The 144,179-nt window shown below is 36.0% G+C and overlaps 7 protein-coding genes, 1 non-coding gene and 1 pseudogene across 11 annotated transcripts; 4 read left to right on the plus strand and 5 right to left on the minus strand.

Moving 5' to 3' along the window:
* Positions 1–41,143: 41,143 nt before the first annotated feature.
* Positions 41,144–41,224, minus strand: TRNAL-CAG (transfer RNA leucine (anticodon CAG)). Its single transcript has one exon. It is a non-coding gene; the product is annotated as a tRNA-Leu (tRNA).
* A 1,771-nt stretch (positions 41,225–42,995) lies between these two features.
* LOC111881272 (uncharacterized) lies at positions 42,996–45,558 on the plus strand. The gene is made up of 8 exons (XM_052767496.1): positions 42,996–43,182; positions 43,792–44,004; positions 44,103–44,294; positions 44,375–44,574; positions 44,674–44,755; positions 44,866–44,995; positions 45,088–45,183; positions 45,277–45,558. The coding sequence occupies exons 1-8, from the start codon at positions 43,078–43,080 to the stop codon at positions 45,351–45,353; spliced, it is 1,095 nt and encodes a 364-aa protein (XP_052623456.1). The 5' UTR covers positions 42,996–43,077; the 3' UTR covers positions 45,354–45,558.
* Positions 45,559–45,888: 330 nt separating this feature from the next.
* On the minus strand, positions 45,889–51,444 carry LOC111881271 (uncharacterized). Its single transcript, XM_023877690.3, has 15 exons — positions 51,089–51,444; positions 50,054–50,218; positions 49,862–49,978; positions 49,686–49,770; positions 49,468–49,576; positions 49,159–49,226; positions 48,942–49,067; positions 47,996–48,759; positions 47,715–47,927; positions 47,538–47,598; positions 47,282–47,395; positions 47,077–47,190; positions 46,710–46,835; positions 46,450–46,503; positions 45,889–46,344 (listed from the first exon to the last, which is right to left on the minus strand). The coding sequence occupies exons 1-13, from the start codon at positions 51,154–51,156 to the stop codon at positions 46,731–46,733; spliced, it is 2,109 nt and encodes a 702-aa protein (XP_023733458.1). The 5' UTR covers positions 51,157–51,444; the 3' UTR covers positions 45,889–46,344; positions 46,450–46,503; positions 46,710–46,730.
* A 1,510-nt stretch (positions 51,445–52,954) lies between these two features.
* Positions 52,955–56,190, minus strand: LOC111881197 (WD repeat-containing protein WDS homolog). The gene is made up of 5 exons (XM_023877599.3): positions 55,944–56,190; positions 54,761–55,506; positions 54,586–54,687; positions 53,457–54,092; positions 52,955–53,364 (listed from the first exon to the last, which is right to left on the minus strand). The coding sequence occupies exons 2-5, from the start codon at positions 55,412–55,414 to the stop codon at positions 53,179–53,181; spliced, it is 1,578 nt and encodes a 525-aa protein (XP_023733367.1). The 5' UTR covers positions 55,415–55,506; positions 55,944–56,190; the 3' UTR covers positions 52,955–53,178.
* Positions 56,191–71,331: 15,141 nt separating this feature from the next.
* On the plus strand, positions 71,332–76,793 carry LOC111881192 (receptor-like serine/threonine-protein kinase ALE2). Of its 2 annotated transcripts, none has more exons than XM_052767154.1 (9): positions 71,332–71,866; positions 73,137–73,226; positions 73,679–73,798; positions 73,902–74,009; positions 74,094–74,462; positions 74,549–74,821; positions 74,919–75,314; positions 75,394–75,634; positions 75,729–76,793. In XM_052767154.1, exons 1-9 carry the CDS (start codon positions 71,797–71,799, stop codon positions 76,444–76,446), a joined length of 2,385 nt encoding a protein of 794 aa, XP_052623114.1. In that variant the 5' UTR covers positions 71,332–71,796; the 3' UTR covers positions 76,447–76,793. The 2 variants fall into 2 exon arrangements, with proteins under 2 accessions (XP_052623114.1, XP_052623115.1); XM_052767155.1 differs by having other exon boundaries at positions 71,333–71,866; positions 74,922–75,314.
* A 5,940-nt stretch (positions 76,794–82,733) lies between these two features.
* Positions 82,734–83,414, minus strand: LOC122195806 (ribulose bisphosphate carboxylase large chain-like; annotated as a pseudogene).
* A 6,171-nt stretch (positions 83,415–89,585) lies between these two features.
* LOC111881195 (uncharacterized) lies at positions 89,586–90,724 on the plus strand. The gene is made up of 2 exons (XM_052767617.1): positions 89,586–90,189; positions 90,261–90,724. The coding sequence occupies exons 1-2, from the start codon at positions 89,586–89,588 to the stop codon at positions 90,722–90,724; spliced, it is 1,068 nt and encodes a 355-aa protein (XP_052623577.1).
* A 1,390-nt stretch (positions 90,725–92,114) lies between these two features.
* Positions 92,115–103,826, plus strand: LOC111881209 (uncharacterized). Of its 3 annotated transcripts, XM_052767533.1 has the most exons (14): positions 92,116–92,319; positions 92,411–92,471; positions 92,633–92,722; positions 93,490–93,567; positions 93,907–93,981; positions 94,177–94,229; positions 94,669–94,819; positions 94,945–95,055; positions 95,766–95,895; positions 96,015–96,112; positions 96,222–96,360; positions 96,651–96,703; positions 97,132–97,233; positions 103,376–103,826. In XM_052767533.1, exons 1-13 carry the CDS (start codon positions 92,228–92,230, stop codon positions 97,210–97,212), a joined length of 1,212 nt encoding a protein of 403 aa, XP_052623493.1. In that variant the 5' UTR covers positions 92,116–92,227; the 3' UTR covers positions 97,213–97,233; positions 103,376–103,826. The 3 variants fall into 3 exon arrangements, with proteins under 3 accessions (XP_052623494.1, XP_052623493.1, XP_023733381.1); XM_052767534.1 differs by lacking the exon at positions 103,376–103,826 and having other exon boundaries at positions 92,115–92,319; positions 96,225–96,360; positions 97,132–97,348; XM_023877613.3 differs by lacking the exon at positions 103,376–103,826 and having other exon boundaries at positions 97,132–97,348.
* Positions 97,340–100,789, minus strand: LOC111881207 (FT-interacting protein 4). The gene has a single exon (XM_023877612.3). The coding sequence runs from the start codon at positions 100,576–100,578 to the stop codon at positions 97,522–97,524; it is 3,057 nt and encodes a 1,018-aa protein (XP_023733380.2). The 5' UTR covers positions 100,579–100,789; the 3' UTR covers positions 97,340–97,521.
* Positions 103,827–144,179: the final 40,353 nt, after the last annotated feature.

Genomic DNA, 144,179 nt, shown 5'->3' on the forward strand with positions numbered 1-144,179 from the left:
CTCAATATTAGCAGAGTAGGGGCGATGCCCGTGATAGGAGAGAAGTGAGTGTGGGCGGGGGTCTGTATCCCACTATCAACAGGAGTGTGGACGGGGTTCCATAACTCATCAGTAGCAGACCAGGGGCGGGGCCCAAGTTAGGCGAGGCCTTAGATCAGGAGTACAGTAGAGTATGTTTCTATATGTATTAGTATGTTTATATGATTGTATATGTATAGTGGGCGAGGCCCAGAGACAGGCGGGGCCTAAGATAGACATATATGTATACCGAGCGAGGCTCGATGCTAGGCGGGGCCTGATGCCGGAGCAAGTCCGATGTCGGCAAGTCCCGATGCAGTGGGCGGGGGCCCAGTACGTGACTATGTGTATGGTATGTGGTAGATTAAGGAACTCATTAAGCTTCATGCTTACGGTTTTTAGTTTTGGTTTCAGGCACTTCCGGTAGCGGAGAGAAAAGCTCAGGATGACTGCATCGCACATACCAAGAAGTTTAGTCTGGGATATTTTACTCTGATAAACTAAGCATGTTTTGAATTAATACTCTATTTTGGAGAAAACAACTTATGTTTATGAAAGAAATGATTTTATAATTATGGTATGTTTAATGATTTTAAAATGAAATTTTTGGAACGTCTTTCGAATATAAGTAAAATGCTAGGTAACTTTTGAAAATATAAACAACCAATTTGATTAAGTTATGGGTCCATCAAAAAGCATGGCACTTTCGATTCTTTTGTAAAAAGAGGGTCGTGTCCCTACCAAACACATATATACATACATTAAGGCCCTTATAAAGTTTTACTTTTCACCTTTAACTTATAAAATATGCAAACCTAAATTTATAATCTCTTTTTTATGATTTTGTACAACACAAAAGCAATATATAAATATTTTTTTTGTTATTTTTTTTTTTGTTTGTTTGGCATAAAAACCATAATTTTTTTTTTACAAATAGACAACCTAGTAAATTATTATAACTTTCGGGATTATCAAATCTAACTATTTTTTTTAAATAAATTATAAATACTAACTTTGTCACCTTTTTATGTTAATCTGATATGTCTTTCTGGCAATCTCTTTTTTAATAACAATGTAAAATATTTTGGTATATACGTTTAACTAAAAAAAATGTTTTAAGATCATAATTATTTTGTAACGTATATTACCAATAATATTATTAATATATATTTACTTCTAACATTAGTGTTAAGAATTTAGGCTCGATACCATACAAACATGACAATTGAGATTTGAAGAAAAAATTAAAAACACGAAGTTTTAAAGTGGTTCAATCGTGGTTATGCAACCTATTAAGGGAGAGATTTTAACGAACATCACATTTGCGGTATCGAATAACTCAAACTTTGACTTGACCCTGCATGCTAATTTGTAGTTGAACCACAAACTGCTAAGTCATTGATTGGCTAGTTTTCATTCGATAATTACTAATCAATTCTGGATATTAATAGCTTACATAATTAACCAACATAACTAACCAGTAATTTTTCAATGTATTAATAACTTTTGAGTGTTAATAAGTTTTAAGTGATACATTTCTCACTTGGTTACCTAGTTAATAACATAACTATCCTACAATTAATAATATTTTTAATTACTAGTCTTTTTAAAAACGATGTACAAAACATTTACTTTTCGTATATTAGTATTCATAGAATAAAGTTATCAAACTAACATATCCAATTTGATATGGAAAAAATATCAAAAACACATATTAAAAGAAAGTACTGAAAATAGGTTACATAAAAATATGATTAATGAAAAGATTTATAAAAAATATGATTAAAAGATAACTTTTACAATAAAAAATTGTTAAAGAAAAAATTAATAAAAACTTATTAAATAAAATATTTGTAATTATCGATAATATAACTTACAAATCATTATTGATTTGATAAAAAAATATTTATTAAGATATCATTTATAGTGGACTTAAGATATATTTATGATATAACTTTGTTAAAAAAAAATTATACATATTTGAATAATATTTTTAAAAAATAAGATCATATTCAAATATAGAAAATGTATAAAATAGAAATATTAATATAAAAGAGAGTAATAATAATGACAAAACTACAAATTTGGTCCTTGTGGTATGTAAAAATCTTTGTATAGGGTCCAAAAAGTTTCCAGCTTGCATAAAAGGTCCAAAATCAAGGTTTTTTTGGGTTTTTAGTCCAAAAAAACTTGAAAAGACGATTATATCCTTTTAATTTTTTTTACAATTATACTAATACCATTTTAACTTAAAAATAAAAAGAAAAGAAATGTATTATCCCCCACCCACCCATATGTTTTCTCCCTCTCTCTCTATTTGTCTTCTCCAACACACCAATCTACAACTTGGAAATAACATTCCATCATCAAAACTGTAAAACCACATCCACATAATTCCTGGTATGTTCACATAATTCATCTCCAGATCATTTGTAAAATCACTTAGAACTTGGATGAATCAAATTTCTTTCGAGAATAAGTGTATTCAACTAAGTACACTACAACAACTTTTGAAATCAACAAGAGAGTGATGTAGAAGGGGAAACAAACTATGACTGAGATTGTCATTTCTGAGAAATTGTGGCAAGATTGCTTCATGAAGGGGTTCAACTAATCATCTTCTCTGAGCATTTGGAGATATGGGTTTTCAATTTTTTCTCGATTTGTTGTGATTATGTTCAATCTAAACCATATTCCATTTGGGGGTTCCATAATTTCACTGCAATAAGACGGTTTGCATAGAAATTGAGGTTTGGATTAACTCAAGTGTATCGAGATTTTGAAGGATACATCATTGAAAATAGGGTTTAATAGTGATTCCATTATTGCTCCATGTTTTCATCCTTCTGTTTGCGATCCAACCACGGCTACATATCGGAGCTTCCACCACTGATACATGTCTAGAGCTATCACCGGAGTTGGAGAACTCGTCAGTGGGTCTTGAATCCAGAGATGAAACCCTAGTAATAGTCAGAGAAGCACAACTCAGTGGCGTGAAGAACGGAGAAGGGGAATTCGTCGATGGGTCTTTAATCGTCGGAGCTGGAGAAATCATATATAAGGTTTAGCAAAACTGGATTTTTTTTGCTATGCGTGTGTTTAATTTTCTTTGTGTGTGTGTAGAGTTTTGTGAGTGTGTGTTCTTGAGGAGATGATTTTTAAAGGTACAGAGAGAATGCAAAGTTCTCTGATGAAAATACATTGTGAGAGAGAGAAGAGAGAGAGAGAGAGAGAGAGAGAGAGAGAGAGAGGGAGGGAGGGAGAAAGAGACGTAAGAGAGATAGAGTTTTACCCATTTTCTTATTATTATTATTATTATTGAAATGTTAATAAAATGTAAAAAAATGTAAAAGTAAATAAATAAGGGTATAACCGTCTTTTCAAGTTTTTTGGACTAAAAACCCAGAAAAACCTTGATTTTAGACCTTTTTTGCAAGCTGTAAACTTTTTGGACCCCATCCAAAGATTTTTGCAAACCACAAGGACCAAATTTGCAGTTTTGTCAATAATAATACATTCTATAAGTTTAAGGACTATAAACTTAAATATACAATTCATTAGCAGGGCCAGGACCTATTTTTACAAATCAAATTTAAAATGTACTCCCTCCTTTCCAATATTATTGTCTACAGAAAAAAAAAACACAAATTAAGAAAGCATTAATTACCGGTAACTTTATATAATAAAATGACAATTTTGTCTTTACTTTGCATTTAATGTTCCATTAAATACTTTGTTGGTTAAGTAATAATGAGGGGTTATTTTGGTAAAAATATTATTTATTTTTAGAAGTGGACTAATATTTTGGGACAAACCAAAAAGCAAAGATTGACTATAATTTTGGGACGGAGGAAGTACTATTTTTACGAAGCAAATCCAAAATTGTCCCATATTTGCAAAAAAAAAAAACTCCCCACCAAACCATTTTTATAAACAGCCTATTTTTTACATAGGGCTTTCGGCTTGTTATTATGCTTAAAATAAATCTCTATTCTAATAAAAGAATAGGTGGATTCTTTTTTTGTTAGGCCTCATAAGTAATGGCATGCCTCATGTCAATGTATTGATTATCCATTTAAAATTTTAAAATTTAAATTTCATACTCCAATTACATTAAATTAAATAACATTAGAATAACAATTAAAACAAAATTAATACAGATTATAAGGTCACGTACTTATTTAAATCAACGATTATAATTTTATATAACTAAAAAAATATCTCTTAATTAATAATTTATTTAAAATAATTAATTAATAATTTTGAGTTTTTACTATAAAAGTCTAATTAAATAGCTATAAACTAATAAATAAATAATGAAGGCTTATTCCTTATATGCTTGCTTGCTGAGTTTTTGACCATATAGGTGTTTTTAAAAAACTTATTTACCCAATGGGAATACTTTTAAACTTATTTACCATATAGGGGTTATTTAGCAATTTAATAGAAAAAAAAAACAACCGTGCCCTAATTTACTTCTTACTGAACCAATTTTTACCTTCATCTTCTTACCTTCGTCTTCTTCCATCGTCAACGACGACTGCAAGACTCTGTCGATTTCAGCGTCTTCGGCGCGGCAAGAGGGTGAACTCCGACACACCACTGTCGGCGACTCCACCACTGTCGGCGACTCCAGCGACGTAATCAGTGACTTCGACCTTCCAGGTATGTTTTGAATTAGAACTTCGATTTTAGGGTGTAATTGTTTCAGTTACGTGTTTATTAGGGTATAATTGCTTCGCTTTTTAGTTTAGATTCATTTGAAATTTAATTTTTGATTTCTATATTTGTAAAATCGATTCATGTTTGATTCTATTTTGTGAAATTTGCAGTCACAACATAACTTGGATTAATAATTTCAAAGTAAATATTGTGAATATGATTTTTAAGAAGACAATGATAGATAATTTTCTAATTATTAGCTTATAATCTGTGATTTGGATTCTTTCTATTTTTTTTGGAGTGTCAACTGTTTTACAGGGAAGTTTATTCCTTATTATACCCCTGTCTATTTTGACTACTATGCCTATTTTGACCTTGGTATGTTATGCAAATTCAACTAGTCACTTCCGGTAGCTTTTGGTGAGGATAAGTCAACTCTCAATACAAGGTCTCACCGTTCTTTTCCATTAGAAATTAATAATGTATTTCTATTTTAACAAAAATTTTGATGTATTTCTTTTTCTTGATCTTCATATAATATGCATTTTTGGTTTCTTTAAGAAAAAGGTTCTGCAATTTTAATTTCAAATTCAAACACACTGCATTGTATATGAATGATATTGATATAATTGGGTACATTTCTAAAACTAAGATGCTATAGTAGGAAAAAAAAACATTGAAACACCCAACTTTCAAATTATTGATTTTTATCTCATTTTTTCTCTTAATGGATTGTTTTCGGTCTTTGTATTCTCAGATTCATTGGCCTTCCATCAAATTTTGCTAAACAAAGAAGGCACATCTGATGAAATACTATTGCTATGGAACACTATATGCTTAATATTACTTTAGGAAATCTTCTTTAGCCCTTATGTATGACATATAATAATACTTATATATGTTGTTGAAAATCTATATTTCTTTTTGTTTGGGTTGGTTTGTTTGATAGGTTACTGTTTGATTACTGATTTCAATATGTTCAATCACATTTTTCAAATTCTTTTTTTTTAATGTATTTGATTGTAGATGGATGGCATATTAGACATTGTTCACAATGAGGATTTCCACTCAATCTCTCAAGTTGCTGTTGAAAGCAATGCAATAGCAATTGATAATGAAGTTGCTACAAATGATGTGTTAGAAGAAGATGAAATTGGAGAAGAAGATGAAATTAGAGAAGAAGATGATGAAGAATCTTTTGAAGATCCTTTAACTTTTACTACTATGGAGGAAACAAATATAACTACGGATAGCAATTGGATTGTGTCACAATTAGCGAGCAAGAATGATTTTACACAAGAGTTGGGAAAAGATTCTTTCAAGGATAAAGAAGAACTTATTAGAGCTATTAAGCTTTATAGTATTAAGACACATAAACAATTTGAGGTTGTTGAGACACGTCCAACTCTTACGGAATAAAAAAGGACGTCCCCGTTCAACAAGACTTCGAAATGGAATGGACATTAAAGAAGGAAGAAAAACAAACCATTGTGGAATTTATAAGCAAAGTGGTCACAATCGAAAAAAATGTCCGTCTAAACCAAGGTAAATTAAAACATTCAATATTTTTTTGTTTCATTCGTAGAACTTTATATCTTTTTTTTTAATTTTTTTTTCTTTTTTTTGCAGATAATGGTTATCGAATCAAAGTTATTTGGAATGTTTCTTATTTTTTTTTTGTCTTTTGTAACAAACGATTGTTGAGTTTGTACTTAAAATATTTTACTATGAATTTTATTTGGTTTAAGATGATCTTTGTTGGTTTAAATTTAAAAAATTATTAGTTGGTTTAAATTTTAAAAGTTATTTCTTGGTTTTTATGAAAAAATTTGTTAAATTTAATGATGTTTGTAAGAATCAATTAATAAAAAGTAAAAGCCAAGAAAAGCAAAAAAAAAAAAATATTATATTAAATAAATAAAGAATTGGTTACAGCGAAGATTTAGACTTTAGAGTGTATACACTACAAGAAATATACTCTTTAGCGGCGACACTATTACCGGCGACAAGAGGCTTTACCGGCGACTTTATCTAAAGTCGCCGGAAAAGCCCCTTGTCGTCGGTAATAGTGTCGTCGCTAAAGGGTTGTCACCCGAATCCGCACTTCCCCCCTCTATTGCATCTCAACCGTTCGATGAGATATCCAATCCAACGAGTGGGGTGCCTTATCCTGTCTAACCTAATACCGGCGACATAGATGTCGCCGCTAAAGGTTAAAAAAATTCGCCACTAATAGTCCGCTAAAAATGACGCGATACCCTTCCCTCAAGTTTGTCGCCGCTATTACTCATTGTCGCCGGTAAAGCCCCTGGTGTCGCCGCTATTGTCTGTCGCAGATAAAAAAACGCACGCAGATAACCTTCCTTCTTCATTTTCCTTTCTGTTTGCTTCCAATTTCCTTCCCCATCTCGCCGATTTCCTCTTCAATCTACTTCTTCCAAGCAAATTTCTCTCAACATTGTTCCAAGCAAGTGTCTCTAGGTGTGGTTAAAGCTTTGGGATCAATTTCTACCTCAATTTCTTGAAGAAAGGTAAGTTTTTTTTGATGATTTCATTTTTATTTTGTATGAATTTCGATTTCTAGCTTTATGTAGTGATTGAATGATAATAAATTGTTCATATTCTTGTTTTTGGTGGTGTTGTTTTGGATTAGAAGCAAGTTATTCAATTTTTTGTTTGTGGTTATTGGATTGCAATTAGTTGTATAGCTTCAAGTTGTATTTATATGTGAAATTATATGAAAATTGTCATATGTGAAAATTAGATTGTATATTCCGTATTTGTTTGAATATATGTGAATTTGGTATATATATTCCAATGTATGTGTGTTTGATGTATATGTGGTATATTAGTATTTGGTAGAAATTATATGTATTTGTTATAAGTAGAATGTTATTGTGTGTATGTAAATGTATGTATGTTTGTTATAAATGTGATATGTGATTGTGAAACTTTTGTATTTGGTATAAATAGGATGTTATTATGTATATATGTGAAATTATGTGTATTTGGTTTAAGTAGGATGTTATGTTGTGTGTATTTGTATTTGATGTATATGTGGTATATGTATGTAAAAGTATGTGAATTTCACCTTCTTATGTATTATGTAAAACTATGTGGTTTTGGTATAAGTAGGATGCTATAATTGAAAAAAAAAATACATTATTTTTATAATTTGAAAAAAAAAACACAAAAAAAAACTATAAAATTGTTTAAAAACTTATATACAAAAACTGGAAAGCTTCTAGTTTTTACCCAAGCTAACTCCAAACTAATTAACCAATAAGTTATATAATTAACTTATAATTGGAAAAAAAACACAAAAAAAATTATAAAATTATTTAAAAACTTATATATATTTTAATCTCGACGGTAAAAAAAACAACACAAAGTGATGAAAAGAGAGAAGAAGTCAGACAGTATATCAAGTAATTAATCTTATCTCTAACTTTCATTCTTAATTTTTTATTTTATCTTTTTAAATCTATATATTTTGGTCATCAACATAATAAATTCAAATCTGAGCATCCCCAAAGTGATGAAAAGAGAGAATTTCGTAATTGGTTTCATGAAAAGATAATATAAATTAATAAACAAATTTGTTTCATTGATCTAACGAATACATAATACATATTAATTTATAATTGTTAGGTTCATCAAATGAAAAGAGAAAAATCTACAGAATTCCACAAAGAGTTGTCGGTTCTTGCAATAGGCCCGCAAATGAATGCCTATTCTTACATCGCATGCATAGTCAATGGTGTTAGGTTTATGATACTTAGTCGTGACACACAACGTACAACACAAAACTCTAGGGTTTTAGCGGTGGGTGAGAAAGGCGAGAAATATTATGGCCAGTTAGAAGAGATTATAGAGTTGAGGTATACACATGATTATTCAACTGTACTATTTCGTTGCAAGTGGTTTGATACTCGAACATGAGTTATTTCTAGTGATAGTTTCACCAGTATCGACACACGACGTGAAGCATACAAAGATGATCAACTCATATATGCGTCACAAGCCAAACAAGTGTTCTACATCAGAGAGCCAAACAATAACCATCGGTGTGTTGTCGAGCATGTTAATCATCGAAGTATTTGGGATCTACCATCGAACAATGACCTTGTTCAAAATGTTGACAATGTCTCACACGAAAATGTAGACGATGTCGATGTACTTCAAAATATCTCTTCATCCGATGCTCCACTTTTTATCGATTTCAGCATGTACTTTCAAAACATTCCTAGAGTCATTGTTGATGTAGAAAGTGCATCTGAAGTTCCTCCGCCAACTGGTAGAGTCAATGATATTTCTAATTGCGAGACTGATTACGATGACACCGATTCTGACTATGATACCGAAGAAGACACTGAAGGATATGAGGAAGATTCTGATTAGAATAGTTCTTATGTAATGTGTATTTGTAATATGTGTTTGTAATATGAACTTTATTTGGATTTCTAGTTTAAATAGAAATGTTTATTCCTATCTAAATGTTTATTCATATCTAAATGTTTAATTCTATGTAATGTGTATCTATTATAAAAATTGTATTTGTATATCTTATAATTTTTCAGGAAATGATGAGAGTGTGGTTGTTGTTTATGTTTACCATGGCTGCTGTCATGGGTCGTGGACATGGGGGAGACGGAGCTGAGGACCCACCTTTCCCAGGTGGTAGAGGTCCTGGCCAGCACGAGCATGACGGTAAGTCTTATCATGAATTTTTATTTACTATTTTTGTTCAATTATCATAAATTAAATGTCATTTCTAATAATTTTTAATTACATTTGTAGTTGAGGGACGTGCCCGAAGGAAAGTTCGAGGAAAAGCAAAAAATATAAAGCTTGAAAAAGCAATCTTGCAGAACCAGGGGAAACCAATAGCATGCAATATGATAGGGATATCACATTTAATCCCGTAGGAGAGGCGGGAGACATGTTTTCCCGAGAAGTTGGGAAAACAATGTGGCAGATGGTCCCTTTCGACAAATGGAGTTGGAAAAGAGTTTCCCCTTATATAAAGGACACTGTATTACAACATTTAGCGGTAATTATTTATTTAAATATATTTTATAGGTTTAACTATAATTGTTTTTTACTTGGTTAACTTTTTTTTATTGTAGACAAAGTTTGATCTCAATCAAATGTACCAGGATGCACAAGCTACTCTATTGACAAACAGTTTTCAAGCAGCCTTGTTAAAAGGTTTTCGAGAGCGTAAAGCTGACGCAAAAGAATATTTCAAGATGGTCGGAGGGTATGAAGATATCCCGAGAGCATTGGCAAATCCTCCGAATGGTATGTTTGTTGATAACTGGGAGAAGACAGTTGAGTATTTTCAAACTGACGAACACAAAATTGCTTTAGAAAGGAACAAAAATATCCGTGAAAAGCAAACAATTGTGAATCGTGGGGGTTCGAGCTCGTATAGCAGTACTTGCTATAAGAAGGTACCGTACGATACATGTAATTATTTATTTAAAATATAATCTAATTTTTAAACTTAAACAGAATCTTAAGAGAGTGGAAACATTTCGCAAAGCTTATACCGATAAGAATGGTGTATTTGTTACTGTTGAATCGGAACAACAATATGTAAGTATTTAATTATAATTTTATCATATATTTAAAAGTTTATTTATACTTAATTGTTAGTCACTTTTGGGAGTTACAGAATCGGTTAGTTGAAGAGCTGCTAGAACAAACTCCAGGTGAAAGTGAGTTAACGCCAACTCAAGAAAGAGCTACGTTCAAGAAAGTATTAGGAGAACGACGTGGCCACATTAGAGGCATTGGCCGCAAACCTTCTGGTCTCCCGACGATTCCACAGCCTTCGCAACCATCACAACCATCACAGGTAAAATAGCAATCTACTTTGGCATCGTAAAATGCATGTTGATTTGGTAGTTTTGGTTTTGTGGTGGTTATTTGCTAAAAAGTTTGGTAATTTGGTTTTTGTTTATGTTTGACGATCTAACTTATAAGTTTATATATATTGTTATTAATTATGTAGTTGGAAAATCTTCATGCAATGTTCGCCGACCCGGCATGTAGGGATGAGCTTTATTCGTTTTTTCAATCCCAAAATAATCAAGGAAATGATGGGAACGGCGATGAGGGTATGTAAGAATGGGTTTTATTTGCATATGTTGTCTCGTTTTGCTACTTGGTAGATATTTAATATGATGTTTGTTTTGTAATTAGCGTCGACACTATTGGTTTTGATATTTAATCGAATATTGTTATTACCGGCGACACTTTTACCTGCGATATTATCACCGACAACGAAAATCATTATTTAAAAAAAAATTGAAAAAAAATTACCGGCGACATATGTCATTACCGGCGACTCTTTTACCGGCGACATATGTCATTACCGGCGACGGGCTTATTAGCGGCGACAATGATCATTAGCGGCGACATATCAATAGTGGCGACAAACTGATCAAAAGCGACGAGGCAGTAGCGGCGAGTCAGTACTGGCGACGTGTCACCGCTATTAGTATTACCGGCGACTTTCGCCGATAATGACTTTTTTCCTTGTAGTGATAAAAAGTTTTACTCTTGGTTGTATGAAAGAAGGCAAAAGAAAAGAGCATCACATCACATGTTTTAAAAAATAATATAAAATAATAAACAAACCTATATGGTAAATAAGTTTGTATACCATTGGGTAAATAAGTTTTTAAAAAACACTTAGTTGTAAAAAACTCCTTGCTTGCTTATAAATAAGGCAACCCTTCTCCAGCAGCAAACAACTTACAACAACAGTAGTACTAAATCTGAAAACATGGTTTCCATTAATTCCAAGCATGCACATGCACTTCTACTCCTTATCTGCATTAATCTTGCATTCTTTTTCTTTACAGTACGCTCACAATCCAACCCCAACGACATATCCATCGGAATCAACAACGAAGGGCTGTTTGTCTACGTCTTCTCAGTTGCTGTCGTCCGAGTCGATATTCCCGCCTCCAACGTCCAAACTACATCACTTCAAAACCTAGCCGGCACTGATCACCGTGATTCTGCTGCTTCCAGTACCTCCAGTTGCTCCGGCGTAATCCCTGACATACGAGCATGCCAGAGCCAAGGTGTGAAGGTGTTTCTTTCTTTAGACGGTAGCTACTCTGTCTCTCAAGGTGCACAACAATTTTCCGATTACATATGGAACACCTTTCTCGGTGGCCAGTCCAATTCCCGGCCGTTTGGTGACGTTGTTTTTGACGGAATCAATTTTGACATGGAGGCCGGATCAGGAGGCCAGTTTTGGGCTGACGTAGCTACCTCTTTAAAGGTGCACAGCTCATCATCCCAGCTGCAGAAAAAGCTCTACTTATCTGCTGCAGTCCCGTGCCTATTCCCAGCTGATGACGCTCATCTTGGTGGTGCTGGGCTGTTCGACTACGTCTGGGTGCGTTTTTATAACAACCGGCAGTGCGAGTATGGAGCGAATGCTGTTGCTTTATTAGCTGCATGGAACCGCTGGACTACTCAGCTGGTCAACTCCACTCATATTTTCTTGGGTCTGCCCGCAGCTCCCGGAGCTGCCCGCAGTGGCTACATTCCACCGGATGTTCTTACTTCTACTGTTCTTCCATTCATCAAGACTTCTCCCAAGTATGCCGGGGTAATGCTGTGGGACACCTTCTATGATCAACAAACTGGATACAGTGCAGCTATCAAAAACAGTGTTTGATGCATGCATATATATTCATATATTGATTTATGTGTTCGGGACGTCAAATTATAATATATGATGAATAAGTTCATATATATATCTTCTGGGATATATATATATATATATATATATATATATATATATATATATATATATATATATATATATATGATCGAACATGGACGATCACATGGTATATGCTTGTAATTGATGCATAAGTACAATATTGAATGTCGTGATTAATTTTCTTTTATGTTGATGACTAAAACATGTAAAATAAAGGAAACTATCTATAAAAAAACATGAAATAACACAGAAACCGTCAAAAATCAGATCATGAGACCTATATATTTTTACTTTACATATTTAATAGGTTATTATTATATGTTACGTAAAAATAGGCAACCCTTATGATTTTGGACGTTGCATGCCCTTTGAACAATTAGAACAATAAATGGTATATTTTAACAAAAAACTTCATATGTTTGTTGAGGATGGTATATATATCGTGTTCCTATAAAAATCCTGATCAATATGCAGATGTAATAACTATCCACTACAAATACACAAATGCTTTCTGGTTTACAAAGCCAAATTCCTCCACATGCATTCTGATAATTGATAGTGTCAAACGAATCCAACAATTAAGGGAAGAGTTAGAGGTGGCAAAACAAATCGTTTTTTTTAGATTTGGATCGGGAACCAAGTAGTTAGGTGTTGATTGAGTTGGTTTAACCATATCTCTCAAAACATTTTCTAATTAATCTTGCAAATTGGTAATTTATATTGTTTAGTTCTCATCTCAAATCCGTTTCAAATAAGATGTATGAGAACAAGCTAAATGATGATGGAATGGATGATAAAATTTGTGATTCGAATAAGTTTGCCTAATAATATTGTTTCTATTTGTATTCATTGGTATCCAAAAAAAAAGAAGTCTATTTATATTCAAATATAATATAAATACGTATTTGATTGGAGTTGAATATAATTGCTGCAAAACCTTTTCTTGTATTTTATAAAACTACGTTCAAAAAAGTTGATAGAAATGGATTTTTTAGTATTAATCTTGTTACCAAATATTCTTTTGCCCTTGTGGAAAGAATGAAGACTCCAACATATATAGCCGCTTATAAGACTGTGTTAAGCATGTGTGCAACGATGTGAGATACAGTAACATTAAAGCAGAAGCATGAGAGTATTAAAATTGGTGGGCAAGATGCATGCAGCTGGTGGTCTAATAAGTGCTGGTGGTCTAAGTGATTTTTCAATCGTGTGAGTCAATTGACGGATTCAGCTTTTGGGATGTTAATAAGATTAGAGTTCTTCAGTACGTAAAAAGGATTCAAATTGCTGTTCTTTATTATTTGGATGGGCAATTAAGGAAGTTCAATATGCCATTTAAAGTTTCGGTCGTTACCAACACATCAAAATTTTTGGAAAACAACCTTGTGTTTTTCAAGGGGTTAATTGTTCAAAAAAGTATATCTTCCAATTTGTGACATTGAAGGTTTTGGAAAATGTCAGCTTAGAGTGACTATTCAGGATAGACGGGTTGGATTCAGTAGGTAATGCGTCATGGATATAAATTAATAAAAAAAGAGATGGGTCAAAGGATTGAGTATTATATAATACTATATGTGAATGCGATATGATAATAGGATAGGTAATGCGTCATGCATATAAATTAATAAAGAAAAAAGATGGACGAAAGGATTGAGTATTATATATATATATATATATATATATATATATATATATATATATATATATATATATATATATATATATATATATGTGTGATCAAACTCAAAAGTAGCTGAAACCTTAAGGAGTATGGGCACTTTGTAGAGGATGGGCCTCGCTTCACGCAATGGTGGTCTAAGATCACGTTTTTGCATTAATGGTAGCAATGTGTTTAAATGGTGGAATGTTTAAGTTGTCTATTTGCCTTCAATCGATATGTATCGAACTTTTATTATCAGTCGTAAATTAAAATGCAGCATGAAAAGTATGATTAAAGGCATTTCTAGTTTTTTTTTTTTTTAAAAAAAAGGCTAGGAAAGTTAAAATTGGATTAACCGGTTGGGAACTTGGGATAATAGTCAGACTCTCCTTCGGTATCAAAGTTTTGATTCTTATTAATTTCTGGGTTATTTTGAATATATATATATATATATATATATATATATATATATATATATATATATATATATATATATATATATATATATATATATATATATATATATATATATATATATGGTTGTAAAGGAGTCCAAACAAATGAAAGACTATTTCTTTGATTCTGTTATGAATTTCTCTTATCTTTGGATTTTAAATAGATGTCATAAGTATTAGTGTATGTATATTAGCATTTTTTTTTATGTATTGTTAGTTAAGCCCATCTCATTTGTATAGCCCATCTAGCCCTTACATTTGTAATTTGTATTTGTATATATGGTAAAGTCAATGCGATATGTATCTCAGTATATTTCACTGTCCATCTCATTTCTATAGGCCATGTAGCCAATACGCTGCAATTTGTAGTATATACTAGGATTTTGGTGTAACGTTTTAAAAATATAATACAAAATTTTCATTATTTAATTAAATAAAATAGTATTCCAAAAATATTATCCATACAACTCAAATAAAAATAAGTATCTCAACATCATAATTATCAGAGTGATATCTCAAAAGCGTAATCCATGTGGTGTGTGCAATTCAGTCAACCCGAGCTCTTCCCCTTCGAACTGGAAATACCTGAAACATAAACTGAAAACCGTAAACACAAAGCTTACATTACTAGAAAAAAGGCTTTTCTTGACAGACGAATTACGACGTACAACACTTTTATGAGAGGCATAAAAGTGTGTCATAAAATTTATGCCTTATATCGTAAAATATCAATGATTTACGACAAACAAAAATATATGTCGTAATTTTATGTCGTATTTAAAGAGTAAATTAAAATGATTTTTATCCGTTAATACTTAATACTATAAGGAAAAGTTAGTAATAGCAAACAATAATACAATGATGCTATGTGGACAAGTACGTGAACACTATATAGTATGAAAAAAAAACTTGAAGCAAGTTTAAAAGTTGTGAGTTAAATATTAAAACTAATAAACCACTAGGTTAGTGCAAAAAAAAAATCTAATGACAAAACAATGGAAAAACCCCGAAAACCAATTTGAAAAGGCTCCACTTTGGTGTGAGGAAAAAAAAACAAAAAGATAGAGTGTTAAGAAAGAAAAAATTAAAATCATATTTTTGTGAATATTTAAAAAAATAATAATAATAAAAAATAAAAAATAAAAAAACTGAAGAATGATACCGAAGCTTATATATAGAACTCTCCAAATAATGTAGTTTTGATCTATTTATATCCAAACTAATCATGATATCTTTTTTAATGCTATTCCTTAATTAGATGACTTACTAAATCGATCAAACTTATGTTCTTTTTCTTCACTGTGTCTAAGAACTTAAAGCATTAAAAGTCGTGACCATTTAATCAACCCTGTTAAATTCTAAATGAAAACTAATAGAATAAAAGATAAAAGAAGAAAATGTCATAACTCAATCAATCTTTTCACAAATTCATTGGGTGTAGTTTTTCAATTGAAAGAGAAAACGTTTGAGTTATATTCGTTAAAAAAAATATTGGTTTTTTATTTTCTCTATAATCTTCAGTAATTATTTACAATAAAAATATATATAATTGATCTTTTTCATTCCATAATTGAACTTAATTCAATGGTATTCTATTAAAACAAAACTAAGAGAAAATGAAATTGGATTTGTTTCGTTTAAAACTATGTCGTTTAAAAGGTTTTATACCTAAGTTTATGTGTGTGTGTGTGTGTGTGTGTGTATATATATATATATATATATATATATATATATATATATAAGAAGGAAAATTATGCATGATAATAGCTAGAAAAACACCAACCCAAAACCGATGAGTTCGGTTTCTTGGGTTTTCAGTTTTACCGGATCATTTTCGGGTTCAAACCCAACCCCCCAAACCAAACTTTGACATTTGAGAAATTGGGGTTTGCTTTATATAAGAGATTGAGTCTGGTCGACTTTCATATGAATAGCGATGTGGGATAAGTTCCAACTTTAAAGAAAGAATTTCTATTGATATGTGTTAAGCTGCCAAAAGAATATTAAAAATAAATGTTGAAAGCAAGATTCGAACTTGGGTGGTAGGGAGACCGAGTAATATGAGTAAAGCGACTTAACCAACTAGACAGTTCTTATAACGCCTGGTTTGTGGTATGCATTTAATCATAATTTATTCACTTTTGAAGAGCTACTCGACGAGTTGGGAGCCCCAAACTCGTCGAGTAGAAACCAGAAGGGCCGCGGGATTTTAAGTCGCCTACTCGACGAGTTGAGAGCCTTGACTCGACCAGTAGGGTTGCCAGAATGAAACCCTAATTTTGGGGTTTTGCACCATATTTAAGCATCCTAATCCCCACTTACTAGCCTCATTTCAAGCCTCCAACTCCCAAACCCTAATCCACGAAACCCTAGTACCTTGTAAGATCTTGTGAGTTGTTTTTGGGTGAAGATTGTGTGTTTTGAAGCTTGTAGTAGAGGGAGGAGCTTGGAGATTCAGAAGGAAGCTAGTAGATCCAGAAACAACATCTCATCCTCTTCATTTTCTGGTATTCAAGTCTCGAACTTGCTTAATAGCTTGTTAGATCTCCTTGTTATCATTTTATGGGGTTTTTGGTTCAAGAAACATGATCTTTAGGACATGGACGTCCTAAGTGGATATACTTTCAAATGTATGACCTTGAGAGGCTCACATGGCATAAAGGTGCAAACTTTATGGCCATGGAAACCCCATGCAAGCTATAAGTTGTCATTTAAGCCTTTTAAAGCTCCAAAAGGTCACGCATGGGAGGAAAGTCAGGAACTTTACGTGTTCATGGAGTGCTTAGAGTTTAAATCTCAGTGAATATGACTTAGTTTAGAGTATGGATGGTTTGTGGGCCAAGATCTAGGTTCTAAAGGGTTATGGTTTGAGCTAAACCCAAAAAATAGAAGTATTAACGGGTTAAGTTGGAAACTTTACCCTTAAAAGGACGTTTTCAGTGTGTATGAGAAACAAGAAGCTTAGATCTGAAGTGTATGGGCTTAATCCGTTAAGATGGCCCAAACAGACAAAGGAACTCGTCGAGTTCATAGAGGAACTCGACGAGTTGAGGCGAGCTGTCCCGATGTTGAATATGATAGAACTCGACGAGTCTGGGGATGAATCGACTAATAGACTCGCTTAATCGCGACTGTGAGTAGCCAGGGAACTCGGTGAGTCAGGGGGGTGACTCGGCGAGTTGGATCGCGATTTCAGGATTTTGATTTATAGAACTCGGCGAGTTGATGGAGCAACCCGGCGAGTTGAGTAAACCCATAACGTTGACTTTGATCAGAATGTTGACTTTGACAAGGGGTAAATGTAACACCCATAAAAAATCAAGTCAATTTAAAACTTTTTCAAACATCCAAAAGCCATTAGTTATTACAAAATGTTTTCAAAATAGTTTCATATCAAAATATCCCAGAAACCATAAGTCCAAAACGCAAGGATGTGTACGGTTACGCCTTTTCCTTTCCGAGACATTTGAAGCACCTGAAGCAATAAACTGAAACCATAAGCACAAATCTTACTGAGTTCCCCCAAAATACACATACACACAGCAATACACATATAGTCACAAACAACATATTATGGGTCCGATCAACCATCGGGTTGGAATACCCCAGGCCCTCAACCATCAGGTTGGAATGCTAACATACTATAGGTCCAATCAACCATCGGGTCGGAATTCCCACATACTACGAGTCCAATCATCCTCGGGATGGAATACTCATGGCCCATAACCATTTGGTTGGAATGCCCAGGTCTGTTGGCTCTCGCATAAAGCAGATAAGCCTCAACCACCAATCAAACATGTGCAGATATAATAGATAATAACACAATAGTCTATAGAAAGACAAACTGATCTGACAGATCATAACAGCATAATAACATCCTATCTACCAGGATACCGATCTAATAAATCATAATAGCATAATATCATCCTATATACAAGGATACTGATCTAACAGATCATACGATACTCGAGCATATAACATTTCAAGTTAACAATCCAAAAAGGTCCGACCTTGGTGCCTTAGACCCTTGAGTATAGTGAGGAAAACTCACCTCGAACGGCAGATAAATCCCACAATTGCTACAGCTGCTACGAACTAGCTTCCATAAACTGAACCAAACAACCAAACTATTCTTTAATAATTACCCATGGCAAAACCACCAAGCACTAATCCCATAAATGGTCCAACTAACCAAGCCTGCAATTGGCCCAAACCCATTGGGCCTAGACAAGGCCTAACTACATTGGGCTCACTAAGGCCCAATTCACCATCCAAGGCCCATTAGGTCAAGCCTAGCAAGGCAAGCCCAACCAGAAGTCCATTACTTTAAAAATCCTTAGTCCATTATGAGCTCAATCCAAAGGATAAGTCCAAGATCAAACTAGCCAACATTCAAAGAGCCCAAAACTTGCACAGGTGATGCTCACGTCGTGAGCACCTTAGGCTCACGTCGTGAGGTCGTGACTTGACCCATAAAACTTCCTAGAATACGTGCTCACGTCATGAGGCTTCATTCCTCACGTCATGAGTTTGGATCTGACAAAAAATGAGTATTAAGCTCCTAATCCATTAAGCCTTAACATGGGACAGTCTAGAGGGTCTTCCTTGACCCCAAGGACCATAAAAATCAAAGCTTTTTAGTCACATATGTCCAATACATGACTTAAACACTAGTTAGGTCAAAATATGGGTATAACATCAAGATTCAAACTTGGAACCCATGACTTAAACACAGAAATATTTTAAATCAACAAAATTTGCAGCAGCACACAACAGGCAACAATTATGAAATCCACCTCCAAAACCAACTACATAAAACATGACCATAGGCAACATCTCCAAGGGGAAATCGATCACCAAGTTGTAACTTTGACTGTATTTGAATCCAAAAACCATAACTTTGACTTTATTTGAATCCAAGAACCACATCAGATCAAAACTGAAATATAACCTAACAAGTAACAATCACTTTGATGAATAGGGGCTAAAACATAAGGGGTAGGATCAACAAAATCAAGCCAAAAAAATTGATGGAGAGAGCGGCACCAATCGAGGCTAAAATTAATCTGTAACGATCCACAAAAATGCTTACTTTGACCATCATGCTTGAATGCTTGTTTGGGATTGGGATTGGGATTGTAACGCCCCATTTAATGAATAAACAAATTAATAAATTTATGAATGTGTAGTGATCCAAAAATGAATAAATAATAATAATGTAAGGTGATGGTATCGAGGGTTAATTGTCACGATTTTAGAAGTTGCGGGTTAAAAGTGTAAGTTCTGGATTAGTTTTGTAAGTATTTATGAAGGCAGGGACTAAATGGTAATTTATAGGACTTTATTTGAAGAGATTTTAGAGGCTAAGGGACTGTTTGGTAAATTAGGGATCGAATTTGAAAGGAATTATGGAATCAGGGTTCAAATGGTAAATATCGGACTAAATTTGAACATAAAAGTGTGATGAGGGGCTGAAGTTGGATATTTTGGATCGAAATGTGGTGGAGCACGGGATATACCCGGTAACCCCCCTTATTCCACTGTTACATTGCCAAACCCTAACTCATCCCTAACCCTACTATGAAGCATCAGCGGCCTCCACCTTATTTCCCCACCCTAGCGTCGCCATTCCCTTCGTTGACTCGCCACCAGCGCTACTCTTCTTCCGACGACGACCAACGCTGCTAGGGAGGTCTCCGAGGCCGGAGCACCTATCGTATCCGTTCCATCACGTTTTGTTGAAGGCGTCGCAGCCATGCGACCTCGCTGTGATGCAAGTGCTCTCCGACAGCCACTTGTCGTCTTGAGGCTTCCGTGTGGGCTGCGGTTTAAGTCGCCACCAATGATCCACGGTTTTTTCGTGGCTCGCGAGGTGGTTTCACCTAGGTGGAAGGTCCAGTCGAGATAGGGTTGTGAAGAACCACCATGGTGGCCATCCATGGTGGCTGTCGTCGTCAACGCCACCGCAGACGCCGCTGTTGTCGCTAGCACTGCCGTTTCCGGCGCCGTCTCGTGGTTGGTTCACCGGGAGCTGCTGCCAAACGTCGTCGCCACTGCCACCCCAAGACCATCGCTATTACCACCTTGAGCCACCGGGTGGGTGGCTTGGATGTAGTATGCAATTTAAAGTTTATGCGTGTATGCTTTGTCTAGCCGGAAAGTCGAGAAGAGCCGCCACCACCACCGTGAGGTGGTGGCTACCGCCACGTGCCACCGCCGGGCACCACTAGGTTGGTTGTGTGTGTGTTATGTTAGTTAGTGTTTGTGTGTTTATTTTTGGTTTAAGGCATTGTAATTGTAATTACCAAAAGAATAATGAAAAGAAAATCAAACCACCACCGTATGGTGGTGGCCGCCGCCGTTGATCACCACTACCCGATGTGGTAGTGGGTGGTGCCCCACTAGCAAAACCCTAATGGACCTAGCAAAACCCTAATGGGCTTAAAGATTAGTTTTGGACCTATTAGGCTATGTTTGGGTGGGAAACCCTAATTCTTAATATGTGGGCCTTGGAGTTATTGAGTCCAACTTTTGGGCTATTGGGATTGGATTGTGTATTAAGCCCAATTACTACATATCATTTATCTAGTAGAGTAAAGGACTTAATGGATTGAGTCCTTAATGTGTTAAGTGAGAAACACTTAACCCTAATCGTCATTTTATGTGGCCTTGTGTTGGGCCTTTCTAATGGACTTTGGTGATTAGGCTATTGTTGGGCTTTCCTAGAACAAGTAATTGGACCACAATAATTGGATGGTCTTTAGGGTAAGGCCTATGCGAAAGACTTGGGCCTAATTTGGAAAATTGGGCCATTGATGGGCCATAGTTTGGGCCTTGATGAGCATGAGATATTGGACCATCAAAATGTCAAGTATTGGACCAAGAATAGATGGTTGGGCCTTAAGGCAAGACCATGTAGAGACTTGACCCCAAGCATGGACTTATGAGTATATGTGATAGAACCCAATTATTAATTGGCTGTTATTTTGATGTTGACAAATTCAGGAATCTGTCATCCAACAGCTAGGGTTTTGTCAGTAGGACTTCAGCGGTGTGAGGTGAGTGTCCCTTCAGTAGGAACGGGTATAAGGTACCAATGTTGGCCCGATTATGTAGTATTCCGGGGCGATCCCAAGAAGTATTTAGGTATGCTTGATGTCTTCGTGATTCATGCATGTTTATGTTATGTGTTATATATTCCGGACTTCAGTCCGATGTCGGGCAAGCCCGATGCAATATATGTGATTATGTTATATGTTTATATTTATGTTATGTTCAGTTTATACCGGACTTCGGTCCGATGCCGAGCGGGGCCTGATGTAGTGGGCGGGGCCTAAGTTATTCCGGACTTCAGTCCGATGCCGGGCGGGGCCCGATGCAATGGGCAAGGCCCAGTATGTGTTATATGTGTTATTGTATGGTAGGTAGTAGTTTGGGGGAGCTCACTAAGGTTCGTGCTTACAGTTTTCAGTTTTGGTTTCAAGTACTTCTATTAGCAAAAGGAAGGGCTCGGGATAATCGCATGGCACACACCACCACTTTCGTTCTAGGATTGATTGAGACTCTGATATTTTATCATTTGGTTTTGATACAGTATTTGATATGTGATGCGACATGGACCTCCGGCGAGTCTTTGGGTCTTCTGCTACTGCGGAGATCTGCTAGTCACAATCATAGAGATGCGTTAGAGTCGCCCCAGGGACTATGGGAGCGGACTCTGACGATCAAGTTAGATCAACTGATAGATCTGAGATGGTCCTCCATAGCTGGAGAGAACCATCTTGGCACTGGTGGTGGTGTATGGTGGCTGACGGCGGCGGGTGGCGGCTGAGCCACCCGGCCGGAGTATAGTGGCGGCTGAGCCATAGGGGAAGATCCCTCTCCATGCAAGAGGTACTGTTCATTATATATGGGATAATTAGGTCAAGGGGAATTAGGTCAGGCCTTGGGCCAGGCCAATTCAGACCCAGCTAGCAAGGAGCTAGGCAAGGCCGCCCGGAGGCGCCGAGCGGGACTGGTGGGCGCGCACCAGGAAATACTGGCAAGGAGCGCTAGGCAAGGGAGCGCCAGGCTGGGTCGGCAGGAGAGTCCCCAGCATGGCTGGCAAGGGAGCACCAGGCAAGGCTGGCAGGAGCGTGCTAGGCCAAGCTGGTGCGTTAGAGTGGTCTAGGCCATGCTAATGGACCATATATCATCAAGTCCCCCCAGTTTGGTGTTATTGGTGCATGGCCAATGACATCAGACTGAGCTAAGTCATATAAACTAGCAGGAAAGTCCCCAGCAGGGATGGCAAGGGAGCGTCAGGCGAGGCTGGTGCGCCGGAGCTGTCTAGGCCATGCTAGTAGACCATATATCATCAAGTCCCCCCAGTCTGGTGTTATTGGTACATGGCCAATGACATCGGACTGGACTAAATTATATAAACCAGTAGGAGAGTCCCCAGCAAGGCTGGCAAGGGAGTCCCCAGCAAGGCTAGCATGGGAACGCCAGGCAGGGATGGCAGGAGCGCGCCAAGACAGGCTAGCGTGCTAGATCAGTCTGGTCCATGCTAATGGACCATATGTCATCAAGTCCTCCCAGTCTGGTGTTATTGGTACGCGGCCAATGACATCGGACTGGAACTAGTCATATAAACTGTGCGTCGTAAACTCCCCCTAATCTGATGCGATTGGGATGCTGACAATCGGATCGGACTAGGTAAAGCACCAATACATTATAATAGAGAGAATGACCGAACCTCGCCCACAAACGTCGTGGGTTGTGCGATGAGCCAAACATTGCTTATGCAGCTTGAGCTGGCTTGGTACTCCTTCACTGAGAGGAGTGTGATCCGTCGGTGCAATGCAATGTAACTGTTGTTGGCAGTGTTATGCGGAGCAAAGATGCTAATAATGTTATTACGGAGCGGGTTCTCCCCTTAATCATGTTCTCAACAGACTTGGCAGCCCAGATAGCTGCCTCTAGAGTATGTGTCTGACGTACTGGCACCTCGTACTCCCATGGGAGTCCCTTCGCATACCGGTCCACCTTTGTCAACTCGTATGGGACGATACGCAAGGCAAACTTCATCTTATCGGTGAAGTTATTGATGTATTCATCAACTGACATGCTGCCTTTCGTCAATGTCAGAAACTTGTTCTCTAGTTCCAACAGATTTTGAGCCGAACAGAACTTGCGTTTGAACTGCACCAAGAACTCTGCCCATGTCAATTGCAGTGGCTCATTAGGGCTTAACGTCTTCCCTAGAGTGTTCCACCAACGAACGGCTCCACCTCAGAACTGACGCACTGCATAGATAGTTTGCAACTTGCCTCTACAGCCACAAGTCATGAAGGCTAACTCCATTTCGGAGATCCAATCCATAACTCCAATCGGATCCTCCTTTCCATCGAAGGTAGATGGTTTGCAAGTTAGAAAGTCCTTGTACTTGCATCCCATTCCATCATTCCTTCCATCATGGTTGTCTTGCCTAACTATCGGTGGGTTGGCTTGACCAATAGACCCACTGAAGTTTCCACCTTCCGAGTGGCCTTCATTTAATTCAGGCTCATCCACACGAATTGACAGTTCTTCACGATTCTGTTGAAGCAACCGTCTAGTTTCATCCATCTGACGATCCAACATCGTCTGAATCATCATTTGCACACCAACCATGGTTATTGGCTCTGGCGCTGCTGCTACGACAGGTATTTGTTCAATCACGGGTGGTTGATTCCTGTTTTCATCAGCATTTCCAACTCCACTCCTTGTTCTCACCATTTTGATCTACACACCGAATAAGGTGAAATTAGATCCTCAATCACGATAGATATTCAAATCAACCTTATCACTCCGAAACGTTTACATGCTAGTTCTAAATTCGTAGACGTACGTTTAGAATCCTACACACATAAGGTTTCTAGATCCAGTCGGCAACAGACCATAGATCCGAACAAATAATATCATATATGGCAACATATAACATTTAGCACATAAAGTATTTTAGGCAACTTTCCTAAAATAAACTAGTGCTCGTGTCTAAAACATAACAGACACAGATCTCAAAATTTCACTTAGCATTATAAGTTTAAGTCTAGAAATCCTACAAATTCCTAGTTCGCTTAAACTAATGCTCTGATACCAACTGTGACATCCCCAAAATCTCGGCCAGAAAAGACCGATTTTCATTTATGCTTTTAAAATAATTTCAGAGTAAATCCTTTTGATTTGAAAGAGTTGCGGAATTTGTTCCCAAAAACAAAACATGATAAAACAATGTTTACCAAAGCATTTCATAAAAGAAATGTATTTTCAGTATATAATCAAAACTCGGGGTGTCATGTTCCGATACAGACCAATAAGCATAAACGATAACATTACAAGTCATTCAACAAATATATACATATACAGACTTGTAAACAAAACAACTTGATGGTTCGGCCATCTTATGCCCTTGCGCCACTTCCTTTAATACAAATAAAACTGAGTGGGTCAGGCTTGGGAGCCTGGTGAGCATATAGGGTTTTCAACCCACAATAAATAATTATATTTAATATCCACCAACCAACAATAACCCAATTACCCATTCCCGTTATTCTCACTTTATGTCCCTAAGACAACTAACATAAGGGACCTAGTCTAAGAATATTTCATCGGGGCGACAACACATGCTTCGGGGGTTCCTCAGCAATATAAGTCAAATAAGGCAACCATGAGGGGGATGGAGTACAGCGAATGAACACCCAAGTTCATTAACACCTACAGGTGGCGAACCTGCTAATGTTCCACAAGACTATCTAGAAAAGTCCGTGGTCGTCATCTAAACTCCGCTAGATGACTAAATCAAACAACAACGAGGCCTTTCATCTGTTTATTACACTCCAACTATCTACCCATGTTCTACCCAACATATTAGTAGATAAAAATATACATTTTTATACATAGTTTCAAAACCTGTATAGCATGCTTTGATCAATACATATTCCACATAACAGATGAGGCACACAGACATAACACGTATTTCATAGAAAACAAATCAGATCCATGAGATAGAAGAGAGTGAATATACATTCACACATATAACACAAAATATACACATAACATGTATTTCGTATAAAATACTTTATAATTATGCGTTAGAAGAAAGTGACCACACACTCACACCTATAAACAACAATATACTTAATACACTCAAACCATACTTGTATTATTATCGTGTTTATGAAAGGTAGTATACACTCACTTGATCAGAAGATGATCGGACAGCACTATGACTTGCAGAAGTAGTAATTCTCAGCAGATCTGGAAGATCTTCACAAAAATCGAACTTCTCGCGGACAGAGCTTCGGCTCGGGAATCGCACTTCTCGGGATCTTCGGGATCTCGGGACTTGCTTCGGGCTCGAGAATATTACCGGGGTTTCGGGGTACTTCTGGCACGCAAATCGAGGTAAAACGGGAGAGAGAAGAGAGAAAAATAGCAAATGAGTCGGCTGCCCTCGCATCCTATTTATAGGAGGCTGGAGCCTCGGAGTACGCGGGGCGTACTGCTCCGAAATCGTCACTGCTTACGTATCCGAAGTGCTCGAGTGCGAGTGTCGACATTCCTCGGTATACGTGGGGCGTACTTCGGATGAGTCCGATGACTCCTCTTCGGATAATGTCGGATTTTCCAATTAAATTTAAATACAAATTATTTAATAAACTTCGAAAATTCATATCTTCTTCATACGAACTCCGTTTTCGACGTTCTTTATATCCACGTGAAGGTGAGACTACGCTCTACAACTTTCGTTTAGACTTTGTCGGCTAATTTTAACTTTATTTTTATTATTTATTTTTAATAGGCCGGGACAGAAAAACTTCGTTATAAATTCATAACTTCTTCGTTTGACGTCCGTTCTCGCCTAACTTTTCATCGCTTCGATACCAACAACGAGACCTTCGATCCTCGTTTAGATTGTTTCGGCTAAAAACCTCTCGATCTCAAATCGAGTATATCAGGCTGCATATCGCTAAGCCGAAACTTCGATAAATCATAACTTCCTCATCCGAAGTCAGATTTGGGGGCTCTTTATATATTTGGGAACCTCGTTTCAACTACTACAACATTATCCAAAGATATTAAGTTTATTTTACACTTAAATTTTGACGCTTATTTTTATTCTTAACTAATCAAACCACATAATTAAGCAATTAAGCACAAAACACATAATACTCAAATAATACAATCTTATTATTTCAAAACGGGTTACAAAGGTTAACCTAGACTATTACATTGCTAAAAATGGCAAGCCCGGAAACACAGGCGTTACAATTCTCTCCACCTTAGAATGATTCCGTCCCCGTAATCACACATCAACAAACAAATGCGGATAGCGACTCAACATGTCACTCTCCGTCTCCCAGGTGAGATTCGGCCCATTCGTGTGTTTCCATCGGACAAGCACTAACCCAACCATTTGGCGTCGCAACTTTTTAGTCTTTCGGTCAACAATTGCCTCTGGTTCTTCAATCAACCTTTTGTTCTCATCAATTCTCAATTCAGAAATTGGAATTACATCGGGAACTTCTCCCGTGAACTTCCTCAAATAACACACATGAAAAGTGTTGTGAGTTCCATTCAGTTCTTCTGGTAGTTCGAGCTTGTAAGCTTGGTTCCCAATCCTCTGAAGAACTTTAAACGGTCCAATAAACCTTGGACTTAACTTTACCCTTTTACCAAATCTTATAAGTCCCTTCCACGGCGAGACTTTAAGCAAAACCGAATCTCCAACTTCGAAGGTCATCGGTCTTCGCTTCTTGTCAGCATAGCTCTTTTGACGATCCTGAGCTGCTAACATTCTTTCCCTAATTATTTTCAACTTTTCAGCAGTCTGATGGACCATCTCCGGTCCCATAAACTGCTTTTCCCCAGCCTCAAGCCAACAAGACGGCGTACGACACTTCTGTCCATACAAAGCTTGATAAGGTGCCATCTTAATGCTCGAGTGGAAACTATTATTATATGAAAATTCTACCAAAGGTAGATGTTCATCCCAATTACCTAGGAATTCCAAGGTACATGCTCTCAGCATATCTTCAAGTGTTTGTATTATTCTTTCACTCTGACCATCAGTCTGCGGATGGTAAGCTGTACTTAAACATAACTTGGTACCCATTTCCTCTTGTAGACTTTTCCAAAACCTTGAGGTGAAACGGCTATCACGATCCGATACAATCGTTAACGGAACACCGTGAAGCCTCACAATTTCCTTTACGTAAGAATTCGCAAGCCTTTCCATAGACCATTTCTCCTTGGCTGCTATGAAATGCGCACTCTTAGTGAATCGATCAACGACCATCCAAATCATGTCGTGACCATTCTTTGTTCTGGGCAGTTTAGTGACAAAATCCATAGCAATGTCTTCCCACTTACCCATAGGCACGGGCAATGGTCCTAAACTCCCGTACGGTTTCTGATGTTGTGTCTTTACTCTCGCACAAGTCACACACTCAGCCACATACTTTGCAACATCAAGCTTCATCGTCGGCCACCAGTAGTAGGGTTTTAGGTCCCTATACATTTTAGTGCTACCGGGATGAATCGAGTACATGGTTTTGTGAGCTTCTTCCATCAGAAGATCTCTAATTCCTCCTGACTCAGGTACCCAAATACGATCTTGGAATACCTTCAGTCCATGACCGTTTGTACCAAACACCAACGTTTTACTCAAACGTTCCTCCTTTCGGTCATTTTTCTCAGAAGCTTCCTCTTGAGATTTCTTTATACTCTCCATAATTGTCAAGACAACTTCTATTCTCAACACTCTTGGCCTCTTCCTTTCAAGATTGACTTTCCGACTGAGAGCATCGGCAACAACATTAGCTTTACCAGGATGGTAAAGTATCTCACAGTCGTAGTCCTTGAGTAACTCTAGCCAGCGTCGTTGCCTCATATTCAATTCTTTCTGATTAAAGAGATATTGGAGACTCTTATGATCAGTGAAAAGTTTGCACTTTGTGCCATAGAGGTAATGCCTCCATATTTTCAGAGCGAAAACTACCGCTGCCAACTCCAAATCATGAGTTGGGTAATTCTTTTCATGCTCCTTAAGCTGTCGAGACGCATATGCTATCACCTTTTCTCTTTGGGTCAAAACACAACCCAATCCAACCCCAGACGCATCGCTATAGACAGCGAAGTCTTCAACTCCATCGGGTAGAGAAAGTATCGGTGCCTCGCATAGCTTCTTCTTTAGCTTCTCGAATGCTTCTTTATGCTTATCACTCCAAGCATAAGTAGCTCCTTTGTGGGTCAAAGTTGTTAATGGAGTAGCAATCGAAGAAAAACCTTGGATAAACCTTCGGTAATATCCGGCTAATCCTAAAAAGCTTCGGATCTCCGTGGGACTTTTCGGTTGTTCCCACTTCATCACAGCTTCAATCTTTGCTGGATCAACCATTATCCCTTCTTGGTTGACCACGTGACCTAAGAATTGGACTTCACGAATCCAAAAATCACACTTAGAGAACTTTTCATACAACTTCTCCTTCTTCAATACTTCTAACACTTCTCGCAAGTGTCTGCCATGCTCCTCCTGGCTTTTCGAGTAAATCAGAATATCATCTATGAACACTATCACAGATTTATCAAGGAACGGATTACAAACCCTATTCATCAAATCCATGAATGTTTCCGGAGCATTGGTTAGTCCAAACGACATAACCAAGAACTCGTAGTGTCCATATCTAGTTCTGAATGCAGTCTTCTCGATATCTTGCTCTCTTACTTTTAGTTGATGATATCCTGGCCTAAGATCGATCTTCGAGAAATAGCTCGAACCTTGCAATTGATCAAATAGGTCATCAATCCTCGGCAACGGGTATTTATTCTTTATTGTTGCCTTGTTCAGCTCTCTGTAATCGATACACATTCTCATACTTCCATCTTTCTTCTTCACGAATAACACCGGAGCTCCCCAGGGCGATGAACTAGGTCTAATGAAACCTTTGTCCAATAATTCATGAAGTTGCATCATCAGCTCCTTCATCTCCTTCGGTGCTAATCGATAAGGTGCTTTTGCTATTGGCGTGGTCCCTGGTAAGAAGTCTATTATGAACTCTACTTGTCTATCAGGTGGTAATACATGAAGATCTTCGGGAAATACTTTCGGATAATTACACACCACTGGAATACTCTGCATCACCTTCTTTTCCTTCTTAGCATCAATCACGAATGCTAAATATGATGTACATCCCTTGGTCAAACACTTTCTGGCTTTCATTAGAGAAATGATTCCAGAATTTACTCGCCGCTTGTCCCCGTACACCATAAATGAATCCTTCCCAGGCGGGTTTACTTTAACTATCTTCTTCTTGCACAAAATTTCGGCATCATTGGCGCTAAGCCAATCCATTCCCAACACGATGTCGAAACCATTAACTTCGATAGGCAATAATTCCTCGTGAAACTTATTCCCATTAAGGTCGATTAAGATGTTTTTCATACGATGGCTAACAGGTACAAACTTGCCACTAGCAACTTCGACTAATAAAGCATTATCTAGTCTATCAACAGGCAAAGCTAGCTTTCTACCAAACTCATGCGAAATAAAGAAGTAGTTGGCTCCAGAATCAAACAATATTTTAGCAGGTAATTTGTTTACGAGAAAGGTACCTGAAGCGACATCAGCTTCATCTTTCGTGGCCTCAAGTGTCATCTGGAAGGCTCTCGCCTTCGGATTTGGTGGAATGTTGGGCCTAGTTGCCTCCTTATTCTTCGGACAGTCTTTCAAAATGTGCCCCTCTTCATTGCAACCAAAACACATCCTTTTGTTGTTCGGACACTCATTGGCAAAATGTCCAACCTTTCCACACTTGTAGCAGGTTACATCCTCGCTACATTTCCCAAAGTGCTTTTTCTTACACTTATCACACCACTTCGCTTCGCCTCCTTTTCCTCCACCAAACTTTTTCGAATCAGATTTCGAAAATTTGCTTTTCTTACCGGAACCAGATGTTCCCTCAAACTTTCTCTTCACACCAACCTCAACCTTGTCGGTGGTACTCCCCTTAATCATGTTCTCAACAGACTTGGCAGCCCAGATAGCTGCCTCTAGAGTATGTGCCTGACGTACTGGCACCTCGTACTCCCATGGGAGTCCCTTCGCATACCGGTCCACCTTTGTCAACTCGTCTGGGACGATACGCAAGGCAAACTCCATCTTATCGGTGAAGTTATTGGTGTATTCATCAACTGACATGCTGCCTTTCGTCAATGTCAGAAACTTGTTCTCTAGTTCCAACAGATTTTGAGCCGAACAGAACTTGCGTTTGAACTGCACCAAGAACTCTGCCCATGTCAATTGCAGTGGCTCATTAGGGCTTAACGTCTTCCCTAGAGTGTTCCACCAACGAACGGCTCCACCTCAGAACTGACGCACTGCATAGATAGTTTGCAACTTGCCTCTACAGCCACAAGTCATGAAGGCTAACTCCATTTCGGAGATCCAATCCATAACTCCAATCGGATCCTCCTTTCCATCGAAGGTAGATGGTTTGCAAGTTAGAAAGTCCTTGTACTTGCATCCCATTCCATCATTCCTTCCATCATGGTTGTCTTGCCTAACTATCGGTGGGTTGGCTTGACCAATAGACCCACTGAAGTTTCCACCTTCCGAGTGGCCTTCATTTAATTCAGGCTCATCCACACGAATTGACAGTTCTTCACGATTCTGTTGAAGCAACCGTCTAGTTTCATCCATCTGACGATCCAACATCGTCTGAATCATCATTTGCACACCAACCATGGTTATTGGCTCTGGCGCTGCTGCTACGACAGGTATTTGTTCAATCACGGGTGGTTGATTCCTGTTTTCATCAGCATTTCCAACTCCACTCCTTGTTCTCACCATTTTGATCTACACACCGAATAAGGTGAAATTAGATCCTCAATCACGATAGATATTCAAATCAACCTTATCACTCCGAAACGTTTACATGCTAGTTCTAAATTCGTAGACGTACGTTTAGAATCCTACACACATAAGGTTTTTAGATCCAGTCGGCAACAGACCATAGATCCGAACAAATAATATCATATATGGCAACATATAACATTTAGCACATAAAGTATTTTAGGCAACTTTCCTAAAATAAACTAGTGCTCGTGTCTAAAACATAACAGACACAGATCTCAAAATTTCACTTAGCATTATAAGTTTAAGTCTAGAAATCCTACAAATTCCTAGTTCGCTTAAACTAATGCTCTGATACCAACTGTGACATCCCCAAAATCTCGGCCAGAAAAGACCGATTTTCATTTATGCTTTTAAAATAATTTCAGAGTAAATCCTTTTGATTTGAAAGAGTTGCGGAATTTGTTCCCAAAAACAAAACATGATAAAACAATGTTTACCAAAGCATTTCATAAAAGAAATGTATTTTCAGTATATAATCAAAACTCGGGGTGTCATGTTCCGATACAGACCAATAAGCATAAACGATAACATTACAAGTCATTCAACAAATATATACATATACAGACTTGTAAACAAAACAACTTGATGGTTCGGCCATCTTATGCCCTTGCGCCACTTCCTTTAATACAAATAAAACTGAGTGGGTCAGGCTTGGGAGCCTGGTGAGCATATAGGGTTTTCAACCCACAATAAATAATTATATTTAATATCCACCAACCAACAATAACCCAATTACCCATTCCCGTTATTCTCACTTTATGTCCCTAAGACAACTAACATAAGGGACCTAGTCTAAGAATATTTCATCGGGGCGACAACACATGCTTCGGGGGTTCCTCAGCAATATAAGTCAAATAAGGCAACCATGAGGGGGATGGAGTACAGCGAATGAACACCCAAGTTCATTAACACCTACAGGTGGCGAACCTGCTAATGTTCCACAAGACTATCTAGAAAAGTCCGTGGTCGTCATCTAAACTCCGCTAGATGACTAAATCAAACAACAACGAGGCCTTTCATCTGTTTATTACACTCCAACTATCTACCCATGTTCTACCCAACATATTAGTAGATAAAAATATACATTTTTATACATAGTTTCAAAACCTGTATAGCATGCTTTGATCAATACATATTCCACATAACAGATGAGGCACACAGACATAACACGTATTTCATAGAAAACAAATCAGATCCATGAGATAGAAGAGAGTGAATATACATTCACACATATAACACAAAATATACACATAACATGTATTTCGTATAAAATACTTTATAATTATGCGTTAGAAGAAAGTGACCACACACTCACACCTATAAACAACAATATACTTAATACACTCAAACCATACTTGTATTATTATCGTGTTTATGAAAGGTAGTATACACTCACTTGATCAGAAGATGATCGGACAGCACTATGACTTGCAGAAGTAGTAATTCTCAGCAGATCTGGAAGATCTTCACAAAAATCGAACTTCTCGCGGACAGAGCTTCGGCTCGGGAATCGCACTTCTCGGGATCTTCGGGATCTCGGGACTTGCTTCGGGCTCGAGAATATTACCGGGGCTTCGGGGTACTTCTGGCACGCAAATCGAGGTAAAACGGGAGAGAGAAGAGAGAAAAATAGCAAATGAGTCGGCTGCCCTCGCATCCTATTTATAGGAGGCTGGAGCCTCGGAGTACGCGGGGAGTACTGCTCCGAAATCGTCACTGCTTACGTATCCGAAGTGCTCGAGTGCGAGTGTCGACATTCCTCAGTATACGCGGGGCGTACACGAGTACGCGGGGCGTACTTCAGATGAGTCCGATGACTCCTCTTCGGATAATGCCGGATTTTCCAATTAAATTTAAATACAAATTATTTAATAAACTTCGAAAATTCATATCTTCTTCATACGAACTCCGTTTTCGACGTTCTTTATATCCACGCGAAGGTGAGACTACACTCTACAACTTTCGTTTAGACTTTGTCGGCTAATTTTAACTTTATTTTTATTATTTATTTTTAATAGGCCGGGACAGAAAAACTTCGTTATAAATTCATAACTTCTTCGTTTGACGTCCGTTCTCGCCTAACTTTTCATCGCTTCGATACCAACAACGAGACCTTCGATCCTCGTTTAGATTGCTTCGGCTAAAAACCGCTCGATCTCAAATCGAGTATATCAGGCTGCATATCGCTAAGCCGAAACTTCGATAAATCATAACTTCCTCATACGAAGTCAGATTTGGGCGCTCTTTATATATTTGGAAACCTCGTTTCAACTACTACAACATTATCCAAAGATATCAAGTTTATTTTACACTTAAATTTTGACGCTTATTTTTATTCTTAATTATTCAAACCACATAATTAAGCAATTAAGCACAAAACACATAATACTCAAATAATACAATCTTATTATTTCAAAACGGGTTACAAAGGTTAACCTAGACTATTACATTGCTAAAAATGGCAAGCCCGGAAACACAGGCGTTACACATGCGAGGCATGTCGCTATAATGGAGTCGGGCTGAGAAGCCAAGCGACTCGAGGCGAGGGTATTGAACCTCGAACGACTGGGCGTCACCCTATAATATGTGTCTAACTCGTATGACCTGTCTGGATTAAAGAGGAATGGTACCGGATGCTTTGCTTCCTCGCTAGCCGTACTAATAATTGAGGCCTCGGTGTCTTGCCTGTTTGTGGAGAGCTATGTGGTAGTGCTACTTAGAGCTTGATAGTGTAGCTATTGTTAAGAGGTGCGTAATGAGGCTGCTGTCAGGAACTGGTCAGCAGGGCCACTAAGGCCCAGGCAGCGAGCTGCTAGCGATAGGTGAGCAACACGACTATTGAGAGTTGGGCAACAAGACTATCAAGAGTTGGACCACGATGCTGCTCTTTCAACCTGGAATACTAATGTCGTCTCGGGAATGCACTATCGTGCATAGTATCAATTCTTCATGTACTTTAGCTCTCCCCCTTCGGAATAAAAAGCACTTCTGCATAGTGTCACTAATCCTCCCCCCCCCCCCCCCCCCTTATTTTCTTTTTATTATAGGAGGCGGAGAGAGAGAACATTGGATGCATAGAAGGCCGACAAGAGCTAGGTAGCGCTACCGCTGAGAGTTGGGCAAGGCAACTACTGGGAGGGAGACAATGTAGCTGCTAGTGTCCAGGCTTTGCGGCTGTTGGGTTGGTTCGTATGGTTGCTTATGGTCGGGCTGCATGACTGCTGAGGGCTGAGCCGTGAGACTAGCGAGGGCCGGTCAACATGAATGGTGAAGGGTGAGTAGCGAAACTGCCTGCTGGTCACCTCAATTGTTGATAGCCGAGCAACGCGGTTGCTGAGGGTTGTTTCGAAATACTTCACGAGTAGTAGGAGCTACTACTCTTTCCCTTCCCCCTTTTTTAGAAGATGTCAAGTGGTCTGGGCCGCAACGCCTATTCTGAAAACGTTTTTGTTGAGCGGAGCCTTCAACACGTGAGCGTTGAGCGGTTACTCTTTGTTTTGTAAAGTTGGTGGGCTATATGTTTTTTGTAGATGAAATAGCCCATAAAATTGCCTATGAAAAGCCCAAGGCGAATTTGGTGTGCTCCATTTGGAAGAGATTCATAATTCAAATTATGATGAGCCTCCTTGCCAATTATAGGCCCAATGCTAATTTCTTATTGTCATCTTGCGTAAATGGGCCATTATATGCCTCATATCAGTTTTGGGCCATGGGGTTTGCATCAGTTCTAGTTTACGAGCAACTTCAAAGACGCCAATGGAAGGGTAAACGTCAACTAGAGATACTGGAGATATTCTTCTTCTTCACTTTCGTTCATTTTTTTGTTCCTCGTCTGGGATCGTCGATAGCTGTTGTCGGAGGCTTCTCAGCTGGGTCATAAGCAATTGGCGGTACTCGGGGTTGATTGCTCCGATGGGGAAATTGTTCCGATTCGTCAAGTGATGGTAATGGTCGACAACGGTGGCTATCAATCGGAGGTTCGCAAGAGCGTCGTAGAAGAGGTCTGCAAGTGGTGACCCGCGGTGATGATTCAGGAGAGCAAGGGTCGTAATTACTGTCGGTGTTGTTAAGGCTAACCATAGATTGCAGGCGATGCGAACCAGGTTCTCATCGTCGGAGGGTGCGGTGGTTAATTGGGCACAAGGGTCGTCGATCGATTGCCCTTGGATTTCGGATGTTGGGCAGCGACCACGGCTTGCTGGGTCATCAGGATGGACCGATCATGGTTTGATTTCGATTGCTCGCTGCTGGTTAGTGGCGCTTTGGGTCCGGTTTCCGTTGGTTATAGCTGGAATCGGAGGTCACTGCAGTTGTAGGGTCTTTGAACCGGAATAGATTAAGTGGTTCTCAGGCGGCTTGGAGCTGTTTGGCGGCGAGAATGACGATGCTTTAGTTGTTGTCACCGGGGGTTACGAGTTGTGTTGCAGTTCGAATCGGAGATGACCGGAGATTGCGACTGGGCTCTATTCGCTGGTGATGCAGTCGTGACGGACATCTGACGGTGTCGCGGCTATGGTGGAGCGATTAGCAGCGACTAGTGGTGTTCAGTGGTGGCGATGTTGTTGTTGCCCTGAAGATGTTGTTGTTGTTCTGAGAGTAACCAGGTCAAAAGGAATGTCCGGTTGGGGGTCTAACGGTCCCGTTAGGGATGATTTGGTGGTTACTTTCCAGAAATCCCCGGCTGTGCAGGGAGGTCGATACTTCACTTTGTCGGCCTCGTTGCTTTGCTAGGTCACATGTGTTGCAGGTTGGTGGCACTTTGGCTTCATGTACCGGTGATGATAGTAGGGAACGAGGAAGCTGGAGGCGGCGATGGAGACCATTGATGGAGCTATCGTGTTGCTGTTTGAATGCTCAGTGGCCGGAGGTTGCTGACCGGTGAAGTTGAGTCGGGGTTTGGGGAAGTCTTTGACTGCCCGAGAAATTACATTGACCGGGTGGGGTCCATTACTTTCTGCTCATTGAGGATTGGACCAAGGAGGCCCCACATGGGTTTTGATTTTTGTTAGGGATAATTACTTGATAGTATAAGATACTTTTTGAAATGTACACATTTAATCCTTATTTTTTTTTCTTGTAAAATAAACCCTTATATTTTATTTTTTGTAACAATGCAGTCCTTGTGACCGGCTATATCCGGTATACCGGTCATATACGAATTTTCTTTTAGGGAAAATGACTTGATAGGGTAAGATACTTTTTGAAATGTACACATTTAGTACTTATTTTTTTTTTGTAAAATAAACCCTTATATTTTATTAATACGTACACATTAGGTCCTTTTCACCGGATTCTACAGGTTTTGCTGATGTGGAAGTACAAGCGGCACTAAATAGCAATTAATTAGCTTGTCACCGGAGGTGGGTGATCCTCCAGCAACAAGAAAAGGGCGGCAACCCTTCTCTTTCTCGTCTCTCTTCCTCCCGATCGAACAACAACAGCCAAACACCCTTTACCTGTTGTGTTTCTCCGATCTGTCTCTCTTTGCCTCCATCTTTGAGATATGTTGCCAGAAAAAAGAAGAAAGAATCGACGAAGGGGCTACCAGATCAGCTCCTCGCCGCCAACTATCGTCTCTACTGCCTTCTGCCTCACCCTTCGACCTTGTTGTTTTTGCCATCATTCCTCCTTGCTACCAGTGATGTGTAGGAACACACAAAGGAGTCGTCGGAGATCTGAGTTCTCCCTCTTTTTCATGACGAATAAAAGTTGGAAAAATCTCATTGTGGATATGTGGATGCCACCTAGGTATTTCATTTCAACAAAATAAAAGAAATGGAAAATGACTTGATAGGGTAAGATACTTTTTGAAATGTACACATTTAGTCCTTATTCTTTTTTTTTTTTGTAAAATAAACCCTTCCACGTCAGCAAAACCTGTAGAATCCGGTGAAAATGACCTAATGTGTACATATTAATAAAGTATAAGGGTTTTTTTTACAAGAAAAAAAGAATAAGGACTAAATGTGTATATTTCAAAAAATATCTTACCCTATCAAGTCATTATCCCTTTTTGTTAACAACATTGTCTGTGCGTTGTGCACCCTCACCCCCTTCCTTTTTTTTCAAATTTTATTGTTCACAATAGACAGACAAAATATGAGTTGTAAAGGTTTTTCTCCTTGTCTACACACTAGCTTTTGTCTGCATCTTTTTTTTTTCTTGAAACGTACCATCACGGTAATTCTCACTCTAAATGGGTTTAGGGTATATGTATTTTTAAGGATAGATAATTTTGGTGAGAGGAATAAACGGGTTTTGTTGTAGTGAATATGAGCTGTTTGCTTTTGTATCTATCTTTTTTTACAAATCAGTTCTCCTTGTTTCTTGTAGAACTCCTTTCTACTCCTTTTTTTAAACCATTAACTAAAATGGTAAAACCATAGGGTAAAAGTAACTTTATCAACTTTTGAAAATATCCAGGGATTACAGCACAATGAAAAATGAGTCTTCTGGAATTAAGAAGATAAAAAATTAATAGAAACTTATTTCTTCTTTCAAATTTGCAAACAACTTGAATAATACTTGAGAATCCTAAACCAAATAGGATTTTCTGAAAAATATACGAACTGAAAGTGGGTTAAGACCCATCAGAGCTTCTCATCCCTTCTCTTTTTCTTTATGAGGGTTTTGTAAAATGTACAAGCTAAATGGCTGAATGTACAAATAAATGTTTCAGAAATTGAAGTTCTATACATAAATAAAAGATTGTTCTTCTCATTTTTTTTTTTAAAAACATATACACTAAAAATGAAGTAGAAACTTCTCTTCTTTTCAGATTTCTTAGAAAAAACACCAAAATAAAAACGAAAATGGGTTAAGAACTCATGAGAAATTCCTTCTTCACTACTTGCTGAAGAACCCATCAAAATATAGACGAAAATTAGATCTTATGAAGTCTTTTAAAACATGAGTGTTGCTCAAATGACCTAAAACGAAACATATCTAGATATCTGAGCAAGAAATTCAACATATCTTAACGGGAAAGACTCAACAGATCAAGAGATCCGAACAAAAAGCTCATAAAAATATATTTTCTCTTCATCCTACTCAACAGAACCCCGAAATATGAACCAAAAACAAATCCAAGAAGATTTGCGCACACTTGTGGAGTGTTTGATTGAAGGAAATCATATAGATCCATAGATGTGAACTAAAAAACATGATAGATATACAAATCTAAGAGATGGTGAAGCAAATTTGATCCGATCTTGTCAAGAAACACACAGATCTGAACAAATGATACTAGAAATTAACAGATCTGAGGAAGCCTGAGATGAAAACACATCAGATCTGAGGAAGAACGAGCTTGAAACTGACCGAGGCTTTTGCTACTTGCTCGGATCCGAGATGGCGCCAAATGATGCGACATGGACCTCCGGCGAGTCTTCGGGTCTTCTGCTACTGCGGAGATCTGCTAGTCACAATCAGAGAGATGCGTTAGAGTCATCCCAGGGACTATGCCCTGGGAGCGGACTCCGACGATCAAGTTAGATCAAGTGGTAGATATGAGGTGGTCCTCTATAGCTGGAGAGAACCATCTTGGTGTTGGTGGTGGTGTATGGTGGCTGACGGCGGCGGGTTGCGGTTGAGCCACCCGGCCGGAGTATAGTGGCGGCTGAGCCATGGGGGAAAATCCATCTCCATGGAGGAGGTACTGTTCATTATATAGGGGACAATTAGGTCAAGGGGAATTAGGTCAGGCCTTGGGCCAACCCAATTTAGGCCCAGCTAGCAAGGAGCTGGGTGAGGCCGCCCAGAGGCGTCGGGCTGGACTGGCGGGCGCACACCAGGAAAGACTGGCAAGGAGCGCTAGGCAAGGGAGCGCCAGGCCGGGTCGGCAGGAGAGTCCCCAGCATGGCTGGCAAGAGAGCACCAGGCAAGGCTGGCAGGAGCGCGCCAGGCCAGGCTGGTGCTCTAGAGTGGTCTAGGCCATGCTAATGGACCATATATCATCAATATGAGATTTTGAGATACATGACACTTGGTTTTCTTATTGATCATGGATGATTATAGTTTTTGATAATGTTTTTCAAACGAAATTTTTGGCTTGTATTTTTGGGATGTTTCAGGGATTGAACCAGAATAATCGAGTTTTAGAGGAAAAATTACCAAGAGTTGTGTTGTCGATGAGGCTTCCGGTGGCGATAACGGTGCTTGTGAAAGAGTCGGTCGGCTGATTCTAGAGCAAAGATGGAGTGGGTGAGGGAACGATGTGTGTATTGAAAGAGAAGAGGGAAAGTGGGGCTTAAATATCAAGGGAAAACATGCAGAAGATGTCGGAGGCGATGCAGCTGGATCCGGAGACGAAGGCGCCACAGGCGAAGCCGATGGCGGCGACAACAAAGGGGATCAGAGTTGCAACATATTGGAGTGGAGGAGAGGCGTCGATGATGGTTGGGTGGGAAAATGAGGTTGTGTCGTGAAATAGAAGAGAATATGTCGTGTGCAAAACAGGAAACACGTGTTTCCTTATTTTTTCAGATACAATCACATGTCTAAGAAATTAAGAGGTTTTTTTTTTTGTAATTTAAGAGGCAAAAAATAAGATGCTATCAAACACCATACATCTGAACTTTTAAGAGATTGCCTCTTAATTTTTCAATTAAGGTCATCTTCAATGCATTGAACACTTAAGAGTTCAATGGATTGTCACATCAACATTCTACTAACTATACCACTTAACATATTAAGCTCTATACTCCATTAAACTCTTAAGAATTTAATGAATTGCCACATCATCATTTCAATTTTTTTTTATATAAACAGTATTAATAAATAAAACTAGAATATTACATTAATTAGAAATTTAAAGTTACAATTATTTAATATTAATTAAAGATAATTTAAAAATTAAAAGTTACAAATAAGATGTTATTCTTTTAAAATATTTTTAGGATTTATATATTTTTTATTGTTTAGAATAAAAAAATTATAAATTAACTTAATAAATTAAATTATTGAATATAAATAAAATCAGGTATAAAACAAAAAATAATAATATATAGTTTGTTTTTTAAAAAAAATTAAGTAAATTAACTTTCAATATAATAATATATAATTTGTACTAAATTGAGAATGAACAAAAAAATCCCATATCATCGTTGAATGGGGATTAAACCCCCGTTCATTCAACTCCATCCACAATGTTAAATATTATCCATTAAATGTCACCTCATCATTTTTTATCCTTTGAACCCTCCATGAAATTCCTATTGGGACAGCCTAAGAGGTAAATAAACAGCCCCTAAATCCAATAGTTTTGTTTGATGGCAATTCAGTGTGTTCTTCTAAGTGTTGTCCAATCTATTCTTCGGTAAATTCAAAAATTAAATTCATGTCTAATTAAGTTATCGGTTTTTGTTTTGATTAGTTTTTATAACAATAATCAACTCATTGTATCAATGAGTATTAATAATTTTATTTATATATAAAATGTTCATATTTAGTGGCTATATGCAACAGTTTGCACATGTACTAGGAAATATGCCGTTGTGCAACTTGTATGCTAAGCGCTAAAAATGTCGTCGTTGCATAGTTGAGGGTGAAAATGTGATTGTATGCTAAACTAAAGGACAAGGGCCAAACTTGTCATTGGTGGTATAGTTCAGGACAAAAGGTTATGACTTATGAATTGAAATAATAAAAAATTATGTTGTCAAGAATGGGATTCGAACCCATGCCCTTTCGGACCAGTACCTGAAACTGGCGCCTTAGACCAACTCGGCCATCTTGACTCGTTGATAATTTTATCAAATAATTAATATAATATAAAAGTAAAAAAAGTAAACAGATTTTTTTTGCTGATAATTGAAAATTGTATATTTAGTTATTACAGATAGATTTTATTGAAGAAGCTTCGACAGGACAATAAAGATTTTTGACTTTTTGCTATATTTTGTGAATTTTATATGGCATCCACTAATGGTGTCGGTTGTTATTATCTAGCACCATAGATATAGCTAGAACAGAAAGGTTTATATACACATAAATTCTACTGTATTAGACAGGGATGAACATTTGAACAGAATCGATTATAGACTTTGGACCGGACCTGTTGAGGCTTATCAAGTCCAAGTTCAAATCCACATCCGGTTCACAATTTTTGGACATAAAAATGAACATTTGGATCGGATCAAACCGAGTTTTGGACCGAACATATTTTGCAGAAATTTATGGACTTTTAACCGGATATGTTGAGGCTTATCATGTCTGGTTTCCGATCCGATCCGAAAGTTCAGATGCTCACGTCTAGTATTAGATGAGATATATCCGGTTTCCGATCCGATTCGAAAGTTCAGATGCTCACCTCTAGTATTAGATGAGATAGTGGATACATGACAAGATTAAGATATACACTAAGGGTGTAATAAAATATAGAAAAATATATATTAGTCTATTGAATATAATTACCAAAATTAATATTTTAAAGAACAGATTCAAACTTAATAGTAATCGACAATTTTAGTTACGAGTTGTTTAAGGCATTAAGCACTACAATATTGTTTTTCTTGATAATATTCCAATCAAAATTTATTGTCCTGTCAACATTACAAAATAATTAATTATAGTATTAGTAGCTATTCATATACTTCTTGATAAGAAATACATTATTGTTTTTTTTATAAGATTCTAATCCTAATTTTTTGTTATATCAACATCACAAAATATTTATAGTATTAGTAGCTATTCATATACTTCTTTTATTTCTATAAAAAGACGCATTATATTTAACTAGTTAAAAATCAATTAATTTTATTCAGGGTATTTATATCTACGTTATGAAAGTGATTATATATGGTTACCAAAGCTAAAAGTCATAAAATGAGACTTGAGTATATGATTATGTGGTTATTTATATGATTCTTTATGATGAAAATAATTAGTTTTATAATAGTTACAATAAAATTATCAACAAAAATAAAAATTATTATTTCTTATTTGTCTATTGTTTTACCATAATTTTTTTAAAATTCAGCCGTATTTTTTTATATATATCATCTTCAAGTTTTTTTTTTTATTTATATATCGTCTTAATGTTATTTATTGGAATTATGACTAACAAATCTTAAAAAATATATATATTAAGAAATTACTTATAAAAAATTATTATTGAAATATCTGAGTTTCCACTAAACTTCAAGCACTAAAGCTAATGCATTATGTTTACAAGATGTTAAAACTTTTGACCCTTAACAAACTCCGACTGTTCACGAATAATAATAGGATCGATCGTATTTGTTGTCCGAATCGCTAAAACCTTCTCAACAATAAGACTTATGGGATGATAATCAGAATTTCACTTTCAAAAACACCCCAAAAAACTGATTTATAAACAAAATTTCATTTAAAAAAATGAAAAAATCGAACCAGGCGAAACCGATTTTTATATAGCTATAAAAAATAATAATACCAACCGAACCGGTTTAAAACCGGTGTTGGTGCACCACTAAGACCCGGTTGGTGGAAAAGCCCAATAATATGATTTACAATTATACGGCCCGTTAACGAGCGCCATTTTGTTTCCCTTGGCTTCAATTGTTTTCCTGCCGGTCGCCGGTGAGGTGTTGCAACTGCGAGGAAGAAAGCCATGGCGTTATTGATGGAGAAGGGTGCTGAACCTCAAACGGAGAGTGAATTAGCAGACCTTGATGCTATCTCTGCTCTCAAGGAGTCCGCTGCACTTGAACTCAAAGTAATCTCTCTCTACTTACTACTTATATATAATCACAACATGTTTACCTCGATAATTCTGAATCTGGTTTCTTATACCCCTAGTATGTTGACTCGATAAATGAATAGTCTTATGTATTCGTTGATCTTAAAGTTGTATTGCTGTACTGTATTTCTATATGTTAATATAGATATTAGTGTGTCATGCTTAACCACAATAATCTGGAATAAATTAAAAAAATAAAAAAAGTAGAAATCAGAGGCCGCTACTCTTGAACTCAGTAAATCTCTGTCTCCATTTCTCTGGTTATTTGAATACAACAAGTTTAGCTCCGGCATCTGCTTTCTTATTATCCTGGTTAACGAACTTGATTGTTTGGGTAATTGTATGTTTGGATTGATCTTAAAGCTGTAACGAGAAGAAAATAACCCTCGGTGCTTTATGAGATCAAACAATATTGGTTTAGGTTTTCAGTTTTTCATCCCAGAAGTTTATTCTAGTAAGGTAGTTATAATGTTTTAGATGCAAACTCTAATTACTCTTGATCAAATATGAAGTGAAAACACAGCAACTGATTTGATAACTAAGAGGAAAACAAATTGGTTGTAACTTTTTTGATTGGGAATGCAGGAAGAAGGTAACAAGTATGTGAAGATGGGAAAGAAGCATTATTCAGAGGCTATCAACTGCTATACAAGGGCTATAAATCAGAAAGCTTTAAGTGACATGGAGACCTCAATGATATTTTCTAATAGGGCACATGTAAACTTACAACTTGGAAATTATGGGCGTGCTCTTTCAGATTCAGAGGAAGCCATCAAGCTCTCCCCAACAAATGTCAAGGTCTCCTTCCTCTTTCTACTTGCATTTGTATACAGTTCAATCTGACATTAATAGGATGATGATCTTATTCAAGTGTCTTCTGCTGTATTTGTCGTTAGGCTTTTTACAGAGCAGCAAAAGCATCATTATCTTTGAATAAGTTGGTTGAAGCACGAAGGTTTTGTGTAAAAGGACTGGATGAGAATCCAGATAATGTAGAACTAAAGAAGCTATGTGAGGTGATTGATTCACAAATATCACAACGCCAACAACACGAGGCCCAAGTTTCCAAAGCTTTGACAGCAGCTAAGGTCTTGATTGATGTTTTCATATAATTAAAAAGTACAATCTTGTGAAGGCTCTCTAACATGAGTTTATTATGTATGTGTAGGATCTAGTGTCAGCAATTGAAGAGAGAGGATTGAAGATTGGAAAGGCAATGTTCCAAGAATTAACAGGATTGAAAAAGCCGATATTAGATAAAGATCGTATACTTCACTGGCCTGTTCTTCTTCTTTATGCAGAGGTTATGTCTAGCGACTTCATTGAGGACTTCTGTGAGACTGATATGTTTTCACCTCACCTTGACCTCATATCCTTTTTCTTATAGCTGCTATAACAAAACAAAACAATTTTCACCAAATAATAAATTAAATAATTCTGTTAAGTGGAATCCTTAGCGCTTGAAAACATGTTCTCAGATAGTGGTGCACCATTGCCATGGGATAAAGAGAATGCTTACACTCGTGATGCCATTGAGTTGTACTATGAGGTTAGATCTATTCTTGTATGATTAGGGCATTATGTCTTTATCTTGTCCTGTGTACTATGATTTTGTTGTTTAACATTTTTTTTCAATCTTTTGTTTGGTTTGGTGGGCAGGCGGGATCAGGGGTAGGTCTGTCCAAGAAGGAAATTATTAGCAATTTCTTACAGGGTACAGTTGCTTCCCATCTTGAGACATTTGGTGATGATGATGAAACAGATGCAGTTAAACCTTCACCTTCAGTTGGTATGTTATTTATTTATTTTGACTGAAAAATATAATCACAACTGTTTTGTGTTTGAATGAACTTTTCTTTTGTAATTATTTTTCAACTTTAGGGGGAGAAGGTGGTTCGAAATGGGTGAAAGTGAACGAAAGAAGAACCCTTCATTCGGTTCTCAAAGAAGACAAATTTGTTATCCCTGGGATTCCTGGTTTGTCACCATCAAAAACCCAACTTCTTCTTTTTTTGTGTTCTTCCATATTTTATTTTTAATTTTTTTTTTTTTTGGTATTGGTGGGTGCAGTGTTTTTTGCTGTTTCAAAAAGATCAAAGAGCTTCTACAAAAAATTCAAATCTGGGAATTGGTCCCTTCCATCCTGAAATTTAATGAAAAAACAAAATCAGACCCCGCCCTCGTTATAAAATATTTTTGTATTCATGTTTAATGCCAATGTTCTAAAAGTTTGGGTGGTTCAACAAGTTTTATTTATTGTTAAATGAGTGATTATCTGGAGTCATAATTAATCTCATATCATTAACAATAAAATTAAATACAGTTGCTAATTTATTATTTCTGTTATACTGATTTGATAAAGTCACAGTTTCTTCTTTTTTTTTTTTTTTGGAAACGGCAAATAGTATATTAAAACTCCGATGTACTTGCTTGATGAGGGACAAACAGTTTCTTCTTTCATATTGTTATAAGTTGAGAATATTATATACTCAAACAACTTATTTGATTTTAGGTGATTGGCTCTATATAAATATTTTGTAGGGGTAGGCTTTTAGGTAGTTGTCACTTATTTTGTACCCTCTCTATCTACAGTAAATGCTTGTGGCAGACAAACTGACAACTACTACAAGGGAGGGAACCAACCAAATGTTGAAATACCTACAATATGTGGGAAAGGGAAACTAACAAATTTACCTTGACAAACAAGGAAAGCATAAAAATCCAGTCAAGTCAGTTGTATAGTATAGTATACAAGTATGAAAGAAAGAAAGAAGAGAAGAAAAGAAACACCATACATACAATAATACAATACATGAGGAAGAAAGAAATCTCTAGGATCAGTACAACTTACTTTACTTAGGGCTACCATAATTTACAACCAAACCAAACCAAACCTACCGAGTCAAGCGTGTAGCCACTGCTCAGATCAGATGTCTCTTGTTAACGAACATAATAGACTATATATAGTACACACATGGTCATGGTCATGGTCATGGTCAAACATACAACAAAACGGTCAAAAGTAAGTGTGGGAGAGAGAGAGAGAGAGAGAAAAAAAAGAGCAGGTGACCACAGGAACTGCTAGCTTCATCTGCATCTTCAACAGTTAGGACTAGGAGAGCTGGTGCAACTAAGTTCCTGTAACATCAACATCGATGTCATTTCCGATAACAATCACCACATTTTTCTCTTTATTTTTTTTAAATGATGATAACATTTCTTTTCTTTGGTACATTTACATACCTTATGTAGGCTAGATGTGACATCAAATACTAAGCATTTAAAGCCTCATCCACCCTGAAACATAAACAAATCTTATCTTGTTCAATAAATGAATATATCCTTTGTATTATTTAAAGTCATCAATACATCTCCCTCCCACAGGTGTACTGTGCTGAAGTAAGTATATAAATATATAAATAATATTAACCCTCGGACCTTAACTCAATAATAATGACAAAATAAGTAAGGTAAGATGGTGGACTTAATATTCAAGTAACAACCTGCATGCATGTAGTGTAGTATTATTGTTGTATGTCAACCATGTGTGCTTCTACCGACTGATCAGGTCTGCTACTAATTTTCATCCCATCACCTCCATTAAATTGAAGGATTCTAAGCTTCCCTTCCTGCCAACACATTACACACACACCCCATTATGCATGTCAACCAAATGTTCAAAGAAAAAAAAATACAGAAAATCACAACCTACTTTCATCATTCTATGCAATGAACTAATAACTTTTTACGATTATTATAACAATAGTTGAGTGGCTAAATCAATAAAATGGTGGGAAAAATGTCTATTTTAAACGCTCAAATAGAATATAATGGTCTAATCACTAGAGAGAGAGAGAGAGAGAGAGAGACCTTTGTGCCATAGACAATACCACCCCCAGAGAAAGGGTGAAAGCAAGCCACATTCACCTCGTCTTCTGCACTGGGAAGCACACTCACCACTTCCATATCCGAAACTCTATATACCTACAACATTCAAAACCTCAATCTTATTTTTTTTTTTTTTCAACACAGTTGTCATATACATTTACAAAAATACTGAAACCCTATTATTTACCTCCAAAACTGTGTAAATGGATAAAGATGCATCTCCATTGATATCAATGCTTTTCAGAAGAGAGCTATGACGCCTCCCATAAGCAAGCAAGATGTGCTCAGAAGTTGGTGAAAACTGCACCATCAAATCATCAATCAACATTGTAATTGTAAATACTAAATACTATATATATATATATATATATATATATATATATATATATATATATATATATATATATATATATATATGTTATGTTATCTTCGCAAAAACTCACCTGGATTGATGTCAAACAATGGGCAGCTCTGATTGGCCTTGAGATAAGTACCAAACCAAACCTACACAAGTACAATTAATAATTGTGAGTCAGATTACATATATATTTTTTTTAATGATAACAATACAAAAATGGAAATGGAAGGAATTAACATTTAAAGGCATAGTCCTCTCTTACGTTGCCTCCTCAAGTGAATATATTCTGAGTTCATAGATGACTTGGCGTGCAGAGATAGGATGGCGTGTAGGAGATGTTCCGGGCCCCCTACCCTCTTGATGATGAAGTTGTGATTGTACCCCAGAAATTGAATCACCTTCAAACTGAGGAAGCACACATGCAACACAAGCAGCTAGATATCTCCCACATGCTGAAAAATGAGCACCCATTTCACTGCAACAGCATACAATACAAACATCAACTCCCATCAAGCTCCTTATTTTTATTTTTTAAAATGTTACCTGCAAAGAACAGCATGCGGGATTGTTAGGCGACATCGTTCAGGCTTGAGAGAGGCACATGGATTGTTTGAATCATGAGACCAGATTCTTAGCTTTACGGTGCAAGGCAACTCAGCAGCAGCTGTGGCAGTAAGTGATGCAGACAGTTGAGACTGTATTCTACCAATCATAGGGACAGGCTGTCCTACTCCTTCGTTTGTTATCGACTCATTCACTGCCACTGGACCACCATTTTGATTCATGTTGTATAAAGCTTCTGGATTAGGGTTTGCCCCTGATCTCAGAGGGAAACCCGATGACGTGGCAGTTGCAGCTTGGTTATGACCTATCAACCATCCTTGCATGAAGGGTAACTCCCAACGTACACGCTCTCTCAACAGCGGAACACCTTCAACATCAGAAATATCCATGTTTTGGACTTGGTTATTATTTACACTATTATCATTATGGCTGCTGCTGCTGCTGCTGCTGGTGTGTATAAAAGAAGAAGAAGAAGGATCCATCGGTTGTTGCTGTGTTACTGTTGCATTTGCATTTGCATGGAACAGATGTTGATCAGAAAAGGATTGTGGCCTTCTTGAATCGAGTCTTGTGGTTGAAGGAGAGGAGAAGAGAGGCAAGGGCATTAATGGTAATTCTGCTGCTAAACTTAAACGGTCTATGCGATGCATATTGCCCATATATACAGCAGGAGGGGGATAATGCAGATAACCTAAAGATGTTGCTGGTGCCATTGAAGAATCTGAGGAGTCAAGATCGTTCACCTGGAAACCATTTAAAACAAGGGAAAGGCTATAGCAATGTACTTTCATTTTTTTATTATTAGGACATTCTGTCTACTAACTCAATTATAGTAATGATGAAATTGTTATAACTGGGTAGCTTTTTGAAAGCACAACCATAGTTGCTATTAACCCTAATTACAAACCCATGTAAAAAATGTTACCTCAGCAGTTAACAAAAGTTGAGCAGAATGTGGATGGAAATGCACAGCCCGTAGAGAACGCCTTGTCCTTAATACTATAGCAGGCGAGGAGGTCTCTCCTCTGCTGCTGTACTGCCATAAATACAGCTGAAATTGAAAAACTCCCATCAATATTATGCCTCTTAAATTTACAAAACAACAAAATAGTTAAACATCAAAACCTTTGTACAGACATTACCTTATGCCCTGCAGCAACTGCAAGCACTTCTCCTTCTGAATGGAATGCAATGGAAGCAATAGGCCGGTCTGCAATAAACAAAGATACACAGACATAAGATATATATATATATATATATATATATATATATATATATATATATATATATATATATAACAAGCCTGATTTTGTGTGCTATATTTAATCTTATATGCGACTATGCATCAGTATATCCTAAATGGTAAACCTCTTATATTTTTTATATTTGCTTGATCTATTAGGAGGGAGGTCCATCAATATCTCAAGGGAAACAAAATGTTTAGTAATTACAAAAATCGCGGGATCCTATGCATTCTGATGTGTTTGCATTCCATAAGCGAACTTCATGGTCTAAGCTTCCACTCGCGAGTATCTCTGGACGCAATGGGTGGAATCTAACCTGTAAAAAACAAAAAAGAATTAAATTAATTAGGTCACAATTTCAAAGAACAAGTTAGCAGAAAATGACTGTAAAAACTAAAAAGGAGTTGATTAATTTGTTATCTTACCACCCAAGGTGTTCTTCGATGTCCACTCAAAACTTTTAGACATTTCCCAGTTTGGCAGTCGATTATTTTTACAGTATGATCACCGCTGTCAACCCCAAAATGAACAACTTCAATTAATATAACAAAAAAAAGGTGCTAGAAACAAATTACAATTACAAAGACAGTTAACAACGTACTGAGTAGATGCAAGAATTTTCCCATCTGAACTAAATGCTGCTGCAATAGTCGACCTTGGTGAAGGCATTAATGAACAATACTTGGCTGATAAACACTGCAAGGACTCAGCCTCCACCCTATAAAAACAGTTGGTTATTAAAAATGATAGATCTGCACTTTGACTTTTTTTAGTTGACATCAAAAAGACATACCATGAATGAAGTTCGCGCCTTGAATCCCTTGCACTTTCACTGTTGGGCTTAACAAATGACTGGTGGTGATGCTCAGAAGTTCCACTCCCCTGCCTTCTTGGCAAATACTTTTTTATTCTTGGAGCTATCTCTCTCTTGGCCAACATTTCGAGCACATTCCTACTACTGAGAACATATACCTGTTAGATGTCTAATATCCAAAAAATTCCACCACTAACAAATCTTGCACAATGCTATCTTTAAACATCAATACACAGTTCATTTGTTTTAAAGTTAGAACACAAGATATGCAAATCTAGAAGAAGTAAGAACATATATAGAAAAACATCATGCAAAAGTTATGAGAAATAAAAGAAGCCTGCAACTGGCTGATTTGACAGAGAAACTAAACAAATTCATCTGAAACTATACCATCAAACAACCCAACCATGGAACAAGGAAAAGATAGCAGGGATCACAGTTTACTTAGATCAAAATAGGAACAACTAAGATAGGATGTAGGTTATACTTTTTCAGATTTCAGAATATGATAGTCTAATCTGTATTATGCATCACTGATGGACATCAATATTCCAAATAATAAAACTACTAATCACATATAACACCAGTGATCCAAGACATGATCATGCGGCTACTTGGAGTTTTGGATGTGAGCTTAAACTGACAGTAAATCTGTAACCAATCTCAAGTGTGCTGATTATTTAGGGAAAAATCAGATTTGAATAATCAGGTGAATTTCTAAAAGTAGCAATATTTACTTTGAAATCGCACATCCAAACATTCCTTGAAAAGATCTAGCTGGATTTCTAAGAATTACATACACCAACTGGCAATAATTCCCTACCTTTCCTAGTTGCAAAAGTTGAAAGCAAACCAGACGACCAGATTACATCAATATATCCTACTGTCAACTATTCCATTAAAATATCAAAATTCAGCATCAATCAATTTAGATTCTTAAAAATTTCACATCAAGAAACGAAAACTGAATTCAATTAATATATAATCACGAGGAGAAATATAATTCGAACTCACTTGTGATGGATTGGTGAAGGTGAGGATGATAGATCATCTAGGTATGAATTTGTCTTCATGATATCCATTCATATAAATCTAACTTGAAGATGTCTTCTTTAAGAAGTAGACACAGGGAGCAGAGAAATCGAATACATAGAAACCCTGGTTTTAACAGTCGATCTCCCTTGGTTACTCTATGATTGGATTTAAGAATCGAAATTTAGATTGAGAAACCCTAGCGAGCGAGCGAGAGAGGTAAATCCGGACGATGTCTGAATGATATGCAACAAACAAACAAAGGGGACAAATCTTTCTTCTCTCTCTCTCTCTCTCCTCTCTCTCTCTCTCTCTCTCTCTCTCGCTCACTCTAACATTCAACAAGACTCGACTTATTATTTATATATACACAAACTCGCAAACACACTGTATAAATGGAAACGGGTCGGGTTCGGGCCGGTTTGTGGGATTCCATCCTATAAATCGATCGTCCCTAAATTCCTAAAAAGGTAAAAAATAGATAATAAATGTCGCAATATCTTCAAACCAACAAATATACTTACATGATTAAATAAATAATGATGCCTCAACATCATCAAGTATCAACCATCAACCAACTAAAACCACAATAGCAAAGAAGTATGCTATTACAAAAAAGTTAAAGAATATAATCCAAACATCCCAATTAATGTAACTAAGCTTCGACCTATATTTCGTTCAAAAGAATATAATAGTTACTAAGCTTCAAATACCATTGTAGATGTTCATCTTTAATTGCTAAATCTTACAACCTTTCTTTCTAAATGAGTCATAGTCCTTCGAAAATGAATGTACCCAACAGTTTTTTTTTTTTTGCTTTGTTTCATCGTCTCATATATATTGGTGCGGCCAAGAGAGAATTAATCGCCAAGGGCAATGCCTGATTTGTGCATATGTGTCCATTGCGTCACCTTGATCCAAAGATACAACCAAGGAACATGAAAACACACACATACATACACTGATGGTGTTATTAAATGTTGTCGCTTAAGATTCTTATATTTATTGGATATTAAAAATTATAGAATTATGATTATCATTTAAGATTTCTATTTTATAGAACTTTAATTTTTCCATTTTTTTTAATTCATCATTAACGGTTTCAGGTTCACAATTGTCAAAGAAAAAGATCATAAATTGTTGGAGATACAAGAACTACGCAGAGGTACATGATATTCTTAAATCTCACACACATTTTCAAACAACGATGTGCTTATCTTTTAGTTGTTATAACTCGAGAGGGCAAAATATAAATTCATATAAAAACATTTTCATGATAAAATATCGTTTATCTTATATGTGCCTTCAATTGCTTGGTATACCTTTTCTTATGTGAGTGAATGAGTGTTTGACTTTTTATGTGAGGGTGAACGGTATATATAGTAACACTCTAACATAGATCATGAATTCATGTTCAAAAGGACGTTCATGCTAGTAAAATTATCATTTTGTGCTTGATTGCACGGTCTACAACAAATATGATTCGTAAGATAAAGTTGAAACATTTTTATAGCATCACTGAATGCACTTAAGTAATTAATTCTTTTGATACAAGCCAAATTACTATCTTTTTGTGCTTGATTGCACAGCCTAGATTCATAAAATAAGTTGAAATATTTTTATAGCATCATTGAATGCACTTAAGTAATTACTTTTTTTAATACAAGCAAACCTTCGTGATTGTATATAAAAAATGAATAATTCATTTTTATGTAAAATTAAAAAGCTTAGTTGAAAATAAAACGAGTCAAACAATTTGAAGGTCTAGTGTACAACCTCTTTAATATGACAACATCAAGAAAGTCTATCAACCAAAATCCATATTTATCAGTTTAGTATAACAGTAACTAAATTCAAATATCGGTTTTGGTTCTGTGAACACAAAAACCAGAAATTCCAAATTAATGTCTAACTACAAAACGTATAGAAGATACAGCAAGCAAGAAACAAACAGGTAGCAAAAATGACTATTTTACATGAAGAACACAAGAACCAAAATAAGTCAAAAAACACATTCAGAAAAGAAAAAGATGTTGTGACTTGATAATAATTACAAGTTATGATTACATATTTCATATGAGCCCCTTCAGATGCATCTTTTGTGATGGATTTGGTCCCCATATGCGAATGGTTTGATCATCACTAGCTGATGCTAGCATTTGATGTCTCCTAGGATTCCAGCTCACACAGTTTACAGTCATTGAATGACCAGAAAGCACCTCAATTGGATCAGAACCACTTCGATTCCAGATATACACCTGCTCTCACAATTATCAGAGAATAAGCTTAAGGATATAATGAGTTGATGAAAGTTAGGGATAGTTAGGTAATTTCACAGGTATATATATACCTGTGAATTTTCGCTGCCACTGGCAATAAAGGTGCTATTGACCCCACCAAAGCAAGAACGAATGACATATTTATGTTGCCTGTGGCCCTTATATCTCAAAGGCTTTTCCCATAACCCTTCAACATCCCACATATGAATCTCTTGGCTATTAAGATTAACAATCAAATGCTTGCTGTCACCAGAAACCGAAAGAGATGTAATCGGATGTTCTTCAGAGATAACTCTTTCAGCATTTGTAGCCACGTTTAGTATCCGAATATCTTTATCTGAAAAAATAGTAATCAGATATTCACCATTTGGAGTAACAGCAATATCTAACACCTTTGGCATCCGTGTTCCTCTCCATGCTTTAATCTCATTGCCTTCACAATCCCACATGCAGATGCCTTTTTTAGGGTCTGAACTCCCACACACGAGTCTCTTTGAGTCTGGAAACCAAGCACACGAGCTAACAAGGAAGCTGTTATCACCAAATGTGTGCTTACATGTACCTGTTTCCACATCCCAAAGCCTAAGGACTTCTGAGTTCCCACATGTCAACACCATTGTGTCATCGGGGCTCCAGATTACAAAAGAAACCGGGTTTTGATGACTGGATAATCTATGTTTCAAAACTAACTTCCCATCTTCTTGTATCTGTACCAAAACTTTCAAGAATATGATTCGGAAAAAAAAATCATGCTTTTTCTATGGATTGTAACTTTGTAAGAAGTAAACATAACATGTTACATGGACATATAAAGTTATGCATATAATAACAGCACCCATCTCCAAAATGATCATTAAATTTAGATTTCCCTAAATATAAGTCAAGTTCCCTCAAGACATATGTATATATATGTCTTACCTGAAATGGCAGTTGGAGACACTCAAGCCACTATGAGACTAAGTGCCCAACTCCCCTGTTGTGCATAGTTAAGAAGGTTAACTTCCCTGAACAATGGAACAGACAAGTGTTATGGATTTTAAAATCAGTCTCCTAATTCTGGTGCATGAAGAAAGAATCTACTTATGCATTCGTATCTTATCCCATTTGATTACACTGCTTTAATATGTAACGTATGATTCAACAAATATTCTAAGAATAGAATCTCTAGAATATCGATTTTTTTAAGGACATAATAGTTACCTTCCATATAATTGCTGTACAATCACTTGATGAAGATGCTAAATAATCCCCATTGTTAGAGAACTGAACAAACCAAACTTCATTCTTGTGGTCAGACAAAATCTGCAACAATTTTTCAAAGAGATTACTCCATTAAAAGATCAGCATGAACTATTTACAATTTGAACTAACACACCTGAATGGTTTCTGTAGGGATCTGATCCCTACCACAAGAGTGATCCTTATAGATTGATACTGGATCCAGAGAATTGTGGTAGATGCATGAATCAATTTGGGAACCAACCACCCTTTCAACCAGATGTTCCAATCTTCTATCAGGTACAGTGATTGGTGGTGGAAGCAATTTCTCCAATTCATTTACTAGATTCCTTCTCAGTTCTTGAAAAACATCACAATCATCATGGACTTTATCTAAACCAAGCTCCCCAAGTGAAAACAAACTAAAAGCAAGCTTGTGAACTTTCTCTCTTCCCACTTGCAATTTGGAGATTTGTTTACGCAAAAGGGACAAAGCTAAAGAATCATCCCCTCGGCCCAAACACTCCAACAAACACTGTTGGGAAACAAGAAACAAAGCTGTGTCTCTTTGTTCATCTGTCATGTTCTTGATCCCATAAAGGCTATCAATACAGCCCTCCCAATCAGCACCAATTATTGAAGATTCAAGCAACTTAAATTCCGCCGATTTGTATGAAATACCAGATTCTGATTCCAAACAACCTGCAGATTTCTCATAACCTAAAGAATAAAGACACTGGATAAGAATCCTTACGAACTCATCCCTTTTAACTAACCCTTTTGAGCCAACCATTGTCGCTAAATTCTCCATGAATCAATAAGTCCTTTTCTATGCTCCAAGATTCTCATACCTTTCACTTGCCATTTACCAGAATATGCAGCAACCCAACTGTCGTCATGGCACTGATAATTAAAGCAAAACAAAAACGAACATCAACTTTATGACGATTACACAAAGATTAGAATTTCTATATCTGGCTAGATGCAAGTTGTATGTAGGTTTTATACATGTGGAATCCTACTATCCTAGACTCTCATCAAACCAACAATGCCACAAACACATATACGTTTATTAGCCTCGACATCCAAAGTTTTTTTTCGACGTTGACAATCAACAGGGAGAATTTCAACCCAATAGAGTACTGAAGATTGAGATAGACAGCTTAAGATGATTATTGCTCGTTGACTTTAAATTCCTTATCGAGTAAATTAATTCTACTTGAATTAAAACAAGTTGGGAACCAATACTGAAAACAAACAACCGAGAAATTGAGAAATACACCGATTAAGAAACGAAACGAAGAGACACGAAATAGAATTAATCAATTAAATTGAAGTACCTCGTGGTTGACTGGATTATGTTAGACGTGCGAACTTACAGATTCCACTGAATTCGATCAAATCAATGGCTTTAATAGTTGATTGGATGAGATTAGTAAAACCCTAAGTGACAGTGGTGATTAATAGAGAAGAAAATCCGGTGGGGGAAGGTGAGATCGGTGCAGTTTTCAGTCGCCGGGGTGAGAGACGGAAAGAGGGGCTATCACTTATCAGATGCGTTTTTATTTTTATTTAATTTTATTTTATTTGGATAATTTTACTGGTAGTTGGTAGAGATGCAAGGGGACCAACATGTCCCCAAGCTCCTTTTAAAAAAAGTGATTATAACTTTGTTGGAGTATGAATGTATGGTTTAAAATAGATTTAACGCTAAATTATATATGCCAAAAAAACACGTATAGCTTTTTATTTTCAAAAATTAAGTCGGACCGTTTATGTATTATGGTTTTTTTCACTAGGTAAGTCTTTGAAGACATTAAATGACTATTTTATACTTAGTAATTTCTTTTTAATATTTTTATTATTTGTCTATCATTTTTTAGAATTAAAAAAATAAAATAAAATAAAATAAATACCCACCCCCTCAACCACACGTTCAACCCTGTTCTTTCCCTTTCGTTTCCCATTTTCCTTCTGCCTCTTTGGAAACCAAGTCGTTGGACCACCACCGACTTCAGTGGGATTGACAGATTATCTACCAATATCTGCAAACATCGCAGGCTTTTGACACGGTGCGGTCGGGTATGAGTGTCATTTTATGGAAAGGTCCGACATATAGTATTGGAGGAGGCTCATAAGTTCAGGTTCTCGATTTACCATGGAGCCACAAAGATGTATTGAGACTTGAGACTTAGTTACTGGTGGTCATGCATGAAGCGAGAGATTGCATTGTACGTGGAGAGATGTTTGACATGTCGGATGGTTAAAGTTGAGCACCAGAGGTCGCATGGCAAGTTGCAACCCTTAGAGGTTCCCACGTGGAAATAGGATTTGGGTTATCGTTGGCCAGTTGACCAATAGTGTCCACTTTCTTACCATTCGGGAGAGTTTTTCAGTCGAGAAATTAGCTGACGTGTATGTGCGCGAGATTGTGGCTCACCACGGTGTACCAGTCTCTCTTGTATCTGATCGCGATATGCAATTTACTTCTCGGTTTTGCCATAAGTTTCATGATGAGTTGGGTACGAGACTGCTTTTCAGCACCGCTTATCACCCTCAGACCGATGGATAGGGTGAGTGGACCGTTCAGACACTCGAGGATATATTAAGGCCTTGCGTCATCGATTTTGGTGGGAGTTAGGACTCCTACCCTCCCCTAGTTGAGTTTTCTTACAACAACAGTTATCATTCTAGTATTGGTGCACCGCCTTTCGAGCTTCTATATAAAAGGAATTCGTCCAAAGATAGGGCTTCTAGAGTTATCCTTTGGGCTGCTTGGTGGCTAAGCAATCAAATAAGGATAAGGACTGAAACCCTAATTCCTACACCTATATAAAGACCCCTTGGCATAAGAAATTCGGTCACTTGATACCTAGGGTTCCTAGAGCCGAATTTCATACATCCTTTCTCTTTCTATCTATCTATCTATCTCTCTCTCTCTCTCTCTCTCTCTCTCTTGCCTCTTCATTTTCTCTTGGTGTTTGTGAGCCATTATAGGTATTACACTTGTGGTACTTGCTTTCAAAGACAAGAACATTCAAGATACAAGTTTTTATTACAACATAACAACAATAGGTATGTATTCCATTCTTCTTTATGATTTTCGAAATTACTATAAGCATGCTAGGTTTCTTTTGTGTTCATAATGTTGTATAACTAATAGTGAAAACATAGATCCGTATCTAGGGTTGCATGCATACATATGACTGCTTGTATAAAAACCCATCATATACAAGTGATGTGCAAATGTTTCAAAATTGGATGACATGGACTTGCATTTTGAAAAAGGCATTTGAGTGTTTTGTTATTCTATATAAAACATGTGATATCATGACAATTGCATGCATCCAATATGTCATGGTATCAATTTTTCAAAAGAAATCACTTAATTTTAAGGTTCTTATAAAAATCCGGTTTTTATATTCGGCTTGGTTCAATTTTAAAATTAATACCTAGTATTAAGTTTGTGTTTGAGCCATTTAGAACCTTTTAATATTGTTTAATAAAACTTCCTTTTATTAAATAATATTGTGGAGTTTGAATAAGTTATAAAACATGATTTTTACACTTATAATTCAATATTTTCAAAAGTTGTCGTAATTAACAATTTTATAAAACCGGTTTTTATTTTATGGCTAAAATATGTTACATCTAATGTCCATATTTTATATTTTGAAAATCCAAACTCCATGTGATGTTTATTTTGTCTAAAAATAGTTTGGGTTTGTGAAAAACTAAATCATCAACCACACAAAATATTTACTTTAAAAATAAACTACAAAAGCATGCATTTGACATAAACAAACCTTAAACTATATAACACTTTTGTGAGCCAACACAAAAGTTTTAAGTCATTTCCTAAGGGACAAAGGGACCAAATATTACATTTTGTTCTTCATATGATCTTCAATAAATGGCCTCCATCTTCATCTTGTTACATTTTTCATAAAATAAATCTACTCTAAAACTAATCTATAAAAATAACAAAAATAAAAACTAGCTACTTTTATTACATACTTTATGAATAAAAGAATATTACAAATTATTTTCAACCAAATCACACTAACAACAACACAAATGGTCCAAGGCTTGTTTATGCACTCTAAAACACATATAAACAAAAACAACCTTTGTTTTTCTAAGATAACTTTAAATGACAAAAATGCATGTAAGTTTTGTCACATAAGATAACAATTAGAAAGTTGTCAAAGAAAATATGTATGGACTTTTTTTTAATACAAAAACAAGTTATCCATATTCTCCAAAAACTAAGATTTCCATAAATAAAAAAATCTAACCAAACTTGCAAGGTGGCTATGGTGGTTGTCGAGGCCAACAAAATAAATACCCTAAATATTACACACTAAAATAGTGTATAGTGGTAAAGGGATCGTATCCACGGAGATTGGTTCAATTTGTTACTTCTATGATAATCTTGGTGTACAAACACTTGTAAAACTAAAATAAAATAAAATTGAGGGATTTTGATCTTTTAAGATGTTTAAAATAAAACTAGAATTACATTAACATTTAAAAACACGGTTCAACAAAAGAAAAGTTTGATGTAAAATCAATAGGAGAAAGATGGTTGACTTTAGACTTTCATTACTTGAACATTTGGTTAAATAATCATGAGAATACCAAGGTGCAATACTTGTGTTTATAATCTAATTTGGCTATAGCAATTATTTATAAGCATAACTTGCCTCAACTCTTCTTTTGTATTAAAATGACTATAGAAGCTCATAGCACATTTCCTAAATCAAAGTCACAAAACTAATGAAGCATGTAATTTTGTGAAAATCAATTAGCATTGGGTTTTAAGAGTCACAAAATCCAAAGAGTAATCTATTGCTTTCATTACCACTATGGAGAAAATATTTTCTTAGTCTAAATGAAATGAAAACAAACATTTAAACTAATTGTTGCTTGTTAAATTGAAGACCCATTACTTAGCCAAGAATTTAACCAACAAAGATAACATTCATATATCAATATTCATGACTAGAGATATATAAACATGAAGGAAATTTTCATAGAAAATATAATCATAGATGTTCAACACAAGTTCTTGGAGTTCTTCAAAATAACCAAAACATTCAAGCAATTACATCCAAGTCAACCAAATCATAAATCTAGCCTAGCATGGCTATGATTAAACAAAAACAAGAGAAATTAGAGATACCAAACATTGTTCAAGATGAAAGACGAAGGAAATCCACAAATCTTCTAATCTTCTAGAGAGAAAAAGTGTTTGTTTCTTCAAGTCTTCATGATGAAAAACCCTCTCAAAACTTCAGTAAAAGTGGTCAAAAATCGGATCCAAAAGTTGCCCAAAAGTATTCCACCAACTTTCCCCATATAGAGGCAAAAGGTTAAAATTCGGGTTCTTCACAGTGCGATCCACGCGGACCATTTGTAAATCCACGCGGACTGCGTGGATTCTGCTGAATGGGATTTTTGGCCCATTTAATTGGCACTTCTACATTACTCTTCTCGTCTATGGTCCAGCCCGTTTGTGCAAGTTCTTGATAGCCCAATTATGTCTTCCAAACTCTTCCAAGATGCTCCAATGCTCCTTTAATCTTCTATAGCTCGAATTCTCGTCGTCCCGCACTCCTTCCAAACCTCCAATAACAAATAGTCTTCGGTAAATCCTGCAAATAAGCTCAAAAGACTAGAAAGCACCCGGTAAAGGAGAAAAATAACAAAAAGAGAAAATATGCGTGAAGATTAACTAAAATGAGGTGGTTTTAACTAAAAATAAACTATGAAAAGAAGTAATAAAAACGAAACTATCAGCCTATGATACCAATTGTTGGGTTTTATTCTAAAACTTAGTTTCAAAAACTACAAATAATGGCAAGCGGAAGACTTGAGTTTTATAAAATAACATAAATATTTTATCACCCACCAAGGATCATCTTACAAGTGAAAGAAAGATTTAAAACACAACCATAGAAAGAAGAAGTGGTAACAACCTTTGAAGCACTTTGAGTCCTCTATGGGAGGCATGGAAGTTAATAGAGTGAGGATGAATCCTTGAGACACCAACAAAGTACCAACTTGATGTAATGCTAGTTACAACTCTTAAGCTTTAAGTAAAAAAACAAGTGTATGACTTAAAGAGAGGATGGAAGCAACTTATATCTTCAAAGTGCAAGACTTTAGAGAGAAGATGAAGAAGGGAAGAGATGCTCACGGTTTTACGCAATAATGGTGCAAGAAGAAAGGTTGCAAGAGTGCATCCTTTATATAGCCATGAAGAGGAGTCAATGTGTAACACCCAAAGTTTTGAAGGCCAAGAAAGGAAAGAAAACCTTAATTTTAAGGGGCGACTCGGCGAGTCCAAGGAGGAACTCGGCGAGTCCGAGCGGGATCCGGGTCGAGGAGTAAGTGACCGACTCGGCGAGTCGGCCAAGGTGACTCGGCGAGTCTGGTCTGTGCGTGGAAAACCCTAAATTCGGGACTTGGAGCCTATATAAACGTCTTAATCTTCTTCCTAGGGTTCCTTATAGCCTCTTTAGCCTTGGATACCAAAGCCTAGCCGTCATATCCTTTGATTGAGCCATTTGTTGCCTTGGAAGGTGCATTAAAGCTTGGAGGAGCAAGAAGGGACTATAGATCTGGGATTGTGAGTTCATTCTGAGCATTTGGAGGTAATAAACTAGTTCCTGGACCCTTTTTGCACCTAGATCTATGTGTGGTTGCTGGGGCTTTTTAGCCATAATGTTATTATTTTGAGTTAGAAGCCAGATCTGAAGTTGCTACTTCAGATCTAAGCACATTATGGTCTTGAGAAGCATAAAGTAGCAGCCCTTGAGTTGATTATGGAGCCTCCTTGCCTTAAACCCTAGTTTATGGTGTATTTTGCTTAGATCTCCTTCTCTACACGTAAAGTTTGCAACTTTACGTGAGGAATAGGCTTGGGAAGGGTAGATCTACAGATTTGAGTCCCTGCATGACTCAAAAGTCCTCTGCATATATGAAGGACCGGATGGACTCGGCGAGTAGCTTGAAGATGAGGAGGAACTCGACGAGTGGGATGAACAGCTCGTCGAGTCGGATGAAGTTGGGCATGAACTCGGCGAGTTGGATGAAGATTGTCTTGGACTCAGCGAGTCTGTTCTTGGACTCGGCGAGTCAGGTCGCGAAACCCCAAACCCTTCGAGTTGAGACTCGAATCAGTGAGTCGAATGGAGACTCGGTGAGTTGGACGGGTCAGGACTCGGTAATCGGTAGACTCGGCGAGTCGAGTCGCGAATAGAAGGACTCTGAACATATGAGCTCGGCGAGTCAATAGGGTGACTCGGCGAGTAGGGTTGACCTGGGAGGTTGACTTTGACCAGGACTTTGACTTTGGCAAGAGTTGACTTAGTTGACCTTTGAAGGTCAGTTAGACTAGGTGTTATGTTGATATTGGTAGCTCGGGGAGCTAGTGGAGCAACAATTCGGAGTCAGTGGTCAGGTAGCGGTCAAAGGGATTAGCAGCAGCAGTTCAGCAGTATCAGGTGAGTTTCCCTTTGTATGAATGGGTCTACGGCCACAAAGCCGGCCCATGTAGTTATGAGTAGAAGACCCGGGGGTTAGCCCTAGGAACAGTATGCTAGTATGATATTCGGGACGAGGTCCAATGATAGAGGGCGGGTGCCCAAGGAATGGTTTATGTGATAGTTTATACTTGTTGTCTGTGTGATACTTATATGTTCCTGGTAGGGAGGTGAGTTTGGTCGAGGTCCCGTATCTCACCAATAGCAGAGTGTGGATGGTGTTCCACATCTCAGTAGCAGCAAAGCAGGGGCGAGGCCCAAGTTAGGGAAGGAGTGAGGGTGGGCAGGGCCCGTACCTCACTATCAGCAGGAGTATGGACGGGGTTCCATGACTCATCAGTAGCAGGACAAGGGCAGGGCCCAGAGATAGGCGAGGCCTTAGGACAAGAGCCGTTAGTATGTGTTTAGATTATGTGATGTGATGTGATATGTTTACGTGCTATTATATGTTAGTGGGCGAGGCCCTGTGACAGGCGAGGCCTAAGTGAAACAGATCTGTATCCGAGCGGGGCTCGAAGCCAGGCGGGGCGTGGAGCGGCGGGGCCGTTGTAGCGGGCGAGGCCCAGGTTAGCGGGCGTGGCCCAGTATGTGCAGTATGTGGTTATGCATGGTATGTGGTAGGGTGGGGAACTCACTAAGCTTCGTGCTTACGGTTTTCAGTTTTGGTTTCAGGTACTTCCGGTAGCGGATGATGGAGCTCGGGGTGATCGCATGGCACACACTATAGTTTAGACAGCCTGGGAATGTTTACTCTGATAACGAACATGTATTTTGGAAACTAATACTTTATTTATGTTTTGAAATGATGAATTTGCTTAAAGTAATGTTTTACTAAAAGAAATTTTTCGACTTGAATTTTGGGACGTTACAAGTTGGTATCAGAGCCTTGGTTTGAGGGATTCAGACATACTCTCGGGTGTGTATGAACTCAAACCGAGGAATTGGTATAGAAGTTTTCAAAATGAAAAGACAGTTTTGTAAAAAGAGAGTTTTGGGAAAGAAAACAATTTTAGAAAAGTAAAAATAATTCAGAAAGAAAAGAACTTTGAAAAGAGAAAAGGGGTGTGGTGCATGCAATCATCCGAGCTCAAGTAAGTACCCCAAAATACCCATACAAGTTTATGTTATGATTATCAAATAATAGAACAGTATGCTAGAATAGGACTAAGGATCTAGGGATGATGCCTTATGTGCCTCTTATTTGTGCTTTTGAGCTGCATGATAGTGATGATTAGACAGTAGTAGGATAGCATGTTTAGGTTATGCCTGAGTTTATGAGTTCATGTTGCATGCTAGTTCAGATTCTTCCTATGTGTATATGATTGTTTGAGTATGTTATGGTTAGATTTTCCCTTATCCGAATGTTTCTTGCTTTGTGCATTGTGGGATTCTGAGTGATGGGAGTTAGCCATTAGGTGGATACGACACGTGATGGGAGTTAGCCATTAGGTGGATACAAACCCTAATGCTCGGATCTAGGTTTCTCTATTGTACATGCAATTTATCCAAGACTATAAACCCTAATTCTATCATTCAAGTAATCATATTGATCATGAGAATAGGTTTATAATATTACCTTGATTGTTATGTAGCAATAACAATCCCAAATCTCCTTGTATTGACTTTGGAAGGCTTAGAGTCACAAGTGTCACTCCTCTAATGGTTCACAAACACCATAAGCAAGAGGATGAAGAGGAGAGAGGATGGAGGCTGCCAAAACCCGTGTGAAACCCTAGCAAGAAGCTTGTCTACGTTTTTGGTCCTTAAGGGATCTATATATAGTGAGGCAATTAGGGTTATCTAACAAGGAAACCCTAATTTGGTTGCTTAAGCCCTAAGCAACCCATGGATCCCTTTCCTTAAGGCCTTGGACGATTTCATATGGGCTTCCCCCATAGAATTCATCCACCTTATGATATAATGCAATCCATGGCCCAAATTGCAATTATCTTACAATTACAATTTCAGTCCCTTAAGTTTAATTAATCTCTTTTAGTCACAAAACTAATTACCAATTAATTATTGACTAATATTAATTAAACAATATGATTTCTCCTTTAATATATTATTCCCATAATATATTAATAAATCATATTTAATCCTTTCTCTCCATAATTCATCCTATCAAGTTGCTTTGGTGAAGGCAACCCAAAAGGACCATGCACCATCGGGTCAAGTACATACCAAAATAGTTATGGACTTAGACACTAATCCAATAGTCTCCCACTTGGATAAGTCTAATAACTATTCTGCGTATGACTTCAGATCCTGATCTGCAATCGTAGCTTTCCAAAGCCGCTGTCAACTCTGATCTTATCAGATACGCGTGTCCTTAGATAAGGGATCATATATTCCTCCATTCTAGATATCATATGAGATATGATTTCAAATCATTCTCTTTGTACTATATCTCGATTCCCGATTTATGACGACTGACTAATTGAACAAATCAAATTAGCCCTAGCCCGGCCGAGCATTTATGTTTGTCATCACAAAATCATCGAGGGGCCCAAAGATATCGCTTTTATCCTACTTTGGATAAAATGAACGGATGAACTTTGATACAATGCTTGCTTGCACTCACTCACCGAATCACACACAACAATATGTTTTATAACACCAAGTTACTAGTGCGTTTACATATTATCAATGTGCAACCGATTCGCAAGATACAACTCACACATCTCGGTTTCAAGAATATAAGATGTTATCGTCTCACAAATCACTCGTGATACAATTCATGGAGTGATCCAAGTGAGCGTGGGTTAAATCCAATGCTCAAATCATATTCATAAGCACTCATGAACGTTGCAGCAAACATTTGCTTATGTCCAATAATCTTTTAGACATTCCACACACCAATTCACGACAGTCTTCATTCATACCTACTTCCAACATATGAACGACTGTGGCCCGTTCGAATAATTCGATTATTCTTAATAAACTCAGTTATTCTGGAAGTCAAAACATGCAAAGTGAAACACAAGAATAATACTAATCCCATATGGCCTCAAACCTTTGAGTATAAATAAAACTCCTTTTATTTATCTCCATATCGATTACTCATTATTTGTCGTTTCGGGTAATCAACTTCTTACTTGAATTATTACACTTGTCTCATGCTCTTAACATGCACACAATGTTTACCTATGGTTCTTACTTTTGTGAAATAGATCAAATTGAACACATTTCCAATCATTCTCATTTCACAACTCCAAATCCTTTTTCATAAGTGTAAGAATATCAAATTCTTGCCACTTATAGAATATGTTAGATTCTAACATTTTATGCAATGATCCTTTCGTAATGTCACTGCACCAAAGTCACAAGACTATTGCCAATGATATTACAATGTCTTTTATCGGAGATTGTTACAAGACAATTCCTTAGATATGATGTCTCTCACTCAAAGTACATTCCTTTGAACATCCTTTTGCATAAAAGTTTCTAATCTAGACATAGATTTTTCAATATTCAATTCCCAATATGGACACGCTTCCATATTTTCCATATGACAACTCATTCTTAATAGAATCTTATATATTCGTAATGATGTCGATATGGTCCATCCAATATGAAAACATTTCCATATTTTCCATATGACAACTCATTCTTAATAGAATCTTTTCTATTCATAATAATGTCCATATGGTCCATTCAATACCATGCTTCCAACTACTCACAAGCAACCATTCATCGTCGAACTTTGGAATGTCCTTTGATAGTTATTTAATTATTTTAGTCAAAACCAATTCTAGTCCCTTTTCCCTCTAAATGCGCTAGACATTTGGAAAATTTTAGAATGGTCAAACATTAAAGCATTTGCAATCGATCCTATACCCGAAGCGTATGGGACACGACGCATAATGTTTTATTTGCTATGTTCTCAAAATTCGAATTGTGAAGAGGAATGCCGTAATCATAATCGAAATTTTAAGAAAACACTATGTACCCTGGAGTAAATTTATTAACATTTCTCAACCTAATCCTTTAGATTTGAAATGAAGCATAATATTCTCTCCCTTAATTATAGCAAAACAACTTTACAACCCTTACGACTTTGCAAGGTATAACTCTTGTTTTCTATAATTAATATTGCCAACTTGCAATACGTACCTTAATAATCATACAATCATAACTTTTATGCTCCCACTATCATGATGATTATTATAAACATAACACTTATGCTCCCACTAGCTTCGACATGTATTCAGAAACAACTAAACTTTCAGAAAAACAATGCTTATTGAATTTCTTAAATTTATGTTTCTAATACTTAATGCTTTGATAATCTTTTATCAAGGCCTGTTATACACCTTTGCCTTAGATAGTTCATATGTGTGTCTAAACAATTAAGACTAATTGCCAAACCTCACAATTCAAATCATGGAAAGGGATACCGTAACCATAATCGAATTCGAGAATGCAATTTTACAATCACTATCTTCTTAAAATCTTTCTTAGTGAAAGCATTTCCTCACAATCATTTTCATGAAGGAGGAAATCTTATGACACTTAGATTTAAACGGTGTATTTGTTCTTGTCCATGTGAATTTGTCAAAACCAAAGTTTACGACAAATTCAAACTCATATGGATCGAACTTTCTTAATCTCGATTTCTTGCCTTATGGTAGCTCAGCTGCCCACCATGTCTTCCAAGTAGTTAAGCAGCTCACCTTTTCCTATCAATGTACTTTTCATTGATCAAGGTCCTTGCCTTTTATGCATTCAAATGAGAACTCATAGGGCTCACTTGCATAATTAACTCAATTGGAATAGCACAGAAACAAAATAATGTCAATCACGATAGGTTGTTAACCTTAACTCGTGTGCTAGTGATGATCGATAAGGTTTATTTGATTTGTTCTTGAAACTTTTCAAGACCATTAATACTCCCACTGACTCCTTGACATATAAGATTCTTTTGTCAATAAAAATTTCTTGACAAACAAATATTCAAGAGTTAGTGTAGCTTTTATCAAAACTCTTCATAAATTGGTCCTAGTTGGTCTTTGTCTTATTCAAGACATCACAACTTTCCACATTTGATGAATGTTACAAACCTTTCTAATTCTTGTCACTCAATGTCGCAATCTTAACTCTAAGACTTGTTTTGGAACGAAGTATGATTGACCTCTTGATTTAACCATTTCTTCAATTCTTGATTCCTCTTCTTAAACATACAATTATACTAAGACTCACTTAGAGGATCAATTGAGATATGGTTCTTAATCATTAAGACCTATCATAAAGCATAAAAGCTACTCTCCCTTCTTCTTAGAATGGAGAAACTTTTATCTTTTTGTCTACTTGGTTCTTCTTATTCGTTCTACTATTGATTTAAACATTTTTCAATCAATCTAGAACTACACTTAATCTTGTAAGTATAATCACATTTACTAAACCTTTAGTAAATCATGACGAATATCTTTGTTACTCTTATGGTGGACTTGATCAACACACAACTTTGTGTACTCGATCTCCTAGTCCTTCACTTGACACTTTGTCAACGAATTTGTCTAATTTCCAAATATGAAATTCCTCATTCATCGTGCAACCAAGTTGCATGATTCCAAGTTTCTGTCTTTAGGCAAAAGACAAAAGACTCAACTAGTCCAAAATATTGTACATGACTTATTAATTCATACATTATGAAATAATGTGTTACTTGTATTGTAAAATAATTATTTCCTCTAAATAAATATTTTCCCAATTTATTATAAGAGTTTATGAATATTTATTAAAATCAAGTTCTAATAAATAATCAATTGTATAAAGTTGTTGTTAGTGTGAACCTTAGGATCATATGTTATTTAGCAATATCATTTTAATATGATTCTTGATCATACTAGATCTTTCACAACACTCCCACACTAACTGACCAAATGCTACGCTACCCCGCAATCTTACAACACTCCCATCCTAACTGACCACTAGTGAATGCTACAGCTACCTCGCAGTCTTACAACACTTCCACGCTACGACTACCGCCGTCCAATGCCTTATCGCTAATCTATTAATCCGAACGTCGTCCGTATTCAAACACACACCTAACCAACTCTCCATCCGAACTCGAATCATGACTTGAACCCCACCCTGGGTCCCCCTCCCAAAGCCAGCTAGCTGACACCAAGAAGACACGAACCCAAAGTTGGGAGTTTTCCCTAACTCCCAACTCACGCAATTCCTCGATCCAAACAACCACTTCCTCCTTGATCCAAACAACCACTTAAGGAAGAAGAAGATGATGCAGGAGAGGTTTTGGGAAGAGGTAACCATAAACAAGCAATTAGAGTGACTGAGATTGAACAAAAAAAAAAAGATCAAAAGGTTATGGTTGTGGGGATGATTTTTGACCGACCTCCATTTATAATATATATAAATTTCAAAATCTATAAATGGTAATTGTGTTAATTATCATTGGTGACATTCCAATTCTATTTTATTTTTATTATCTAAATGTGTAATAGGTTTGAATTCCTTCAATTCTATGTGAACCAAAAAAAGTCACAAGTGTTTTGGAAATATACATACCCGATTACACATATAAGTATCGATCAACATACATTGAAGTGCTTTACTAGACCTTGTTCATGTCATTAATGTCTTTAAAGCGCTTTTTTTATAACGACAACTTTATAAACATCAACAAGAATCTAGATAAAGAAAATTAATTACACAGTAGAAATTGTAAGGCTTGCGTGTAGTAACCATCTCACCCAACTAAGCTTAAATTTCCTACATCATTAAGATCATGCCATTAATGTTTTTAAACAACAATAATATTACCCCAGTCCCATACAAATGTGTTAAGGAGAGGTTGGATGGTCGACGACCCAACCATAAGGTTGAGAAAACTGCTTATGTAGAAGACTTTTCGCAAAAACAAAATAAAACGAATACAAATCACTATATAAAATAATAACGAAAGTGGTAATCATGTCCATTCTGAATGTTCCTGCATAAATATCCCTACGTAAAAGACGTCATCCCGAGATAAAAGAGACAAAAAGTGGTGGGTCGAAGACAAGGTACAAAAACACAATAAATCTTTAGCATATATATATATATATATATATATATATATATATATATATATATATATATATATATCATGCATGCTGAAAGAGAATAAGGAAGCAATAGAAAGAAAGAAAACATAGTCCGTACAAACACATACAAGTGACAGATTTAGACCCTATAATTCGCCAAAGTTACTCCATTACCCTGATTCTAAGCCTCTATATTCTCATATCTAATGTCATGTCTTCGGTAAGTTCTAATTGTCTCCTAATTTTTGTTATCTGAGGGCCCTCAATTTTGCTTTTGGCCCGTGCCCTAAGTACGGTTAGACCAACATTGGTAACACCCCCCAAAGAAGCTCCAACCTTAATAAACGTCTCTTAATGTTTATATACAACAAACCCTTGCAAAGCTTTCTATCATCATATAAAGGCTAAAATAAATTTATTTTCTTGATATTCCGTTCAAGATCCAACTATAGACCGATCTCTTTAATAATGTCCAACATTTGTCACTTTTTTTGGATCCCTAATGACTGTTAAATCATCAAGATACCATGCATGAAAGCTTGCATTTGTCTCTAAGCTTATGCACAAGCGGGTGCAATACGAGAGAAAAAAGTGGTCCCAAAGTGCCGCTTTGTTGAACCTAGTCATGGACCATATACACCCCCCCCCCCCCCCCCCAAAAAAAAATACTACCTCGATGCATGTTTATATGAGAATTCTACCGAAAAAGAGATATAGTGACACCTCAATCTGACCTTATGAAGTAATATTGATATTTCCACCAGATTAAATGCATTACTGTAAGCATTGCAAGACTCTCATTAGTGTGACATTCATTCAACACCCTATTAACACTAATTAACACGACCTCAACATCACCTGAAAGTGGAAATCATAAAGGTATTGTTGTTATTTCTTTACCAACACCTTTTATGACAACACTGGAAACTAATACATCAATATAGTGCCTGATGTAATATGTCATATTCCATTGTTAGGTTTTAGAAACGTCGTAAGAGGAACAAATTTTTGCCAAACTCGATAGATATTTTCCCCTAACCACAAATTAACCATTGTAGTGATTGCATATAAGAGATATGTGGCTACAAACGACCCTTCTCCACATAAAGCATCTGAAATGTGGTGTGCTCTCAAGCAATCTCTTCGAAACAAGTTCATTTGGAAATAATTTAATGCAACCAAGGACATTGCTAATTTCCACTATAAGAGATGCTGAATAAATATGGTGTGTAACATAGATGATGGTGACTTGAGTGGATATTTAGACTTCATTAAAAATGTAGTTATGTGTGGAATGATCAAGAGGGTGTTTGGTATTTCATCTCAAAGTAACTTATTGACTTATTGACATTTTAAAAAGTCTAACAAGTCAAAAAAACTTGTTTGGAAAAAAGAAAAAAACTTTTAAAACAACTTCTCTTTAACCTTTAAAAAAGATTTTAAAAAGTTAGAATTTGTAACCTTTATAAACTCGTAATGACTTTTGACTTATAAAAATCAATATTACCTTAAAATACCCTTAAGATAAGGCGAACATTATAAAAACAACTTATTGATTTGTTTCAAGGATAAAAATTAATCCAAATATTTTTTTTAAAAACTCAATTTTCTATCATTACCAGTCAATAAGTCATTTTATCTAAAAATAGAATCAAAATAAAATCTCAAACACTATCCAAATCTCAAATCCAAAATGATACTCTAGAATATCTGGTTCCAAAATATGGGGTTATCTTATAAAAAATAATTCAAATGATCGATATTTTTGTTAACTGCCTCGTTAGGTTACTTTAATCAATGTCTTTCTTTAAAATAAAAAATTAATTATATCTATCTAACTAAACGGTTTTTGGTCATAAAATAATTCAATACATAAAATACATCCCACCGATTAGGGTATCTTACTTACAGTCTTACACGATAGAAGACTAAAGTCAACAAAAGTGTCTTAAAGGTGTATTAACAATTTATCCCAAAAAACAAAAAAGAGGTTTCTATTCTTTTATTTTAATCCGCGTTCAGTCTTTTCCTTTTCAGTAGTTTATACACGCGCTTAAATACAGCGCGTCGGTTAGACACTCATTATGTAGCCTGCTAGAGCTGGAGCGTGCAATAATAAATCGACCCCACATCACTCGCAGACCCCTCCCTCTTTTCATCTCCCTGCTTCTTCTATCCCTCTTCCTCCAGCCGAATGCTGTTATTGTTCGTCATCTCTCTCACACACACACGCAAAACACATTCTAAAAACCCTTTTTGTTCAATTCTCTTCAAGATCTAACAACTGTTTTTTTCATTAGATCTCCGTATCTTTCTCTAGTTCACTCGGTTTCTGTATCTACAACTCATTTGCTTCTGATTTTCGCCGCATTTTATGGATCTACATTGCGGTATTTGAGCTTAGTTTTCACTTGATATTACTCTGGAAGTGAAGTGAATAATGGTGTATTTACGTTTTGTTGAAGGACTCGACGGAGGTCTTTGTCGGTGGAATTCACTAAGAGAGCAAAACCCTAGCTTGGAGTTCAGTGTTGCATTGTTAAATCAAGCTTTAGCGTTTTGACAATGGTGTTTATGTGTTCGATTACAAAATGTCTACTACTGTGATGCTGTTGTTTATTTTTCCTCTTCTCACTCTCGGTTCTCCTACAGTTAGTTACGGTAATAAAGCTAGAATTGGCTTCTTTTCTTTTTGTCCTTTTTAATTATTTAGGGTTCTATACTTTTACTTAGTCCTTAGGTGAGTTGCGCCGAAGAAAAAATGGCCAAATGAATTCTAGAGCTGTGTATAGAAATCGCGAAATGACTGCACTTTGGCTCTGCCGACAGTTGATTACTTATCTCTCAGTGAAAATCGTGGCTTATATGTTTTGATATAATCATATGTTCTTATTGTATGTTTCGTGAGAACCTGCTTAATTTGGGAATAGTATATTCTCTTCGAACCCTCACTTCCTTGAACAAGAGTAGGTTACGATTTGGTGTCAGCCTAATGCATAAATTGCACAATTGTTGTTGATTGTATCAATAATTTACAAAAATCATTATTGTACTATGTGGTGTGCTCGACTTGTGATAAGGATTTATGTGGCTAGCAACATTATTCATTTGGTTTGAAATTCAATATCAGTTTTGATTGCTACAGTAACCCAATTGACTTTTAAAGTCAAAATGCACCTCTTTTCAATATGAATATATAATCGTTTTCATGGTTAAATATCCCTGTAGGGTGGTTGTGGGTTAAGACAATGCTGTATATCCAATTGGCAGCACTGATTGTATATTAACCTGACTATTACCATTTGCTATTTTTCTATAGAAGTTTTTTTTGTTGTTGAAAAGTTGGATTACTAAAAAGACTATTGGAGGTTATTTAGATTGCACTTTCTATACGTGTGTTTGTTTGATAACACCTTCCATTCTACATTGCAATATCCACAATCCAATGAGTATGTTAATTTGGTAGGCTGATGATATTTAGTTGCCTTTGAAATTCCATGTATTTTAATACGCATAAAAGTTTGCATGTATTTAACTGATGAAATAAGCGCACCATGCATTTGTCGAACGCGTAGTGATATAAATAACTAACATATGTGAGTTGTAATCCAGGAAATACGGTATAAGCAAGAGAAAGTATTAACTGAAAATTGAAGTTCCTATAAATAAATGATTTTTTTTTTTGATGAAGAATGTAATAGTTGTTTATTATAGATTACTGTTGACTAGTTTGATAACTAGATGGAAAAGAGTGAAGTATCATCATCTACATGTGTTAATGATTGATGAGCATTTTGTGTTTTGATATTTCTTGTGTAGCCTTGCAGTGGTTATTAGTTACAGTCAGTAGTGACTTGACCTTTGTTCTTTAATTTGATGAGAATGAATGTTATGTCCTCTAATTGGGAAAGTTTGTTTACTTCCTTTCCAGGCATTCCTTTCCTGAACATCAATTTATCTCCTTCTCTACTGCCAAGCCAACCTCTGTTTGTGAGGAAACATGATTTTGAACATCTCAAAGGTATCAGTTTCATTCCTTCTTCAAAGATGGAAATATTATGATTAGAAAAATACAATTTGTAATCATCTTTGCTCTTTCCATACCATACCTTTTTCCATCTTGTTTAAGTCTTCTTAAGTCTTAACGAATGAATTGTTTCATGCTTAACCACCTCTTATTGCAAAATGAATATCATGCAAAGATTGCATAAACTTAGATACTCTATGTCAATATTACTGAAATGGTGATATGCATATGATAAGTTACTTATTTTGTTTCTCTAATAGCACAAAGGTATAGTTTCAAATTTGGAAATGTGCTAATGTAAAATCAAATTTTAATTGTATATAACATGCGTTACATGTTGGCTACCACGTTAACCAAGGCATATGAATTGCAAAACTGTTTAAACATCAGGTTACATTAGTAGAACAACTGCATTAAGCTAACGATCCTTTCTTTTTTGTTTTCAGTGAGGTTCATGTCAATGAGTGCAACAATTCCATCTATAGCATCACATATACATCCACCCGTGGCCTTTACAAAACCTTCAAATGTACCTGCTGCTCCTTCTCCTTCTCCAACAATTCAAGGTACTTGTAGCCAGGCTTCATCATTCATGTGTAGTATTATTTATTTTAACTGAATATTGTATTAATTTTTTTTTTTTTTTTTGTATAAAATAACATATAATAGGCCCTGTTGCTAGCCCTCCTGTTGGCAGCTCAAGAAGGCGACATCACCATCATTTCCGTAATGGGAAGATCACCCATGCAGTCTCTCCATCTCCATCCCCTGTACCAGGCATGAATCATCATACATTATCTGCTGCATAACTATAATTTAACTTTTCATAATTTCTATAATTTGTAAAATGATATCTGACAGGTTGCGATCAAACCTGTTCTGAGCCACTGACTTCAACTCCCATTGGATCACCATGCGGTTGTGTTTTTCCAATGAAAGTCAGACTGCTTTTACAAGTTTCCGTGTATGCGGTCTTTCCCGTTGTGAATGAGCTTGAAATCGAGATTGCAACAGGCACTTACTTAACACAAAGCCAAGTGGTCATAACAGGCGCCAGTGCCGATAGTCAAAATCAAGAAAAAACAGCAGTCGATATAAACTTAGTTCCATTAGGAGAAAAATTCGATAACACCACTGCTTTACTCACATACGATAAGATTTGGCGCAAGAAACTCTCTTTAAATAGAACCCTTTTTGGAGATTATGAGGTCGTGTATATCACTTATCCAGGTAAAGATTCCTTTTTTACTCTTTCTCTTGTTTTTTTTACTACTTGGTTTCTAATTATATAAAGTTACTATATGTGTATGTATCAGGGCTTCCTTCTTCACCACCATACGGAGATGGAGATCACCCCGGGAGTGGACCAAATGGAAGTCCTGGAAACAGACAGATCCCTCTCACTGCAACTTTTGTAGGAAAAAGTCAGAGCATGAACCCTAAAACCATTTTTGTTATTACTTTATCTGCAGTGGTACTCTTGGTTGTTTGCCTTGCAGCAATTTCTGTCTTCTTAAAGTACAGAAGGGTTGGTAGATCATCAAACGCTGTGGGTCCTGTTTTCACAACCCCATCCAGCAAAAGACGTGGTAAGTCTATATATATCCATAATACATTTCACTTTCTTAGTTTGACTTTGATCATTACAGTTAGTTACCAATACCATGATAATTATTTGGTGAAAAGTAGGACTTGGAGCAATGTTATCAGGTGATCCATATTCAAACTCCACGTTATCCATTGTCTCTGCCATGCCTACCTCCCTCCTCTCTGTGAAAACCTTCACACTAGCCGAACTTGACAAGGCAACTGAAAAGTTCAGTTCCAAGAAGATCTTGGGTGAAGGAGGATTTGGATGTGTTTATCATGGAATCATAGAAGATGGGTCTGAAGTTGCTGTAAAATTACTGAATAGAGATAACAACCAAAATGGTGATCGGGAATTCATTGCAGAAGTGGAGATGCTAAGCCGCTTACATCACCGTAACCTCGTAAAACTCATCGGTATATGCATTGAAGGCCGCACACGCTGCTTGGTTTATGAACTCGTTCCTAATGGCAGCGTTGAGTCTCATTTGCATGGTACGTCAATAATATTATTATTATTATTATTGTAATATTATATGAAATTTGGTAATATGTGATGTGGATTATGCTTCAGGTGTGGATAAGGAGAGAGGGCCTCTTGATTGGGATGGTAGGTTGAAGATTGCTCTTGGTGCAGCGAGAGGTTTGGCTTATCTTCATGAAGATTCAAATCCGCGTGTAATTCATCGTGACTTTAAGGCCAGCAATGTTCTTCTAGAAGATGACTTTACTCCCAAGGTATCAGATTTTGGGTTAGCAAGAGAAGCCACAGAAGGGAGTAGTCATATTTCTACCCGTGTCATGGGAACTTTCGGGTACCATATTATTCTCTTTCAAATATGCAATTGGATTAAGATCTACTTCTTATTATCTGTTATTTAATCATTTTTGTTTTAATCTGTACTGCAGTTATGTTGCACCTGAATATGCGATGACGGGGCATCTACTAGTGAAAAGTGACGTGTACAGTTATGGTGTTGTGCTTCTGGAGCTTCTTTCCGGAAGAAAACCCGTGGACATGTCGCAACCACCAGGTGAAGAAAACCTCGTGACGTGGGCCCGACCGCTTCTCACAACCCGAGAAGGACTACAACAGTTAGTGGACCCGAGTTTATTCGGGACCTACGACTTCGATGACATGGCAAAAGTGGCAGCAATCGCATCCATGTGTGTGCACCCGGAGGTAACCCAAAGGCCTTTCATGGGTGAAGTAGTCCAAGCCTTAAAGCTCATATACAACGACAAAGATGAAGTGTGTGGGGACAGTACTACACAAAGGGATTCTTCAGTGGTGGAGTCGGACTTCAAGGGCGGCGATCAAGTCCCTTCTGACAGCAGTTGGTGGAACGCCGGCGGTGGTGCCACCCCTCGGTTGACTTACGGTCAAACTTCTTCGTTCATGACAATGGATTATAGCTCAGGCCCACTTGAAGAGATGGATAACAGAGCGTTTTCAGCTTCGAGTTTCGATGGTGGGGTCGGTTTGGGGTCGTCGATTAGTCATGGGAACAGGTCGGGCCCGCTTAGGACGGTTAGGAGCAAACCGTTGTTTTATAGATCCAAGGGAAGTATGAGTGAACATGGTGGACTACTCTCAAAGCCTTTTTGGAGTGAAGCTTCCTTTTAACCAAAGGAAAAGGAAAAGGAAAAGGAAAAGGAAAAGGAAAAGAAAGACTGTTGTGTTGTTTGATTTTCAAGTGTACAGAACCAAAAGCCAAGGGCCTTGATGATGAAGTTGAGTAAGAAGTAAGAAGTAAGAAGAGTAGGTAGGGGTTTGTTGTATGAAATGGAATGAAGTCAGGTTTGATGGCTTATATTTATTTATATATGAGGAAAAGGGGGAGGGACAAAATGGGGATTCTAGTTTTTGACAATCTTGATTGCATTATAATACAATTCGAAGCTGGATAGTTAGTAGGTGTGGTGATTGGTGTATATGTTGATTTCTGATCAATTTTATTCATCTTTGTACAATTTGTGTTGTGTGATATGGTTTCTCTCGTCTGTTTTAGCCTTTTAGGGTTAGATTATGGTTTTTGGTTTATCTGGAAATATCAATAAATTTTCATCATGACATGGCTTTGGTTCATCGGGAAGTGTATCCGAATTTTGATCCATTGGTAATATATAAACCAAATAACAAATGTGTGTGCAACCTTTGAAACAAAAGGAATTGAGTCTTTCTCAATTGTTTATTCATCGATCTTGTTCAACTTTTGAACTAAGGAATTGAGTCTCTCAAGTAACACCCTACTTTCACATGATATATTTACCATGGTTTTCAAAACATTTATACAACTTTAAGTCGTTTTACAAAAATATGATTTTGTAAAAAATTCTTGTTTCAAAGTGATGACGTGGTGTGGGTATTACAACTTCATATCAAACATAACCATGTTAAACGGACTCAATACTCGTTTTTAGGCCTTTTAGTTATTAGTATCCGTAAAAGACCTTCTAGATCTTCGAACATGATTCTTAAATATATGGCATAAAATATAGTACGGAAGACGAAAAGGTCTCGTGAGCTACTTAGGTTTTAGACAGATCAAAATCTTTGTTTTTTATTTCAGCAGTAATCTTTTATGGAAAATAATCCATTTATAATGATACATGTAGTGCATAATCATATATGAAAATAGAAATCTGACTAATTTAACCCTGCTTGCCTTGGTCTATAAAAGACAATGTTACTCTGCGCAAATGGATCAATCTATAACGAATCTCTGGTTTATTGATAACTACTTTGCGAAGGAGGTACCATTCCTGGTAGAGTCTTTGATCCCATTTATAGGACAACCGTTCGGAGCTTACTTGCGAAGGAGGTACCACAAGTGCATTGGTATACATTTATTAGAGTAGAAACTCATATTATACATAATGCTTGAAAACATTTATATACATATGCATAAAACTTTCTTATTTACCATGTATCCCAAAATGAGAAAAATCACCAAGTACTCACCTGAACTTATTTATGACCTTTCACGTTGGCTGCTTATTTCCTCGAGTTTTTAACCATAATAGAGTTAATGGAAAAAATATTTATCATTTTAGGGTTCTTTCAAAAATATTTACCAAAATGGTATTATTTTAATTTCAAAACTAATTATTGTTTTTAAAAAACCAAAAACACGTCTTCTGATCACCCAGGAATTACCCAGGAAGATTGGAACGAGAACAGAAAAGAGAAAAAAAATCGAAAACGTCGACCGTATCGTCTGTCCACGCAACTAGGGCTCCAGCAACGGTTCGTTCGTATCGTCACACATCGACCATCATCTGTCGCCTGCCATCTCCTCCTCCGTCGCCGGTGACCTGCAACTCCTCCACCCTTCGCTCCATTCAAGGTTCTTCTTGCTTGTTTTCTTGATTCCAATTCTTCAGTTTTTTGTTTGCTTTTTGCTTCTGCATTCTGTTTTTCTTGATTATGTATCTAGTTAAGAGGCCAAATGGAAGCTAAATACTGATACACAACACTAGAGATAGACATAATTCTTTGGGGCTATTCTTTGAGGATTGGTACAAAAACTAACAGCCTGCATTTAGACATCATATGTTGTAAGAAAAGACTATTTTGCCCTCTATGACACTAAAAGCTACATGTTGATACACTATAGTACCTTTGGTAGGAGAAGGGCAGGTGTTGGATTCTTTTGGTCTAGTGCTTTAAGCTTGCATGACACTGTGTCCAATTAAATGGCTTGAACTCTAACCTTTCTTGATACAATTTAAATATCATGATCTAGTCTATGTTTACACGTAATAAAATTAATTACTTTTATTACATTACTTTATATTGTTACCTTCACAGATGACTAAATGGCTTGAACTCTAACCTCTCTTGATTGTTAATAGTTATGCTTCTTTTATTACCATTTACGATACTTTATTAAATGCCACCAATTAAAATATAAGATCACTTATGTAGCTTATAATTTGAATAGATTTTTTTTAATATACACTATTTTATTGATTTGTTTGTTTTATAAGTTATTAAAGATTGATTAATTGTTTCGTACGACCGAAGTGAAGTTTATCGGCCATTTGGATAAGAAATAGTGCATTTGATCGGTAGTTAATTTGGAACAACACCTGCCCTTCTCCCATCAAAGGTACTATACCTGAATTTCATTAGTGAAGGATTTTGAGAGGTTATTATGTAAGTTCAGTATGTATCTAGTTAAGACGAATTGTTGATCAATTTTTGTTTTTGTTTATTTGCTTTTGTAGATGGAAAATCACAACTCGTTTTTTATTTTTTTTAATCTTTTTGTAAATGGAATTGATTGCAAACATTTCATTATGTTTCTTTTTTCTTGCTATCACAAATTCGCATGATCATTTTTTGATCATTTTTTGTTTGTTTTGTAGATGAATTCTATTATAGATATGATTGACAGTGAGAATTTTTCTATATTGTATTTTTAATTTTTGATGGCGAAAATTTGATTGTAAAAAGGTTATATAAGAAAAAAGGATATTTAAAAAAAAAACATAAAAAAAGATTAAAAAAACTGCTATTTAAAAAAACTGTAAAAAAGGTAAAAAAAACTAAAATAATAGTAGTCATTTAAAAAAAATATATATAAAAAACAATAAAAAAGTGGAATAAAAGAGAAAAAAAACAAAGAAAAATAAGATATTTAAAATTAAAAAAAAACAAAAAAAAACTAAAATAATAGTTGTCATTTAAAAAAATATATAAAAAGGTGGAATAAAAGAGAAAAAAAGAAAAGAAAAATAAGATATTTAAAATAAAATAAAATAAAAAACTGAAAAGAAAACTAAAAAGTAAAGAAAATGAGAAAAATACTATTTTGGTAAATATTTATTAAAGGACACTGGTAAATATTTTTTTTCAACTACCCCATTATAATCAAAAACTCTTATTTCCTTTCGGACTAAAGTAATAATTACACAATATTAATACTTTATTCTTATCATAATTATCCTTGCTTCACGTATTCCCTAAACTCTTCATTTAATGAATTCTATTTTTGCCGTTAAAAAAAAAAAAAAAATTCCAATATAATGCTATTTGACTATCAAGTAAAAAACAACTTGGTGAACTTTGCTCAAATCCAAAACCAAGTCAACATGATCAATCCGGACAATATGCTTATAAATAGATTAATTAGTATTACAACTGAAATTAATGATGTATTTTATCCTAATACCATTGTATTAATCCAAGCCTTTAAATTCATAATAATGACATTTTCATGGTCTGATAGTTTTTCCAAAGATTACTTAAATTTGTAACAAAAAACTATTTGCATGGGTTATTGTCTATTTTACTCTCACGGATTTGCCGTAAAACTCGTTTTGTATGCGTTTTTTTTGTATTTTTGAATATTTATTTTACATGTCTTAAACATATACTTAAAAACTTATTAAAATATCTTACATTATCAACCCAAACTATTTATAAATTTTAGGATGTTACAAATACTTATCCTTTAAAATGATTTCATTCTTGAAATCATTGGTTTTGGTGAATATATGTCATCTCTAGTCTCCACCACACTTTTAGCCTCCCCAAATTGACTATATCGCTATTAAAATTAACTTAGAGATTTTCGTTTAACGACTCTCCTATCTTATACTAAATTTATTATTTTAGGTCTTCTTCTAACAGTTTGTTAGTATGTTAGTCTCTCGACTATAACTCAATTCTTGATATTTTCAATTTCGCTTAGATTAAAAATTTTAGTGACTTTTTATCTTATACTAAACTTATTATTATTATTATTATTATTATTATTATTATTATTATTACAACTAGTTTACCGACTATAAGGTCATCCACATCAGTGCAATGTCACTAATCTTTCAATTGTGATACATCAGCTTTGCAATGACTACTCATATCAGTGCAATAACACTCATCTTTCAAAAATGATCCCCACTGCCATCTCATTTATCACTTTATAAATATTTAATCATTTAGAAATTTAGAAATTTAAAATATTCATTTAATCATTAATATTAACATATTAAATTGTCAAGTAGTTAATAAAAGTTATACATACCTAGTTAATTATTTTTAGGTTTTAACAATATGACCAGGGGCGGAACACAAACACAATAATTGGGGGGCCGATATCAAACATAATAGTAAGACAAGAAAAATTTGTTCAAAATTATGCACTCTAAAAATTAAAACTTATAAAAATATCGTTGTATTGCTGATTAAAGTGGAACTCGTGGATTTTAAGTCTTTTAAAGTTATTTTTAAACTAATCTTTTCGATAAATTGTATTTCAAACAACAAAACCAAAAATATAAAAAAAAAAAAAAATTGAAAAACTCTATCTTAAATTTTATTCTTTAACTTTGTTTAAATTATAAGACTCACACTATAAATAAATAACATATACATATTGATTTAAATAACATATACATAACCCATGATACATGATATATATTTTATTGTTTGTGTAACTTTTTATTTTATTTTTACAATACCAAACAATATATGTAATTTATCAAACAATATATGTAATTTATCAGTAAACAATAAATAATTAATAAATAATTTTAATTTATAAATAATAGTTGTCCTTAGGTCAAAGCCTACTACCTACTACCTACATTTTACAAAACCTGCAATGTAAGGTTTAAAGATATTTCATATCATACTTTATAGATAATAACTTTGGTGGGAGAATAGAAAGAGAAAAGAGAGTACCCTTTTTAGTCTTCATATGGAGAGAAGAATGGAGAAGGAAACGGAAAGCAGAACACGATGGAAATCAGATGTTTTTAATCTCAGGTTTTTGTTAAACGCCGGCACTAAGCACTAATCGATGGAAATCGGATGAAGAGTGGTAATCGGCGGGGATTAGTAAAATTTAAGGTTTGCTTATATTCAAAGTTTTGAGTTACGAATTGTATACATATGATTATTTTTATATGGTTTTAGTTTCTTAATTTTTTTTCCTAATGAAAGAAGATATCTCTTAAATTTAGCAGTGATTTTTGGATCTCTTTGGGTATATCATGGTTATTTTGTTTACATTTTTGTTATTTCTTTAATTGAAAAACATGAGTAAAATTAGTAATTTTTTTGACTGTTGGATAACTTTATGAATATATTATACATATTTGGGTATTAGGAAGCTCAAAAACGGGGGGCCCATGGCCTCCCCAGCCCCTCTTACGGTCTGCCACTGAATATGACTATAATTAGGTAACAATAACTTATATACTACATTTTAATAATATAATTGTTATTACATATATAACAATAACTCCTATATCAAAGAGAGGAAATGAGTTGGTGATGGAGCCCACATTTTTATTTGCAAGACTCTCATAAGTTGAAAGATCTAAAATAAGGTGGCAATTGAAATTCATTTGCAAGACTATTGCAAGATGCGATGTGGTTGCTCTAATTCAATTAGTAATATTTTCAAATTTTGTTGATCCAAAATTTTACTATAAATAGACATTCTTATCATATTTATTTTCTTCAGTATCATTTCTTTCTTCCATCAAACAATCATTAAGAAATCAAGTTTCAAGATGAGTATACTTTTTGTTGATCCTGACTACAATCGTTCTGTTGTTTCTCATCGGCATCTTTAATGTCCATGATTATGAATTTCGTATTTTTATAACTATTTATTTATGTAATGGGGCTCCCGTCCATTTTCTTTCTTGTATTGTTAAATGTTAATTAATGTACTTTGATTTCTAGTTTATTCAACAATAAACATCTACTATCTTTAACTTATCCGTTTTATTCGTCCTTCTGTTTGCTGTTAACTAATGTACTTTTTATTTTTTTAGTATCTTTAACATTTATTTTTTTAGTATCTTTAACAGATAATTAGTATTTCAACTATGATTGCAATATTAATACAATTTTCGTAATAAAACAACCTAAAAGGTTATACACATTTAAAATATAAAAAAGGTATATTACCTTTATTTAGATTTTAAAATATATTTTGATCGATTCTCAACACGTTTGACTTGTTTTCTTTTATATTTCTTTATTATTTTGTTTTAATGTGATCCCCTGTTAGGTAGTCATGCATTACGATAGGAACTCCCAATTCTCTGGCAAATATAGCCCTTTTCATCATTTCTTCGCATGTACCCGCAGTAGCATTCAAGTAATGCCCTTTGATTTCACCTGTTTCAGCTTGTGATTTAAAAATAGCTTCGGCACAAAATAAGAAACGGTCTCTCCAACGCATAAATGGTTGGGAGTTCACGTTCTCATCATCTTTAGTAAAATCAAGGCCACCACGAAGACATTCATAAACAGCTCTACCGTAGTTTTAGCGGATAACCCCAATTTAGGTTTAATAGTACATCCCAACAGGGGACGACCATACTTGTTCAATTTATCTCTCTCAACTTGGATGCCGTGAGGCGGACCTTGGAAAGTTTTAACATACGCAGTAGGGATTCGCAAATCTTCCAGACGTAGAGCACGCAGGGCTTTGAACCCAAATACATTACCTACAATGGAAGTAAACATGTTAGTAACAGAACCTTCTTCAAAAAGGTCTAATGGGTAAGCTACATAAGCAATATATTGATTTTCTTCTCCAGACTTCACAATACTTTACATACATTGGCTCTAATTTTTCCCATGAATTAGGCAGAGTCTAAAGCTAAAGAAAAAAACAAAAAATGGAAAAAAAAAAAAAAAAAAAACGTGTAAAATCGAAGTACATTGCTATTTACTGCTTTTAGCACCTAAACGAAATTGCTGTCTACATTAAATCTACATCAAATCTGTCAACAAACAAATAAGCATCAGATATTCCACTAAAACCAATTTTTTTTTGAAGCTAGGTACTTATAAAATCCTCCATTTATTAAATCTTTAGACCTTACGCAGGATTTTTAAATATTTGATAGCTATAGCACCTTCATCACTGACAAAAAGTAAAAAATAAAAATAAATAACAATATAAATTTATATTTTAGCAGCAAGCTGTTGGACTGATTCTTTTATAATTTTCTTCCAAATATTGTGGCTTATCTGAAAAGGTGTAAAAGAATGAGCTCTATTTATAAGATCAAATAACATCATACTATTGACAAAATGTAGTAAAAAAGAGTAAAAGAAAGAAAACCCTAATATTTTGGGTAATTTTTTCCATTTGAAAATTATAAAATTTCGAAATTTTAACCATTTGATACTTGGGAATTGATAAAAAAAAAACCCTTGAAATTTTGAACTTTTTATGGCATTTGCATAAAGAAGTCCAAAATATTAGGATTTTTCCATCATTTATCCTAATAATGAAAGGTTATAAGTAAAGAAACTTATAAATCTCAGATGACTTTCTTAGAATGCAAAAAAAATTACAATCACTTTTTACATCAAAAACATCTGAAAATATAAGGTTTTTTTCTTAACATTTCCCTAAAAAAACCTAAGCATACTATGCATTATATTTCACACCATCAAGCATACCTCAATGATCTTTGTTTTAGTAACAGATGCTCTCGTTGTTGCAGCTTTTGCCCACTCCTACCCAATACCATTTCCTGACAATATGCATAATATGCATAGACCTCTTGACCTTTGTTGGGCGAAATATAGTAACTTTGCTGCAACATCCTGCAACGTACAACCATGCAATTAATTTTCTTTTTCAAAACATAAAAAAAGGTAAAATAATATGAGACTGATAGTTCAATCCATTTGTTTAAAAGTTAGTTATACTTCAAAGTACAATCTAGCAAAAATGACGTGTACAATGGGCCATTGAGTAGCTACCTCTCTAGCTGCAACATGGATGATGCAGGGTGTAAAAGCTATTCCTGTCGGAGTGCTCATCCACCCACCTGAAGAGAAAAATGAATGTAATCGGAAACAAAAAATACTAAAAAAAAAAGGCAAGAACATCAAAATGAAATGTCTTTTGATTTATAAAATTGAAAACATGGCAAGAAAAGATGCCAACAGAGAGTATAGATAGATAAGTAAAATTTTCCATTTACACCAATTGATCTCTCTGTAGAATCAACCAAGTAGGATGAAATTTTTTTTACCAAAACGACTGCAGCACGAAGGGCTTAAAAAATTCTTAATAACTCATAGAATAACTTTTTAATGTGATGAACCTAGAGTTGTCATTTCTAACAGTTTTTGCTTTGCGAAAGGCTTCTAGAAATGAATACGATATAATATTATGACAGAGCCTCCCATAGCTGCAGTATAGTTCATGGTTTTTTCTCACCAGATAGAAGAGAAAAAAAAAGAGTGATGAGCAAATGGAAGTTGGATATCATTCTTGCATATATTTCGTTCAACTTATAACACTCCAGGCTCATGCAAATAAGAAAGCCTAGTCATGTCATCAACTCCACCAGCAGTGGCTTCGACATCTTAGGAATATATTTTCTGATAAATTCGCAACAACCTTCAATGGTATAACAGGGAAATTGTAAATTGAATGTTAAACCATTATTTACCAGAAAAGGGTGAAATTAAAACTGAAAGGGATAGTCTATTCACATTTGACACAATACATGATCCACTTACTTTCTTTCCAACAGTAGTTTGGATCTCAACTTCCTTTCCATTTGTTTTTAATACTTCTCCATCTATCTAAGTGACTGATGGGTCTTGAACCCATACTTCAGAACCTAAGATAATATTTGTTATAGCACCCTGCATATTAATTCTGACCAACTTTGTAAATAAACCACGAAATTGTACACATCTGGATTAGGATGTACAGAGTTGCATTTAACTGTGTACAAAAAAGTTCTGCAAAGGATTGGAAGTGATAAATTGATATAATGAGAACCTGCAAAAAAAAATATCAAAGACATAGACAATATGCAAAAGATCAAACACCTGGTGTGCATGCTCGACATGATCGAGAATGCTTGCTTTAGGAACTGAAATTATAACATGATGAAGTAGAATGAAGCAAATTAATGAAGCAAAATTACAGGTTCATCGGAGATGATACAGAGTTCACCATGAGAGACACCTTTCTTTGTGAATTCGAGACCTGCATAACCGGCGGCGACACCTCCACCAATTATCACATAACGAAATGCTTTTCCCATTTCTTTGTCGACTGTGTGTGACCAGAATTCGTTGGTGTCAGGAGGAGATGTGGCGATAATGTTTAAAATTGAATACAGGAAAAACGATTCGATTCAATTGTTTACTGAGGGTCCACAGCTTCATTGCTCTCTAGTCTTTAATACAAGGGAAGGAAAGTATTGAATTCTTATGCTTTTTCTGGCGCCAAGTTACACCCTATGAATGTAGAAACCTGCAAGGAAAAGAGCTTAAATCAGAACGTCAACTGAAATCAGAAGTCGGCTTGTCGGATATCGATTGACCTAATATTCCGTCGTAGAATGAGAGGGAAACAATCGGCAGCGCAATCGGAGGAGAGGCGATTGGAATCTGTGAAGCAGTGGAAGAGGTAAAATGGACGACTAAAGGAGCACCGATGGCAAAAGAAAGAAAGACATAGGAAGCGGTGGGTTATTCGTCTTCGAGTCCCCAGAGATAAAAAATTATTGAAGAGAGAAGGTGGAGGATGAAGCAAGCGGTGGAGACATCGATCATAAAATGGAAGGATCGGGAACTAAAAGTGTTTACTCTAAGGCGGTGGAGGAATTAAGGAAAGAAGAAACGGTGGAAAACAATCCAATTCCTATTGGCTTAGAGGGTGTTTGTTTTTTCTCCGCAGGTCTGCGTGACCTCTTCTGTTTGCGAGGCGCAGACCACGCGCAGACATAATGGTTTGCAGTCTGTTTGTTTTTCTGAAGTGCGCAGACATAAAAACGTCTGCGCGAGGTCTTCACCACACAGATATGGGATAGCATCTTCTAAAGTCTGCAAGCCCTTTAACCTAAAAAAAAAAAAAAACGCGTCTTTTTTTCTTTTGCTTCCGCCTCCCGTCCTCGTCCAACCCTCCCAGAAAAAACCCTCCATCGATCGATCGTGCTCCACCTTGCAGCGACCACCACCGTCGCAACCCTCCTCTCCGATCAAAGCCATCGATCGCCGCCTTCCTCTCCGATCCGGCGTCCTCCAATTTTCCGACCATCATAGTCGATTGCAGCAGCCGGCGAACCACAACCCTCGATCGATCGATCGATCGTACTCCACCCTGCTCGCCACCGTTAACCAGCGACTCCCCTGTGAAGCCACCCGCCGGAGACCGTCGCCCCCACAGCTACATCGGAGACTTCGACCTCACAGGTTCGTTTATTTTTTTTTTCCTACTGTCAGCTACACCGGAGACTTCGACTTCCTTCTACATATATACTTTCTGTTATTCCCTTCTACATATATACTTTCTGTTATTCCCTTCTTTCTGTTGCATTGAAGCTATAGTTCAGAATTTATGTTAATTGATGCATAACTCATAAAAGAGCTGTAAAATAAAAACATTTGTAATGAAAGTAATTTATCTTTGAATGTGAAATTGGATTTGATTTTGAATGAAATACCGAGATGTTAAACCTGTAACATCTCCAGCTTGGTTTGTTTGATCGAAAAAGTCCAATTGTGTATGTGTTTGTGCTTCAATTAGCAATTGAACCTAGATGTTAAACTTGTAACAGTAGCACCCAAATTTTCTGTTTAATTATGTTATTGTCAAGCCTGGGCATGCCTCCTGTTGTTTTGAATGATGTTCTTATGATGCTTATATGATACCTTGAATGTAATTTAGGTTATGTACACCAACAATGTTAAATTTCCACTCACCCATATTATCAACAATGCTTATAATTAGAATTGATTGTATTACTTAAATATGCAGTAATTCAAAGTTATATATATATATATATATATATATATATATATATATATATATATATATATATATATTTATATATATATATGATTATTGATTGTGTATATTTATATGATAGTGTATATGTATATGATTGTTGATTTTGTATGTATATGATAGAAAGCATCAAAAAGAGACATAAGTTTTGTTTATTTTATAGAAGTAAAGTTTTTGTCGTTAAAGTGAAGTTTATTTGATTTATAAAGTTTTTTAGAAAACTTTGAATTAAAACACTCTAATTGAGGTTATTTATAATTGAATAAAAAGTTTCACATTATTGTGATTGAAAATAAAACAAAATTACAAATTTGTCGTGAAAATAAAAACTTTTTCTTGAAATAATGATGTTACTTGTTCACTGTTTATTGTTATTTGGTTATTAGAGATGGGAGAAAAACAACAATGGACCAATGAGCACTTAAAATGCTTATTGGATACTTGTATTGAAGAAGTAGAGAGTGTTGGTAGAAAAGGATTGAGTTTGCAGAAAGATTCATGGATAAGGCTTGGAAGAGTCCTTAAGGAGAAATTTGGGGTTGAGTTGACTCAAAAACAAATGAAAAACGCATATGACAATCTGAAAGCCAAATACACTGGATGGGTATATTTAAAAAACAAAACCGGTAATATATACAATTCTCAAACAAACACTTTTAATTTAACAGCCGATGAGTGGGATGATTTTAAGAAGGTACATATACATTAATATACAATAATATATATATATATATATATATATATATATATATATATATATATATATATATATATATATATAACATTTACGTTTGAAGTTGTCAAATATTCTTATACTATTTCTTGTTACATTTGGGTTTAGGGGCATTCGAAAGCTGCTTCTTTGAGAACAATTCCATTGCCTTTTCCAGATCTTTGTGCACGTCTTTTTGATGGAAATAGTGCTACTGGTAATTTTAGGAGTTACTCAACCCAATCATCATCAGTAGCTGGCGCATCCTCCTGTCGTGTTCCACTACTTCAGATCACCGCCACCCCTTTTGATGCAATGGATGATGATGGTGTTGACACTTCTCATCATGAGCCACCACCTTCTGCTGCTTCACCTTCTGCAGCTTCACCTTCTGCTGGTTCACCTTCTGCTGCTTCACCTTCTGCTGGTTCACCATATACTGCTACACCATCCGGTAACCCCAACAAAAGGGCTAAACCCTCAACTCCTGTAGCTCCTAGTGCCTCACCGTCTGCTTCTTCACCTGATGGAACTTCTGTTATTGCTGACGATTTAGCATTTGAAATGAAGAAAGCTCTACAAAGTTTGACTAAAGGGTATACAATTCCTCAGTGTTTAGAGAAGTTAGAGGTCCTTCAGTTAGGCCCTACAGATCCTTTACGCTTTGTCGCATATCATATTTTTGGAGGAACCATGAACATGAGAGAGATGTGGATGCATTTGCCCGATGTTCCCGAGATATTACGAGGGTGGCTTGAGATGACGGGTACCAGTTTAGGAGTTTTGAAGGATGGGAAGATTGTTCGATGATTTTCTAGTGTTGAAAGTATTTGTTAAGTCTTTTTGCCCTTGTTGGAACTACTTTGTTAAATGTTTTTGCCTTTGTTGGAACTATTTTGTTAGGTCTTTTTGCCCTTGTTAGAACTACTTTGTTAAATGTTTTTGCCTTTGTTGGAACTATTTTGTTAGGTCTTTTTGCCCTTGTTGGTACTTGAAATATGATTAATGGAATGTTTATTTGATACTTGAAATATGGTTTATGTAATGTTATTTTGGCTTGAAATATGATAAATGGAATGTTTATTTGATACTTGAAATATGGTTTATGTAATGTTTTTTAAAGTTCTACTTTGTTGATTTTAGGTTCATATGGATCACGATCAAAAGTTACTTCTCGTAATTCTAATGTACCTATACATCCGTTATTTTTGGAAGAGGGGTGTGAAACGATTGCGGGATAATGATTCGGAAATGACGGGACACGAATACACATTGGAGTTATTACACCGTAATCGTTTACAATGTGTTGAAGTATTACGCATGTCCCGTGAATCTTTTGTACGACTATGTGCTCATTTTAGAGCAAATTACTCATTAAAGGACAGCAAACATGTATCAGTTGAGGAAAAGATAGCTATGTTTTTGATGATGATCGGACATAATCAACGTTACGTGATTATCAAGCGGAGATTTCAACACTCGAAGCAAACAATTCATAAATTTTTTTATGAAGTGTTGGAAAAAATGATGCTTTTCGCACAAGATGTTATAGTACCAACATCTTTTAATCCGAATCCAAACATTCCAGGACATAATAGGAGGCTACGAAGGGTTTTCAAAGGAGCGGTTGGTGCACTTGATGGCACTTTGATACTTGCTGTTGTCCCTGCTAAGAAACAAGACTTATATAGAAGTAGGGGAAAGGGAGATTGCTACCAAAACGTATTGGCAATATGTGACTTCAATATGATTTTTACATTTGTTGTGACCGGGTGGGAAGGGGTAGCGCATGACTCTAGAATATTATCAGAAGCAATAGCCGATCCACAAGCATCATTCCCGTTTCCACCACCAGGTAATTTTTTGTTTTTTTTTAATATTTTCATTTTAATTTGAAAATTGATTAGTGTTTTGCATTTTTTTCAGACAAATATTATCTTTGTGATGCCGCGTATGCACACACTCGAGGATTTATGGCCCCTTATCGTAATGTGAGGTATTGGCTTGGAGATTTTCGTCAAAGACGTGCATTGACCAATAAAGAAAAATTTAACCATGGACATGCAAAACTTCGAAATGTCATTGAGCGTGCTTTTGGTGTTTTGAAAGCACGCTTCCCTATATTGAAGAGGATGGCACCATTCCCGTTTGTGACACAAAGAAACATTGCCATGGCATGCTTCGCGCTTCATAATTATATAAGGAAAGAAGGATTGAGTGATGAGTATTTCGCACGATACGATGAACCCAATGTCCCGTTTCGAAATAACAATGTGGCCATTGATGCTGATGAAGACGGGATTCCAACACATGGTACTGCAGCAGACCGTGAATATATGACTCAATTACGTGATGAAATTGCTGATCAGTTGATGCAAAATATAGATTGAATTGTTTTAAATGAAATTGTTATTGTAAAACATTTTTTTTTATTGTATGACTAATTTAGTTGCATGAATTTTATTTTCAATGTTATAAGACTATTATTATTAAAATTTTGGTGTTGAAAAATCATTTTAAGTTTGTAAAATAATTTTATTTAAAATTCAGTTTATTTCAGCAGCCTGCAGACGTTAAAAAACAAACAGTCTTCTTATTGCAGACTGCAGACGTTTGGTCCACCTCTTCTGCTACAGAGGCTTGCAGATGTGGTCCGCAGACTGCAGACATTTTGGCTTCAGAAAAACAAACAGCACCTTAGACAGCTAGTGCCATTGGAGTCGGTGTGAATGAAACCTGCAAGGATGAGGAGCAGTCACGTGGACGGTAAAAACAGATAAATAAATAAAAAAACAAAACAGAAAAAAACAAAAAAAAAATCTAGCGAATCATAGAGAAGAACTGTTCAAGTGGCAGTTCTTAATTAGTATATATATATAATAAGCCGATTATTCTTAATAAATTGAGCACGACTCTTTGCCTATGAAAGAGATAAGAAAAATATTTTTGAAAAAAAGTAAATTAGATGAATGGTCCCTATGGTTTGGGTACTACGTATATTTGGTCCCTAACTCTTTCTTTTAAGTTGAACATGTCTTAAAATATTTTTTGTTGTTGGTTTCAGGAATGAAAAAACTATTTTGACATTGCTATTTCTTTATATCTTATATAATTATCAAAATCTAACAAGCCCTACCATCTCATTACTACTCCGCTCAACCCACACCTCACACTCTTCTTCTTTTCCGCTCACCCTCTTTTTCCTTTCGTTGTAAAAGACAATCAATCCAAATACATTCAATCCAAAATTTCAATTTAAACAAACTCGAAATCTTAATATAGTAAATCCAAAAGATGAACTTGAAATCATGACCGGCCGGGAAAACAAAAGCGCCACCAACAAGAAGAGAGGCACGGGAGGTTTTGGTGAAGGAAGCTTCGGCGAGGGTGTGAAGAATGACGAAAGAGCCACATATTGAGGACTTATCTCATACATGATAGCATGATACCCTTTTTTTTTTTTTTTTTTTTTTGTAATTGTAACCAATAAAAAGTTTAAAAATAAATTAAAATATCAAAATATTAAAAATAAATACGGCAATATTGTCATTTTGGACAAAAAAACGCAACAAAAGATTACATTAGGGACTATCTAAGTTAATAAAATAAATAAAAACCATGCAAATTATACCAAATCAAAAGGACTATTCGTGTAGTTTACACTTTAAAAAATATATTTGGTGGTTAGAATGTAAAAATTTGAAACAAGTGGTAGCAAATGTACAATTCAAATGGTGGATTGGTGGATCCCACAAAGCTCTGGAACAGAATAAACGGTTAAACTATGGCATGCAATTCGCTTCCCCTATCCAGATCCATCGCAGAAAAAATCGGTTCCGGCCGCCGGAGATAATCGAAGTGTTTGACACGCGCCAACTACACACGGCGCACCGATGGCAGCCATGCTCTCTACCAGTGCCATGCTCCCGAGCTTTATCTTCTCTTCATCGCGTATCTCCATCACTCCCGTGACCACTACAGCCAGGTGATTTTCTTCAATATTCACATCACGTTATTCAAATTCATTTGTTTTTCTTATTGAATCGTTTAATATGCCCTTGTTTGTTTACACTCAGCGTGCAAAGATTCAGGACAAAAATGTTGTCGTCGGTGACTCAGACTGAAAGAACAATCGTGGTATGTAATTCTCAACGTTTTTTCAAAATTGAATTGAGATTGTAGAACTATGTCAAAATAACCTCATTGTGGCGGAGAGAACTCCCGCACATAATCATGTGTTACAGTTGATATATATGACTGGAAGTGGAATGTTATGGTGTTAACTGTTAACAATACAGCTTGGATTTGGTGGTGTGGGGGTGGATCTCTTGGCTACTGTGGCTACGTTCCCAAACCCGGATGACAAGATTCGAAGCACCAGCTTAAAGGTACTCAGTCGTGACGATTTTATTATTATTCCTAGGTTAGTATTGGTACTACAGCTTCGCTTTATCCTATAGTTGGATTATCAATCTTATGATTTCGAGTTTTGTGACTGATTGTGTAGCATGAATTTTAAGAAAGAATTCAAAATTTTGTGAATATTTTACCTGTAATTACTGCAGAATGATTGGCTATTGTTTTAATGAACTCCTCCTCTATGATTCCTCATAGAAGTTCACAGTATCCAGATCTCTGGTGTAGAATATATCAACTCCTCAAAGTTATCTGTAAACACTATGATTGAAGAATTGCCTTGTTGATCATATTGTTCTTTCGTTCTTCTTTCAAATAAAAAGAATTGCCTTTCCTATATGATGGAGATTTTACAATCTTCTGTGGTCCAGATTAACAGTTTTATAGAGAAACTGATTAGTTCCTCTAATGGTGGTCTCACCACTTTATCATTCTTCTTTTTATTTTGGCCAAGGGTACTCTGTTTTTTTTATATGGTTGTATTATCATTATTTCCAATCTAGGTTTAAATGTAGATTCATCATCTTCTTAAGTATGGGATTGCTGATAATATTGAATTGTCAAACTAGTTGTTGTGTTTCCCTTACTTAATGAATGGGTTGCCTTTTTTTTGGATGTCAAGTATGTTTTGAAAATCCAATATTCTCTTTTTGTACATTCTGTTACTATCGTTGCTGTAGAAATTAGTTGAATCTCAGTAACACTGTGACCATCATAAATCACACTTTTTTTTTGATAGGTACAAGGAGGTGGTAATGCAGGAAATGCTCTAACTTGTGCAGCTCGTTTAGGATTGAATGCAAGGTTAATATCCAAGGTATGCATTCAATATGCTAATACTTGACATCAGAAGTATGTTGTTGTTGTTATAATTGTTGTTCTATCACATAGTCAGTAGCAATTTTTAAGCTATTGCTGAAAACATAGAGAGAAAAGGGTGAGCTTGAAGAGAACAAAACACCTTACTTATATTATAAGATATAAATGTACAAGTCAGAATATATTTCGATATGTGTGTGTGTATATATGTACATGCCCTTTTACATCTGTCCTCTTATAGATGTTGGTCTATTGTATGAGCTTGTAGATTTTTAAATTTCTTCACTGAGCTATTCTGAAGTGTTTCAGATGTTGTCATGTATTACCTTATTAACAGGTTGCCAATGATGCTCAAGGGAGAGGAATACTGGAGGAACTAAAAGCGGATGGTGTAGATGTATCTTTTTTTGAGGTAATGAACATGTAGAAAAGTACAATCTTTCAACAGTATTGAAGAGAACTTTGTCCTCTGTGTTCTATCCAGGAAATCTCTTTGACAAAATTCAGATTATGCAAATTCTTCTATAGAATTTTAGTAGGTAGCATATCTGTCTTTGGGTAATTTTCTTTTTACACATACATATAAGCTCGCATTTCTTGGTTGCAGGTTTCTGAAGAGGGTAATTCACCATTTACCTATGTCATTGTAGACGATCAAACGTAAGCATCTCTATTCTCTTCACTCCGGTTCCTTTCTTGTCATATTTTTTTACTTATGTCGAAGATGCTATGTTTGACTCTATGATTAACTATTTTCGGGTATTGGAAAACCATTTCTTATTTTCTCAAGTGAATTTGAACTTGTTCAATTGGCAAGTCAGACAAAATACCAAGCACCCTGGTCTTGATTCTTGAATTTGAGATGGTGTAAAATATTTCTGGGAAACATTAACTTATAGTCCACTAAGAAATAAATGTTACTAATCTACGTACACAGACTAGAACACCTATCAACTTTGCAAAGGTCTGGTCCTCAACAGTACCTTTTATATACAAGCAGCATGAAAATGAGGAAATACATGTGTGAATTGTGACAGTGCATCTCACATAAAATAAAAGTGTGTTTTTTATTAATGAAAAATTAATTAGATGTGTCCAGGAAGACTCGGACTTGTATTCATACACCAGGGTGGCCTCCAATGATTCCAGATGAGCTTTCCGGTTCATCTTTACTAAGTGCATTGGCTGGAGTGAAGCTTGTTTATTTTGATGTGCGGTTGCCTGAAACGGCTCTAGTTGTAGCACATGAGGTAACCATTAATTAGGCGATATGATTTTTGATCTTCTTAATTCCCTTCTTGTTTAGACTTTAGCCTCACTCCACTTCTCTATATACCAATTAATTAAAATTTTGTTTCTACTTTCACCAGTGCAGGCAAATCGCAGGAAAATACCTATTCTAATTGATGCTGAAAGGCCAAGGGAAGGCCTCGATGATCTTCTAAATTTATCAGACTATGTTGTGTGCTCCGCTAAACTTCCACAGGCATGCTGCTATTGCTGTTGCTTATCATGCATTCTTTTTAAGGAGTACATTATACCCATCTTTCTATTACCCATTGCTCATTAATCATTATTAGACTTGTGGAAAGAAAACCGAACCTATCTTGAAAACCAATTTTCTGGTTTTTAGATAAACCGAATTTAGGTTTGGTTTTTAGAAAAAATGAATTTTTAGGTTTGATTTGGTTATCTTTTACTATTTAAAAACCAAAAATAAACTGAAAAACGTTTTATTTTATAGTATTTAAGTTTAAAATTGATTAATAAAATATGTTAAAAACTAGGATTATATGATGAATATATTCTTACATTGTCTTGCATTATTTTTTGAGATAACAACATAATTTTCATTTGTCTCGTGGCCACTTAACTTTTTTCCTCCACTTTCTAATTTTGTCCCATACTCATACAGCCACTCAGTCAAAATTTGACCGGCTAATTAAGTTGCTGATGTGGTGTTGAGTGTGAGCCAAACCACGTGGCTTGGCATCTAGTTGTATATAGTATATCTCATCAAAAAGTGCAATAGCTACTAATTAAGCTAGCAGTAGAAAATTATGTGGTATACCAAGTGTTGTTCTTATTAATGATGTATGGATGCATCATAACTGTTGAATCGAAAGTTTAATTACTAACCGTCTGAAATTAATTTATCTTGTATATATATATAACCGAGTCTGACGTATTGTACAGACATGGACTGGAGCCCCATCTGTTGCAACCGCACTTGTTTCTATGCTGTTAAGGTTGCCTAAACTCAAGTTTGTTATCGTAACTTTAGGTGCAGATGGTTGCATAATGCTCGACAGAAGAAACATATCTGGTCCTTTTCTTTTTACCCACCCTTAATTATTTCTGTCTCCATATATATATATATAAACTCTGCCATATGCTATTTATTGCTAACACAACCTGTGTAATCATCAACTTCAATCCCAACAGAGAATGTCGAAGCTGAAGAAATGGATGTAGATGATTTATTAGAGATACTGAAACGCAAATCCAGCACTCTTTCAACTGCCCCAACATGCATTTCATCGGTATAGTTAACATGCATTTTCCTGAATTCAAAAATGAAATTGTAAGGATATCGATGATCATGATGGTGGGTGCTTCATATATATTTTAGTTTATGATTTTATGTTTCAGGAGATTACAAGATTGCAGGCAAAGGGAATCGGGAATGTGTGTGGAAAGCTGTTCATTGGCACAGCTGAGAAGATACCACAGTCGGAGCTGGTGGATACAACAGGTGCTGGAGACGCATTCATAGGAGCAGTCCTGTATGGTAAGTACTACGTATTTATAAATTATAAATATATGACCACTGAAGTCATTCCATTATTTTGCTTTATTTATTTATCTTGCTTTTTAATGTTCTTTATCTAGACAACAAGGTAGATAAATAAATGAATATTTATAGAGCTGAAAACTGAAAAGTTAAGAATATTTGTGTTGACTTGACTTGATAAAGTAGGAATTGAATAATGGAATGAAGGGGGACACATAGCCAGCCTATAAGTGTCCAAAGCAACTCACCAAATTGACAACTCCTGTTGTACGTATATTTATTTGTAGGCATTTGCACCAACAAGCCACCAGAACAAATGTTACCTTTTGCAGCTCAAGTGGTTAGTATATTCACAATTCACAAACCAACTAATTTATATGTAACCACCCAAATTATCATCAAACGTATCTTAGATTCTTCTGGGATAATGCTACACTGGCCATCAAAAAAAAAAAAAAAAAAAAAAAAAATCAACCTTTTGGATCTGTAAGTCTACCAACTTTATTTCAGAAAATCCTATTTTGATAACACCAACATATTTAAATGTATTTTAGCTATTGTTAGCTTAACTTTTTATGCAAAAGTTGTAGATGAAAATTGCCAATACTTGGATTAACTTTGTATGCATTATCCCGTTTTTGTAAATAAAAATGTAAATTAATTCAGTCATAGTTACTCTCAGCTAAAAAGATATGATACGTTTGATGATAATCAAGCCCAAACTCAGAGAAAACCGTGTCCTTATTTTTCCTGCATAAACAATCACAGGCAGCCATCACTTGTCGAGCTTTAGGAGCTCGTGCGGGTCCAAATCTCACAGATTCTCGTTTAGCACCTTTTTTACATTAACTAATCCTACTGCTGTTACAGGTAAATTAAGTTTCATGCATGTATCCATACAATACAATTCATTGTTAGTTTGACTTGTATCTAATGCATTCAGAGTTGTACATTAAAAAACATGATTGGTCTGATGTTTCCCAGATAGGAAATTGTCTTGTTCTTAACCAACAACCGAGGCTGCTAATCATTACAATACCACCACCTTCTAGTCTTGCTAACATCTAACTAACGACACAAAACATGATCCAAAATATAGCAACAGATTTTGCTTACCCAGAATTACACCACTTAATTAAAAGTTTAAAGTTAAAACATCTACAACATGCTATCAGCCATTGTAGGCAGCCTCTTGAAAAAACTAACACCACTGGATGGCAACTTGTTCCTGAACCTGGGTGGCCTCAGAAAGTACAATCCCCAAATCGCCACCACCCACCTGATGGGCACCAAGTAAAACCCAAAAGCAGCAAAGAAACAAACCACCACAAACAAGAAGGACGCCCTCGGGTCTCGCCAGCTCAGCAACGCCTGGAACCTCTCCCCTTGAGTCGCCATGTCACCAACCACCGTCTGGATCCTCCCCGCCACACTCCTCAGCCTGTCATACCTAATCCTCACAACCTCCGCGCTTCTGCTTGTTGGAAACGAGTCAAACTCCTCATCTAATTCATCCGGGTGAACGCTTTCCGCATACGACAGTCTTGTATCCATGTGAGGCGGGTACCGGGGGCGTAATCGGTATTTCCATAGTCCAATAACCGCAAAACCCAACAGAATGGATGGCACAATAAGCTCCGGCATCAGTACCAGAATCATAAAAGTAACCACAAACATGCTTGAGTAAACCGGCATGTTCCAGTTCCTCATCGCATCAATCACCCGGTTCATGAACACAAGCCAAGCCAACACTCTCTGGAGCCGGAAGAAATTAGCTTTGCTCTTCCTCATGCTCCACATATGAGAATCATGATCCAGCATGTACTCCACCACTTCCCTCCCTAGACTCGGCTCGGCTCGGCTCAGCCGCGAAGCCACCACATTCATGGCTTGGTACCTCAAGCTATCTAACTGGCTCACTGACAGAGGTTGTACGTAGTGCATCTTAGGTAGCAAAGGCATTGTGTACATGTGAAGCATATTCAGCATGTTAGCACAAGAGAATCTAACAGCCAGATGAAGCTCACCCATTTTCTTAACACCAGAAGGATGCAACATCAATAGCGGGTATGCATGGGTGTACACCCGGTCCGACTCAAGTGTAGACAACCGGATCCGTACTTTTCCGATCCGTGAATCACGGGTGCCTGCCCCGTTACCAGTCGGGTTCTTATCGACCCGCGAATTGTCGAAAACCCCAATCGTGATAACCGTGCACGGATCGAAAACTTCCCAGGTGTACTGCTCGTTCCATTTCGGAGCCAAACTATCCACAACGGTTCGGGTCCTGACCCATTTCTGCCCGTATTTCGCCACACAGTAAGCATCCGTGGACCCGCCTTTGCCTTCTTTCATCTTCATCGGCATAAGATTAGAAGCCCCAAGAATACCCATCTCAAGAACACCAATATGAGGCTTCCATAGCTGCTTAGCTGTAGGCCTAACGTCACTACTATACATTGTAGCTTCATCAAGCACATGATACCCGCCATCGAGCGAGGCCCGTATATGGATCCGAGAAGCAAACCGAACAACCGACTTTGACTCGTTTGGGTTACTTGAATGCCCATCTAGATTATACCACCTTGAAGCCACTTCTTTTGAATCCAACCTCCTGTTAATAACCGAAACCGGAAGCATGACCCGACCCACAACCTCCTCACGGTTCGGGGCGACCCGGTCCTCCACAGAAAACATCACATAATCCTCAAACGGCTCGGCCACCACAAACATTAAGTCCTCGTTCCAAAACGGGTTTGAGAGGCTGCGATTGGCCATGGCCGGGGCGACCCGGGTTTTCAAAACCTGGTTTCCGACTTGTACTTTGACATTAAGCTCAGGGTACCTCATTAAAGATGTCCCTTTTTCACCCAAAACGACATCTTGTGCTTCAATCACGGAAACCCTTAAGTACCATAGTTTAGGTGAGAGATATACCTTGGATTGAATTGAACAAAGCCCATCTAAATGCACATTCGCAGCCTTTGAATGCCATGCCTCTGAGAAAGCTTCATCCGCTTGAGTCCCAAACCAAATTGCTACCATAACTTCACCACCTTTCCCTCTCTCCCCTCTCTTATCATCCATTCTGTACCATTGTGGTGCCAGTTGACTGTCTGGTGGGACCCTTTTAGGGACTTCATTCAGGTCAAACCAAACACGACCCAAGAAATCATCTTTGTCTCTCTCCTTCACAGATATCTCCACCATGGATGATTGTATCGTGTCCTTGCAAAATGCAAATACTTGGTCCCATTCCGCGTTGTTCAAAGCAGCCCTCTTTGTGATTCCTCTGTAGTTTCCAAGTTTCACCTCCGCCACCAGCTCTCCACCGCCGACCACCGGGATTTCACGGCCTTTCACCACCCTTATGTAAAGATACTGCATTTGCTCCACCAGGTCATAGGTTGAGCTTGTCTTGTCTTTGTTCAACAAACCCCCACCAAGATGCGGATTTGTTTCTTTCAAGGAGTACTCGTTTGACCCACCGGAAAACAACCCTACACGACCACCGCCCCCACCACCAACACCGCCACCTGGTACTGCCACGTTCATGGCGGGGATGGGTGGACCCGGGATGGAAGTGATGACAACTGGCTTGAGGTCACCCTGGTTCGGGTCGGGTTTGTTGGTCATCTGGTTTGGATGTGTCATTTTCTTGTTTTCCTGACCCCCACCGCCAGCTCCACCCATTTGCTGGTGGTTCTGAACCACCGTGTTGGCATTTTGCTGCTGAAACTTGTTGCTTTTCTTGGAAACCCCACCAGAAACCACCACCCCACCACCCCCACCACCACCACCTTTGACATGCTCTTTTACAGACAAATAGAGTTTGAATGTGATCTCCCCGCGCACGTGAGAAAAAAGGCTCCTTTTATCAAGCGTGTGAAGCTGTGGAATGAGGTCCTCTTGGCCCTCCCTGGCAATGCTGGTGCCGGAGACCCTAACCTTACCCAAGAAATTCCGGCTGTTGTTTGACCGTTTCTCGTTAAAGACGTTGACTTCAATGGTTCTGTAGGGGAGGTCAGCGACGTCGTTCACATGAAACACAAGCTTCTCATTCCAAACAGGGTTAAGGTCTTTGTATTTGACTTGAGTCCTTTGCCTTTGACCTTCAAACTCAACTTCAACAAAGGCAGAAGAAGAACCCTCTCCATCTTTAGGCATCAAGTTGTGGGCCCCCAGCACTTCCACTACAAGCTTCTCTTTACTCATTGTTCTCTTCGATTCAAACTTGTTCTTCTACTTTTTCGATAGATAGATAGATAGAGAAAACGGTGGAAAAGAGAGTGTTTTTTTTTACAGAGAACCCAAAACGACAATGGAGTGGCTCAAGAAGAAAAGATGACTGATGAAAACTAACAACAGGTGGGTTGGGTGCCCGGAGAGAGAGAGTGATATAGGGAGATGGTGATGTATGGAAACTAGACAAGACAAGAGAAAGAGAAAGTGAAATGGATTTTGGGGAATGGACTGGTTTACTCATAATATTATAATAATCTTCTACTCCCTCTTCCATTTGTGTGTGTACAACACGCGCGTTTTTGCAGCTTTTTTCCCCTTAAAGTACAATCCTTTTAATGCAATATGGTACAATAATTTAATGCGTGTGTATATATATAGTTTATTAATTGTATTAATTTTAAATTAAAACTATTAGTATTTATCAAAAAGAAATTATAGTATAAAAGTTCCAAATAGACCGATCAAAGGGAATAACGGGTCAAAAACTACAAAATTTTGTCCATGTAGTGCCAAGTTGGGAACTTGGGATGATTCCAATATCCAAACACCGTTATCTAAAACTTTAGATGCCGGTTTACTCGAGCATGTTTGTGCATTTCTAATTAATATGTAAATATAATTATAAATATGTAAATAAAGATATCTGTGATTGTTTGCATTTGAAGTAGAGATAATCACAAGACTATATATAATTAATGGAGTCATTTAACAAAATATTTTATTTTATTTTATTTTTCACAAAATTAACATTAATTAAAGAATCCCATTGCAAATTACCAACTGTATTTTGACTAAAAAATCAACGAAAATCACATGCTTCTTAATATATGATCGTATTTTGCAATCTATGGACACATTTCACAATATATTAATAGTTTATTTGCAATAATATATCGTTGTATTTGTAACATCTAACTCTTTCACAAATATTTTTTTTTAATTTATAAATATAAATACAATTGAAATTTTAATTTTGCAATTACCAATAACCAATAAATAGGTCCATTTAATTTATTGCTTATCAATGGTTATTTTGTGATTACGTTCAAAAAAGACTGGTCATTTTAGTAAATAGATCCATTCAATTTTATTATTTTAGTGATAATCCTTTTTAAGGCGCCTTTTAATTATGTTAGACAGGATTTTTGACCTATTTAATATGTTACATTTTTAGTTAGTTTTTTTATTCTTAATTAGTTAAGGAAAAACCATAATTCAGTTTGACTAATGAACATAAATATATTATTCCAAAGCATCGCCTCAGTTTTTGAGTTATCTGTTATTCAATTTTATACATAATAATATAATAAGAATCTTTAACTATCAACTGAAAATTACTTAAATAAGGAAAATATTAAAATTATCGTTGACCACACTCAATAAGTATTAGATTTTGCAGTTATTGCAAGTAGTTTTGGAAATTTATCTATAGTGTTATCACACTTGCTGTAAAACACTACAGGTATTAAGGTATATATAGGATCACCATTTGCCTTTAACTATTTTGATTATTTTATTTTAACGGCCAAGACATACCCTTTTAAATCATATTTCTAACTATTTTGCAGTGGCGAGTTTAGAACGTAAAATTACATGGTTCATTATTCAAAGGAAACCAATAAAAAAAATCAAAGATAGGCTTTGAAAATCTTGATTTATACATATTTGTTTTTGCCAAAAGCATTAAGGTGGTTCACTTCAAATATTTAAGGTAGTTCACAATTTATATTTTTATATTAACCTTTTATAAAAATAAAAAAATAGGTGGGTCAAGTGACCCACCTTTGATATATGTAGCCTCGCCACTGCTATTTCGTCGTCCATAATAAGACTTCAACCATAAACCTTTTAGGAAATGAACACGTTTCCAAATTAGTTGGGAAATGTAATTAGAAAATTAGTTGTACAATACAACCGTTTTTTACAATACACAACAATTCATGCATTATATAGTTGTACAATACAACATTTTAAAACACTCATTGTTGTGTATGAAAAAATATTGTTGTGTACGGATCAGCTCCTCTTAATAATTCACTTATTTATTCACACAAATGATTGAAAGGTTATTTACACTTTAGAAAGAAAAAAATAATCTAAAACTCAATAAAATGAACGTAACAATTACAAACAACTAATAGCATCTTTGAGATAAAACTTTTTCTTATATAAATCAACTAGCTGTAACACCCGTGTATTACACGGGTTTATTAAAAATAAAAATTTAATATTAATATATAAACATTAAATATTTAATAAAATAATATTTTTCAATAACAAAATGTAATCTTTTGAAGCATTTATGAAAGAAATCAAATCTTTTGGAGAATTTATGAGAATTTATTATCAAATTAATAAAATGATAACCTTACATATATATAACCCATTAGAATTTTTTGGAAATTTATTTTAAGAAAATTGAAATCCCCCAAAAAAATGACAAGTGGAAAATCATAATTTTAAAAATCCTATAAAATGACATTTGTCAAAATGAAAGAGAAGATGACAGGTGGCAAAAATATTTTCATTTATTAGGTAAGACTAGAGGAATCTTCCTGCATTCATAGGAAATGAATTACACAGTTAAAAAATTGAATTGTATAGTTAAAATAATGAATTTATATATTATTCAAAATAACATGACAGTGTTTGATTCATATGATGTTTTAAGTTGTAGGTAGAGACAAACTCATAAATTATTTTAATAGGGATCAAAATGAAACATATCCTATATAATTAATATTTTGAGCTTATTAATGTAAACTAGGTGGGGAGCCCCGCGTTGCGGGGGTCGGATGCGACAAAGAAGCTAAGGAAGAACATATGAACATAGAGCAGAAACTGTTGGATTGTTTCATAACAAAAGTCGTGAACATAAATGTATGCAAACTATATATGCAAAACAGGTAAAAAAGAAGTTGAAGTTTCGACAAATAAGAACATGATGTGCTAAGAACGTTTAGTTATCACCACAGTAATAACCATGATTGCCAAACCCATAAGAGTTGCTCCAATAGGCGGTTTTCTCCATTGATATTCCAACAGTTCTATCTGGATTCACAGTAAATTCTCCTTTGGGTGCGCCACCGAAAAGGGTCTGAAACATATCAGATAAACTGTTCATCATGTCAACCACTGTAACTATAACTTTATGCTTGATGTCCTTCACATAATCCATGAAACCATTTCCGGATTCAGATGTTGATTCACTCTCATCAGTAGAAGAACCCTTTCCATCTATACCAAACTCCGGGAAAACAACACCTAGAAAGATTATTCAAATTCCGATCATTATTTTTTTCATAGAAGAAGAATCGAAAGGTGTTGTTAAATGTTAATTAAGTTGAAAAGTTACAAACTTGATTGATGATTCTCGAGGAATTCCACAAGGGCCTCGTTTTTTAAAACGTCATTCCACACATTTGGATCAGAAGCAATTGAAGCAACAACATTCTGGTAAGAACCAAAAGTAAGGAATTAAAATGTGATTTTGCTTCAATTATGGTATACATAAGAAACTCACAAGTAGAAGCAGACATACTTGTGCAGATGGGCTTTCGTTGTGCAGATGGGCTTTCGTTAAGAAGCTTAAAAGCGTTGATTGCATGGCTTGAAAAACCTGAATAATATAAAACAAAAAGTAATTAGTATGAATGATCTAAATTACTCTATATTGTCTCCAAAAATGGAAATAAATGAACCATGGTGGAATGAAATAAGCATCATTCCATTTGTTGTGGTTCCCTTATGAAATAAAAGTAATGGACGAAATCTATCAGTGGAGGCTTTTCTCTGCATTGAAATTCTTAAAAGCACATTATGTATCAAATTGCTTACATACATATATGTGATTTGACAATAACACCCAACTCAGCTTACTTTATCTTTTGAATCTTCTATTCCTTGTCTTACAAGCCCATATGCAACATTAATCAACTCCCGAGTCCCTCATCTGTTAATTGAACTAATGCAAAAAGGCTTAATGTGACATCCCCAAAATCTCGGCCAGAAAAAACCGATTTTCATTTATGCTTTTAAAATAATTTCAGAGTAAATCCTTTTGATTTGAAAGAGTTGCGGAATTTGTTCCCAAAAACAAAACATGATAAAACAATGTTTACCAAAGCATTTCATAAAAGAAATGTATTTTCATTATATTATCAAAACTCGGGGTGTTATGTTCCGATACAGACCAATAAGCATAAACGATAACATTACAAGCCATTCAACAAATATATACATATACAGACTTGTAAACAAAACAACTGATGGTTCATCCATCTCATGCCCTCGCGCCACTTCCTGTAATACAAATAAAACTGAGTGGGTCAGGCTTGGGAGCCTGGTGAGCATATAGGGTTTTCAACCCACAATAAATAATTATATTTAATTTTCACCAACCAACAATAACCCAATTACCCATTCCCGTTATTCTCACTTTATGTCCCTAAAACAACTAACATAAGGGACCTAGTCTAAGAATATTTCATCGGGGCGACAACACATGCTTCGGGGTTCCTCAGCAATATAAGTCAAATAAGGAAACCATGAGGGGGATGGAGTACAGCGAATGAACACCCAAGTTCATTAACACCTACAGCTGGCGAACCTGCTAATGTTTCCACAAGACTATCTAGAAAAGTATGTGGTCGTCATCTAAACTCCGCTAGATGACTAAATCAAACAACAACGAGGCCTCTCATCTGTTTATTACACACCAACTATCTACCCATGTTTTACCCAACATAATAGTAGATAAAAATATACATTTTTATACATAGATAAAAAAACCTGTATAGCATGCTTTAATCAACACATATTTCACATAACAGATGAGGCACACACACACATAACACATATCTCATAGAAAATAAATCATATCTATGAGTTAGAAGAAAGTGAATACACATTCACACATATAAACAACAATATACTTAATACACTCAAACCATACTTGTATTATTATCGTGTTTATGAAAGGTAGTATACACTCACTTGATCAGAAGATGATCGGACAGCACTACGACTTGCAGAAGTAGTAATCCTCAGCAGATCTGGAAGATCTTCACAAAAATTAAACTTCTTGCGGGCACAGCTTCGGCTCGGGAACCGCACTTCTCGGGATCTTCGGGATCTCGGGACTTGCCTCGGGGCTCGAGTATGATATCGGGGCTTCGGGGTATTTCTGGCACGCAAAATGATGCAAAACGGGAGAGAGAAGAGAGAAAATGAACAAAAGAATCGGCTGCCTTCGGATCCTATTTATAGGAGGCTGGAGCCTCGGAGTACGCGGGGCGTACTTCGGATCGGATTGCTGACTCCCCTTCGGATAATACCGAATTTTTCAATTAAATTTAAATACAAAATATTTAATACACTTCGGAAATTCATATCTTCTTCATACGAACTCCGTTTTCGACGTTCTTTATATCCACGCGAAGGTGAGACTACGCTCTACAACTTTCGTTTAGACTCCGTCGGCTAATTTTGACTTTATTTTTATTATTTATTTTTAATAGGCCGCGACAGAAAAACTTCGTTATAAATTCATAACTTCTTCGTTTGATGTCCGTTCTCGCCTAACTTTTAATCGCTTCGATACCAACAACGAGACCTTCGATCCTCGTTTAGATTGTTTCGACTAAAAACCGCTCGATCTCAAATCAAGTATTTCGGGCTGCACACCGCTAAGTCGAAACTTCAATAAATCATAACTTCCTCATACGAAGTCAGATTTGGGCGTTCTATATAAATTCGGAAACCTCGTTTCAACTACTACAACATTAACCAAAGATATCGAGTTTATTTTACACTTAAATTTCGACGCTTATTTTTATTCTTAAATAATCAAACCACATAATTAAGCAATTAAGCACAAAACACATAATACTCAAATAATACAATCTTATTATTTCAAAACGAGTTACAAAGGTTAACCTAGACTATTACATTGCTAAAAATGGCAAGCCCGAAAACACAGGCGTTACAATTCTCTCCACCTTAGAATGATTCCGTCCCCAGAATCACACATCAACAAACAAATGCGGACAGCGACTCAACATGTCACTCTCCGTCTCCCAGGTGAGATTCGGCCCATTCGTGTGTTTCCATCGGACAAGCACTAACCCAACCATTTTGCGTCGCAGCTTCTTAGTCTTTCGGTCAACAATTGCCTCTGGTTCTTCAATCAACCTTTTGTTCTCATCAATTCTCAATTCAGAAATTGGAATTACGTCGGGAACTTCTCTCGTGAACTTCCTCAAATAACACACATGAAAAGTGTTGTGAATTCCATTCAGTTCCTATGGTAGTTCAAGCTTGTAAGCTTGGTTCCCAATCCTCTGAAGAACTTTAAACGGTCCAATAAACCTCGGACTCAACTTTCCCCTTTTACCAAATCTTATAAGTCCCTTCCACGGCGAGACTTTAAGCAAAACCGAATCTCCAATTTCAAAAGTCATCGGTCTTCGCTTCTTGTCAGCATAGCTCTTTTGACGATCTTGAGCTGCTAACATTCTTTCCCTAATTATTTTCAACTTTTCAGCAGTTTGATGAACCATCTCTGGTCCCATAAACTACTTTTCCCCAGCCTCAAACCAACAAGACGGCGTACGACACTTCTGTCCATACAAAGCTTGATAAGGTGCCATCTTAATGCTCGAGTGAAAACTATTATTATAGGAAAATTCTACCAATGGTAAATGTTCATCCCAATTACCTAGGAATTCCAAGGTACATGCTCTCAGCATATCTTCAAGTGTTTGTATTGTTCTTTCACTCTGACCATCAGTCTGTGGATGGTAAGCTGTACTTAAACATAACTTGGTACCTATTTCCTCTTGTAGACTTTTCCAAAACCTTGAGGTGAAACGGCTATCACGATCCGATACAATCGTTAACGGAACACCGTGAAGTCTCACAATTTCCCTCGCGTAAGAATTCGCAAGCTTTTCCATAGACCATTTCTCCTTGGCTGCTATGAAATGCGCACTCTTAGTGAATTGATCAACGACCACCCAAATCATGTCGTGACCATTCTTTGTTCTGGGCAGTTTAGTGACAAAATCCATAGCAATGTCTTCCCACTTACCCATAGGCATAGGCAATGGTTCTAAACTCCCGTAAGGTTTCTGATGTTGTGTCTTGACTCTCGCACAAGTCACACACTCGGCCACATACTTTGCAACATCAAACTTCATCTTCGGCCACCAGTAGTAGGGTTTCAGGTCCCTATACATTTTAGTGCTACCAGGATGAATTGAGTACATGGTTTTGTGAGCTTCTTCCATCAGAAGATCCCTAATTCCTCCTGACTTAGGTACCCAAATACGATCTTGGAATACCTTCAGTCCATGACCGTTTGTACCAAACACAACGTTTTACCCAAACGTTCCTCCTTTCGGTCATTTTTCTCAGAAGCTTCCTCTTGAGCTTTCTTTATACTTTCCACAATGGTCGAGACAACTTCAATTCTCAACGCTCTTGGCCTTCTCCTTTCAAGATTGACTTTCCGACTGAGAGCATCAGCAACAACATTAGCTTTACCGGGGTGGTAAAGTATCTCGCAGTCGTAGTCTTTAAGTAATTCTAGCCAGCGTCGTTGCCTCATATTCAATTCCTTCTGATTAAAGAGATATTGGAGACTCTTATGATCAGTAAAAAGTTTGCACTTCGTGCCATAGAGGTAATGCCTCCATAATTTCAGAGCGAAAACTACCGCTGCCAACTCCAAATCATGAGTCGGGTAATTCTTTTCATGCTCTTTCAGCTGTCGAGACGCATATGCTATCACCTTTTCTCTTTGGGTCAAAACACAACCCAATCCAACCTCAGACGCATCGCTATAAACAGCGAAGTCTTCAACTCCATCGGGTAGAGAAAGTATCGGTGCCTCGCATAGCTTCTTCTTTAGCTTCTCGAATGCTTCTTTATGCTTATCACTCCAAGCATAAGTAGCTCCTTTGTGGGTCAAAGCTGTCAATGGAGTAGCAATCGAAGAAAAGCCTTGGATAAACCTGCGGTAATATCCGGCTAATCCTAAAAAGCTTCGAATCTCCGTGGGACTTTTTGGTTGTTCCCACTTCATCACAGCTTCGATCTTTGCTGGATCAACCATTATCCCTTCTTGGTTGACCACGTGACCCAAGAATTGGACTTCACGAATCCAAAAATCACATTTGGAAAACTTCGCATACAGCTTCTCCTGCTTCAAGACTTCTAACACTTCTCGCAAGTGTCTGCCATGCTCCTCCTGGCTTTTCGAGTAAATCAGAATGTCGTCTATGAACACTATCACGGATTTATCAAGGAAAGGATTACAAACCCTATTCATTAAATCCATAAATGCTGTCAGAGCATTGGTTAGTCCAAACGACATAACCAAGAACTCGTAGTGTCCATATCTAGTTCTGAATGCAGTCTTCTCGATATCTTGCTCTCTTACTTTTAGCTGATGATATCCTGACCTTAGATCGATCTTCGAGAAATAGCTCGAACCTTGCAATTGATCAAATAGGTCATCAATCCTTGGCAACGGATATCTATTCTTTATTGTTGCCTTGTTCAACTCTCTGTAATCGATGCACATTCTCATACTTCCATCTTTCTTCTTTACGAACAACACCGAAGCTCCCCGGGGCGATGAACTAGGTCTAATGAAACCTTTGTCCAATAACTCCTGAAGTTGCATCATCAGCTCCTTCATCTCCGTCGGTGCTAATCGATAAGGTGCTTTTGCTATTGGCGTGGTTCCTGGTAACAAGTCTATTCTGAACTCCACTTGTCTATCAGGTGGTAATCCAGGAAGATCTTCGGGAAATACTTCCGGATATTCACACGCCACTGGAATGCTCTGCATCACCTTCTTTTCTTTCTTAGCATCAATCACGAATGCTAAATATGATGTACATCCCTTGGTCAAACACTTTCTGGCTTTCATTAGAGAAATGATTCCAGAATTCACTCACCGTTTGTCCCCATACACCATAAATGAATCTTTACCAGGCGGGTTTACTTTAATTATCTTCTTCTTGCATAAAATTTCGGCATCATTGGCGCTAAGCCAATCCATTCCCAAAACGATGTCGAAACCATTAAGCTCGATAGGCAATAATTCCTCGTGAAACTTATTCCCATTAAGGTCGATTAAGATGTTTTTCATACGATGGCTAACAGGTACAAACTTGCCACTAGCTACTTCGACTAATAAAGCATCATCTAGTCTATCAATAGGCAAAGCTAGCTTTCTACCAAACTCATGCGAAATAAAGGAGTAGTTGGCTCCAGAATCAAAAAAAATTTGATCAGGTAATTCGTTTACGAGAAAGGTACCTGAAGCGACATCAGCTTCATCTTTAGCAGCCTCAAGTGTCATCTGGAAGGCTCTCGCCTTCGGCTTTGGTGGAATGTTGGGCTTTGCTGCCTCATTCTTCCTCGGACAGTCTTTCAAAATATGCCCCTCTTCATTACAACCAAAACACATCCTTTTGTTGTTCGGACATTCATTGGCAAAATGTCCAACCTTTCCACACTTGTAGCAGGTCACATCCTCTCTACATTTCCCAAAGTGCTTTTTCTTACACTTATCACACCACTTCGCTTCGCCTCCTTTTCCTCCAAACTTTTTCGAATCAGATTTCGAAAATTTGCTTTTCTTACCGGAACCAGATGTTCCCTCAAACTTCCTTTTCTCACCAACCTCAACCTTGTCGGTGGTTCTTCCCTTAATCATATTCCCAACAGACTTGGCAGCCCAGATAGCTGCCTCTAGAGTAAGTGCCTGACGTACTAGCACCTCGTACTCCCATGGGAGTCCCTTCGCATACCGATCCACCTTTGTCAGCTCATCTGGAACGATGTGCAAAGCAAACTCCATCTTATCGGTGAATTTATTGGTGTATTCATCAACTGACATAAGGGTATGACGAAGACCTGGAAACCAAGATGGAAGATTTGAGGTGAGTCGGTGGAGAAGATTGTGAGCAGCGGCGTATAGGGCGGTAGTGGTGAGAGCTTTTTAGGTCTTAACTGTGACCAGTCTGATGTTGAAGATCAATGAGTTGGTGGGTGGGAGTAGAAGATGCAGATAAGTGGTAGGAGAGTCGTTGAAAGTTAGATGGAGCAAAACCTGAGACGACGATGTTTGGTTGGAAGCCACCAATCGGAGTAGAGAATATATGGAGCAAAACCTGAGACGACGATGTTTCGTTGGAAGCCACCGATCGGAGTAGAGAAGATGTGGAAGTAAGATAACGGCGGTCGGTTGATTCGAAGTCGATGAAGCAGAAGAGGATAGGGACGAAAAGGGTAGATAGCTGAGGAAGATAATGTGAGCGGAAGAATCGGGAAGGAAACCCCGTAACCCTTATGGTAACCCGAGGAATAGTACCATGGTTAGACACTATTCCTAAGAAGTGCTCTCCTTTAATATATATATATATAAGAATGTGTTTCCTTACATAACTAAACTTGTTCTTCTACTTTTTCGATTGAGATTTCGGTTTAGGTTTTAAATAGAATATCATATTTAAATTAACAAATTACATATACTGATAAATTAAAAGTTGAATATAGACATTGTATTTAACATTATACTTAAATTAAAAAAAAAAATTAAGTATATTATATTAATAATTCAAATAATCTACCATATTAATGATACTATTTTATACTTACTAAATTAAATAAAGGTTTGAAGTTGAAAATACAAGTCTTTCAAATCAATATATTGAGAGTAAATATATATATATATATATATATATATATATATATATATATATATATATATATATATATATATATATATATATATATATATATATATATATTGATTTTTATACATGACAAATAATAAATAATATGAAAGTACTATAAGTTTTATAAACATAAACACTAAAACATACTATATTTTAAAATTTGTATTCAAGAAACATATTAAACACTCATAAAACCATTCAAAAATAATATATAGAGCTTAAAATACGCTTAATATATTTGATATATTAAGAAATATAATAAAATTCTTACTTTTTTATGCAACAAAACCTATTTCTTCAAATCTTCGTATCTCTTCAACTTTTCATATTTGATCATAACCAATTAAATCATATGAATGTTTTTATAGAAAATCTTACTTATATAATACTAATATGGCTAAAAATGTATAAATAAAAGGAAAATAAAATGTTATTAATAAAACATTAATTTTATGAATATGAAAATTCATTTGGTTAAGTAATTATTAGATATAAGTTAAAAACTTTTGAGTTTTTGTTATTAGTTGGTTAAAACCTAAAAGTTAAGATGTTGGGTTTCAAATGAATATGGTGCAAGTATATATCATATTTTGAATTATGTTTATTTAAATGATATTTTTATAAGATTTATAAAGATAACAATATAGATATCTAGATACAGATACATATATAGATGCCAATAATGGTTTATATTTAAGTAATATTTCATGATAGATGTGAGAATTAAATTCCTATTACTAACTATACACCTTTGTATTAACTATTCTTACTAGTAAATATGTATTCACGATTCAAATTCAATCTAGTATATGTATTTTCTTTTTCCCTTATGCAGCCATTACATAAGACATATTTGTAACGCCCACAAATTCGGGTTAGACAGTTAAGATATAATAAATAATAATTATCCGTCGTACTTTTTTCAAGCGATAAATAGATGTTTTTAATATAAGATTAGTTTGGATAAATAATCACGATGAGAGTTGTAGTATTCATGATGACGATTCCATGGGTATATAAAATACTTGAATCTGACTTCATATGAAGAAGTTATGGTTGTTCGAAGTTTTGCGTTCAATCCTAAACAACAAAAGTGTGTCGTAAAATATGAATAGGAGATATGTTGTTTATTAGCCTAAGTAATCTAAACGATAGGTGTAATAATCATAAAAGAAAGAGCGTGCATATAGAAAACGTCAAAATCTGACTTCATACAAGGAATTTACGATTTTCGAAGTTTCGGCGTAACAGTATGAACACATAAAATGAAATTAAAATCAGTTGATTGTTAGGCAGAACAATCTAAACAAGAGTTGAAGGTCTCATAAATAGGAATCTGTCAATATAAAGACAATCTTGAACAGAGATCTTATGAAAGAGTTGTGATAATAGTCTAAGCCTCCATAAAAATAAGGATTAAAAATAGAATGATAATTAGCCGACATAGTCTAAATGAAAGTTTTAGTACTCGGTGACAGCTACACGTAGATATAAAAACGTCAAAAATGGAGCTCGTATGTAACAAATACGATTTTCAGAAAAACATTAAAATTTGGCGCACATTGAGTGACGCACGCTTCTAGAAGGGGCGACACAAACCACCCAAACAAAGACACGTGGCACAAACCTGAAGGATCAACGTTGCAGGAGGGCTCGGTGTGTGCCTTGTATATATGTGACGCGCCTAGCAAAAACTTTTATAAATAACATCACATTTAAGCCATTATCTCACACATTCCAATCCTTTCTCTCTAAATACTTTAGTCCCCTCTCAAGTCCGATTTTCTATAGAATTTAGGGGCGTTTAGCGAGGCTCTGAGTAGTCAGAGAGTCCAACGAGTAGAAGTTGTCGGGTCGGAGTTCTGCTTGTGAACTTTGACATTTTTGTTAGGAAACTTTGTAAGTTAAACTATACATATTTTGTATTAAGTGTAACTTATATTAATATTCATAATCGTTATTATGAACATATAAATAACATTTATCAGTTATTCCATGTCATAACACTGATTGAAGTGAGATTTTCAAACAGTATACTTTGTATACCAAATGGACCCTGCCTCCGATATGATCTTACTTGGTTATTCTTTATCAACTATAGATCAATATTCATTGGAATTGTTGAGGAATCTATACTATCGTTATTATAGTCATAAAAGACATAAGACTAAGACTTAGAAAAAATATCAATATCTAGGTCTTTCGAAAGGAAAAATTAAGATTAGTGTTCTAAAAGGCACGCCATGGAGCGCGCTAAGGCGTGTCATGGCATGAGGCATGACTTCGCCGTTATGAAAAAGCCTCATAACGTTGTTGTTAGGCGTGGCGTGTGGCAAGATGTGATATGATGTGCCATGACGCGTTATGGCGTATTATGGTGTGTGTTTTTTTGTTTGAGACATGTTTTTTTGCTCTTTGTTATGTCTTTTTTAATCGGAGATACAAATATTATGTTTTTTTGTTAACTTTTGTTTTTAGTTATTGATATAACACATTCTAAAAAATAGTTATCTTTAATATAAATTTATATTTATGTGGTAATATAATTATAAATTAATACAAAATCGTCGCTTTACATTACGCCTTGAAAAACGCAATGGCTCGCAACGACTCGTTAAGCTTAAGGTTTGGCCTTGCCGCCACGCCACGCCACACCTCACACCATTTAGAACCTTGACTAAAATGTTAAGTGAAGCGTTGCCATAATCGCAAGTCATCCACTTTTAACAAGTGACTGTATAGTTACTTTCATCTTACATATAGATATGAAGTATTTAAATAAATTCTATGCTTGCTTATTATCTGTGATTAAGATATTTTGTGTTAGATGAAACATGTGTATATATATACATACACACACACACACACACACATATATATATATATATATATATATATATATATATATATATATATATATATATATATATATATATATATATATATATATAGGGCTAGGTTAATGTGTTGCTTACATTTATTGTGTGCTAGAATACACTCTCATTCTTCTAGATACAAATTTATTATTAAAGAATATTATTGTTGATATTAGTAACGAATTTAATTAGTTTCCATAAAAATGAATTATAAGTATGAATATCATTTAATATACATATAACTTTTACTAAATTCTAATTTGTGCATTATAGCACACAATAAATGTGAGAAACATTTAAACCTACCTCACACACACACACACTCTCTCTCTCTCTATCTGTGTGTGTGTATATATATATATATATATATATATATATATATATATATATATATATATATATATATATATATATATATGGTGAGGGTCAATAGAGAACCATAATTAACCAAGGAACCAATATTTTTTTCAACTTTTAGAACTTATTTTTTATAAAAAAAAAAAACTAAAAATACAGAAATTCATAATTTTTTATCCTTTTTCCAATGATATAAAATTCGATTTTTTTTACGTCAAATTCATAATGTGAATCTTTGAAAATTCACAACGTGAATCCGGATTCACACGGTGAATCCGAAAAATATTTTTCACATTCACAATGTTAATATATGAATTTAGATATTTTTAGATTTTTTTTCGATAAAGAATAAGCTAGAAATTGAAAAAAATATTTGGTTTCTTAAAGAACCAATAATTATGGTTCTCTATTGAACTCTTCCCTATATATATATATATATATATATATATATATATATATATATATATATATATATATATATATATTTGTGTGTGTATGTATGTATGTGTTAGCTTTGGAAAATAAATTGTGAAAACCGATCCAAACCAATTACAATTTAGACAAAATTGCAAAAAATGTTCTTATAATTGTCAAAAATATGCGGTTTGTGTTCAAAAAACATTGGTGGTGCAATAGTGATCCAATTTTGGATACCTTATGTGGTTTTGGTCCCTACGGTTGTCATTTTTTTTTGGTCCATACCCAAGCTAAAATGATGAATATGCCATTAAATAATTATTTTTAATTTCCTTTTAACTATTCTCTTATTATTTTAATAAAACAACCCACGTCATATTCCCCATTATTTTTAATTTCACATTTTAGACACCACCATCACCACCGCCATTGGACCGCCACCTACTTTGCTGAAAACAAGACCAAATCGTAGCTACGGTTACCCCCCCCCCCCCCCCATTTCTCTCTCTCTCTCTCTCTCTCTCTCTATATATATATATATATATATATATATATATATATATATATATATATATATATATATATATATATATATATATCCCATCACCATCTAGACTCCACCCACACTATTTCCTTACTATTTGCCCATTTAGATGTGCAGATCTTGAGAACACATAACCACCAATGAAGCTAACGTTCCATCATACCATTATCGTCATTGCCAAATCGATCTACCTTCCATCATCGATGCTAGTATCCGATCTAAGGGAAACCAATCTAGCCTCCATCATCGACGAGAATGATGGTTTGTAATGATAATATTGGCTATATTTTAGGGTTTTCATAATGAGTGCATTGAGGAGAAGAGGCTTCTGAAAACCCTAACTCCGACGAGAAGGGCAACGACTTCATCTAGTTTTGGCATTCGTCGAGTTACAATGTTTGTCGAGTTCAGTTTTGTTGATCGAGTTTCGGTTATTGGTCGAGTTTCGTCGTTGTTGGTCGAGTTATAGTGTCATCGTCGCCGTTAAGTTTCAACGTCCCTTTGTCTTTCATATCCACGTCAAAGATAGTTTAGATGGTCCGGTGAAAAGGGGTGCGGCTACAACAAGCTCCGAAAATCTAACTCCAATGACAAGAGTGTCGTTTTGGCGTCTGATTTTCCAGTTAAAAGTTGGTGCATGGTGATGTGGTGGCCAGCGGTGAAGTTTTATATTGTTAAGGAATGAGATATGGGGTGGCTGTTTGTGACATTTATATTTCTAATTACAAATAAATATAATATTATAACAATATTTTTTAATTTAAAATTTTAAAAATATAAATTTAATGGATATAATACTCTTTTTAAATTGATAAGAACCAAGACCAATAAAAAATCTAAAATTGGACCAATCGGTGCATGTTCAAACATTTTTAGATCAAAATCAAATATTTTTGAAAATCAAATTGATCATTTTTGCAATTTTGTCTATAATTTAATTATTTGAATTTGATTTCAATTTAATTAGTATTATTCAAATCTTGAAAACCGAAACTAATTTGATCTTGTTAGTGGTCAGGGAGAACCTATTTACTCAATCGATTAGTTTAACTTTTGCACTTGTAGGATTATCATTTTTGTATATTACATGTAATGATTTCTAAATGACACAAAGAGATACTAGAATTGTAGTGTATATGAATATCCCCTTTGGATGACTGTACTATAGGTGTTAACTGATTTGTTTTTTAGAAAAACCATTAAAATTAATATATATGGGTTCAAAATGATGAGTGTGTCTTTCATTTTTTGCGTCGAGCTGATTATAACACTCACAGTTCAATTTGGTTATTTTTTAAATCTAATTTACTATATTAAATTTCTTAACACTTAACAACACATCGCACGTCAATTCTAAAAGATAGTTGGAGTTTTTTCCTTTTGACCATTTTGAAAATCTTGTTTGAGGTACACGCTTGGGATCCGAGTGGAAGGATAAATTTGGATCAGAGGGTGCCGGGTGACAAAACAAAACCCAAAAGACATAAAAGAGAAAGAAAGAAAGAAAAATGATTTTTAAGGAAAACATCTCCAAGTCCAAGGTTTGTAAGGGAGCTGTTTCGTTAACATTAGCCTGTTTTGGGAATGTTGGATATACGGACCCCGAAGGCGCATATTTCACGTTTCCATGCACACAACACACCTATCTTCCTATTATAATGAATTATAATGAATGAATAAGTTTATTCTCTTATTGACGAGTGTCATACTATTAGAACTCCTCATTAATATTATATGTCATCTATCATGCCACTTGTCGACCTATTAATTATAAATTTTAAATTTCTTATTCTAATTACGTTAAATTAATAATTGATTCTCCATGTTAAATATCAAATCTAAAAAATTTTCACTCTAATTATATTAAATTAATAACATTAGATTAAAAAATAAAATAAAATTAATACAGATTATAAGGTGATATAACTTCACGTATTTATTTAAATCAGCGATTATAATTTTATATAACAAAAAAAATATCTCTTAAGTAATAATTAATTTAAAATAATTGATTGATAATTTTGATTTTTTAATATGAAAGTTTAATTAATTTTATAACCGTGGTTCTCATGAGTTATAAACTAGTATGTGTGTGTGTGTGTGTGTATATATATATATATATATATATATATATATATATATATATATATATATATATATATATATATATATATATATATATATATATATATATAAAGGATTCGACTATCTTTGTTTCGAAAAAAAAAACGATCCATCCAGTTGTATCACCTCTACATATAACATAGACCCTTTAACGACCGGGATCGGTATACGTGGTAAACAAAAAATGGTATAGTGAAAATAACTATCAAAATATATGATTTCTAAATTTTACCAATATAGTTTATGTTAGGAAATAATTAAGGAATATCACGTTGGATATTTTTCTTAAGGAAATTAGGGAAATTCAGTAATCTAACAAATTTTTTTGAGTTTTTTTTTTTAAATATAATCATTTTTTTAAAACTATCCATTTGGTCCGGAATGGGTCATTACGGACCCAAAAACCAGTCCAAGCCCAATATTGTAGCCCAATGGTATATATATGGGTCTCACACACAAAAAATCTGGAAATTGCGTTCCGGAATTTGCAGATCCGAAAAACCCTCTACCCACATTTTAGACCAAATTTTCAGCATGGATTCGTCAAACCATGTAAGTTTTCTACACTTTAAGTTACTTTGCATTTGATTTTCTAAAACGATTTACGTATTCCGGAATTATCCAGAATTGTCCGGAATATGAGGAACAGCTCCGGAACAACTCCAAAATATTCGAATTATCCTTTTTTTAATATCTTTTTCTCATTGTACGTGTATGAATCTCATGTAAGTACTTTGTAATGTGTTTCATATCGGTTGTTTTAGTCTAGAATTAGGTATTGTAAGAGTTCTGGAATGATAATGTAGGTTCGGAACCTGATGATCTATTCCGGAATAATTATACTTATAATTTTTTTTCTAAGTATTGTTTAATAACTCATGTTAGTCCAAAGACGAGTTTGCGTGAATGTTGTTAAAAAAATAGGTTTTACAGACGACGAAGGTGTATTCAATTTACATGAGCTTTCGGAATTGCGTCCGATAAAGGTAAAATCAAAAAACAATAACTTTATAATTTTAGTTTATTTTTATGGTAATGTATTAAAATGTTATTGGAATTTTGTTTTTGCAGATAAAAAACGAAGATGTTGAGTTTCAAAATAAGATGAAAAAATAAAGCAGCAAAGGCACCCATAAAATTAAGAAATAAATAATAAACGGTGTTAAAACTTAAATTGAAAACAGATAAGACTCCGAAAGATGGCACCGGAGCAAATACAGATAAACATATTATGATAGACTAGTTGTTGTATTATATATATATATATATATATATATATATATATATATATATATATATATATATATATATATATATATATATATATATTGTTATGGATATGTTTCACCAAGTGTTTATTATTATTATTAAATACTTTTATGCACATTGGTTTTTAAATAGTATATTAATATAATTTAGGTATATTCTATTTTCAGTCTCCAACATCCAGTGACTCGAACGACGATGATGAGTTGCATATAGAGTATGTTATATCATGTCTTGAAGACGAGCAACGACGTATTGTTGATACTAATGCATTAAAAATGATTTGTGATTATCAATGTGCTAAACAACAAATGATAATACTAGAAATCCCATTACCGCCTTCATCGGTTGAGGACCGGAGAAAAGTAGCATTGTATAACATACAAATGCTCCCCATTACCATGTCTGAAGATATACAACAATTGTGAACACAATGGACATCATTGAAGAAACACGTAGGATAACACTAAGAACAGAAGATCAAGTCGGATTAACTAATAATGGTTTCAAACTAACTGAGACCTACATGGAATTATTAGAAAATCATGTAGACACGACTAGTTTGCATCGGATGCAAGTTCCCAGTTATCAGCCAAAAATGTAATCTAATTTTAAATATGGATATTGTAATGTCTTTTGAAACTGAATTTTGTAAAATGAACGGTATGATTATCTAAAATGACTATTATCCTTTTTTTCATTAACATTATTGCAAAGAGCGTTATAAATCCTAATACATACTTAAATTGGTTTTCACAAATTAGGAAATTGTAAGAGATACATATTTTATTTCCGTTCAACAAAATATCCTCTAATTCTAACAACATCTGTTAGACGGTCTTGTTCTACACAAAACTTATTGATCTCTGCCTTTGTATTTTTAATCAACTTCTTAGCTTGTTTCACTTCTTTTATAGCTTCAACAACCCATTTGTCTTTTTCATTTACTTTTTCCTCTAGATTGTCTGCACGTTGATTTAGCGTGCGACTTCTTTCAGAGTCCCTTTCGTTTGGTTCTTAAGCAGCCTTCATATCTTCAAAAACGTCATCGGGCATTTTATCCGGGAATGGAAAATCTTGGGCCTTCCAGAAACGGGTTATTGTATGAACAAACATAACAATCTTCTTTTTCATAATGCCAAACACCATCGTGGCATGAACTCATTCCAAATTTTTTTCAACATTGATGATGCATGCTAGGTGCATTTAAGGTCAAAAAGCAACGTCCAAAACAAGTTTCTGAAATAGCCATTATGGAAAGTGGCTCCGAAATGAGGGTCCGAAATATTATCAAGAATCTGACATTTACTGTTCGGAATGACTACACATACTGTCAAGAATCTATAACTTTTACTGTTGGGAAATGACTACACATATGTTAGGAATCTATGACGATTACATACAAAAGCAATGTCCAGAACAAGGGTCTGAAATAGTCGGTCCGGAACGTGGCTCCGGAATGAGGGTTCGAAATATTGTCAGGAATTTATGACATTTACTATTCAGAATGACTACACATATGTCAAGAATCTATGACTTTTACTATTCGGAATGACTACACATATGCCACGAATCTATGACAATTATTGTTCGGAATTTAGGGTCCGAAATAACAATTTCGGTGTGTTTTCGAAATAGTGTCAGGAATCACAAACATAGTAAATGTCATTATATAAAGGAATTCAAGCGTCCAAACTCTTTACCATGTTAAATTTACTACTAAAAATTCATATCTCATAATCAAAATAAATTGCAGACTATGATTGTGGCTCTCAAGGTATTATAAGGACATCAACGACTAGAAATAATCCTGGAAGACTTTTTTATGCTTGTACTAAAGAGGTATGTGGGTTATCCTTTTATTATTTTTCTTTGAATTAATATAAGTTTACACAATATATGTCATGTGTTTGATTTTAAATTTTCAGGTACCACAATATGGGTTTATCTGTTGGGTTAACAAAGCAAAATACAATAATTCGTGTAACAGCCCAAAATCTCAAGTATTGTTAAATTGCAATTTGGGGTGTTTTAAAGGAGAGACTCGGCGAGTTGGAGCCAGACTCGCCGAGTAGGGTCGCAGAGTTGGTCGCGGGTTCGCGACTGGACTCGACGAGTCCAGATATGGACTCGGCGAGTCGACGCTGTTCAGTGGAAAACCCTAGCCGTTCGGTTTGGGAAGTATTTAAGGGATCTTATGCCTCCATTGTTCGCCTTTTGGCCGACTGAGAAGGATCCTAAATCGGTTGTGGGCATCCAGAACAAGGTTTGAAGGTCATTGGTGATTTGAGGAAGTTATGGTCCAAGAAGGAGAAGGTTATGGCTAATGGGACAGCAAGGGAATCACGTTTTGAGGCTTGGGGACACTGAGAGTGCATGATTCAGGTAATCTTTCGGATTATTTCCTGTTATGTGAATGTGTGCATGGATTTAGGGTTTGTGAAACCCATTTGGTGATTTAATGGATTATTATGTTGTTATACAATAGTTTATACCCTGGTAATAGGATGATTAGAGGCCCAGAAGTCCCATTAGTGCGTTTTTCGGGAATATACGTATCTCAGGAAGCAGTTCGATTGACTGCATGGCGTGGACTCGCCGAGTCGGATGATCAGACTCGGCGAGTAGCTTGAAGATTCACTAGGACTCGCCGAGTTGTTCTTCAGACTCGGCGAGTAGCTTGAAGATCTACTGGAACTCGTCGAGTCGTTCTTCAGACTCGGCGAGTGGTGTCAGGATGCTTATACTCGTCGAGTTACCCTTTGCACTCGACGAGTCCAGTCAGGATTGACCGTTGACCTGTATATAAATTAGAGGGGTCAGTTGCCTTGTTTGATAAGATCATTAACTAAGGCTGTGGTATTATAGGGAACCTGCGGAACTAGCGGATTGTGTGCGAGTAGCTCGAAGAGGTTATAGCCTGCGTACTACGAGGTGAGTCTTCTCACTATACCTCACCCGGAAGGGTTTGATTGTGTGACCGGAAGGTCAAGTATGTTATGTGTTATGTTTATATGCTATGAATGGAAAGTTAGCTGCTACGTGCGATATACATGCTTATATATGGGCCGGAAGGCAAGGTATTATGTGACAGAAAGGTCAGGTATGTTGTGTGTTATGTTTATATGCTATGAATGGGAAGTTAGCTGCTACGTGTGATATACATGCTTATATATGGGCCGGAAGGCAAGGTATTATGTGACAGAAAGGTCAGGTATGATATGTGATATATGTGCTTTATGCGTTAGAGTATTTGTATTATGTGTTATATATGTGTACGGGCCGGAAGGCGATTATCTTGTGGACCGAAAGGTCCGGGCCGGAAGGCAATGTTATGTGGATCGAAAGATCCGGGCCGGAAGGCGATATTATGTGGATCGAAAGATCCGGGCCGGAAGGCGATATTATGTGGATCGAAAGATCCGGGCCGGAAGGCAATGTTATGTGGACCGAACGGTCCGGGCCGGATGGCGTATGTGCGTAAGGTATATTGGGGAACTCACTAAGCTTCGTGCTTACGTTGTTTATGTTACGTTGTTTCAGGTTCTTACAGTAACGCGGGATGGCAACGGTTCGATTGTACACACCGATGAAAGAGTTGAGTTTTGGAGGATCCTGGTCTTCTTTTATAATGAAAATGAAACTACGTTTTGTAATTTGAATGTGAATAAGATTTTAAACAAGTGTTTTTAATATTAAAGTGATTAACTAAATGAAAATTTTATTTTTGGAAATCTGGGTGTTACAGTTGATAATCAATAACTTATTTCGATCAAAAAAGAAACTTGAAACCAAAAATATGCACTTGAAGATAACGTTAATTTGTAGTTGGATTTTCTTTTTTTGGAATTGTTGTGTACAAGTTATAAGCTTTATGTTCATTAGTTAAGTTTTTGTAACGCTTATTAATATTTTTACTATGTAATGTTTTCTTGTGTAACATCCCGATGTTAAGTTTCAATTTCAACCTTATATTTGAATAATACTGTATTTTAGCCCTTGGGTTTGAAAGGATTGCAAAATAGCCCATAATGGCAATATGGTAATTTTCTCCAGAAGTAGTACGTTGAGCGTACGTTGTGTACACTAGGCGTACTAGGGGCCGCCCCAGTACGTTGGGCATACACCTCGTAGGTGGGGCATACATGAAGAATGTACAAACCCTAATTTTTAGGGTTTGGTCCATATTGAAACACCATTATAGCCTCATTTCTCATTTCTTCATCAGCCTCCCTCTGTAAAAAAAAAAAAAAAAAAAAAAAACCCTACCCCAAGCAAACCTTTAATGAGAAGAGTGCATTTTGAGCCCATTGGAGTGTTTTGGTGGTGTTCTTGACAAAGAAGAAGGTGGTGACAAGAGCTTGGAGATTGGAAGCATTTTGGGTATGATATTATTTTCTTGTTAGCAACCTCTAGGGTGTATAAATTTCACAACTTGATCACTCCATCTATAGATCTAGACATTTCTTCATTTAGGGCACTTTTGGTCCCAAATACGGTGATCTTGAGCATGGCATGTTCTTGACTCAATAAGTCGTCATTTCAGACCTTATGAGGGGTCGTAAGTCATAAAAATGTGGTCTTAATGGTTAGTTTTTCTCCATGCATGCTATAGAAGGTCTTAAGGCATTAAGATGTTGAGATTTTATGTATTAAGCACTTCATGGGCATGCAAAGTCATAAAGTTGGAAACTTTATTACTCTTGAGCGTATTTTGGCTTTGGATTTGACTTTGGACATGAAGATTTGTAGTATTAAGCTCTTAATGAAGAAAGGGTTGAACTAGCGCGTATACTAGGCGTACCAAGTTGTACATTATGGATACGCGGTTAGCGTCTTGTAATTTGGTCAAAAAACAAGTACGCCATGCATACAGAATAGTACGCCCAACGTACTCGGCTGGGTCGACTCGATCGGGTTGGCTCGGTTGGGTTAACTCAGCTAGGTGTTGACTTGACTTCTGACCGTAGACCTGGTTTGACCAAGAGTATTTTGGGGAAAATATTATTAATGGATGATGTTTTGACATTTAGGATTTGGGTTGAGCTGGTATTTGGGAGCAGAGTATTGATCAACTATTCGTCAGATTGTGATGTGAGTTTTCCTCACTGCACTCTTGGGTAAAAGGCACCAAGGTTGGCCCAATTGGATTGTTATCATGTTATACAAAGTGGACCTATTATATATTGGCATTCCAGTCTGATAATTGATTGGGCAAGGGGTAATCCAGCCCGATGGTTATGGACCTGTGGGTGTTCCAGTCCAATGGCTGATTGGACCCAACATGCTTGTTTGTATATGATATATGTATTTTGTGTTGGTACCTTGGAGGAACTCACTAAGCGTTGGCTTACAATTTTAGTTTTATTTTAGGTACTTCTGAGGACCGTGGCAAGGCGAAGGCGTGACCGTACACACCCTTGGATTTTATGTTGCTGATCTTGGGAGACTTTGATTTTAAATAATGTTTTGGAAACAATGGTTTTGTAAACACTTTTATTAGTAAATGGGTTGTTTTGAAAAATTTAAATTGGTTGTGAGTTTTGAGATGTTACAACTTGTTTGTTAGTATTACTATGGTACTTATAAATTATGTTTTTTCTATCTTTGTAATATGTAACAAATATAAGGGAATAATAATATTTTTCATTACACACTGCAAATCTATTACAAACATAATTAATTGCAATTACATTGGCAATAAAACTGCCATAAAAGGGTCTGGTTTTTCTGATTCTGTTGGATAGGAAAGAGGGTGCACGGTTTGTGTGTAACACCCGGAGTCTAGAAGGTTAATTGTGGAATTACGCCAGTTTCAAGTTGAACTCGACAAGTTGGAGGAGCCAAATCGACGAGTTGAATATGAAAAATCGTGGGGATTTAATGGGTCTACTCAACGACTTGAGGAGCCTCAACTCGACGAGTTGGGCACTCAAAAGGAAACCCTAATTTTAGGGTATTGCACCCTATCTAAACACCTTAAGTCTCACGTGTTGGCCTCATTTCTAGCCTCCATAGCCCCTAACCCTAATCTCGAAAACCTAGAGCCTCCTTGAGTGTTGTAAACTCATTGTGGGTGTGTTTTGGTGTGTTTGAAGACCATTTAAGGAAGAAAAGCTTGGTGCAAAGTGGTGGTTCGTGTAGGAGCTTTCAGATCTGGGTTCTTTGCTCCATTTCCATCATATTTCAGGTTTAAAGTCCTAAACTTGCTTAATATTTGATTAGATCTCCTTATTTTGGATTTTGTGGTGTTTTGGCCTCTTTTTGGGGAGGATGATGGAGTAAAGTCATTTTAGGGGTTGTTCTTCCAGATTTGGGTTGGTTTTGGTGACCTTGAGCTTAGAGGTGCAAGCTTTATAAGGATATTGGTGTCATGCATGCCTTAAGTCAATTATTAAGTCCATTCCAAGCTTAAGAGCTTCATTTAGACATGTATGAACTTAAAGTTGGCAACTTTACATGGTTTTCCAGCTCAAGGAAGTTAGATCTATGTTTTGGAGTCATGTCCCAATGGATTATGTGCTTAATGTGTTAAGAGGTGGGTTTCTGGCGAACTCGGCGAGTTTGTTGAATAAACTTGGAGATTTGGCTCGATTTTCCCCAACATTTTCTAATTTATAGAGGAACTCGACGAGTTGGTGGGTCAACTTGGCGAATTGACTTGGTTTTTCTCGATATGTGCAGATTGATGGGGAAACTCGACGAGTTGGGTCAACTTGAATCGTTGACTATGACTTTCGATTTATGTCTTTGACCAAGTTTGTCCTGAGGGGTGTTTGTGATAACCTAATTTGGATTTAAGGAAAATATGGGCTTAGGATAAGAACCATATATGGTTGGGCCCAATTCGGAAAATTAGGCCATTAGTGGGCCTTTATGGATCTTTTGGTTTTGGGCCTCAGTTTTGGTGTATGTTGGGTCAGGGGTAAAATGGTTATTTTACCCCAAGTATGGATTATGGATTATAGCTTGGGATCCAATTGCTAATTGGGTATGTTATTGGTTTTGATAGCTTGGAAGCCGCAGGGCAGCAACTAAGGACTTTCTTTCGGGGAGCTTCTGCATTCGAGGTGAGTCTTCCTCCCTGTGTTTATGGGTCGAAAGCACCAATGTCGAACCTTTTGGATTGTTATCCTGGTTTATCGTATGCTTATATGCTATAGTAATCTGTTAAACCGATATCCTAGTAGATAGGATGTTGCCATGTTGTGGTGATCTGTTAGATCGGTATCCTGGTAGATAGGATGTTGCTATAATGTCATGATTTGTAAGTTCTGTATCTTGGTAGATAGGATGATGCTATGCTTAGTGATCTGAAAGATCTACTTGTTTGTATGTTGACTGGTTATATGTTGATTGTGATGTATATGTTGACATGTTATGTACAGTTGGGTTGAGGCGGACATGCTTTGTGCTGAAGGCCAACAGACCCAGGGCGTCCCGGATAGACTGAAGGCGGTAGCGCGTACAGGCCGAAGGCCCAGAGAACGGTCCAGATAGGATGAAGACCCGGTGAGGCGTACCAGTCATGCTGAAGGTTCTGTGAGCGTACCAGATGTACTCTAGGCCGGTGGGGCATTCCAGTCAGACTGAAGGCTCTGTGGCGTACCAGATGGACTGTAGGCTGGTGGGGCGTTCCAGTCATCCTGAAGGCCCTGTATGCATGTTGTTATTTGTATATGTTATCTATATGCATGAGTGTGAGATCCTGTACCACCTGGGCAAGGCTAACGTGGTAGCTGATGCCTTGAGTCGCAGGGCAGAGGGTGCCCCTTTGCGAGATGTTTGTCTGAGGTTGACAGTGATGACTCCGGTGTTGGACACCATTCGGGATGCCCAGGTAGAGGCCATGAGACCGGAGAACCGCAAGCGAGAGCGGGTGATCGGAAAAATATATGAGTTCATTGCCGATAACCGGGGGCTTATGACCTTCTAGGGCTGGATTTGGGTGCCATTTGAGGGCGGGGCACGTGCCATTTTGATGGAGGAGGCGCACAGGTCGAGGTTTTCGATCCATCCCAGGGCCACTAAGATGTATTTGGACCTGAAAAGAGACTATTTGGTAGCCCTGTATGAAGAGGGATGTGGCGTGGTTTATAGAGAGGTGTTTGACCTGTCGTAGGGTTAAGGCCGAGCACCAGTGTCCACATGGAAAGTTGCAGCCGCTTGAGGTTCCCCATTGGAAGTGGGAACATATTTCCATGGATTTTATCACCAAATTTCCAAGGACTACAAGAGGCGTCGATGCAATTTGGGTGATCGTCAACCGGCTGACAAAGAGCGCTCATTTTCTTGCTATCAGTGAGAGCTCTTCCGCAGAGAGGCTGGCATATGTGTATGTAAGGGAGGTGGTATCGCGGCATGGTGTACCAATCTCGATTGTGTCAGATCGAGATGTGCGTTTCACTTCCAGGTTCTGGAAGAAGTTCCATGAGGAATTGGGTACTAGGCTGCATTTCAGTACCGCTAACCACCCACAGGCGGACAGACAGAGTGAGCGGACGATTCAAACGCTCGAGGACATTCTTCGGGCATGTGTGTTGGACTTCGGAGGGAGTTGGGACACGTATCTGCCTTTGGCTGAGTTTTCCTATAACAACAGCCACCATTCGAGCATTGATATGCCTCCCTTTGACTTGTTGTATGGGAGGAGGTGTCGGACTCTCATTTGTTGGGGAGAGGTAAGGCAGCGAGTGATGGGCAGCACTAAGATAGTGCTTCAAACAACAGAGCATATACAAACGGGTTAGAAAGAGGTTGCTGACAGCCCAGAGTCGCCAGAAGAGTTACGCGGATAGGCGTCGGTCCGAGATCGAGTTTCAGGTTGGAGATTTTGTACTCCTGAAAGTGTCTCATTGGAAAGAAGTGATCCAATTCAGGAAAAGGGGCAAGTTGGGGCCCTGGTACATTGGACCGTTTAGGGTGATCGCGAAGGTGGGCAGGTTAACATATCGATTGGAGCTACCTGCGAAGTTGAGCCAGATCCATGATACCTTCCACGTGTCTCAGCTGAGGAAGTGTATAGCCGACGAGTCGGCAGTGGTACTGTTGGAGGATATCCAGGTGGCATCGAGTCTGAATTATGTTGAGAGACCGATCGCAATCTTGGACCGGAAGGTCAAGGTTCTGAGGAACAAGGAGGTGCCTCTGGTTCTGGTCCAGTGACGGCATCGGAGGGGGTCCGAGCTGACTTGGGAGCCGGAGTCAGAGATGCGGGAGCAGCATCCGGATTTGTTTTCGTCATGCGACTTCGAGGGCGAAGTCTGGTTCTAGTGGGGGAGAATTGTAACATCCCAAAATTCAGGTAAAGCTATTTAACCCTTCCATTTTGTCAAGTTGTCGAGATTGGTCCCTTGAGAGAGTTCATGTAGCAAATGAGTACGCTGGGCGTACTGGGGAGTACGCTGCATGTACTCATGCGCTTAATTTGGACGTGGACTCGCCTGGGTACGCTGGGTGTAATGGGTCCAGATGCAAACCCTAAATTTTTGGCTTGTGCACTATTTAAAGGATGGTAAGGCTCATTTCTCAGCCTCCATATCAGAGAGTGAAACCCTAAGAGAGAGCCTTCCATCGTCCTTAGCTTGAGAGTGTGTGTTTTGGAGCTAAAAGTGTCTTGGTGCGCTAGTGAAGAAGAAGGAGAGGAGCTTGTGGAGGCTAGGGCTTGAAGTGCAAGTTTGGATCTGAGATATTCAGAGAAAGGAGCTTCATCTAGAGGTATAAAGTTCAAAACTTTCCTCTTTATTTGGTTTGGTGTTGCATGGACCATTTCTAGGGTTAAAAGTCCAAAAGGTGGAGACTTTATGAGTGTAATGTACTCCATGGACCTAGATCTGTCCCATTTTAGTGATATTTGTGTTATAGATCCATAAAAAATTCCATCTTGGTCGTTGTTATGAGGTCATGCTTGAGTTATGAGCTTTCTAGAGTTGGGAAATGGAATGTTATGGGTGTTAATGACTTGTCCAGCCATGCAAAGGCTTAAAGTCACCAACTTTATGGATTAAGAGGTTTCGAAATGGTCAGATCTAGAAGTTGGACGTGGGTCTTAACTGTTTAAGACCTTAGGAGCTTAGAGTCTGAAACTGGGAGTTACGCGGGGCATAATCCCAGTACGCGCGGCGTAAGGGTTCGCGCACCCCGTTTCTATGAGGACGCCGGGTACGCCCATCGTACATGTTTGGTACGCGCAGCGTAACCCTGAGAGTTGACTTTTGTTGACTTTTAGGGTTTGGTCAACTTTAGGGTCTTTGAGTCATGAGAGGGATAAAATGGTCTTTTACCCTTTTGAGAGTACTAAGAAAGAGAATAGTCTAGCCTTGAGAGATGTTTTGATTAAGAGTATTTACTTCATATGATTAAGCGGAGGCTAGACCAGGTTTTTACAGAGTTCAAGATTACCGAGTTACCCGAGGTGAGTCTTCTCACTATACTTTACCTAGAGTGGTAATTAGAGTTATGTGACAGAGTATTTTGTATGCTTTTGCATGATGTGATTTCTATGTGATTTATGCTATGTATGTTTAGAGTTCACAGAGTTAGGATCGGAAAGTCCACAGAGTTAGGGCCAGAGGGCCTACAAAGTTATGGGACTGGAGGGTCCCACTGAGAAACATTGACCAGAGGGTCAAACAGATTTATAGCCTCAAGTGGCTAATATGTGTTGCGTGTGGTATTTTGGGGAACTCACTAAGCATTTATGCTTACAGTGTTGTGTTATGTGTTTCAGGTACCAATGAGGATCGCAGGAAGGCGCCGACTTGATCAGTACACACACGAGGAGTTTTTACATACTATGATCTTGGGATGTGATGTTATGGATTGTTGTGATACAATGATATTTTTATAACAATTATGAATGAAAGTGTGTTTTTAAATTGTGAAAAATTATTTGAAAATTTTGGGCATTACAAGTTGGTATCAGAGCCTTGGTTTGAGGGATTCGGATGCACCTTCGGGCGTATCTGAACTCAAACTGAGGATTTGAGGAATTTTCAAAATAAAATTCACAAAATTTTCTCAAAGAGTAAAAAGTTTTTGAAAGAGCAGAGCAAAGCAGTGTGTACGATCAGTCAGCGCCCGAACGGTGATTTCCCAAAATACCATTACATTATGAGTTATGAGATATGTTATGATATGATATGCATGCTAGAGTAGGCTAGGTATTCTTATTAGGACTAGAGTGGCTTGATTTGTGATGCCTTAGCCTAGGGGTTTTGCTGCTAGGAGATGCTTGAGAGTGAATAGATAGCAGTGAGGAGCTTATGAGAGATCTGCTAGAGAGTAGACTATATATAGAGAAAGTAGAGTACTTGGGACTTGGGATCCTAGGAGGAGGACTTAGGGTGAATATTGATGCGGTGTGGACGGTAGTATTGGGCTCGTACTACCGAAGGCACCAGATCAGTGTGCTGCCCAAGTAAGAATCCTTAGGGTACCATGGATCAAGTAGGAATGGGATATCGAGGGTGTGTGCACTCGAGCGAGTCTCTGATATCTTGTGTTGTATTTCAGAGAGACATCATGGTTGGGACACGCCACACACCCGAGAGTAGTGGTGTTAGTGACGAGGAGATTCGCAGATTGATTCACGAGGAAGTGGATGCTGCCATCCGAGCTGAGATACCAGAGATGTTTGGGTCTATCAAAACCACCCTGATCGAGTCTTTTGACGAGCGTTACGCCGCTCTCACCGATGTTGTTGTTGCTGTGGCCACCACATCCGTTGCTGCTGCGAGGCCACAGGGGGGGTGACTCATTGCTGTACCTAGAGTTTAGCAACACGAAGCCACAAGAGTTTTATGGGACGCAGGATCCGATCGCTGCGATGAGATGGATTTCTGATATTGAGGGATTCTTCTATACGTGTTCTTGTCCGGAGCATCTGATAGTTCGGTGCCCTACAGAACCGGACAGTGTCCCCCTTCCTATGGAAATTCAGGTATTGCATTTCCTGACATACTCCGGTGTGGTGGTAGTTGCACCCATCACACTTTGGGAGAGTTCCAGCATATCGACTAGCAAGTGCTAGAGTAACAGGTTTTGTGGTGGCGTATATAGTAGCCATTTGTTGCTCCTGCGGGATTTCCTGTGTTGTTCTCTCTTTCCTCTTTTTCCCTGACTTTCGTTTATAGTCCCCTCCCTTTGATGGCTCAGGAACGGGGACCACCACGCCATGGTGGACTCCATGCTCAATGAGTCGCTGGGCCACGCGTTTGGCGCTATCGAATGTAGTTGGGTTAAAAGACAATACATCTCCTTGAATCGGGGTAGATAAACCCCAGATGTAGATTTCTATCTTCTTACTCTCCGGGGTAACCATCTCAAGGCATAGTGTTGCCAGGTCGCTAAACCTGTCAGTGTAGGCCACTATGTCTGAGCCGACCATGGTATGCTCCCATAGCTCTTGTTCCAGCTTTTGAACATCGCCCCTTAGGCAGTATTCCTCCAACATCATCTCCTTTAGGTTTTCCCAACCTATCGAGTTAGCCACTGATAGGGCCAGTGACTTAACATGGCTATTCCACCATGTTAGGGCTTTGTTGGAGAAAGTGCAGGCAACAAACTTAACTTTGCTCCCTTTTGGGTACAGACAGATTGCGATGACCGAATCTGTTTTCTCGAACCATTGCATCAGAGCAATGACTCCCCCATTTCCATTAAAGGATTTGGGTTTGCAGTTCATGGAGTCCTTTTATGCGAGAAGATCACTATATGAATGTAATGGGAAAAATGAAAGTATGCAGTAATGTTGTATAAAGTAACCACTGAACACTTACTACCTTAAAACCAGTTTGTTAATTAAGGTTAAAATGTGATGTGGTTATAACCATACTGATATGACACGTGTTTAACACGACGACCTACTGGCATCGAAACTGTTGTGACATTTCTCACCCGTGGACTTGCAAGTCCCACTGTAGCTAGCAGTAAGGTATGAGGTGTCAATCCCGTATAGATCTATACACAAACTCATGCTCTCCCTCCAGGAGACTCTGGTTACAAAACACAACCTAATAAGTATATTGCTAAGCCGTGAAGTAGTGGTTTCACATTATTGTTATCTTGTTCTTGTTATCGTATGTTCCTTCTGTTCTTGTTATTGTATGTTCCTCCCTGTTTCTCTTTATAGTATTTTCTTTTTGTTTCTCGTTATAGTATGTTCTGAACCGCTAAACTATACCTATTATAGTTTACTAGTATGTTTGTTTTGAACTGTCTCTAATTTGTAGAAAAGACTCGATTATCTACTGAGTTTTGCTCGTACTTTAAAAACGGAGTTTTACAAACAATGAAGTAACATAACTTAAAAAGAGTTTTTGAAATGATTTTGATCACTTATAAAAGCATAAGAAATCCTTTAATGTGATGGTTATCACAAATAACATTTACACAATTATAATTGTGTTCAACTTGTATCCCCCCTAGAAGCATTTAAAACATTTAAAAGATTGATTATAGGGGTACGAACTCACCTTATGTGGGTGATTTAATTGAAGATTTGCGTAAGGATGAGAAGTTCCACGAATGAATTCCCAAGACACAAACGAGTCCTAAATGATATATAATGGCATATATAGGCATGTAATTAGTGTTTAAAACAACTAACATGCAAGGAAACAACCTTAGGGACTAGGAAACACTCGAAATGAAGTGTTACAATCACATGTGATTGACTGAAGGGGGTTTACGACCTAAGGAATGTGTGTTCACAGCCACACTTGAGTTTACGGCCAAAGGAAGGATGGTTCACGGTCCTATCAAGCATCTTTGAAGGGTTCACGACCATATGAAGGGTTCATGATCGTGAACTCTTGAAGATCTTGCATTTGGTGCTTGTTTCTTGGCTAGGAATCAAGTGTTTCGTATGGATAACTAGATGATAGAATAAATACTTACACTTTGGATGACTTTAGGGTGTTCACGGCCCAAGAACAAGTGTGTGTTCTTGGTGAAAGATGATGATCTTGAAGATCTAGACTAAAAGTGATGAATTCACGGATGAAATCAAAGGGTTTTACTTGATTAAGAAGGTTATAAAGTAAATATGGAAGAATAACTTACACTTTTGAAGATCAAGGAGAACATCCTTGATGATACTTGAGAGAGAATGGGAGTTCTTGACTTTAATATGTGATAAATGAAGAACAAATGAAAGAAATCCATACTTATCAAGGGAGTTCACGACTAGGAGGGTGTTTACGGCCGTGAATAGAGTTTACGGCCGTAAACCCCATGTGGTTGGCTTTCTGGTTCGGGTGCAGCCTTCTGATCTCGAGCTCATACTTCCTAACACTCAATCCTTAAGTTTACTAGGCTTAGAACTCATTAGAATGACCCTTAACATGGCTAGAATGCAATAGAATTAAGTCTGACTTTTAGTTGATTGGATGGACTTACAAAATAAAAAATTTCGGGTTGTCACACTCTATGCAAGAACTAACGACATCGTCCATATTTGTTATAAAGAATACTTCCCTACCATGTCTCAGAGCTTCTTTTAATCTCATAAGGACTTAGGTACAAGAGTAGAGATTATTTTTCACATACAGAAAATGCTATAGGGAGGATCTGTTTGTTCCCGTCGATAGCAATCACTACAAACATTGTTTTTAGGTGGTCCCCTCTAAGAAGGACACTACCTATGAAGATGACATGCAAGAAGAAACCTATGAATGCATGGACCTGTATGTTTTTGGGAACAAAAATGAATTAGTTTAGATGTAGAAACATTATCAATTTTAAAGAAACAATAGAAAAGTGCAAAAAACAAATATACCACCCATCCAATAGCCACAAAACAAGCTTCGAAATGATCCATCAAATCAGTTTTGATGTGAGTGTAAGTACGCAGGTTAGTTCGTCTAAGGTTGTTGTAACATCCCAAAAATACAATCTAAAATTTTCATTTTAAATCATTAATAAAATCATAAATATCATTCATCATATAAAAATCATAAATCGTGTATCTCAAAAATATCAAAACATCTGTCAAATATATCAGAGTATAAACATCCCATGTTGAACAAATAGTGTGTGCACTGCAATCATCCTAAGCTCTTTCCCATGCCACTGGAAGTACCTGAAACCAAAACTGAAAACTGTAAGCACGAAGCTTAGTGAGTCTCCCCACACTACCACATAACATACACATAATCACATAATAACATACATTGGGCCTTGCCCGCTACATCGGGCCCCGCCCGGCATTGGACCGAAATCCGGTATACATATAAACATATCAACAATGCATATAACATAAACACATAACATGAACATAACTTGGGCCTATCCCACTACATCGGGCCCCGCCCGACATCGAACCGAAGTTCGGCATCAGGCTACGCCTGACATCGAGCAAAGCTCGGTATACAGAAGCATATCAACAAATACATATAAACATAAACACATCACATAAACATATAAACATTCCTCGGGCCCTGCCTGACGTCGGACCGAAATCCGGAAGCATATAAACATTCCTCGGCTTGCCCCAGCATCGGACCGAAGTTCAGAAACATACAAACAAACACATGCAAGAATCACGAAGACATCAAACATACAAACATTCCTCGGGCTTTCCCCGGCATCGGACCGAAGTCCGGAAACATATAACCTACATCGGGCTAACCCCAACATCAAACCTAAGTCCGACATACGCTAACATACATAAGCAAGCCGACATTGGTGCCTTCGACTCGTTCCTACTGGAGGAAAACTCACCTCACACTGCTGAAATCCCACGGATAAAACTCTAGCTGTTGGATGACAGATACTCGAATTGTCAACATCAAAATAACACCCAATTAATAATTAAGTTCCAACACATAACCATAAGTCCATGCTTGGGGTAAAAGACTACTTTACCCCCAACCTAGCTTGATTCAAGCCGAAGGCCCAAAAGTCAAACAACGAACCAAAGCCCAACATATGACCCAATTTTCCAAAGTGGGCCCAAACCTCTACATCGTTTTACCCTAAGGCCCAATCATAAACTGTGCTAAAACTTTGGCACACCATCTTAGGTACGCCATCTTAGGTACAAGTAAAAAATGGTCATAATTCAATATTTTGTCGGGTTTCAAGACTTTTTCAGAAAAAAAATCATTTGGAGCTAAATCATAAACTGTGCTAAAACTTTGAGACTTTTTCGAAGATTTTCCAAAGATATTTTATCAAATGTTGTAAATGTTTTGGGTCTAAACCTATATTAATCACGATATATTTTTGTCTTATGCATATTTTATTTAATGTAATGTATTCCAAAATCATGTGTAAAGAACTAGTATATATGGAGAGTGGCATCAAGCTTTTGAAGAGGTTGGACATGGTTTCTTATCATATCATAGCATACTATATTATAAAGGAAGCATTTTTCATTTCACCACATTTATTTGAAACTCTCATTTATTTTTACTTTCACCACATTCATTTGAAACTCTCATGACTTTTCAGTTTCTATCTAATAATAATTATAAGTTAGTTAATAAGGTTAAATAAATATCAAACCTAAAGTGTAATCATATATAAACTAAATTTCAATATAAAAGTAATATCTTTACTTCTACTTATAAAGTTATATTTTTTAACTTTTAACATATTATACTTAATTTATTAATTTTAATATATTGTTGGATGTAAACCATTATTATTTTAAAGATACAATATTGGAACAATTTGTATAAATACTTAAATTATTAATTTGAAAATAACATTACAGGGTCAACTTAAATATAAATTTTAGTTTAACTTAAACAACCCAAATAATATTTTGTAAATATCTAAAAGTGATTAATCGTAGTGTCTTTCTAATAATGATTATACGTTGGTTAAAAAAGTTAAATAAATATCAAACCTAAAGTGTAATCATAAATATACTAAATATCAATTTTAAAATAATATATTTACTTCTACTTATAAAGTTATGTATTTAACTTTTAACATATTAGATTTAATATGTTGTTGTATGTAAACCATTATCAGTTTAAAGCTATAACTTTTGAACGGTTTGGACAATATGTCAACTTAAATATGAATTTCAGTCCCACTTAAAAAAAACAAAGAATATTTTGTAAATAGTTAAAAGTGATAAATTGTAGTGGTAAATGCAAAAACTAAATTGTAATCTCAATTTAACTAAAATATTTCATAAAGATAATTTTATAATCTTTAAAAGTTTTCAAATAAGTAGCTTAAAATAATTTACAATAAAAATAGCTAAAAATAATTCTATATAAATGATTATATTGTTAACTTTAAAATCAAAAAACAATGTTTGATGTTTTTTAAATAATTATAATGATATAAATTAAAACATTAAGCAAATAAATTTTTAAAAATTAATTAACAATAACAATAACTATAAGTAACATTAAACCATATATTATATTTAATTTTATTGATGTGTAACTCGCGTGTAGAAGTCATTAAAACGATTGAGATTATGCAGTTATAATAGATGTATATATTATTATATAATTCAAAATAATCAATATATTATATCAATTTAGTATACCAAATATATATAAATTTAACAACAATGTTATTGCTATATTTAAAAAAAACATATATTTGTAAAGTCTTCAACTATATAGGTATTTTTGCGCAACGTACGGGCATTCACCTAGTTTGTATATATAATACTGCTTCACTATGGTTTTTTGTGTTATCAATTGTATACCCGGGTGAAATTGTATATATATTACTGTTATCAATTGTATACCCGGGTGAAATGATTTTAAACAAAAAGTAACTCATTTTCGTTTTTATTGGATCATGTTTTGATACCTTGATTAAAATTACAAAATATTTTTCAAAAACCATAGTAATTTTTTTTAAACAGCAAATCTAACATATTCTTAAACTACACTTTAAATTGATCTATGTCCACGACGGGACTTGAACCCTAGAAAGACAAAAGGACGAGTGTTATATTTGTCCAAAACACTTTTTTAATATTTTTAATTATTATTTTATAATTGACTATTATACCTCTTATAAATTTAAAATTTCAAATATCATCTATATTTTTTATAAACTTTCAAAATATAATATTTATCAAAATTATCATTAAAAAAATAAGATAATATACTTAAAAGTTAAAATGAAACAAAACCACAAAAGCAATTGCCAATTTGTATACCAACTCCTTCCCTGCCATAAACATTTCTCATATTTACTCTTTGTACCCTTAATAATAAAAGCGACAAGTGACGATGCATGAGCTAAAACCACTACTGTTTTTTTGCTTTACATTCTATCACGTTCGATGCAACCAAAATATGTCACATTTCCATCCTAAAAGAATTAATATATGACTATTCAATCCAACAATATACTCCAAAATTGTTTCATTTCCATGACAAGGAAATCATATGTTTGCTTTGAAAACAAATACAAATATTTCGATAAGCCAAGCATAAAATAACAAGTTTAAAAATCAAAACCCATAAGACATATTTTTTAAGTGTGGATGTTTCTACCCTGTATACCTCAAATAAGTTTACCAAGTTTACAATAATATTTTTGTGGGGTATTTTTGGAGTTTGAATAGAAAATGTGAGGTATTGTAGGAACTTTATTAAATGGAAAACTTTCTCTATGGGACTTGTCCCACATTGGAAGAAAGAGAAAACTTATACTTCCTTAAAAAGTCTACTACTAGTTGTTTACTAATTAATCAAAGGTTTGGACTAAAAGTGTTGAGTTGGATTTGGTGATTGGGCTAGTCAATTAGTCTTGAAAGACTTCGACCAAATTTCGACTATATCTATAAATACACCACCAAAGACCAATTTGGTCAAAATCAAGACAAGTTCTTGGTTTTGTTTGTCTATTTTGGTTTTGTTTACTTTTGTCATAACCAGTGTTTTAAAAACCGGTTTGAACCGGCCGGTCGAACCGGAGGAGGGAGCGGTTCAACTATCACCGGTTTTACATTGATTTCTGAACCGGATTGAACCAGCCGGTTTTTAGAAAAACCCGGTTCAACCTGTCAAAATAAATCGGTTGAACAGGTTAAACCAAATAAAAACAATGAAAAAGAATCATTTACATAATAAACTTTGATGATTTTTTTTCAAATCTATTTAGTTTTCTCTAAAAAAAACATATGACAAATATTATAAAGTTTTTTATGTGTTTATATTCATCTAAAACTATATTTTGTTTCGGTATTATATTTTATTTTTCTTTTTAACATATATGGATTAATGTAAAACATTAAAACTTATAGTTATGTGTTATTTTAGTGTATTTGGATTCATCTACAATTTATTTTTATGTGTATTTTTAATGCTTGAACTTGTAAACATCAAATTCATGATTTATATATATATGTATGTGTAGGAAAAATAAAAAATAAAAAATAAAAACATGAAAAATATAAAAACCGGTTCACGTGACGGTCAAACCGGGAACCGGTCACCATACCGGTTCATCTAAAAATCCGGTTTTTAAAACATTGGTCATAACAATTTTAACTAACTGTATACCTCTAACAAGTTTACAAACATATTTTAAGTGTATACCTCAAACAAGTTTACCAAGTTTACAAAATTATTTAACTAACGAAAAACAATTAAAAACAGCCAACTATCCTGGACAATTGTCCCGTCTTTTTTAGGTATATTTCACTTGTATCCAAACCTTGAGGTGTAAGATTTCTCAATGTCTTACTCACCACATTACGGACACTTGTGCCTTATTTTAGACTTATCCGATGATTTAATTTTATTTTTTGGGTCGTCCAACAAGACGTTTGACAATAGACGGATATAGGGATAAGCATGTTATTGAACCGATGGCGAACCGAGAATACCAAGTACCAAAAATAGGTGAAAAAATGATACTGAGTACGATATCGGGTATGGTACCAATTGTTGGTACTAACATCGGTACCAACATACCAAATCCCAGATTTTATGATTTTAGAGTATTGAGTACCGTTCCATATTAACATAAATGGTGCCAGTTCAAGTCGGAAATTTTAGTAGTCTTGCTCACCCTTGGATAGATATATTTTATCCTCGTTTTTTTGCATCCATTGATCCGCTTCGGGCGTCGGAGCAATGTCAAAAACATAGGCTTCTTTTAATTTATCTATAGTGTAACGTGAATCAAAATACTTGTCCCAATTAACATCCTTTGTAAAAACAATAAAAGTCACTACATGTATATGTTAGCTTTTCTCTTTCCAACAATAAACACAGAAGACCCGAAACTTGCCACACAAAAAAAACTACATTTTCTTTCATCTATGTAGACCTCCCAACGTTTTCCTTTGCACTTCACTTCTACTTGATTGTCACAACTTCTACAAACTTCATATTCATCCAAGTTCTACATGCAAAAAAGTGATATTGTTGACATCATCATTTTATTTTTTTCACCAACATTTGTTCTTATCAAATCGTTTCATAAGCTTTTCTTTAATTGCATTAAGCAACACAAATGCAAGATTTAAATGACTCTAGTGATAGAGAATTTCATGAAGTAAATCAAGCCAACATTGTTTTAGCATGTTGAAAGAAACAAACAAGAAAACACACACCTAATTGTCAGTGATGAGAATGATGGACCTGATGAAATTATTGGTTATGAGAGTGGTGGACAACGACTATGAGATCATCGACGATGACAATGATGCAACGATTATGAGATCATCGACGTGTTTGTGGAATGAGATCAGAGGATTTTGCAATTTTAAAGCTAAAGGCATTATGGTTAATCTAAGTTTTATTAATAATTAAAATAATAGAAATTGATTAGAAATGTTTTAATTAGGAAAATATTATATTTTGGGTACTTATGTCATGGTAAATATGATAATTAGCTATTTATTAGGGTATATATGAAATTCTTTATTATATTATTGATTATGTTTGGAAATAAATATTTCTTGAAAATTACAAACTTTATATATGTGGTTGTACATATATGAAAAACTAAAAGTCAAATTAACTTGGGTGTTTTGGACAAAAATAGTTTGAAATTGGTAGCTAGAAATTATAATTTTTATTTATATATGAGTATTCAGTAAAAATAACTAGAAACATTTAAAATACATATAAAAACATCTGTATAAAAGTTAAAATTGAAATATAATGAAAATTTTATTGTTTAAACTAAACTTTTCAAATTGAGAAATTTTATAATAATAATAATAATAATAATAATAATAATAATAATAATAATTAAATAAAGTTTGTTTTGATGGAAACAATTGGATTATGAAGGTAACATGAGATAAAGTGAACTCGATAAATATATAGGTAAAGTTGGAACATTGGTTAAATATTAAAACGACATCAAAAGAAAATAAAATAAAAAACTAAAGGAGCTTTTGGTCGTAGAAAAATATTTTTATTATTTTTCAAGAATATATTTTTATAAAATAGAGTGGAGTTTTCATTTTTAGTTTTCAATGAAAATTTTAGAGAATACGTTTGGTTGGACTCAATGAAGTTTTCATTTTTCATCTTCGAAATTTAAAAAACTTTGGAAAACTGTAAAAATCAATTTTCTAATTTACATACAATTTGGAAAATATAAAATTTTCATTTTCTTAGAAAAATTCTAAAAATTGAATCAACCAAACGCGTTTTCAAAATTTTCATTTTCGTTTGAAAATTTTCTTGAAAACTAAAAAAATATCCACCACCAAATGCACTCTAGGGTTTTTAAGGGTTTTGCATCAAAAACTATGGTCTCTTAATGGCTCTTTAGATGATGTGATTATGATAGAAGAAAGAGACGTTATATTAGGAAGAAATATGCTGTTAATTAAGAAGCAATACTTAGGTGATAGAGGTTTTTAAGGGTAATTTTGTAAATTAGTATGAACTAGGAGATATGCTCGTGCTTAGTCACGGGACAATTTTTTTTTAAATCTTTTCCTATGTTTGCTTCTATAGGCGGATTAATATTCCCAGGTGCAAAGAAAGTTCCATCAAGTTTAACTGTTTTTTTCTCATTGGTTACGAATGATGAGAATCTTATGGATTAGAATCGACGACATTTAATTTCAGCCAATCATAATTGTAACAGGATCTACTTTGGAATGTCCAAAGAAAACCAAAAACAAAATACATCTCTTTAACACACTTCAAAAAGGAGTTATAAAACGTACCTTGAGAAGGTTGTTGAAAACAGTAAGATTCAGATCCAATTCCTATAATATTTAAAAGTACAAAAGAGAAAATAGTTTAAATATAATAACTCATCTACTTGTGACAAATTATAATCGAGTAAAGCGTAGGACAAAAGACCAACATGAAGGATTACACTTTAGCAAAAGCATTAGCTCCTAACAGTTGGTATGTGTTACCGCACGTACCATTCCCTTCATGAGCATTGTATTGTTGTTTCCTCCGGCTTCAAGAGCACATATACAGTTATAGTTGGTTGGGATCATCAAAACATGTTGGAGACAATAATGTGGACAAAGTAAGTTGTTGTTTTTTGTATATTCAGTCGTGCATGATCTCGAGTAGTTTTGAAGCTGCTTCAAATATAACTTTTGCAGCTGCACTGGCATGATTATTGATGAATAAAACTATGAAAGCATGTTGGAAAAAAACAACGTGGAGAAAGTAAGTTGTTATTTCTTGCATCCTCTGCCACGTATGATCCTGAGTACTTTTGAAGCTGCTTCAAATGTAACTATTCAACAACATTAGTCGGAAAAGTTTTCTTGACTGAGGTAGACCTTGACCCCATGGTTTTGTAGTAGCTTCACTTCTAATCTTCCGATCTTGCATCAGTTGATTCTGATGGTGGTGAATAAATGGATGTGGAGCTACCAATTGGTTGATTTCATTTATACATGTTTACTTCAATTTATGATTAATTTGTATTAAGTATGCACTTTTCATAAACCATGATTTAGCTTCCACCCCCTTTTGGTATGGATTCATTATCATTTTTTGTCATTAGTAAGCATTTTTAGAAACAAAAAAGCAAAAGGAAACATCATATAGTTGGCATAATCCTACACACTAATACAATTATTTTATCAGAAATTAAGGAAATCAAGAACATATAAAAAGATTCATTGTATACATTTATTCCAAATATATTTCAAATAGAAACCTCATTACACTTTTTATTTCCATAACACGATTACCCTTTATTATGTATTAGATTAATAATTAAGAATATGAAATATTCTTAATTGTGTGAAAAAACATTGAGACGTGTATTTAACTCAACTCTTCACTTTTAAATTTGTGGATCATAATGAATATGATATTTGCTTTATGAACAAAAACAATTCAATGTTTGTATAAATAAATATTACATTTGATAGAAATGAAGTATAAAGAAGTAAAAATTATGATGTATCTGTCCACTGGATAAAAGGAATACATTTAATTTCTCATATGAATTAGACTTTAACCCCAACTTCAACCACTTTTCTCCATCTTTAAGTTTTCTATCTTCCACAGTTGATATGTAATGATACGTAACCCTCTGGTATTAGTTCTATGACTGATGCTAGTAGCCCAGATTCATCATTACATACACAACCAATTAACATCATCAAAAGACAAATGAACAATGAAATAACACAAAAAATATGAAGAAAGGACTAATCATGCCATTGAAGTGAAACTAGACTCCAAAATAATAATAATAAAAGTTACGGGTTAAATAACCAAAGTCGAAAATTAGGGCTCAGGTTGCTCATGTTTGTCGCTGACCTCACCATCTCCGTCTGCGATAGCCAACACGATACTGATGCTACCAACTGAGACAGAATCATGTTAGAATACCAGAGAATGTGAAGAAGACGGGAGTAGGCGGAACAGTGAAAAGGCAGATTCAGCAGTAGCGACGACGTATGTTGTGTAGGCGTCGACATTTGTTGTGCACATCGTCGATATCAGTTGTGTGTGTCGTCGGCATAGGCAAGCGTTTTCTCCAACTTTGAAGCATATGAGTTGTGTTGTTATTTTAGGAGAAATCCTATTGTTGAAGGTGAAAGCTTCGTCAAATACGAAAGCGATAGTAAATGTAACATCTAAAAATTTCAACAATTTTAAACTTTTCAAAATGACCATTTTACTAATAAAGATGTTTACAAAATTAGTGTTCTCAAAACATTATTTAAAAATCAGTACCTCCCAAGATCAATGACATAGAAATCGGGATGTGTACGGTCACGACTTCACCTTGCCACGATTCTCTGAAATACCTGAAACCATAAACCAAAAACTGTAAGCACAAAACTTAGTGAGTTCCACCAAAGTACCAACACACAACAAATAACATATACCACAAACAACATACAAACAGGGCCTTCAGCATGACTGGAACGCCCCACTGGCCTACAGTCTATCTACTACGTCCACAGAGCCTTCAGTTTAAATGGAACGCCCCATTGACCTACAGTCTATCTGGGACGCTCACAAAACCTTCAACATGACTGGTACGCCTCACCGAGCCTTCAGCCTATCTGGAACGTTCTCCGGGCCTTCGGCATGACTGGTATGCCTTACTTGCCTTCAGTCAATCCAAGACGCCCTGGGTATGTTGGCCTTCAACAAATAGCAGGACTGCCTCAACCCAACCACCCACAACATGTCAACATATACACATCCAAAACACATATAAGCCCAATAAATCATAACAACATATCGATATAAACATTATTGAGTTTATTGACTAACGACACAAAGCAGTACAGTCTCAACCCACCCACATCACGACGACATATAACCAATCAACAGACAATCAGGCAGATCTTACACACCACTAAGCATAGCATCATCCTATCTACCATGATACATATCTAACAGATCGCTACAGTACCCAATCATACGATAACAAAAATAATATTCCAAAGGGTCGGCCTTGGTGCCTTTCGATCCGTAAGTATAGTGAAGAAAACTCACCTCGCACTGTCGAATCACACAGATGATCCCTGGCTGTTGGTTGACCGATCCCCGAATTTTCAATATCAATACAACACTCCATCAACAGCTAATCCTATGAATAATCTCTAACTGCAGATCCGCTAGAAACCCCGCGCCAACATACATAAAAAACATTCAATTATCATTGCGGTTCCAATTCAAATCCAATGATCCATTTATGGGGTAAAGGACCACTTTTATCCCTCACCTTGTTTGGTCCAAGACTAAGGCCCAAACTCCCAATCAAAAGGCCTAAAAACCAAATAATCATTAAAAGCCCACTTATGGCCCAATTTTTCAAATTGGGCCCAAACCC

Source organism: Lactuca sativa, chromosome 9, assembly GCF_002870075.4.
Source record: "Lactuca sativa cultivar Salinas chromosome 9, Lsat_Salinas_v11, whole genome shotgun sequence".
NCBI lineage: Eukaryota > Viridiplantae > Streptophyta > Magnoliopsida > Asterales > Asteraceae > Lactuca > Lactuca sativa.

Coding starts and splice junctions, on each gene's coding strand:
- LOC111881272 (XM_052767496.1), top strand. CDS start 43,078: ATGGCGTTATTGATGGAGAAGGGTGCTGAACCTCAAACGGAGAGTGAA. Junction 43,183..43,791: donor CCGCTGCACTTGAACTCAAA/GTAATCTCTCTC, acceptor TTGGGAATGCAG/GAAGAAGGTAACAAGTATGT. Junction 44,005..44,102: donor TCTCCCCAACAAATGTCAAG/GTCTCCTTCCTC, acceptor ATTTGTCGTTAG/GCTTTTTACAGAGCAGCAAA.
- LOC111881271 (XM_023877690.3), bottom strand. CDS start 51,156: ATGGATATCATGAAGACAAATTCATACCTAGATGATCTATCATCCTCA. Junction 50,219..51,088: donor CCTTCACCAATCCATCACAA/GTGAGTTCGAAT, acceptor ATATGTTCTCAG/TAGTAGGAATGTGCTCGAAA. Junction 49,771..49,861: donor AAAATTCTTGCATCTACTCA/GTACGTTGTTAA, acceptor TGGGGTTGACAG/CGGTGATCATACTGTAAAAA.
- LOC111881197 (XM_023877599.3), bottom strand. CDS start 55,414: ATGGAGAATTTAGCGACAATGGTTGGCTCAAAAGGGTTAGTTAAAAGG. Junction 54,688..54,760: donor TCCCTACAGAAACCATTCAG/GTGTGTTAGTTC, acceptor AAATTGTTGCAG/ATTTTGTCTGACCACAAGAA. Junction 54,093..54,585: donor GTACAGCAATTATATGGAAG/GTAACTATTATG, acceptor GTTTTGGTACAG/ATACAAGAAGATGGGAAGTT.
- LOC111881192 (XM_052767154.1), top strand. CDS start 71,797: ATGTCTACTACTGTGATGCTGTTGTTTATTTTTCCTCTTCTCACTCTC. Junction 71,867..73,136: donor TTCTCCTACAGTTAGTTACG/GTAATAAAGCTA, acceptor CTTCCTTTCCAG/GCATTCCTTTCCTGAACATC. Junction 74,010..74,093: donor ATCTCCATCCCCTGTACCAG/GCATGAATCATC, acceptor GATATCTGACAG/GTTGCGATCAAACCTGTTCT.
- LOC111881195 (XM_052767617.1), top strand. CDS start 89,586: ATGACGGGACACGAATACACATTGGAGTTATTACACCGTAATCGTTTA. Junction 90,190..90,260: donor ATTCCCGTTTCCACCACCAG/GTAATTTTTTGT, acceptor CATTTTTTTCAG/ACAAATATTATCTTTGTGAT.
- LOC111881209 (XM_052767533.1), top strand. CDS start 92,228: ATGGCAGCCATGCTCTCTACCAGTGCCATGCTCCCGAGCTTTATCTTC. Junction 92,472..92,632: donor AGACTGAAAGAACAATCGTG/GTATGTAATTCT, acceptor TTAACAATACAG/CTTGGATTTGGTGGTGTGGG. Junction 92,723..93,489: donor TTCGAAGCACCAGCTTAAAG/GTACTCAGTCGT, acceptor TTTTTTTGATAG/GTACAAGGAGGTGGTAATGC.
- LOC111881207 (XM_023877612.3), bottom strand. CDS start 100,578: ATGAGTAAAGAGAAGCTTGTAGTGGAAGTGCTGGGGGCCCACAACTTG.